The sequence below is a fragment of the Tinamus guttatus genome, unplaced genomic scaffold (genome assembly GCF_059628265.1).
Source record: "Tinamus guttatus ecotype Peru unplaced genomic scaffold, ASM5962826v1 Tinamus_guttatus_pri_ptg000363l, whole genome shotgun sequence".
Classification (NCBI taxonomy): domain Eukaryota; kingdom Metazoa; phylum Chordata; class Aves; order Tinamiformes; family Tinamidae; genus Tinamus; species Tinamus guttatus.
The window spans coordinates 25,702-148,024 of NW_028288897.1; the positions used below are offsets into that span (position 1 = coordinate 25,702).

The window sequence follows — 122,323 nt, forward strand, 5'->3', positions numbered from 1 at the left end:
GCCGCCCGCGCGGCTCCGCGTTAATGAGTAACCGCTGCCCGCTCGGCCCCGGCCGCTTCGTGCACCCGGGGGACCTGCTGCCCCCGCCAGCTGCAGCCACCCAATGGTTTTAGCATCCAGAGCCGCCACGAGGGCCCGTGGGTGCCCAGGCTCGCAGCAAACCCGCTGGAAACCCAAGCACAGGCGCTCGCCCTGGGAGAAGGCAGAGGAAAGTGGAGAGCTCCCGACGGAGACGTCTCTGCAGCTCCCTCCTTGCCGGCACCATCCGATCTCTTCCCGCTGCGGGATGGAGAGAGCCGGGCCGTCACCTCTGGCTCTTTCCAGCAAGTTTTACCCCTCTTTCCCAGCGAGAAAAGCTACATTGCTTGCTTCAGTGCAATATTAGGTGTCACATTTAAACCATCAGGCTGAAAGGATGAAGAACATCCTCTTCTCCATCATTTCTGCGACAAGGAGCAAAGCAGGGAATGATGGTGGGAAACACACCGGCAGCTTCCCCGCGGGATCAGCAGCAAACTTTTCCCTCTCGGAGCCAGCAGGTGTAACCCCCTCCCCAGGCACCTCCCTGCATCCCGAAGGGATGTGCACGCTCTGCAGCAGGACACGGGGCTTGGCTGCTCCCTGCACTTCTCCGGGCTCAGCCCTTCCCACTTGGGCCCTGGAATTGCTTGGGACGGAGCGCAGGGAACCCCGGATGCCAATGGCTAAGCCCTGTAAGCTGCTTTATGCCTTCCCCGTGCCATTATGTCGGAGCCAAGGCAATTCCCCCGGAAAGCGGCCTGCAAGCAGGCTGATAAAACACAAGTCTCGGGTTAATTAATAGATCAAGAGCCTGCGAGGCCCCCGGGGGCCGTGGGAGCAGCTGGTCTGAACGGGAAGCGATGCCAAGAGCCTCCGGGCACGGCCGCCCACGCCGAGCAGCGGGGCGGGATACGGGGCAGGAGCCTCCCCGCGGCACCGCAGCATCCCCGGAGCCCGCAGGGATGTGCCCGGATCACCAAACCCCGGCACAGCCTCCCCGCGTGGAGCCGGGTACAGATTCGGCCACGCAAAACGCAGGACGAGTCGCGCTCTTTGTGCCCGGGACAGTGACGTGGCCTCCCATAGGGATAGGGATGTTCGCTAGAGCAGGGACAGCCCCTCTGGACAGGAATTCTCCTTCCCTTCCCAGCCGCGCGGGTCCCGGCTCCTGCCCCCACGGCCACCCACCGGCTCTCGGCCCTGGGGAGCAGCAGGGAGGAAAAACCATCAGGCTGCAAATTTATTTTGCAGCTTTGAGCTGCTTTCCGTCCCGGCGGATTACCAATTTAAGCGGTATTTTTTCCTGTTCTGACCCTAAGCTGATTAATTCCCTGCAGCCCCTTCCCTGTGCAGGGGAGAGGAGGACGAGGAGCGCGGGCGCAGCACGGGCAGGCAGGGCCATCATGGGCCAGGCCTGTGGTCCAGCTCAAACTGTCACTTTATGATCTTCATCTTCAAGGTTTTTAGGGAAAAGGAAGCAACATCCTCGAAGGAAGGGAGAAGAAGCCCCGGGATGAGTGGCCAGCAGCTCTTCTCTCCTGGTGCAGTGGGAAAAGCCAGCTCACATCGGGGATGAAGAGGCGCTGATGTGGAGGAATTTGGATTTTCCCTTCACAGCTCCAAAATTCAGCACCGGGATGGGGAAGGTTTAAGGTGACGCCTTGGTGACCCTCGAGGCTGGTCCCTGCAGAGGGTTCCCAGAGGGAGAGCAACAGCAGCCAAAGCACGGCCAAAACCTGAGCTGGCCCCTCCGGAGACCTCAGCAAAGGGCACGCAGAAATGTACTTTCAGCAGAGCCTTTTCCTAGAATTAGGAGTTTTTCGAAACTGTTACTCCCTGGAAAATGCCAATTGGTTGAAACTGAAACTTTATGCAGGAATATAAAAATGTAGGTCAAGAAGAAAGCATCCAAGTAAAAAGCTGCTTGTTCCTCGGTGCAGCTCCATGCTGTGCCCGGCCCCAGCGACACAGGGGCTCTTGGAAAACACCTCTCCCTTTCTCTCCTTCTCTTGCCTTTTCCTTTTTAAACCAGGCAAGGAAGCAGTGGAGGAGGATGGAGGATACAAGTGGGATCTCCACGCTATCTTCTGCATCTTCTTCCTTTCTCTGACGGCCAATGTAAGAGGGATTTTCAGAGAAAAGCCAGAATAGGGAAAAGGGAGCCGGGGCCGCGGCAGCTCCCCCCGTCCAGGCACTGCTGAGCCCTTTTCAACACTTGCAAGCGTCGCAGCTTTAATTTACCGAGCTCATTTAACGGCGGGCGCTTGTGTGCAGCGCCCCGCGCAGCCGCCCGCTGCCAAGCCCAGCGCCGTGTTTTATTTTCGTTTGCTTTAATTGAGAAATGGAGGGAAAAAAAAAACCCTCCCCAAAAGCCCCTGCTTTCATTTTTCCAGGTGCTGTGATTTAGCGATGGGCTGTTCCCGCTTGGCCTCCCGCGGAGCCGGGCGCTTTGGAGCGGGTGCCCCATCGTGGAAAGCTCCCGAGAACCGAGACCTGCAGCTCTGCGGCCACGCAGGGGCGGGAGGGAAATGCCTCCTAATGCTGCAAGTGCGTCCTGCTAACCTGGCCAAGGGGCAGGGAGGGATGAAGCAGCACGAGGGCCCACGGACCCTGTGGTTCTGCTTTCTAGCTCCAGAGCATCCCTCCCTCAGAGCATCTTGACAGGCTCCTGCATCCTGCTCCTTCCCACCCGGAGACATCTGTCCCAGCTCTTGCTGGCCCTGGCACAGCTCCAGCCTGGGGGAGAGCACTAGAAACCACGTTTTCATCAGCACACCAAGCAGCCTTGGCCTCTCGACAGCCAGGGCTCTTTTAAATAACACATATATACGTATACACATATAGGTACCCGTCTAGCAGCACTGCTGGCAGAGCCCCAGACGCCGGCAAGCGGGGCCAATCCCAGGATAAACAGAGGCTCCCTGGGCTCGGAGGTGCCCGGAGCAGCAGGCCCCACGCACGCTCTCCTGCATAACCAGCGCTGCAAAAGCAGCCCAGCGCCGCAGCAAGGATCATCCCTGCGTGCAGCCCGCGGGAGAGGCTTCCCGGCACCCACGGACACGCCGGACCCCGCGGAAAGAGCGCGGCAAGATGCACAAACGGGTGTCACAGCTGAGCGCCCCAACCCGGGGAGCTCGCAGAGGGTTAAGCGCGCGGGGCTCGCGCTCGCAGCGCGCCGCCCGCCCTCCTCGCCCCTCGCTTCCCGGCACGGATGCGGAGACCAGGGGCTCTCCAGATTAAATCTCCAAGACAAACACGCTGGAGCTGGAGCCTGCTCCATTTGCACTTCGACCGCAGATATTAAACAGCAGCAGTCAGGCTTAAAGCTGGACCCACCAACCCCTCCGGGTGTTTTACCTCCCCCTGTGCCCATCCTGCATGCACACGGTGTCACTGCGTTGGCACCAGTGCAGCTGGGGGTCCAAAAACACCCAGTGCACGAAACGGGCCCCACAGCTCCGGGTGGGCCCTCATGCAAGGCAGGGGCTGGACGAGCAGGAGGCTCAGCATCGAAAACATTTGCCCAAATGGGGTTTCCCGAGCATTGCAGCTCCCAGGAATTCCTGGACTCTGCTCCGGGAGGCCAGACAGCAACGCTGGCATGCCCCGCTTCCCACGAGAAAACCAGCACAAAAGTGATCTTTCAAGGCAAAATTGTTAAGTTAATTTCTTTTCTTGCCCCAAGTCCTGAGCAAATAGCCAGGCAAAAGCGAGGCCTGGGGAGGACGCTTGTTTGGTGCAGCTCGAGCCAAAACCTCCCTCCGGAGGCAGCCGGATCTGCGGGAAGGCAGGCAGGGAACACCTGGATCCTGCTCCCAGGAAGTCAAGGGTCTCCGGGCTATTTGGCAGCAGCAGCCCCACATCAAACACTCTGCTTACGTTCCCGGTGGAAGTTGAGAGCTCAGGTCTGTTTCCCAGATGGAATAAGAGATGGATCGGAGGCAGGAAGCTCCCAGGTCCCATGCCAGGGCTGTGTCACAGAGAGGGGCAGGGGAGGCATCACCAGCAGCCACTTCTGGCCACAAAATCTCAATTAAAACCCAGGCTGGAGGGAAGCTGGCATCGAAAGCTCCAGCAGGATGCAATTTTATCCAGAGGGAGAGTAGGGATAAACCCACAGGGCATTTGTGCACCACAGAGCATCTCAAGCCAGTTCCTGGGTGATGTTTCCCGCAGAATCTTGCCCCCGTGCCGGTTTATCCCACGCAGCAGCATTTTTGGGAGGTTTAACTTATTTCACCGCGGGGAAACGCATTTTCACGTGACACCGGGTGACTCACAGGAGGGGAGCGACTCCAGAGCCGCTCACCCATCACAGCCTGCACCGTGGGTGGCCAAACTAGCCCAGGGCGGGTTGAAAAGCTTCATATTGGAGCCCAGGGCTGGCAAGGAGAACTCGAGTGTCACTGGGGCCGGCACAGCACAAAGGACAACAGCAGCCGGGAACCCAAGAGTCACGTCTCAAAAATCCAGCTGTGAAATCGGGTCCTGCAGACGATGCACGCACTAGCCACGCGCATACACACTGCCGCTTTCATGGCAAACCTTATGCAAAAACTGTGGGAGCAATAAAAAAATATAAATAGTCCTAGGGGCACCACAAAACGATGCCATTTTAAGTGCGTTTATTTTTTCCTCAAAGCCTGCGGGCTGGTATTTAAAGATGAAGCAGCAGGAGGGACGGGGGCTGTGCCAAGAGGCTCCCCAAGAGCCGTCCCCGCGATCCCAGCGGGAGCTCGCGGGCGGTCGCGCCGGTGCTCATCCCGAGCATCCCCACTCCCAACCACAGAGCCCTTCAAAGGGGCCAGGAACAGCGTCCGCACAGTCCCACGGCCACGTCCCCCCGGGGCCGCTCTCACAGCAATCCCGGTGTTCCCGGAACGCGCGCCGGCCGGGACACACGGACGCTGCGGAGGGAAGGAAGGGAACCCACAACTCGGCTGCTCCGGCCAAGTCACGAGCCTGCGGCCCGAGCGAGGGCAGGAGGATTTTTCCCGGATTATGCAGTTCTCAGCTCCTGTCTCCTCCAGAGATCACCGAGGGGGACAAAGAGGACAGTGTCCCTGCTGCCACCTCCCTTCTCCCCAGAGTGTCCCCATGGGGGATTTGTCACACCGGTCTCCATAGGAGGCTCAGCAGGGCCCTCCCGCCCGTGCAGGTGCCCCCACGTCCCCCTCCACAGGACAGCAGTAAGGAAGGGCTAATCAGAGGTCCCCGCGCGTCCCCGCTGCGTGGCCGGAGCGAGCCCCGGTGTCCTCGGCACGGCCGCCGGGCCGCGGCTCCCCCGCCACCAACGCACTTTCGGTCCAACCGGTTCTGCTCCGTATTTTTGTTTCGGGGAGGATTATTGCCATGGCGATGGCCAGGTGACGGGCAGCAGGAAAGCCACCTGCCCCGGGAGCGCCCCGTGTCACCCGCGGCTCCGCACGCAGACAGGACAACCCCTTGCAAGCCAAGGGCACACGAGCCGGGGAGTATTCGGGGCCAGGACAAGCGCCTGGAGCTCTGGGAAGGGATGATGCGGGAAGAGGAGCCTCCGTCCCCGCTGCAGGGAAGCGCATCCATGTGTCCCCTGCAGTGGTCCCAGATCGCAGGGTTTTCACGTTCAACGGCAGGACCAAGCAGCAGAGCTGCCCTGCACCGTGACCCTGACGCAGCTCGCACGAGGGCGGCTTGTTTGCACGACAAACGAGCTCGAAAAACAGGAGGAAAAGCCACCCGCGAGCGGGAGAGCGGCAGGGTGGGGACGCCAGGGACGGAGAGACCCCTGCACGGGGCCTGGGGCGGGCGTCCCCGTGCCGGGAGCGTCCCCGTGCACGGCCGAGCCCCGCGAGGCAGATCCCGCCGCGCGCTGGCAGCGTCCGCCCCCGCCGCATCCTGTGCGCCGCTCGGCATCCGGTTTGGGAATTCCAGGAACATCTGCGAGCGCATCTGCGCGCGGCGCCGCGGCGCGCCCCGACCTGCCGCCGGCCGCGTTCCCGCGCCCGCCGCGAGGACACCGCGTCCATCCCGCCTGGCTCCAGGATGCCGGCACCGGCCCCATCCCTGCCGCGTTCCCGCTTGGATCACCCATGCCAATCGCTCCGTGTCTGCCTGGCACCAGACCAGCCGCAGCTGCCCCAGGGCGCCCGCTCCGAGCTCACATCCCGTTTACTGATGCTGAGCGGCTTGTGCATTCCCTGGGGAGAAGCAATGTCCCCCTGGGAGCCTGGCAGGAAGGAAAACACCCTCCTGGGATGCTGCGGACCACAAGAGCACAGGTTTGCCCCCAAACCTGGCACCAAGCGGCACTAGGGGCAAATCCTGCAACCCCCTGCATTGCTGCCACCAAAGCTGAGCACAGGGGCAGCCCGAGGCCCCCACTTGTCCCCAGCCGTGCAGGGCAGCGGGCCCGGTCTCAGCGTCTCCAATTAGGATGCCAGGGAAAGGGGAATGAAAAGAAAAAGCAACTCTGCTTAATTGAAAAGCTGCAGCCAGGCCCCGTTTGCCCAAGATTATACGCAGGAATGTAAGTCGCCTTTATTGCGTGTGCAGTCGCTCGAAACAAAAATGAATAGAGGGGACTGCAGGCGGGAGAGGAAAAGAAAAATAAAGATTCATATGACCTGGATTTAGGGTTGGGATGAGATCTGGTGACTGCCCGAGGAGCAGCGGCTGCTGCACCCCAGCGCTGGAGCCCCCCGCGCCCCTCCGAAAGCCCCGTTCCCGGGGCGGGCTGGTTGGGAGAGCGGGATGTGCCGGAAAAGCCCACGAGCGTTTGGCACTCGCAGAGCTCGGCCGCCCCGAGGTGGAAACGGCCGCTTTTTTCACACGCTTTATCCCGGCTGCTGCGAAGCGGCCCGGAGCGCAGGAGGGAGCGCGTGTCCCAACATCCCAGCGCAGGCAGCTCTATATAAACAGACTCCAGCGCTCCGGAGGCGCCCGGGCTCCTCCGCCGATCCCGGAGCTTGGGTGCACCGGGAGCAATAACTCGTTTTACAGCGATTATCCGCCCGGCTTCAACCTCCCGCCTCCGACACGACAACATTTAGGGCTGTCCCGAGAGGGTGCAGAGCTCGGGCTACGCTTGTGGCTGCCTCAACAACCTGCGCCACGAGCACCAACATCTCCCACCACGGACGGGGCGCGCAGCGGCTGGGTGGGAATCCGCACCAGAGCCATTCCCGCACCTCCAACGGGCCTGGAAAACCCACCCAGGTCCCTTCGCAGGGTCCTCATGGTAAAAGCAGTGCCGAAAGGTTCACAAAGATCCAGCTTGAAGAAATTAAATGAGAGGAGAGAAAGCAATTGAAGAGTCTATCCAAGAGCAACGTAATCTGGCAACTTTGGAAAAATTAATAATTCTGCATCTTTTCAAGAGAACGGAAGTGGTTCCTTCAGAGGGGGTAGGAGGGAGAAAGAGCAGCCTGGAAATCCAGAAACTCTTCAAATTTCTATCCACAATCAGAAGTGAGGCTGGGAAATACAGAGAAGCACAACCTGTTGTTGATGACTTTTCCATTAAGTATGAACATTTAAACCCCCTCTTTGTATTCCAGCCTTTACCTTCAGCCTCAGCAGGCCCCACTCCCCCCCCCCCGCTCCTTTTTAATAATAATAAAAAAAGTTATATGACTTTAATTAAATGCACTTATTAAAAGGGTGAAATATTTGGAGAGGCTGTTTTTACGCTGGAGGCACATTTTCCAGCATGCTGCAGAGTGTCTGCATCCGCCCGCCCCAGGCAATTTTTAATGCACAAATAAATCCCCACCTGAAGTGCTGACAGGTTATTATGCAGCGTGGCAGCCAACTAAAGTAAACACAGGGGCAAAGTTTTAACCTCTTGCAGGCGCAGAGCCTCTCCCCCGCCGAGCCGGGCACAGGTGTAAATGACCAGCGGCAAAACCCTTCCCGCGGGCACGGGATGCGCCGGCGCCGATGCTCAATGCCGGGAACGCCGGGAAGAGCGGCGGAGGGGAGGGACCCACAGCATCATTCCCAGGAGGAAGGGGGTTTCGTGCATGGGGATGCCACAGCAGAAGGTTTTGGGCCCCCGAGTTGCCTCCCCGTCGACTCCTCGCGCCGCCCCGGTTGCGTTGGGGCCTCGGGGGCTCAGCCCTGTGTGCGCCGATAGCAACAACGAGGCCCCGGCGGAGGAGATAACCCACAAAACTCCACACAAATCCCCCTGCCATAAGGAGGGACGGGGAGAAAGCTCCAGGAGGAAGGCACCGCTCCACCGTTGCTCTTTGCCATATGACTTTGCCAAAGTCAGTTCTTTTCCCAGAGCAACGGGAGAGGGACCAAGGGGTCACCCCAGCCCCCCGGCAAGTTCAGCCGTCACCACGTCCCTGTGAAGCAGCTCCTCCTCATCCTCCTCCGAGCGGAAGGACCTGGTCCCTCTGCCCGTGATGAAGACAGGCTGCAACAGAGTCATCTCCCTTGTCTCAAAAAATTAAGGGCTCCACTTTGCTTCCGCATCTGACAAGACGCCGCATGCTCTGCTAATCCTTGGAGGAGATTAACTTTTTATTTAGAATTCTTTCCTTTAAATGTGGCAATTACGACGTTTTTTTTTTTTTTCCTAAGCTCTTGGCACAGGGAGCACTTTCTCCGAGTTGGCCAAGACCATTTCAGTTAAAGGTTGATCGTGGTTCTAAACTTTTCCTCTTCAGTCAAACCCACGGGAGCCTCTTGCACACAGGGATGCAGCTCAGGAGATGGGATAGCCCAGCAGCGAGAAGCTTGAAGGGACCCTTATCCCTCAGTATCAGCCCCTGACACCAGAAATGAATGGGAAAAATCCAGAAGTGGGATCCAGGCTATAAAAAGGAGCAAAGCAGCTGCACCAATCCCAAATGCAAATGAAAAAGCAGAAATATTTAGTTGCAGGGAAGATTTCTCCCCTGGCAGAAAGTGGCAGAAAGCCACCAAGGCGGCAGCGATCTGCTGGTACAGGCAGGCCAAAAATTTGCCCCATAAATCTCACAATAAAGTTACTGAACAAATGTACTGCCGACAGATTCCCTCCGAAGGCATTTTAATTGCTCCTTCCCTACTGGGCTCGCGCATCAGGGAAGTGCCATGTTTCACCCAGACATGGCTGCGATTCCCTGATGGATGGAGGAAGGCAGCCCTGGAGCACCCAGAGGAGGTAAAGGGCATCTTTGCCCTCAGGAATCCCCCCAAAGCCCGTGCAAACCAGCACTGCAAAACTGAAATCCAGGAAAACTGAAACCCAGCACTGCAGAACCAACCCCCAGCCCAGGCTGCCCGACTTCTGCACACTCAGAAATCTAAGATAATGACAATGCATTATTTTGCATGTGAGCACGGGGACATGCCAACCCTGCACACATGGCAACGTGCAGCCGCCTTTACAGGAAATTTGGGGAAGGATGCTCTGCATGGAGCAAAGGCAGCCCCTACTCCCTGTATTAAGGAGGAAGGGATATCAAGCACCTGTAGCTGTCAGACGGCATCTCCACAGCTTTGGAGAGACGGCCAACTCATTTAGTGCTGTCCTGCACAGGTATGCTAAACTGTCAGTCGGGATGACAGGAATTCAATCACTCGGAGCAGATCAAAGCTCCAGAGCGCTATTGGTGGTGGGCTGGACATGGGGGTAAAGCAGAAGATGAGTGTGAGGGACACACGATGGAGCAGGAAGAGCCGGTACCATGTGCATCCCACCCAGTGCATTCCCAGAACAGCCCCGGCCCCCAGGATCATCCCTCTCCCCAAGGCTTCAGCTGTCCCCTGTGCACCGGGCCAAGAGGTTGAGACCTTGGTCCATCCTGAGCTCCAGCTTCCCAAGACAGCACCATGCCCCAAGCTGCAGACAGGCACGGGACGTGGCTACCAAATTCTCTCTCAGCTGAAAAGACAGACTCCCATTGCTGCTGGGATTTCATCTGCATTTCCCTGGGATGGATTAGCCTCTGCCTACTCCATTAATTTTTGCTGAGGTTTTTATTGGGCTCGTTCAGCAGGAGGGAGCGCGCTGGCCGGGCCATCCAGACGCTGCACCCTGCCTATGGAGCCAGGAAATCACGAGCGTGCCAAGAGTGCAGGGAAACAAAGCATCTCCTGCACATCTGCCCACATCTGGCACCCCGGCCAGGCCCAGGTGGAGCTCGCTCACACCCGGGACAGGAGCTGGAGTCCACCATATCCCAGGACAAGGACCTTCCACGACAGCACGGGGCAGCAGCAGCAGCTTCTGCTCTTCCAAATCCCATGAAGGCCAAGAGAAAGGATTCTGTGAAAGTCTAAAACTTGAAGGAAAAGGAGAAATATATATAATGTATCTCATCACCCTCTTCCTCCCCACTTCTGCGACACTTCCAGTCTCAGCAACAAGCAGTGAACAGCAGTAGTTTCATAGCACAGCACCTGCTCTGGGCACTGCTGCAAGTGATGCTCCTCACTGCCAGCAAATAATAAATAATAATAACGATGTGCAGAAGTTCAACCCATGTTTCAGCAGCTCCAAGACCCACCCATTACCCAACACAGCAGCGGTTCTGCCCCCAGACGGCCGCGGAGCACCCTGCGAGCTCGTTACATAAATCTAATTAGCAGGGCTGCGCTTCCAGCATGGCAAACGGCAACGCTAATCCTGGATTTGTTCTCCTAGGAACTAATTTAATCATACAGTGCCAGCCAGGCTGCTCACGTGGCCGAGGGCAAGAGCGAGCCCCAAATCTCCGTGCCCCCAGCAAGGGGCCATTGCGGCACTCCAGACACGCACTTGGCCATCGAACACGTCCCAGGCAGAACCCACTACTAAAAAACCAGAAAACCTCAATGCTAAACTCAAGGGATTTGGGGAGAAAGTCCAGAACTGGGGATCAGCTCACGTGAGCTGCCGGGCTCCCTCCTGACCAGGACCCTTCAGAGGCTGCCAGCACCAGAAGCCTCCAACTTCAGCAGAAGCTGGGCTTAATTAACCAGTCTTAATTGGGGGTCTCCAGGATTACTTAACATCAGTATCAGTCCTTCCCGGGCACTGGGGATAAATTGAGTATTACCTGGCGTGTGCCAAGCTCATGCTCTGCAAATCCAATGACAAAAAGCAAGAAAGAGAGAAAGATCTGCACAGGTAGACAACTGTGTTCAGATCGATTTTTTGCTTTTTTGTTTGTTTTTTCCTAGCTTTTCCTACAGATGCAGCTCTGGGGCTGCAGGAGACCTGGTCAGCAAAGGGACAACAAGGCAGGGCCGGCTGCGCTCGCGCCTACGTGGTGGCTTTCAGGACGCCCGCGCGCTCGTCTACTGTTTACACGCTTTTCTGCGGCCAAGGGTAAACGCTTTCCCCTCGTCTGTGGAAAGGTGAAGCAAGGACATCTGCAGCCAAGCGGCATCCAGGCTTTGAGCTCACTGGCAGCAACTTTCGGTTCTGCAGCAATTTTAATTTATAGCTGCGCTCACAGTAACCTTGGAGAAATGCAGGAATTGGACGTCTAATCCCCAAAATTAAAGAGGAATCATAATTTGGAAGCAGTTTCTTCTTTGAGTTTTCCACTAGAGGACTTGGTCGCTGGCTTAAGAAAGTTGACTTTTGCAGGCAGACTTAAACAAGTCTGAAATGCAGCATTTATACACGGCTCAGCATCCCGAAAGGGCCTCTGAATCCTCAGCAAGCAAAACTCCAATTCCCGGGCAAGCGCCCCAGCTTGGGACTGGGGATTCCTTCCCTTTCCTGGGCAAACAGGGCTCCACTGGCCCATGTGCAGGGTCCTCCGCTATCCTGCATGGAGCGGCACCAAGGACCCCGGTGCCGCCCCCCTGCAAGCGTCACCCACGGGCGGCTCACGTGCCCACCCGGCAGGAGCTGCGGCGTCCTTGGTCCGCAGAGCAAACAGCGGTTATCTCCCCTTGGCAAACACGGGGCCGCTGAGCGCCGGGGCCGGTGACATTACTGAATTACCCCGGTCGTGGGAAGGGGGCAGAAACTGCAGGGGAAATTCCAGAACCGGAGATTAAGCGGTGCTGCGGTTACCCGCGCTGACAGGTAACATCCCGGCGGTGTTTGCCTAAGCAGGAGAGCTCCCCAGAGCACCGCAGAGCTGGGAACATGTAGTTCCATCAGGGGCTGCGCAGGATGGACCCCATCCCAGGGCAACTCGAGGTCCAGGGCAGCCCTTGACCTAGGAAGAGAGTCAACTTAGATGGGGCCAACTTGAGGAACCCAATGAGCTCCCATGTGGGATCCCACCGCAGCAGGGCCGCTGCCGAAGACCATCCTGGCACCTGCCCTTGGAGACATTTTGCCCATTCCCAGCACCTCTCCCAGCAGTTCTGCAGCCCCCAGGGAGAGCATCGCAAGGGGCACCAGGAGGTGCCGAGGACAGCGGCCGCGTGGGCCCCGCGCCAGGTCCCCGCCGCCTCCCGCGGTTTGGGAGCGCTCACAACGGCGCTCCAGTGATTAATGGAGCTTGGGAGGCTGCATCAGACCCGCAGGAATGTGTTACGGAGGGCAACGAGCACATCAGCTCAAGGTGTTAAAGAGTCCGCCAGGTTGTTTATAACCCTCCATGAACAACCGATTAACCATTAATCCTCCGCTGGCCCAGCCACCGCCTCGGGGTCAGGCTGCACGTCGCTGGGAGCAGCCAGGAGCAGCCCTGGGCCGAGGGCTGGACTGCGGCGCCAGGGAGGAACCCACGTGCAGAGCGCCTGAGCATCCCGAATGCGAATCCCTTCCAGCCTGAGCATCCCGAATGCAAATCCCTTCTGAAATTCCCTTTCACGTGCCCATGCCACTGGCCCTCAAGCTTCACCAGCCCATGGATCCCATGATCCTGCTCCTCCAGCTCTTTCCCAGCTGATCATGGCCAAGAAGTTAGGTAGCACGCGGTGGTGGCCAATGCAGCCTCCCCTCCACAAGGATGCTCTCAGGCCTGAGCACCCTACGAAAAGGAGTCTCATTAAGCCTGTTGCAGGAACAGCTCCCACTTTTGGGGCTTCTCCAGGGCAGCCAAGCTACAAGTTTCCATGAGCAGGAACAGGGCTGGATGAGCTGCTGGGCAGTGGGAAGACACCCTCCCGATCCTGCTGCCTCTATTACCGGCTCTCACAGCTCCCACAACTGGCCAAAACCTCTTGGAACAAGTTTCCAGTGCTCGAGAAGCCGGGTTTTATGAGCATCTGCATGAACCCAGGCCAAGAAGAAGTCATCACAGAGCTTGCACTACCTGTGCATCACAACATGCCTCTTCCAAGCAGTGAAATTGATGCCAAGAGCCAGACAAACAAAATCTAGCTCTTATGAAGAAAACACAACCCAAACATTGGCCAAGGAGATGCCCCAGCAGGAACAAGCAACACAGCTGCTCAGCACTGGTGGCAAGTTTATTGCCCTCCGGTTCACAGGCCACTCTGCTCCTGCACCTTTGGTTTAATTGGATAAACTGGGTTTAACTGGATAAACTGGGAGTTATTTCCCAGATATTGAGCCCCACAACTGCCAGGAACAGCTGTTTCCCCTCATCCAACTCCAGCAAGAGACAGGGAAGAGTCCAAACCAAATCACCTCTGAAATCACAAGCTGGACCATTCCCATTCTCAACACTCTAAAGCTAAAGCCTTCTCCAGAAGATTAGGAGACACAGAGGTGTCACCACGCAGCGTTACCCACCCCGGGTGAGGGGAACCGGCTCTTCACGCAGCCATAAATTTGCCTGAACTTTGTTTTCAAACATTTGCTTATCGCCCATGTCCGGGGGCATCTCCTCCCTGTCCTGCCAGGCCTCTCCCAGCCACAAAACAATCCACCTCCTAGCTCGGTCACTGGCCGAATATCAAAAAAAGGGCATGAAAATAAAGAACAGATGGAAAACCTTGCAAGTCAATGAGGAAAAGTTTTACCCTGAAAATTAGTGTCTTTACAAATACATTCACAATAATTATGGTGCCTCCAAGCTGCAAACCAGGTCCAGTTTGGCTATGCTGAAACAGCAGATCAACACTGCTGCATGCACAGACCCCCAGGCAACATTTGATCTTTGTCTCCTCTTTTCAATCATTGTAGGTGAGAGAAGGCAAAAACCAGCTCTTTTCCTACCCTTACCCCTCTCAGCTTACTGCTTTTTCTTACTGCTTTCTTGAGCCAGACTTTTTCCCCTCTCCCCTTTTTCCAGCATTCCTGCTGGCTACGGGCCTTTCTTGCTGCTTTTGTCACCAGTGCAGCGGGACACACTGGACCGCTGGTCACAAGACCCGAGTTCAATACCCTGCTCCAGCCAGGAGTTCCACACACAGGCTCCGGGGTAACTCAAGTGACTTGCAAGTTCCCGTCTTCTTAACTACCAGGCTTTAGAAAATCCCATCCCTAATCCCTCTGTGCCGTATTAGCCTCCCTTTCCTTCTGTAAAAAGGGGATAATATCTTCCTGCCCCGAGGAAGGCTGGAGAACTCTGCTCCCGAGAGCGGCTCCGACGTGGCAGCGATAAGAGCTTCGCCAGCAGCCGAGCCGCTTCGGAGGCGCCTTTCCTTGGGGATTCCTGTCCCCAGGGTTCTGCAGCTCTTTGGAAGCAGGGAAAAATAAACAAAAAAGTCACACCTGGAAATATGGGCATACCTGGCTCGAGGCAGGAACAGCAGGAGCCAGGGAGCTGCTTTGCCTGCTCCATGCTAAACTCTGCACGGGGCAGATCAGGAAGAGGGGATGCTGCAGATAACACTCCTGCAGCCAGCTCTCAGCTGCCACCTGCTACAGCAGTTTTGCATTTTTATCAACTTTTCATTCGTTTTTCTTTTCCTGTTGCAAATAAAGGAGCCAGAGCAGCAGCTTTTGCTGCAGAGGGCAAATGGCAATTTCTATTTCCACCCCTAGATGGACAGGCCAGAGGTACAGTCTCCATGGGCCTTTCTGCTCCATTTCCTACACAAACTAGGATAAGTTCCAGCACCTCTCAGAGCCTCGGTTTCCCCTCTTGAAAAAAATGAAACAAAAACCAAACACCGCTTACCTGCCTGCCCAGATGGTTACCAGGCTGAGCCCAATGGTTTGCAAAACGCCTTGCAACCATGGCAGGGAAAGCGTGAGAAAAAAAGCACAAGACACGATGGTTACTTTTACGATTAAGAAACGCAGGCTGAGTCACAGAGTCAAAGCTGCAAGTTCCCAGCGTCGGGGAGCGCGGACCAGACACTCAACAAACTGGTTTCCAGAGAAAGGATTTCAGTGCTCGTCCCAGGAGGGATGGAGCAGCCGCGGGAATCGGGAGCTTTTCTCCCAAGGCTCCCAGCAGCTCCAGGCTCGGCCAAGGGAGGGTTTGCGCATCTGCTAGTGGAGCAGGCGGGATGCTCAGGTGCTGCACGCACGTAGCAATCAAACATTGGCTGTTTGAGCATTTTCAATACATTTTCAACATAATTTCAATCGTCAATGCCAGACAGCTGCCTTCAGCAAGAGAGGTCATCAAAGCTCAGCTCATCCCTGCAAAAAGCCTTTTTTGCTGCAGGGAGTGCATGGAGTTTCCCTTGCCCTTTAAATCACTCTCACCTCCCTCCCCTCTGCCCGCACCCACTCATTCAGCGATATTTATTATCGCTGCTGATTTCATAATCTCAGGCGCATGATGCAAGAACAGGACTCGAAGTGTTGCATGTTACAGCCCCGGCACGGAGCAGGGATGTGGGAAAGCTCCATCCTGCACCGGTGGCTTTGAAAAGCAGGAGCAGTTCTGCCTTCCCAGGCAGGAGCACTTGCCGCACACAGTTGCTGCAGTTACTGTAAACGCAGCAAATCTCCAAAGCAGAAACAAGCCCAAGTTTCGTGGCCAGAAGGCACCTCCAACAACCCCCCGGAAAAACAGCCAAGAACGGCCAACAAAGGAAGCAAAGCCGATCAGCAGAAAGAAGGGAGAAGGAGGGAGAGCAGGACTGACAAGGAGGGCATGGGTCGAGAGGAGAAAAGAGGGAAAAGAAGAAAGAGGATAGGATCTGCCCGAAGTGAAATCTACAGCCTGTTCCTGAAACTTCCAGCCTGTGTGCCAGGCACTCACGAATACTAATCAGAACTGAAAAAATATCAAACAATTAGGAAGGAAAGTCTCTTGGCAGGGCTCCTCCTGGAGACGTCGGGCTGGTTTTGTTTATGAGAGAGAGGAAGTGGTAACCGCTCCTGTTTGTTCTTCTAAAGAAAAGAGAAAGCTTCAGTGTTTTAATTTCTCTGCCGAAAACCCTGGAGACTTTGCCTTAAATGAATCAGAATGGCTCAGATCTAGATTCACCCTCAGCCTTTTGTTACAAGAAAATATTTTTGTCGTTTTTTTTTTTTTCCCCCCCCTCCTCCTGCTTGGGGAAAGAAAAGGGAAGTTGATACAAAGCAGCATTTTTGTTCTCAAAGGAGCAGCGCCAGGAGCAGCGCCAGGTCCCATGGGTGTCAGCAGCTCTGGGTGCCAAGATGCCCTTGCAGAGCAGCTGGGCAGATATGCCCCCAAGAAGGGCAAATATATAAACTTAAAATCTCCTTTGCATTATAAAGGCATGCAAGGGAACACACGGCAAGCCCAGATAAAGTTTTTAGCAAGGAACAGGCTTATGCAAGGCTGGAAAGAGCCAAGAGTCTAGCAGGAGCTGCAGAAACGCTCACACCAGTCAGGTGAAGGCAAAGCTTCCAGGCCGCTTTGTTGAACTGGTGCAAAGTCCCTGTACAAACAGTTCATTTGTTTTTAGAGCAAGTCATTTGGGGAGAGCAAGTTAAACCGGGTTTATTGCAGTTTATAACACAAGCATTCACAGAGGGACAACACGTGCTAAAGGGAAGGGGGGCAGCGGTGCAGACAGATGCAGCAAAGGCAGCTCCTGCCCTGAGAAAAACCATGGCCCAGAGACAGACCCACAACCTGCAAATCCCTCGGCACAAACTTTCCAGCAGCCCAGGGCTTTTCGGTGCCGAAGCAAAGCGACTTTGCCATGGAAACCCGGCTCGTGGGCTGCTAGCACTAGTGGAATTTGCAATTGGCTCCGGCTGCCAAGGAGGCAGCTCTAACAGTGAAACCTTTCAGGGCGAGCGGTGCCGACCGAGTAGTCTGCAACTGCTCGGGAAGCGCTTTCCAAGCATGCTGCCCTCCCCGGCAGTAACTCACCCGCTTGGAGACAGCGGGATTTGGTAGTGCGGAGCCAGACCGCGCTCCCAGCCCCTTTCCCCAGGGAGCGGGAGAAGGGAGGGGAGGGAGGATGAGAAAGGGAGAGGCAGCGCAGGAAGGTTTCCAAGGCATTTTCTTTGGGGAAGGACGCGAGCGGAGCACCTCGTCCCGGGGCGGCCAGGCTGCTCCAGGAACGCGGTGTAGGTGGCCCGCTTGGACCATGTTCGAGACAGGTGGGGACGGCCGATGCGTCTGTCGCACCCCTAAGGCCATCGTTAACCCAGGACACTGCCGTGTCCCTCCACCCCTGCTCGGGCGCACACCAGGCCCCAGTCCTGCCCTCGGCACCCACTTTTCCAGGCTGCGCTCCCTGATCACAAGCGTTTTAGACACAGCTTCAACACCGACATCTGGAAACCACAGATTCTTCCAAGTGCCAAATGCTTTTGGCTAAAACTCTCCTAAAATTGCATCCGTGCTTGCCCCAGATCCACAGAGGTCCCATTTACAGCCCCAAATTCCCTCCCTGCTCAGGCTAATCCCTCCCAGCCCAGCTGTCCTGCCCTGGTCTCAATGTGTTTGTGCTGGGGGAGGCACCTCCAAGACCATCCCAGGAACCACTGGGAGCTCCCAACAGCCGGGAGAAGTGAAGCACCAGGAAAACTCAGCCCTGGAGCCCTGCACTTATCCGGGTGCCTGTGGTCGTGGAGGAAACACACAAGGGATTTAACTGGGTCTCGAAGCACCAGTAGATATCCCAGCGAGGAGGCCACCCACCCCGCTGTGCTGACCGTGCTATGTCCTCTGCTTTGGGAGGAGGAAGAGGCTCCTCACCTGCAGTCCCCCTCCCCATCTCCCGGCCTCCAGGGCAGGAGCTGTTCTCAGTGTCCGTCTCCCCTCGCCACATGCAGCCTTGTCCAAAGGGACAGAGGACCCCCCGAGCACGGAGCCCTGGATGGCCGCTCCCCTGCGTGCCCTGCCACCAGCCTGCACAGAGATGCCACCGCAAGTGCACAAAGTGCCCTCAGGGCTGCAGGGAGCAGACAGGAAAGGTGACATCCACCAAAGGCAGCTCTGCCCAGACCCAGACCTGCCACTTTGCAAGAGGGGTGGGAGCGGGCAGGGAAGAGCAAGCGCCGGGAGGCAGCGCTGCCATGGAGCAGCAATGCCACCCAGCGGCGGCTGCGCCGACCGGGGCTGTCCCCACCGCAGGGCCCCAGCCTGCCTTTGGTGTCACTGCACCGGGAAAGCAGCACCAGGCTCCATCCACTGCTTCCCCACAGCGGGTGCCGCTCTGAAGGCTCCTCTGCAACCTGCTCACGCTGCCTCGCCTGGCGCGGAGCAGCCCTCCTGGCAGTCACTCGGTGCTGACCGGCATCAGGAAGAGCGCCCTTCCTGCCTGCTCCTGGCCTGCTGGCTTTGGGAGCAAAAATCACGCTAAGATACCCACGATACAAAACAAATCTACTGATCCCTTGCCGTGGTTGTTTGTGCTACAGAGCTCACCACAGCGCCATCCGTCTCATTTTCTCCTGCCCAAAATGGACGTTCAGCCCAAAGTTTTTAAAGCGCAAGGTTTAGCTAAAACACCGCATAGCGAAGCGTGCGTCCCCCCGCGTCCCGCAAAGAGCCACCGCAGGAGGCTGCCCTCCGCCCCTAGAGCCGCAGCAGCTCCGACTACGGCGGCAGAGCAGCAAAGTGCGGCTGGGGCCGGGGGGGTCACCGGAATGTCGCACTTTGAGGTCACAAATGGTGACACCCCCCCCCACCCCCCCCCCCCCGGTGCCGCAGGGTCCCGGCCCGGGCGCTCGCGCGGCGCCGCCGCTGCCCTCGCCCGCCCCCTGGCGGCGCCGCGGGGCGCCGCATCCCGCCTCCCCCCGGGAGCCTCCACGGAGGACCCGGCCTCCCTGAGCCCCGCTTTAGGCCCTGCTTGCCCTGAAGATGCAACACACGCATGGCCTGGGGGGGGCCTCCTATCCCTGCGGACATGGAGCCTCCTAACGCATCCCAGGGGTGGGGACATGGGGGCATCCAAGCATGCACTGGCAAGAAACAGCCCCAGAAGATTCCCTGGCCAAGGTGAACTGTCCGGAGGCCCCATTTGCACCTCCTGTTCAACATGGAAAGGGGCAAGAGGAAATTCCCCTTGGGAAAGAGGGCTTAAAAAAAAAAAATCTCAGCTAGTAGGAGCATCTCTCAGACTGACGACAACACCAAGCAAGTCAGTGGCTCTTGAGACCAAGAGAGGTCACCCAAGGCAGGTGAAGTGACCACATTCTCAGAAGACTCTCATCTATCCTGCAGCTTCTGTAAGGACAGTCCGAGCCTGGCTCTTCACACGGCCGCCCCAGCTGCTGCCAGCAGCCGCTCCAGAGGGGTTGGAACCCGCGATCAAACACCAGAGCAGCCACACAGATCCTGAGGCCAGCAGCCCCTCACTGGTTCAGCTCCCCCAGGGGGACCTCATGGATGAGAAAACCACCACCACAGCAAGGTCCTCAGCAGGACTCAGCACACAAGGATTACACAAATGCAAAGAAAGCAGCTAAGCAGTAAAGACATCCATTTATAGAGGATCTACCAAAAACCTGAACATTTAGTCAACAGCCCCAAATAAAATCAGCCTGGCCAGCAGAAGCCAGTGCAGCCGCCTGTGCCCTGCCACAGCTCAAGGAGCTTCGTGCCCTCAGCAGGCAAGGGGACACATGTCACTGCACGTCCTCACTGCTGCTTTGGGGGCTCGAGCAGGACGAGCAGCCAAGACGTGTTTTACAGAAGGGGCAGAGCCAAGAGCTTGGTGTATTCAGACACTTGTCAAGGAAAAGCCACAAGCCCAAGAGGCTGGGAAGAGACTAAGCTACCAGCAGGCAGACACTGACGGGAAAGGAATGGCCTCAAGTTCCCATCTCCGTTCAAACATAGGAAGCTTGCAGCAAAGAGAAGAAATAGAAAACACCAGACATCTAGGCTGAGACAACCAGGGCGGCAGGGAGAGAGCGATAGAAGGCTGCTCCCTGCTCAGGCTGCCGTTCAGTGCAGAGGGCTGCAAAGGAGCCGTGTTTGGCAGGTCAGAGCCATGGGAGGGAGCTGAGTGCTCAGAAATGCAACTCCAGCGGCCGGGCTTGTGTGAGGAGTCCTGGGAACGGCAAGTTGGATCTGTCTCCGGGTTTGCATTTGCCATCTCCTTCCATCCCCAAGAGCATCCTGCTGGGAGCAGCACAGACCACATCTGTGTTCAGCAAAAGGCAAGATCAGCATCTTTACACCTCCTGTTTCCCTCTAGCTACCCTGGCCTGGTCAGCTCCTGCTCTGCCAGGGTCTGCTGCAGAAGCAGGTCTCAGTCCTGCACTTCCGAAGGGAAGCTGGGACTCGGCTCCCTGCTGCATCTCTGCTTTCTGCAGGGAACCAGCGGGTCTCATGGGGCCACATGCCAAAGCCCAGCAAGCTTGGGAGAAGCCAGGACAACCCACATCAAGCACTTAGGATATGTCCCCTGAACACAGCCCTAGATATTCCGTCACAACAGGACGATACCAAGCGCCAGGCAATCTTGCCAGGGACTGTGGTCACAGGGGCTGCTCAGGGGTCAAACATCTCGTGCACAAGCCACCTGTGCCAGCAAACACAGTCTGCAGTCATACAGACCCTGCAGCAACCTGACTGGAAAGGCAACACGCTGGACTCCTGGCTGGTGAGCTGCTAAGCAGCAGCATTCCCTTCTCCAACCTCACTGGCGGATCCATCTCCCAGCACAAGGGCCACCAGCCTCAACACTGTGCCCAGACAGACGGGATGAGACCCCCTGCATTGCCCATGGCACCCCAGGGACCAGCACCACATTGTTCCCAGGAAGCAGAACAGCATCGGGCTCCCGTTTGCAGCTACCACCATTTGCTCTGACATGCTCTGAAGTCTAGAAAACCAGCAGGGTTCCCCGATTCCCAGGGAAGAAAAAAACCTGCTTGTGGTCTGCTTCCCTTCAGCGTCTTTGTCCATTATTCAGCAGTTACCCCAGGAAGAAATCCCTTATTAGGGATAAGATTTCAGGCTCAAAATGGTGCAAAAAATAACGAGTGCTTTGGCTAAGGTGACTTTCCTCTCCTGCTTTAATCTTCTGAAATAAACCCATGGTCTCCCTGGAATGGCAGCTAACCCCATTCAGCACTTTTCTTCCAGATGGGAGAAAACATACTCTTACAAGAAACCAGCTTTAATTGCACAGAAAACCTTCTTTTGAAGAGAAAAAAGTACATGCTCAACTCACCTAAGTCCAAGAGGTCCCTGTGCCTTTATAGGACCTGCTGCTTCTCCTCCGGAAAGCCATGAGGCTGGGCAGAGGAAGGTAGCCCAGAGAGGGATCCTGGAGCATGGGCTGTAACTGCTGCTTTTTCACATCTGCAAATTAGGATTTCAAGTAACAAAGCCAGTTCTTCAAGATTAGTAAAAAACACAGCACTGGTGATGCCAAAAAAAGTAATCCACAAGATTTCAGAGAGACACAGGTATCCATGGGCCTCCTAGCAGCTTCTTCCCCAGTTGCAGATGACAGAAGGGAGCATCCAGAATCCACTGCAATCCAAAGGGATGGAGATGCACAAGAGCCCAGAGACGAATCCCGTTCACTCAGGACCGTTTGCTTAGTTGAAGGAAAGAAGTCCCAAGCCTTCCACTCCACCAACATTTTACTTCTTCCCACTTCTAGGTATGAAGGATAGCTGGATATTGTGGTAGGCTGCTTCCATGCCTTTTGGTAATGAAAAGCTACCAAAACCTGCAGGGAGACAAGTGTCAGGACCAGGGAATATCAGGCAGCAACCACAGCACAATTCAGGTTGTGCTTGTGCTCCAGGTCCATCAGCTGCATGAGCAGCAGAACATCTGGGCACATCCTACATGGGATCAACAGGGCTGAAAAATATTCCCGAACTGAACAAGCCATTGAAAAGGCAGGACTGAGCAGAGATGGAGAACTGCAAAGCAGGGTTTCCCTCGCTGCTGCTGTGCGGAGCTGCGGGTCACGCTGGTGGCCGTGTCCCTGCAGAGCGAGCAGCATCAGCGGGGCTTTGCTCAGGCAGCTCCCTGCCAGCTGCTCAGCCCCATCGCTGACGGAGGAGCCGTTCAGGCATCCACGGCAGAGGGACCCGAGGCCTCGGCACGTCTCCTTCTCGTAGGGGCCAATGCAGCGGACACAGCAGTGACGACCGCAGCACAGTCCTGACGCAACTCGGTGCGGCGATGGGACCACAGACTGAGCACGATGCCCGCTTATCCCTTACCTTGGGGACCAGGACATCCTCCTCCCAGCTCCGCTCCTCAAGAGCAAACACAGAGGTCCCTGAAGGGCCACCAAAGCCAGCAGCAATGCGTAGACTGGTGGCCACGCAGGGTGGCAAACACTTGTCTGGAGGCATCTTGATCCACAGCTTGCCTGCCAGGTCCGCGCTCGCGCACAGGGCAGCGTGTGTGCTTGCACACAGTTTTATTAGAGATACACTCGGGCGCGCACTAACCGGCTTCGTTAGGGCGCTGCTGCTCTCCAGCACAAAGTCCGTATTTGTTTCCCTGCAGGGGTGGACATAAAGGGGGTTTTGTATTTTCTTCCTCTTCTCTTTGCAGGCTGGAGTGAGTTTATTTGACACTCCAGCACTCTTTGTGAGCCGAGTGCCCGAGGATAAATGCTACCCTTAAGAGTGACTTGGCGTTAGACAGAGGGACCCTCTTCAGAGGAGAATGGGGGCTTGTTGAGCCGGGGCGGGAAGGGGGCCGCCGAAGAGCCGCATAGAGGGGTCTCTGTCCTGGGCGCACAATAGAGCGAATTCTTCAAGATACCGGGAGCTGAAAGGAAGGAAGGAACTTTCCTCCCTTTAGAAAGGATTTTCGGGAACAATTGAAGAAGCTATAAAAAGGGAATCTTTATTTCCCATACGGTCTGCGGGGTTGGGAAGCCCTCGTACCCTCCCTCCCCCACTATTCCGGCTCTTTTGCTGGGGGATTGGAAACAGTTGGGAGGAAAAGGTAGGTGAGCGGCAGCTTCCCCCGAGCCGGGCGGCAGGAGCTTTCTGCAGACACGTGCTCAGAGCGAGTCCCATCCAGCCCCAAAAGAGGCACCTGAAAGCACCGGGTCAGTCACCCACTGCAGTTCTCACTGCCCCTGGGTCACCAGAGACAGAAGCCCCATCCAAACTGCATCCCAGCGGGATGCTCATATCCACACGCCTCCAACATCAGCAGCAACCACAGCCCGGACACCAACAACTTCCCACCCTCAAACCGAGCACAGCTGCTTGCCTGGGCTCTCCTGTTCCCTGCTTGACCCCCAGGCCACCAAGGAGATGCTGGAACCAGCAAGCAAAATAAACAGCAGAGCTCTAGCCAGCAGCAAGGACGGCCACCAAGCAGTAAGGACGGCCACCAAAGCCGCTTCCTCCCCCGCCAGGCAAGGGGACCTGCTCTCCATAGCCCAGAGCCTTTTGCTCAGGGGCTTGCAGGGCATTCCTGCCTCGGGAGCCTAGCAAGCCTCCTGAGACAATTTCATTTCTCAAAACTTTAACTCCAGAGCCGACTTCCAAATTCACTGCCGAGATAAACATTTGGTCACACAGCTCCTGGACCCGTCAAACCGCTCTCGAGGTCTCCAGGAGGTACCGCTTATCCCAAGCCTGAGCAAGGGGCACAGCCCCAGCCACGCTGCCAGCCTGAGCACACGGGCCCTTGGCTGCTGGGTTCACACACAGAGAAATATCCGAAATGCAGAGATGAGCAAGAGGCCATAGGTCAGAAATTTGCAGCCTCCAGCGATGCTCTCTCCATCTTCTGACCTGGTTCCAAACACAAGCAGCCCAGAGCAGCATTGCAAAGCCAAAAAAGCACTAAAGCTTTCACATATCGGCATCCTGGGCCATGCAAAATCCTTCGGGCCCCAAGAAATGCTAGTTATGTTCTTGTGCAAGAGCAGGAGTTGCATTAGAAGTGCAAGGTTGTCCGGGACTGAGCTTTAGGGCAGAGTCACTGCTGTTCAGCTCCTCCTTCAGGAGCCCCAGACAGTCCTACTGCAGAGAGGCTGGCCAGAAGGGGCCAGGATAAAATTCCAGAGAGAAACTTCAAAGAGAGCCTGGCTAGATAACACTTAAAACCCATTCTGGGCTTCACTTCTGCAGGAAAAGCTGCACAACCACCCAGCAATCACATTTATTTAAAGGCTTAGGTTTTAGTCCTCAAAAAACATCTGTGGTTTGGCAGAAGGAACAAGCCAATTGCAGGAAAAAAAAAAAAGTTACCTTCTTTGGGTAAGGGCAGCACAACCCTAGGGCTGGGGTCTTCACACCTCATCAGCACTGTGAGCAGCAGAGGACACTTGTATGAGGGACCAGAGGCCAGGAGCAGCCTCCCTAACCACAGCCAGGTTTTTCCTGTGGGAAAGCACTGCCTGGGATTGAGATGCTGCCCGGGGGGAAGCCAGGAGGAAGAGGAGGGGACACGACAGGTCCGAAGCGGGCGGCAGAGCTGGACACGACACTGAATACAGCATCTGCCTCCGGGGACTAATGAGGCAACACCCTGTAAACCCTAATCCCGTGCTAAGAGCTTTCATCAAAAAGGAACAGTATTTATTACGGAGTTATAGGAGGTAATAAAAGTGTTTTCATGCAGTGTTTACACTAACATAGGGGACTTTATGCTAGTATTTGGCCCTTCTTTTTTTTAATACATCTTTCTGATGAAATAAGCCATTCTGAACAAGGCTGCCCTTTGTAATGCAGTTATAACTTTCTGGCTGGCCTTGGTAACTGGCAAAACATTGTGCTTTTCTTGCCCTCCCTTTTGTTTCTTTCCTGCTCTATTCAAAGTTCAAACAGCCAAGTCCCCTCCAGGAAGGGGCACCACGTTTCTGGCATCGCCCCCACATTGTCACCCCCAACATTCCACCTCCCAAACTGCAGGAACCCCCATACAAAACTCAGAGCCCAAACCCGCCCCAAGTGACCACATGGGATCTCACCGCCCTCTGCCTCTTCCAGCACGGGCAGGTGAACCTGCCTTCCCTGGCCATGGGCACAGGCCCAGCATGAAGTTCAGTGGGGTCCTGCCACTAGGAACAGCCCAGGCTGGGCAGTGTGAACCTGCAGGAATCATTCGGATCCAGGATGAACACCTGGAGAGAGCTCAGGCTGCCTCTCCCAGCCCCAATTGCAGGTGGGAGTGGAGCATCTCCCCCATCACACCCCAATCCCCAGCGCGAGCACCTGAGCCCTGGCCAGGACCCGCCGCTGGCAGCGGCCACCTGGGGCCGGTGGCTCAGAGCCAGGTCAGCTCCTGTCCCCGCACAAGGGCCGTGCTGGGAAGAGAAGCCCACGCACGACGCGAACGAAGCACCTTCTTGTTGCAGCTTCGCTCCCTCTGTCCTCAGGGAGCTCCATGCGTCCCGGTTTGGGGCACTGCGCATCCCGCGGCAGCGCGGACGGGCATCGCCTCGGGGGCCGGGCAGCACAGGGCAGCGCAGCTCCGGTTTGCTACAGGCACCAGTGCACGGAAAGCAGCTGCTTTAGGTTCAACCAGAAAGAGCAACTCGAACTCTGTTTGCTCTGAACTGCGGCAGCCCGTGAAGCTGTTTCCATCCATCCTCCCCAAGGGAGGTAAGAAAGCAGATGTCCCCAGTGCAGCGTGCCTGACAGCAGGAATGAGCGAGGGAAGAGCCATCCTGGTGTCCCTGCTCCAGCCACCGCGCCAGTGGTGTCTGCTTCAAAACACCGGGCAAACGGAGACCCGGCGGCTTCCCGGGCTGAGTCACTGCCCTCGGCCGCTTCCATCCCGCCAGCTGTCTCCGTGATTATAAAAAGATGTCTCAATTAACTGCAGAGTCGAGCAGCTCCTGCAGCCTCAAAACTGCTCAGAGGAAGCAGACTCCAAGCCAGCAACGACAGCACTAACAATGTCCAGGCAATAAAAGCTCTGCTTGTTTATATCAAAGTAACCTCAAATATCCCTTCCCCAAACAGGCATCCCCTGCTCGTCACGCTGCTCGGCGGGCTCGCACGCTGGGAGACAGCGCTGTCCTCAACGTGCTGGGTCCCCAGCGGCAGACAGCACTAATTTTCCTGGGTGTTATTGGTTGCAGGTCTAGACTGGTGTGGTCTTTTTGTTGTAGTAAGCAAAATAAGAGGATTCATGAAGGGATTCATTCATGTTTTTCCAGAATTCACACAAAAGTGCTCTTGTGCATCAAAGGTACCTTGCATCACCACCCCCAGCCAAAAGTCCCAATCCCGAGCTCCTGCCAGATGGCACCAAAAGGGGGGGACCCCTGGGTCACCACCACCAGGGTGGGGGAAGAGCCCAGTTGGGCTGCCTGGCCCCCCAGCCCTTCCTGTCCCCCCCGGCTGGGCACCTGTCCCCAGCACACAGCACACACACAGAGTCCTTCCAAAGCACCTTCCCACGGGAGGAGCAGGGAAAAGTCCCCAAAAGCCGAAAGAAAAACAACCCCCACACGTGTCTAGGGAAGAGGGAGCCCTCCAGGCCGGGCCGGGAAGAGGAGCCGGGAGGCGCCGGGCACCCGCCCTCCGCTCCGCGAGGTCGCCCGGAGCCACCCGGGGCATCCCCGGGGCCGCCGGACACGGAGCGGAGCCGCGAACAAAGGCCGGGGCCCAGGGGCCATCCCCGAAACCGCCGGGCCCCCCTCCAGCCCCGCCACCCCGCAGCGAGCAGGGCACCCACCTGCGGCCGCGCTCCGAGCTGCCTCCCCGGCCTCCTTCCCGCGGCCCCCGGCATCTTCCTGCTCCTCCTGCTCCTCCGCAGACCGGCCCGCACGGAGGCCGCGGCGGGGCGAGAAAGAAGCCGAGCCCGGCGGCCCCGAGTGCCGCAGCCGCGAGCGAGGATGCTCCGAGTGCGGCGGCCGGGCCATTCCCCGCCTTATATAGCCCGGCGGGCCGGGCCGGGCCGCGGCTCCACGGGACTTGTAGTTCCTCCCCCGGCGGCCGGAGCCGCCTCCCGCCCGGGGGGAGCGCAGCGGCGGGGGGGCCGCCCCGAGCCCGGCCCCGCCGCCCCGGGCCCCGCCGCAGCGCGCGGGTTCTGCCCCGCCGGGGCTCGCGGTTTCGCAGGGGGAGCCCCGAGGGCTCCAGGGTCCCCAGAGCCGCATCCTCTCCAGCACCATCCGCGCGCCCAGCGGCGCCGACACCAAAGGGGTCGCGCGCAGAATTCGGCCCGGGTCAATGAGTAACGGCACCAAATCCTTTCGCCAAGAACCATTACTTCAATTGTGCCTCGTATTAGTTGTTGTTTAGTTTAATTATTGTCCCAATTATTAATTTAAATTAATTATTAACCCATCCATGGAATGAAGGAGCAATTAAAGATACCATGGGTTCACAGCCCCTTCCTGGGAGCTCGCACGAGCCAGCCGGGTCCGAGGCGCCCGCGGATCCCTGCGGCGTCACGCGTGTTGTGGGGCTGCGCCCTGGGCTGCACATTGGATCCTGACTCAGTTCCAGCTTTTGCAGGAAGCAGGGAAATGCTCTGGGATGATCCAGCTGCGCTCCGCTCCGGTTGGGAATCTCCTGCCCACCCGGGCTGTGCCCGCCTTGGAGGGTGCAGCACTGGGGAGAGCAGCCCAAGGGAAATAGCCAAAGTTTTCCAGGACCTGGTGGGGAGAAAAAGAGAGAGGGGAAAAAAAAAAAAAAAAAAAAAAACTTCCTGGCCTGTTTTCAGGGCCCAAAGCCGGAGTGGAAACGCTTCCCTCCCCTTAATTGCTCCGAGACCAGATGAATTTCGTGAAGAAACCGCAGCTGAAATGCAGTGCAGCTCGCGGTGCTGGGCTCGGGCTGGCTGCTCGTGAAGGAGGTAAAAGTTCAGCGCTTACAGTATATGAAAAAGCAAAAAAAAAAAAAGCAACAAGCCGCGGTGGAGCGCAGCGGAGGAGGAGGAGGAGGAGGACGCGGAGGGGGGTGCTTCTTCAGGCCTGCGTGCTGTAAATTCAAACCTGTTTGGCGAGCGCCGGCGCGCGCGGAGCAGCCAGGAGCCGAGCTGGGAGCGGGCAGGGAAGCCCTGGCCCCGCTGCACCGCTGTCCCCATGTCCCCATGTCCCAACGGCAGCTCCCAGACACCACCCTGGGCTCCGGATGGCCCTGCCTGAGCAGGGGCTGGGGCCGGATCACGGCCCTGCAGCCTCCACCCTCCTGAGATCCCCCAAAACCTGCGTGGGGGCTGTAAGGAGTTAGAGCGAGCTGGACGTGGAGCAGGGAATGACCCAGGCTGCCTGCTTAGAGGGCACTGGATTTTTATCAAAGTGCCAGGTTTGTAAGGCGCTGAGGAGTTTGTCTTCCTTTCCTGCTGCTGGAAGCACCACAGCTCTGCCCGACTCATCCGTGGCTTCAGCCCGGACCATTCCTGCCCGCTCATTCCTGCCCCCTCAGGCCCTGCTGCTGCTCCACGAGCTTTCACGGGTCCCAGTGTAACGTCCATGTGCGATGCACCGGGACACGGGAGAGGTGTCCCTGCTCCGCATGGAGACCCAAGGCCGGATCCGAGGAACTGGAATGGGGATGTGAGACAGTCGCTCACGGGAGAGCTTGGCTCTGAGTCAGGGGATGATCCCAGCCCTGGTTTTGCAAGAACATGACGTGACTACAGAGGGTTTTCCTAGATGCCGCACTCTGCTGCGTCGGTGGCGGGCACGCGAGCGCGCGGCCGTGCCAGGACGGGGCGAGCGGCGGAGCACGGCGCTGCCCAGCCCGCGAGCTTGTGGGGAGCCTGAGCAGCTCTGCCCATAAAGGAAAATAAAGTGCACTCGGAGCCGGTAATAAGGATAACCCCACAAGAGCCCAGATCCCTAGGGATGTCCACCAGATGTTCCTGAGTTATAGAAAGTCAGCGGCTTCCCGACAGACCTGCTTGGAGCAGCTAAAGCATCATCTGCACTGTGGGGACTTGGGGACCAGCACGGGGCAGCCTGGGCAAGGGGCTGCTGGACACGAGATGAAACCACCCCGACCTCTTCACTCAAAGCAGTGAGTGGTGAGACCAGAGCTGGGAAAACGCAGGAGAAAGGGATGGGGAAAGGGCGAGCAGGGAAACGGGTTCCCACAGGACGGTGGTTCTCAGGGTCTGGCCAGCCCTGTTACCTCCGAAAGGCCTCTGACCTCCAAATACCCTCCCCAAGCTAGTTAAATATATATAAATATATTGAAATAAGGAACAAAAAGCTTTTCATTTCCCTCGCGGAGAGTGCCAAGTGTCTGCAAGAGCCAATAAAGAACTGCAGCTCCAGGGAACAGGGAGCTGCGTTTCAGGTAAAACAAAAACAACCTGAATCTTTGCCCACAACTTGAACCAATCCAAAGTTGAAAAAAAAAAAAAAAAGACCTTCTGTAAATGAAGAGGAAAAATGCAGTTTTCAGTTTTTTACTCCTTTCTGGAGGGCAGCCTGGACCACAAGCGGAGCGCGGCGGTCCTGGGAAAGGCTGTGCCGGCTCCGGAGCGCGGGATGCGGCGGCACCGCGGCCCGGGCGCCGCTCCGGGGATGCTGCAGAGGCTCGGGGACGCCGGGGACGTTTGTTAGTCACCTGTTTGCACAGTGACGAAGCCAGAGAGGTTTAAGCGCCGTCCCCGAGGTCACGCAGCAAAGCTGGGGCTGGAGCCGGCGTCCTGGCGGCACCACGTCCCTGCATCCCTACCCGGCACGAGCCGCCGCGGCGGCCTCGGACCCGGCGGGCAAGGAGCTAAAACCCCCCAAACGTCTCCCCGCGATGCCGCAGCACAGGGAAGAGCTGGAACTGGGGAGCAGAACACCCAAACCCCGTCTCCCTCGCGAGCGGGACGGAGCCGACGCTCCCTCAGGCCACCCTGGCCTCCCCGGGCTGCGCTGTTTGTGCCCAAGTTACTTAAAAAGACCTTCAAACCAAAATGCTTTAAAAAGTGCGTGCGCACCCTGTTCTGAAGATAAATTCATTACTCGGGCTTGAAAAGGTGACTCATCCCACGTCTATTATAACGAGGGATAAAAACACACACGCAGGGCGCTTTCCAAGGAGCCCAGTGATTTAGTGTCTCTTTCTTTCTCTCCCCACACTTTTTGCCTCCTGCACAAGGATCTATTGAGAAGCTGCAGAACAAACGTTCCCTTATGCAGCTCCAAAAAGTCTCCGTGGGTTTGTGTGCGGCAGCTGCCGCTGAGCACACTATGGTTACTCATTAACCGGCTCCCGGGGCCGGGAAGGAGGAGTGAACTTAATAGACCCTAACGCAGAAGCAAAAATAAGAAAATAAAATAAAGCGGGCGCCCTAGAAAAATAAAGCGGAGAAAACAGGTGGCAGCAGGAGCAGCGGCGCGGTGAAACGCGGAGGGTCCTGCCCGCCGGGCGGCCGGCTCCCCCCACCGAGGGGACAATGACACGGAGAGCAAACGACTGGGGACAAAAGAGCAAGATTATTAAAGGGAGAGAGAAGAAAGGGGCAGGACAGAGAGGCACTTGTGCTCCGCGCTGCTCCGTGTGCCCCGGTGCGGGGGGATCGCTGCCGGCCAAGGGGCTCCGCTCCCCTGCCCGCTTTGCATGAGAATGCCGGGACGGACGCACGGAAGGACGGGCGCTTTCCAGGGGGGCAGCTATTCCCGCAGCTTCTCAGCTGCCGGAGGAGCCGGTCCCGCTGGAGGGGGCTTGGCTGTGCCCCCCGCCGCATCCCGAGCGCCGGATCCGCAGCGGGAATGCTGCCGGCGGCCTCCACGCTCCTGCGCCCAAGGTGGGATGCGCCTGGAGCGGCCGTAGCCGCTGGTGCCGACCTGCAGGATCTGCACGGGGAGTCATAAATACAGTGACAATAAAATGCTGAATATAGCTGCAAATAGTGGCACTAAATGAGCCCTTCGTGCCCCCGAGAGCCGGGTGCGCGGCCAGTGCCAGCTCCCTCCTTCCTATTTGCCCAGCGCTCGCTCCCGAGATAAGCGGGGCAAATGAGCGCAATTATCTCCCCATATTTTGTCATGTGATTTGGGAAAACAATTAAGAGATTGCATGGAAAGGATGGGGCGGGGGCGGCCCGGAGCCAGGCACCCGCTGTCCTCGAGGCCCGCGGGACTGTGCAGACCAAAGGACCCACAGAGTTTGAGACCAAAGTGTTTGGGTGGCTCCTGCAGTCCTCAGGGCCAAGGAAACCCCTGGGATGATTCCCCCAGCCTTTCCAATGGGCATCTTCTCCCAGGAAGCCTGCGGAGCTCTTGGTTCATCCCCCCACGGTCGGCCCTGGCCAAGCTGCTTCTGCTCCTACACGGAGCAGCCTGGCCCAAAAAGTGCAGCCCGGGCAGAACACCCGGATGCCTGGCCGGGATCTGCCCTCGGCAGCGCCAGGATCAGCCGGGAGGAGGAGGCTCCTTCCCCCGGCTCAGCCGGTGCTCCCGCGGAACAGGTACCTTTTGGTTCCTTTTTTGTGAAAAGCTGCACATCTGGAAGCAGCGGCACAAGGCGGCCTTTGTGCGGCCGGTGAATTATCGGCAATAAACCGGCACTTGTTCCCGAGCGCTCCGAGGAAGGGGGAGGGAAAGAAAGGGAGGGAGAGGAGCCACCCCCACCCGTGGAGGAGCTTCCTCGGAGCCCTCGCTGAGGATTTCCAGGCTGTTCCCGGCTCGTTTCCCTCCCTCTGTCCCAGCTGCATCCCGGGCTCGCTCGGACACCTCGCGATCCCGCGGGAGCGAAGGTCGGCTCTCCCGGTGGCCTTCCTGGCACCAGCAGAAATCCTCCACCAGCGCCCCAAGAGGCCCAGCAGCAGTTTGGGACACATGGGGATGGGCTGGATCCGTGGAGCTGCCCACGATGGAGCCGTTCCACCGCAAGGAGCTGCGCAGCACGCGTGGCAATGGGGACGGTGACACAGCGACAGCAGAGACCCTCCTCCTACGTGGAGGGCAATGGAGGGGCTGCAGGCAGCGTCTCCAAACCCCCCATCCCAGAGCAGGATGGGGAGAAACCCTCCCCGCTGCCTCCGCAGCCCATCACCGCGGCCCCGGGGCTTCACCCCCTGGGCCTCCTTCTTCTAAACAAGGTGTTTAATGACCTGGGAGGCCGGGGGCCCCTCTGTGTTCGGATGCATCTCCCTGGGCTCTGGTTTGCACCGCGGTGCATCCGGCTGCGGGGACAACGTGGGGCTGGGCAAACGCGGCTCCGAGGACACATTGGGGCAGCTCCGGCAGCGGCTCTTGGCGCGATTTTTACGGCAGGGAAATGACTCATTGCAAAAAGGGAACCAGATCCCGGCCCTTCTCTTCCCCGGGGTTTTCACAGGGTTTTTCGGGTGGGATCCCCTGGCTCAACACAAGTCCGACCCAGAGCCCCCGTGTGCAGAGCCCCGCCAGGCACTGCAGCTTGTGGGTTATCATCAGCGTTAGGTGAGATTATATGAAAATAAATCTTCAGGTGCCGTTTTCCATTCTCAGGAGCCTCCTGATAGGATTATAGCGCACGGACATCTCCCAGAAACCCCAGCCAAGGGCATCATGAGAGCCTAAAGAGCTTCCCCTCTTCTCCTCCACCAACGCTGCCCACAGCAAAGCCTTCAAACACAAGCTGGGGAACCGGGACACATGGATGGAGCCAGATTCCAGCTCCATGATGTTCCCTTTCCCACTTGGAACAACCCTCCAGGCCCAGAAGGGCAGCCCTGGGACTATTTCATTTCATTTCAAACCTTTCACATGTTGCACATCGCAAAACCGAGGGGAAAACGTCCCTTGGCTGGGACATCCATCCAGTGTCGCCTCCTCTCCTTTTGACAGCTGGAATGGTGAATTTTTAAGCCCCATCTTTTTGAGGGTTGGTGAGCACACGAGGCCAGGTACCCACTGCCCCAGAGCGCCCTCGGATGCTCCAAAATGCAGCCCAACTGCTGGGGCCAGGCAAAATGCAGCCAGATCCCAGATGGAAACGCACTGACCCCCTTGGAAAAGGGGAAAGGAAGGAAAAGGGGACTGGAGTCTGAATTCCTGGTGCCTGGAAAGCAGCTTGCTCCGGAGCAGGGCGCGGGATGGAGCGGGAGGACGGGCTGAGCGATGGCTCCGGGAGAGGAGCCGGGGCCCGCGTGTGCGCGCGGGAGCCTCGACGTTAATTGCAGCCGGGCTGCCAAGTACAACAAAACGCGCACAAAGGACAGGAGCCGTTTTGTTTGAAGGTCGGAATTGTTCCCTTCCCCAGGGGAGCGCGGGCGGCGAAACCCGCTCCTTTACAAGCAATGACTCAGGTGCCGCGCTCTGCCCTGGGCACGCAGCTTGCAAGCCCGAGTAATTTCTGCGCCGTGTTTGGTTTCACGGCCCGGGCCCTAATAATGGGATTATTGTTCGCTTGCGTGCAAAGAGCTCGCCCGGGCTCTGCGCTCCCGCCCGCGCCCGGGGAAGCCGCCGCCTCCGCCGGCGCCCCGCGAGCTCCGCGCGCGCCGGCCTCCCCGCGCCCTGCCGGGAGCCCTGGAGCGGCCCGGCCACGGCCACGGCCTGCAGGAGCAGGAGGTGGGCGCAGGGCACGTCCTGGAGCCGGAGCTTTTCCTGATGGGAACATCGGGTGCAAGGGCCGCGGGGTGCAGAGCGCCAGGAACGCTGCTGCTCCGACCTCGCTGCGCCCTGCAGGCACAGCATGGACATGGGGAACAGCACGGACATGGGGAACAGCACGGACATGGGGAACAGCACGGACATCGGGAGCAGCACGGACATCGGGAACAGCACGGACATTGGACCACAACAGATGGATTTTCTGGAGCAGAGGTGGATTACCCGGGAGCAGAGGGTTGATGCTTTCCCTTTGCACCATTGCACTTGAGAGGAGAGAATACCATGTATGTCCTGGAAGAAAACTCAATGTCTTTGGGTTTGGGTGGCTTTGGATGTCACTGTCACCGCTTGCACAAGACAGGTGTTGTCACCAGCTCAGGAGACAAAGTCGATCCTCTCCAAGGCCTCCTCCAGCCCTTGGATAGCAGGAAGGATCAACCAGATGGAATCCAAGCAAAAGCAAAGGGCCAGCGCTTCTCCCTGCTGCAGGACACGATGCTGCCAGGTCCCCAAATCGCTCCCATTGGCCCAGGGTCCTTCACACCTGCACCTTGCAACACACCTGGCCTGGCCCCGTCCCCAGCGCGGGGACGTTCATGCAGCCCACAAACCTACCTGAGGTTTAGGATTATTCTTGAACCCAATGGAAGAGTGCACGCACTCTATTTAGAAAAGCCCTTTTTCTTTACTTTTACGGTTTTGAGGTTTTGGATGCATTTTAAGTTTTTCTCCAGCAAATGCAAAAGTTGTTTCTGTTTGAAGATAAAACCCGACAACTTGAAGTTTTTGCAGGTTTGATGCTGAACCAAAAAAGTACAAGTGGGGGAGAACTCACCCGTGTGGATACCACAGTTTAACACTGACTCTTCCCACCAGTCACCCTCTCCCTGCTGGGAAGCCCAGGGAAGGCAGCACAGGGGCAGGAACCTCTCCGGCCGCATCCCGGTGCCACCGGCACTGCTCAGTCACAGCGAGCAGTGGATATCCGACCCCATTCATCCCGGGGTGCAAGCAGAAAAGAGGGATTTTCACATATGTTTTCTGTATCACCCTCCTGCCCTTCCCGCTCGCTTCCTACAGGTCCGAGGTACTTAATTCTCTCAGCTGGCTACATCTAAGTGAGATTAAATGCATTATGCGATATTATCTCCCAGCAATCTGATTACAAGGTTGCCTTCAGATGCATAACGTGTTTTTTTGTACCAACTCGCACCACACGCCAGAAATCAAACAAGCAAACATTACGTACGCGCGGCCGCGAGCCGGCCTGACCCGCGGACACCCCCAGGGCCTCCGAGTGTCACGCGAAGGTTTTGGGCTGCGAAGGGCGTCCCCGGCGCCGGGCAGGGCTCACCTGCGGGGACAAAGAGCTTTTGTTCTCCGAGCGGGTTCCCATGCTGCAGCCTCCGGGAAGGCAGCGACACCGGCCTCACCTGCTGTTTTTGGAGTCCCAATGCCCGGTGCTTTTCCTGCTGGATGTCCCCAGCCTTGCATGGAGCCACGTGCTGCAAGGGGTTGGGCGCACGTCCTCATGGTGCAGTGGTCATGGCAGGTCCTTCTGCAGTGGAGCTGGAGATCGGAGCAGCTCTGTCACGGCCCTGCACTTCCCAGGGAAGGCAGGGATCAGATCCCCAAGACTTCCCAGAGCAAGAGGACACGTTGCCCTCCTGGTTCCATTCCTGCCTTCTGGGACTGCAGCGCTCAGAGTGGCACGTCACGGCCACCTCCATCCCTGCACTCTCCCTGCAGTCAAGTGGAGGCCACGGGATCATGGGATCATAGAATCGCAGAATCATTATGATTGGAAAAGACCTTCAAGATCACCCAGTTCGACCACAAGCACAGCATCCTCAGCTGGGGCTGCCGCAGCTGCAGCAGAAACAACACCAGCGTGTGCATGCAGGTGCATGCACGCACCGTTGCATGCGGGTGCATGCAGGTGCATGCACGCACCGTTGCATGTGGGTGCATGCGGGTGCATGCACGCACCGTTGCATGCAGGTACGCAGCAGACGCACACGAACCCTCCAGGTGGAGCAGGGAGAACCGCAGGCTGCTCTTTTCCCAAGGGAGTTGCCAAGGTGGTTTCTTCTGAGTCATAATGCACTTACTCAGGTCAGGAGCTGGACCTGGCTGCTTTGCTGCAGGAATTCCAGTGAGGGCTACAACACACACACCCTGTGCCTGGAGGAGTCGGGTAGAGCTGGATTTCTTTGTCTTCTTCCTTTCATTTTCTTTTTTTCAGATAAAACAGGCTACCCTTCCAGTTGAGAGGCAGGACCTTCGTCAAGCCAAGAGCAATTAAGCTGGAGAAATGAAAGGCAGGGAAAGGGAGAGGGGAGAAGGAAAGGCACAGAGACACCGCATCCAACCCAAGCAATCCAAACTCCGAATTTCCCGTTTATTGAAGCCAATCACAGTAAAAAGGTCCAATCCATTGGCAAACAGCACTTTTGTATCATCCAGATTGACGTACACATGAAATACAAATGAAATCCAACCAAAAAACTAACCAAACAAAACGCCATGGCGTAAACCGAGTTCAGCCATCCTGCTCCCTTGGGCTGCCTTCCTGCAACCTCTGTCCTAGGGGAGATCTGAAGATGTTTATAACGTAAAGATGTTTATAACATGAAGCAGCCCCAGGTCCCCCAGGTCCCCCGGGAGCCAAGCAGGACTGAGCCTGGCACACCTGGGAGGCCAAGGATGCTCGAGCAGATGGGTGAAGGGCCAGATAGACACAGTGCGTGTTTCTGGCTCCTTAGGTCGGGTAGTTCATTCCTCCCGATAAAGTATTCACCCTGATGCTGTTAAGAGCTGCCAAGGTCCCACTTGGACCCTCGGTCACGTCTGATTGAGCTCCGAGCTCTCCAGAGGCCATCGCAGAGGCCAAGGGCTAACAGGTCAACCTCGCGCCTGCACTTGGCGGAGCTCTGCAGTAAAGCAGAGGGTTAGTAACCAAAACAGCAGCCATAAAACAGCCGCTGCTCAGTAACACTAGAATCACGGGCACTGGGACGAGCCCTGGCACGCGCCAAGCACGGAGCGCACCGCGAGCAACGCGCACGAGCGCACTGCGCTCCCGGGCTGCTGCTGCAAAACAGGCGTGTTCCTCCATCCTGCTTTCCTTAAGGAGAAACCCCCTAAGGATTGGACACTGCACTGCAGCAAAGCTCCCCTTGGGCAACGTTTTTTTTTAAAAAAAAGACATTTCCCTCTTGCAGGCATACTAGGAAAATCCATTTTTTTTATTCACTTGGACAATTTGCATCCATGAAAACAACCAGCACCCTAAAAAATTCCCAAGGATCAGCAGGATATATTAGACCTGCTACTCCACAAAGCACTGCCTGCGTTACCTTTGGGGTAATCCTTCCACCTGCCTTCAAAACCAAGAGTGGAAATTGAGACTCTTCAAGGAGTTGACTCCATTCATACGCCTGGGTACTTAACCACAGAGCCGTGTAAACACTCGACAGTGGATTTCTAATCTTCTACAGAACAAAGATGATCAAAGCCAAGAGCGACCTGGCTTAGAGAAACAACCCAGGAGCTGAAGGGAAAGCAAATTGCACCCTGCAGCCCAGTCAATGCGTCTTGCCGACAACCCTGCCGAGAAAAAAAGAAAATCTGGTGGCAAAAGGAAACCAGGACCTGCCAGAAGACACCCATATTTGTGCTTTGAAAACCTTCAACAATTATGTTATGGGGGGAAGATATATAAAATTATAGGTAATCAACACCAAATCAGATCAAAAAATATATACAAAAAAAAGTCTTAAATGTGTCCAGTTCCAAGTGCCGCCACAGAAATTGCTCTGAAGTCTTCTCCCGGGGAGTGGTGACCTGCCATTACCCGAGCCCAACGTCCAGGGACATCATCACCACAAATCCCAGTATCGAGGTCCAGGAAGCCAGCTTCCCATTGCCACTGCAAGGAGAAAAGGGCAGGCCGTGAGCTCCGAGGAGCTGGGATGTCCTTCTCTGCATTTCCCCGTGTATTTAAGGGTATTCAGGGCTGGTGCCCGGGGTTTCCCACCTGGTTTGTGCCTCGGGGATGATATCATCCATGACCACGTAGACCATGGCTCCGGCAGCAAAGCCCAAGGCGTAGGGGAGAAGAGGCTCTGCCACCACCACGGCGAAGGCACCAAAGATGCCCGCTAAGGGCTCCACCATCCCGCTCAGCTGCCCGAACCTGCAAAGGACACCGGGCTCAGACCGCTGGGAACCCCACACGGGGGCTGCAAAGTCCTCCAAGAGCTCAAACGGGCTGAGGAAAAGCAGGATTTCGTCCTGTCCGCGCAGCCGCGGAGGGATGACAGGACGAAATCCTGCTTTTCCCCGGGGTTTTCTTCCCTTCTGCATCCATTGCAATGAGCAGAGCTCTCCAGAGCACGGGAATTGCCCACCCAGCAGCAGCAAGCCCGGGGCACGGGCCGGTGAGGAGCTCTGCTTACCAGAAGGCTCTCCAGGTGGAAAAGCCGGCGCCGCGCAGCGGGAGGCTCACGGCGAGTCCTTCGGGGAAGTTCTGGATCCCAATCCCGATGGCCAAGTTCCTACCCAAATAAATAATAACCGTTAAATTTTATATAAACATATAAAATATAAATGCATTAGGTGGAAAGGACAGGTAAGGATAAGTTGCTGGGGAGGTGGAAAAAGAAAGACGTTATTAAAGATAAGTCTTTCCAAAGGAAGAGCATCTCGCCTGGGGACTATTTGTCCTAACATTTAACATGTGCAGAGCAGGTTCCACCTTCAAAGAGTTCGAGCTCATTTAATCAGCACAAGCTGCAGCCCTGGGAGCAACAGATGGAGAGAAGAGACTTGTCTGGGGCCCGGGGAAGTATTTTGAGCACAATGAGGATGTTGGTCCCTCGCGCATCCTGGTAACCTCGGCTCTTCCCATCGGAAGGCTTCCCAAGCTACCCTGCAAAGTCAGGGATTTGGTGCCTTTGCCGCTCAAAACACTTGTTTCCTATTAGTAAAATAAAACTGGTGAGAAAAAGCTCTCCGGCTTGTTTAAACTCCTGCCGCGGTTTGCAGAGGAGGGGAGGGAAGGGGGAGCGGCCGCGGGTTTCCCGGACCGGGACAGGCTGCTACAATCAAAAACATTATTCAAGGCAAAGAGAGGGAGAGCGGAGGGGGGGAACATCCCCTTCGGAAAACACTGGAGCCGCTGTCTGCGCGCGGGGCTCTTTCCTCCTTCCCTCGCCTCCGCACAAAGCAGCTATTACTCACCTCGACCACAACAAATTAAGGGGGTGGGAGCGGGTGGCGTGAATGGAGGGGTCTGTGCTGAGAGCGGCCACGCGGGACCGGGACCGGGACCAGGACCGGGCGCTGACGCCGTGCAGGATACGGGGCTTCGAGGAGCATCGCGCCAAGCGCAGCTCTCCCGCATCCCCGGGGCCAGACAGGACCCTCTGGGCTTCCGCGCAGCCGGAGGAGGTGCCCACGTCACCTCCCGGCCTCCCCATGTGTCCCTCCACCTCTCCTGCGTACCGAAGCATGTGGCCTGGCTGCTGCGGACATCCCAGTTCCTTGGATGCTTCCTCGCACCCCGCTCTAACCCGGGGCGCTCCCGGGACAGCGGGGCCTGCAGAGCATTGCCCACCGGCACCAATTTGGAGGTGAGAAGAAGCCCTTGGCAGCATCGAGGCCAGAGACACCCCAGTTCACCATGAGCATCCCCGGGGACATGTGACAGCAAAGCCCTAACCCCGCTTCCCGGCCAGGGAATAAACCCCCCGGCTGCGCTCTGCTCCCGCTCCTCCCGCGCACTCCTCGCACCTCCGGCCCGGCTGCGCTTGCCGAGAGCCGCATAAAGCTGCATTGTGCGCGCGGGAAACAAAGGGCTCCTTATTGCGGAAATAGGTGGGGATTCTTGGAAGGCTTCTCCCCTCCTGCAAAGAAACGTGCTGCAAACGCGACGCCGGAGCCGCCCGGCCCCGGGAGCCGGCGCGGGTGGGAAACGGGGCACGCGGAGCCGTCGGCAGGAGCGCGGGTTAACGTAAGCGAGGACGAGCAGCTCCGGCTCCCCGGGGAAACAGCGCTGGGGTCTACGGGACACAGGCATCCTTGCAAGCACCCAGGGCTAAGGGGTCCACGTGCTTTAGGAATTCTGCCTTTCCAAGCTCTCTGCCTTGGTTTCCCCATTTGCAAAGCGGGGAGGATAACGGGGACTTCCATCCAGCAACCTGCTCACCAGCTGGCAACACATCCCAGCTCCGCTGGCGCTCGGCCGCGCGCAGCCAGCTCCCCGCGCCAGCCCCTTCCACAGCGCAGCGCCCGGCTGCATTTTTAAGGCAGAAAAGGTAAAAGCACGAGGGCCTGGCTGCGCCGGCAGCTCTGTGCGGGACAGCAAAGCGAGCGGCGGCCGCGGGGAGCGCGCGGGGCCGCCCGCGCCTGCCAAGTGCCGCGGCACCACGCTGGGCCCGCCGAGCGCGCCGCGCTGCGAAGCTGCCATCCCCGCATATTTGCAAGGTCAAGGCACAGAAAGCCTTCTATAAGCCTAAACCCTTGTTTTCAAGGGCCTATTCTTTTACAGGCTGATTATGAAAGCAGGCTACATATTCTTAACAAGCCCCTTTTCAGTGCGGCTTTCAGCTCCCCGCCGTGTATAATGTGCGTGTGTATTCTTGCATGGCAGGCCCTTACATACTGTTTTGATTGTTATCGGCCCGCCATGAAAGGGCCGATTGTTTTGGGTTGCCGAGATTACATCAGGGCTGCGCGGGCGCGCGCGCCGTTTGATCCGCGCGCAGGTGGGAAGCGGCCCCGCGAGCGCCGCGGCCCCGCGCGCTTCCCGGACCGGCCCTACCTGCCGCGGGGCCTGGCCAGGGCCACGAGGCCGGAGCCGCGGAGCACGCGGATCCCTACGGATCCTCGTGGATCCCCATGGATCCCCGTGGATCCCAGCGCTGCCTTGCAGCTGGAGCAAGCGCCGTGAGCCACCCTTACAACTGCGCTTGTACATGCCCTCGTGTTAAAGTTTGCTGGACTTTGGCAAAGTTTGCCTAAGTTTGCAAAAATGTGGGAGGATTTTACTCCCGCTATTCATTTTTTCTGATAATGCAGTATCTCCCATCTCCAACCATCAGAATTACTAAAAATCCCAGTGGATGAAAGCTTCCCATTGAGAGCAACCTGGAGCACCAGCGCCCCAGAGATGCAGCATTGGGAGGTGATGGAGGCTGCAGAGCCAGGCAGGACCCCAGCACTGCAACCTCAACATCCGCATGGACCCCACAGGGTTGGTCCCCAGGGAAGGAATAACTTGGATAACGCAGCCGCAGTATCCGGCAGACAGTGCCCGGCTTCTCCACTCTGCAGATGGACAGATGGAGCCTGGGACCCTCCCAGGGCTGCTCCTCACGAGCCACTTTCTTATGTCTTCTTGCCCCTTCCCTCCCTCTTAAAATTCAGGTATTTGGGCTCTAAGTAGCTCGCCACGTGCTCTAGGTCACATCTGCTTGCCTGGCCCTTCGCCAGGGTTAAATATACCCCGCTCTGGATCTGTGCGCAGTAAAGATTTACAATTTTAGGAAATTTTACCCTTAATTTATCCCAAAGGCACGAGAGCCAAGTTCAGAGTCACAAAACTCGCTGCAAACAGGACGGGAACGGGAGCTGCGGCGCTTTGGCTCCCACGGAACAACCCGCCGGGCTCTGCGTCGGCAGCGCTGCAGCTTCCTTGGCAGAGGAGAGGCCAAAGCAGCCAAGGAGGAGGTGGGAATTGCACAGGGACAACGGGGGCAGCGGCAGGAGACCTCGCACCCTGCCCAGGGAAGGGTTAGGGGATGCCAAGCTCCTCTGCACAGCCCCAAAAGCTGCTGCGAGGAAGATGCAGGTACCGCGGCGGCCACGGGAGCATCCCGCAAGCCAAGGCCGAGTGCCTGACCTCGGGATTCCCGGGAATTTCAAAGGGTCTGCAAGCACATGCTGGGGATCCCGGGCTCCTCACCCTCTACACCGCACATCCGCACCGTTCCCGCTAAACACGGGCAAAAGGATTCCCATTATCTCTGCGTACGATCCCGCCGGGACACACAGTTTGGGGACAGATTTTGGGAATGACACCGTGCCACCTCAAACAGTGTTGGGCTGCACAAGCGCCCACCCAAACTTACATTTTTAATCAAAGCTACATATTACTACGGTCACACCCATTAATGAAACACAATTTAACGACGTGGCTGCATTGATCTTGGGTAGGGCTAGAGCTGGAGGGAGATAGGGAACCTTATAAAGGTTATTAAAATCTATATATTTTTAAACTAAGCACACACAGAAGCTGGGTGGTCTAAAAGCAGTCAGATTACGGCCACCTATAAAAATCCCCAATAATAGCCGCCAAAGACCACTTATAGCCTCGAACAAGAACACGAGCCCTCTCCCCTTCGCGAGAAGCTCTAAATCGCAAGCACGTTTCACATATGAGAACGATTCACACATCCCGAAAATCCAAGTGCGGGAAAAAAATTGGGGGGAATTACAATTCTTTTTTTTTTAATTTCTGTTCCTGCCTTCTCTGGGCGGTGCCAGGAGCTTCTGAGCATCCTCAGGGCTCACACATGTGGTTCTGCACCCGGGCGACTGCAGGGACCATCTCACCGCCTGTCTGTGTGTCCGTCCATCTGTCCATCCATCCGTCCATCCCATAAACTGCATATTTCGAAGCCAGGTCCCGACTTGTTTCCAGCAGCTCTATAGGAAAGCAAGCTCCTCTATAGGAAAGCAACCCGAGGCAGGGAAGCGAGGAAGGCCAAGTTTGGCTAGTAGCACCTAATTCTCCTTCCCTGTTTCGGGATGCAAACAGCCCGCAGGGAAGCGCAGCCCGGCCATACATAGGCTCCATACACTGTGTTCACGCTCCCGCAGCCATCGGGAATAACTCCGGGCTGGAGCCGGGGTCCTGGCGGCGGAGAACCAAGGGAAGGGCGGCCGGGTGGACGCGCTGAGCGAGCGGAGACGGGCGCCCAAGCTCGCGGCCCAGACGTGTCACCAAGAGCAGAGGCTCCGGTGCTGCACGGGACTTGCAGATCGTTCCCCTGGGGTCACATTCAAACACCAGTGGCACTGGGACCTTTAAAAGCAAAATTAAAAGAAACCAAATGGCTTCTCCTCTTCCCTCTCCTGCTACGCCTGGACGGAAATGCGCTGGGTGAGCAGGGAAGGCGCGGGGCAGTCGGCATCATCGCACAGCCCTGAAACTGGAACCAAACAATTTACTAACAGATGTAGCTATAAAAGGCCCCATTATCACTTCACACCAGTAACAATGTCCTCATTGAAACCGCTTCCCTGCGCAGAGTTTATTTTTAAACCTTGGTGCTAAAGGGAGGAACAGGCCGCTGGGGCTGCAAAGACTAAATCTTTTGTTCAAATTGAGCCTTGTTTGGCATTATCTTGATAAGATAAACCAGGATAATGGCTTTTTCTTTTTCAGTTTTTCTTTTCTTTGCTCTCTTTCTTTCATTTCAATGGGAACAGGAACTGAATCCAAGCACTCTGTAGATCAAAGCTGGGGAGCAGAGATCGGCTCAGCTCACTGGGGAACACCCATTTCCAGGGGTTAACGGGACAGTTCCTCCCAGCCGCCTCCTTCCCAACGCACAGGGATGCAAATGGGAACTTCGGGATCGAGTCCTGTGCAGTCTGTGTGGGAAGGACCGTGTGGCTCCTTGGACACCGGGGATTTGCTTTGCCAAGAGTCAATTACTCATGTCGAGAAGGAATTTTTAGATAGCAAGTCGAGGCTGTCCGAGATGATGAACAAGCCTTCCAGGCAGGCAGAGCTTATGCAAAGGAAGATGACTCAAAATGAGGGTGTATAAATATCTGGAAGGCAGAAACAAAAAGCATCCAGGAGGGCTCCTTGGAAGAGCAGGGCTGGCAGAAATGGGCACACGAGTCTCCAGCACCGAGCAGAGCTGCCGAGCTCCGTGTCTCATCTGCACCCGCACAGAGCAGCACAGAGGGAAGAAAGCGAGCTCTGCTCAGAGCTCCAATGGAGCCAGATGTGCCTGGGGATGCCACCGTCCTTCCAAAGGATTACGGATCCACCCGGACCTCCTCGGTCTAGACACTGGAGTGAAAGAGAAGGCAGGAGTGAGAGAAGAGGCTGTTTATACAAACTGGTGGCGATGGGAACGCAAACACCAAGCAAAGGATCCGCAGCCAGCGGCCCGGTTCCCAGCTACACCTGGCAGACTTTTCACTAATAACTTGGGAGGTCTCTTCCCACCACGCATGGCCGTAAATAAACTCCAACACAGGATGCATCCAGCCCCAGGAGCGTCCTGCAAAGTCGCAGGCAAGGGCCAGGCAAAGCGAGGAAGAAGCAATTGCCACCAGCATCCCGGCACGAAGCAGCATCAGATTTGCTGATGCCCGGAGCTGGCCGGTCCCAGAGCCGGACCCCGGCCCACTGCCCGCCCGAGGCCGTGCGAGCAGGGACGGCACCGGAGCACGGATCCATCCCGACCTCCCGAGCTGGCGGCAGCAGCGTGAGGCCAAGGAAATTGTCGAAGGCTGCCAAGAGCTAGAGCGGAGCCGCTGGACGCCTGGCAGCCCCGGCAGCTCTGCACTGGGCTCCTTCTGCACCGGGGCCGTGCACACACCTGCACCTTGGCACGGACCCCCTCCGTGCTGCTCAGCACCGGGACACAAAAGCGTTCCTGCGGGAAGAGACCACCCACCCGCCGTCGGGATTCACTGCAGTGCGAGGGAACGGGGCGGCCTGGAGCACCTGGCTGTGAGCGACTCCTTAGCACTGCAAAGCCAAGAAGGATCTTGCTGGTCTCCAGGGCTTGGTTCAAATCGGGTAAGTCTCCTCCATAAATTTTAATCCACCTCAAATGCAGCCTTCAGCAACCAGAGTCACCGGGACCAAACCCAGCTAGCAGTTTTCTATGGAAGCAGTAAAACATCCGCGCTCTGCTCCACATCCAAGGATCCCAAGTCTTTGCTCTCTACCCATCCGGGACCAAGCAACAAGAGCAGCAGAATATCCGGACACTGCAGCAGAGCAAACGTGTCCCAGTGTGCAGAACATCTGGCAACTTGGAAGGCGGTTCAGTAAAAACACTGCCGGCCACACGGGTTTCCCACTGTATTTTTCCCCCCTAAGCACACGCACGGATTTCTCTGTTACAGACCCGGCCACTGAAGATCTCCCGAGGCTGTGGGTAGCTCCAGAGCTGCTTTGTAAGAGGCTGAACATGCTTCTGTGTTTGTTTTCATACCGATTTCACTCTTCATAAGGATTTCACACACTTCCCAGTAACAATTTTTCTTGGACACAGAATTAAGCCGCATCATCCTGGTCAGTCTGGCACAGCTTCCGTTCATCAGTGGTGAAACTCTTAATGCTGGATAACGAGTAAGAAAGGAGGAGATGGCACCATCCAGCAATCCTTGGCTGGGCCACATGCCCAAGGCCACTTTGTGAGATGTCACCTACTCTGCAAATTAAGGGTTTCAAAGAAACTCAAGCAGTCTCTGCTGAGATTTCAAATAGAAACTGAGAAATTTGATCCAAAAGCACAAAAACTCCTGTGAAATGCCCCGAGAGCAGCAGTCAGAGGGAGAAACGCTGAATAATGCATGGCTGCATGTATTTGTAAACAGATCTCCTGGGGGTAAAGCATTTTCAAGCTTGCCTTGTCTTGCTTTCCAGACAGACTTCAATTTCTAGCCATCCCACTTCCTCTTCCTAATCATCAAGTAGCAGTATAACATCTGTTTACCAAAAAACACGGTTTTCTGTAGGATGAAGCGAGAGCTACAGGGATTGTGCAGGGAGAAGCACATATGTTTATCAGCTCTGCTGCTTCCTCAGCAGAAGCAGAGAGGGTCTGTCCCTGTGAAGTCGGATCAGCGTTTTCCAGCGGGCGCCCCCGCACTCCAGCGAGCCGGGGAGGAAAGCTCTTCCCAAACAGCCAAGCTCGGTTCGGCTGGCACCGAGCTCTGCTCTTCTGCATAAATTGTGCGTTTGCTCTTAAATGTCAATCTGCGCGTTCACACATGGCGTTTGGGACATCTGAACGCATCCGAGGTCCTGCTGAAGAGACACTCGTGCTGTCGGCTGCCACCCAAGCAGCACAAGGGCTCTCGGTGCTCCCGAATACCCGCAGGGCTGGGAAAGCACCGGGTGCTGCTCCCACACTCCCAGCGCTGCAACGTCTTCCAACCGGCGCCATTCCATAAAAATCCCTGCAGGAACCTCCCAAGCATCAATTTAACAGCAAACAAACCCCTTCGGGGCAGGTTAATTAAAAGGCACCTAATAACCCCCTCCCACCAGCCCTGCTTTGTAGCCAGGGGCACAGTGAGGCATTTGGCCGGGAGCTCCCAGGCACGGCCAAATTCCCCCTCTCCCCACGCGGATCGACCTCTCCGCTCCCAGCCCGGGACACCCCGTGTGGGAGGCACAGGCTGTCCCATGAAATAATATTTTCCCAGCCGTACTCCAAGCCCGCCTGTCAAGCCGAAGCCTCTTTGCTGCCTGTTTTCCCAAAGCTGGACAGGAAACAACCCGTGGGCACAACAGGGCCAGCGCTCCCGGCCGCAGGGCCGATGAATGGGGACATTGTGCTGCGGTGCAGGAGCCGCCACCACCATCCCTGGGGAAATCCGTGTGCTCGGAGCGCAGCCACATCCCGCTCGGAGCGGGAGAGCCCAGGGCTGCATCGCGGAGCCAACGATGCCCACGGCCAGACACGACCACCTGCAACTCCTACAGAGGATGCAACGGAGCCTCAAAGGTACCTGAGCACCCCAGTGCTGCTGAAACTCCTGCAAGGAATTGGGCACTGTCCCATTTGGGACATTTCGGTCCTAAAACAGAGCCTCGCCCCAAACCTACCAAGGTGGATATGTCATTTTTAATCTGAATTACTCACATCAGCAGTACCCTGCGATGACCAGGTGGCCAGACCACACATGGCTTAACAAAATGTTTCGTTTTATTTGTTAAGCTTTTAGTCCTTTATAGACACCATCTGCTCAGAGTAATCAACACGTTTAACTCTACGTTGCTTTCACCGATTTTAACAAGCTTTTGCAGCAATCTCCGGAGCAGAGAGAGCAGCCTCTGCTAAGGATCTGATGGAGGAAAAGCCACGTTCAGAGTCCGGGGAGTTTTCTGCAGTTTAGCGGGAAGGAGTGCGGGGATGGGGATGGGGATCGGAGCGCCACTGTTACCACCTAGTGTCGGACGGGAGCGAGGCAGCGGGACAGGCAGTGAGAGTGCAAAATAACCCACAAAATAACCTGAAAAATAACCCGCAAAATAACCCAACCCAGCCCTGAGCTGTCCCCACACAAACGAGCAGTAAAACATCCCCAAACAGGGAGCTGGGGGTGCGTCCTGGCCTGGCTCCTTCAGCAGCGCAAAGCGGCGGCAGCCGGGAGAGCGGGACACGCAGGAGCGGCGGCCGCACGCCCGGGGGCAGCAGAGAAACGCGGAGCGCGGGCAGGGGCTGCGCTGCCGCCGGGACGCGCTCCTGCCGCCAGGATGTGCCTCCCGGCACCGGGATGCTCCCACCGCCAGGATGCTCCTGCTGACAGGGATGCTCCTCCCAGCACCACGATGCTCCCAGGTCTGGGATGCTCCTGCTGCCGAGATGCTCCTCCCAACACCGGGATCCTCCCAGGTCTGGGATGCTCTTCCCAACACCAGGATGCTCCCAGGTCTAGGATGCTCCTGCTGACAGGATGCTCCCGCGGCCAGGATGCTCCTGCCGACAGGATACTCCTCCCAGGCCCAGGATGCTCCCAGGTCCGAGATTCCCCACAGCAGCCGGCCTTGCCGATCCTGCCACAGCTGCAGGCCTCTCCAACAAGCGCAGGGAGGGGAATTTTGTTATCACAGAGGAGCCGCAGCTGCCTCCGAACCGCCACCATCATCCCGGCCCCTAACATCTGGGACTGACCTAGGGACAGTCCCCCTTTCAAACGTGCCAAAAGATTCAGCTTCGTTTCTCACGTGGGCTATACTCAGTGCAACACCCCTGTTAGTTTTTAAGCAGCAAGTTTTGGGGTCAACGTGCAAGGGGGCTCCGCAGACACCGGGACCGGGGCTGCTCTCAGCCGCTGCACAGGGCACCGGGCTGCATCTCTGCCACCGCAGGAACCACCGCCGAGCTGCATCCCCACTAAATCCCAACTAAATTCACAGAGGAGCGGCTGCACGAAGCGATTTTTGCTCTGCCCGCAGATGACGATGATAGGCAGATTAATGGCAACGAAGTTATTTTGTCTCCCTTTGCAGCTGACTAAATTTGCATTGGTATTTTCATGGTACAGATTCCACCTTTCATCTAACATGATTAATGCTGTTGTAAATACAGAGAAAGAACCAGCTGCTTCTGGCTTCTTAGCTTTTACTGAGCAGCTGATGAAAAAAAAAAGTCCTTTTGTTAGAGCATCTCTAGAGCCTCTACAGGCTCCATGAAGAGCCTTTTATTTCAAAAGGTCGGAGAAAGGCAGTTTCTATCCCTGGTGCTTTGTGCTTCTCTCGTCACAAATCTGGACCGTGTCTGCTGCCATCAGCGCGCCTGGAGCAGCGCGCTCGGAGCGAGCCCGGCCGCCGTCCCCACGCACCGGGGAGGTGACACCGGCCCTGGTGCCCGCTCAGGCTTTGCTGCTTTGCAAACAGAGCTCGCAGGGCTGCAGGCAGCGTCAGGAAACGCCGCAGCCCCCTCGGATCGTTCAGCGATAACGAGGCAGTTACCGCACAACTGCACTTTTACGGCCCATCCAAACACTCCACTGCACGATCCCGAGCCATATAAACAGCAATGGGGGTCTAGTAAACACAGGCAGAGCTGGCAGCGATGCTGCACGGCGAGCCTCGGGCACGCGCTCGCCTGCTGAAATCAAGGCACGCGCCAAGAGCACCTTGCGCATCCCGCGCGCGCTTCCCTCCTCCCGCCTCCGACGCGGGCGGATGCGGGAGCGCTTCCCGCAGGGCGCTTGGCTCAAGTGCGGGATCAGCAGCAGTTTGCAGCAGCTGAACTAATGCTCATGTTCGCATCCGTGCTGCAGAGAGGCACAAAACCTTTTGCATAGCACCGTGCACGCATCTCAGCATCCCAGTGGGAGCTGCGGCTGGAGGGGCAGCATTCCAGCAGTCCCACTATCCCGCTCCCACTGGGCATCTCTGCTCCATCCACCGGCTGCAGAAACTCCAAACAACCTCAGGAACTTTAGCTTTCAACTCTAGGCAACAAGCACAACCTCTGGGAAAACTCAACAGCGAGAAGAATTTCTTCCGCTCTTTCTGCCTGCCCTGGAGCCCGCCGGACAAACTCGGATCTCGCAGCTCCAGCGTCGTGCAAGGAGATGGCAGCCGGGAGAGGAGCGCGCGCGGAGCAGAAAAACCCTTGGAGCTTACCTGGCGCTCTGAAACGTGGCCGATGCCGATTTTCCAACAGCCCCAAATCCAACTCCGACCGCCAGACCCTCTGAAATGGGAGGGAGAAAAACATTCAGTTCAAATCCTGCAGCTCCCCGCTCTGCCCAGCCCCTGCCCTGCGCTCGAGGGGCAGAGAGCAGTCTGAACACGAAAGCCCAGCTTGGATGATGTTGTTACTCCTCAAATTTTGGCCTCAGGTCTTTGGAAATCTCTACAGCTGCTATATTTGAGCCACGAGGTGCTCGCACCCTGGCAAGGCTGGTTTCCAACCACGGAAATAGGAAGCAGCAGCGTCGTAATGGGAATCACATCAGATTTGCCTTCTTTATAGATGTGCACGCAGGTACCACGAGGCTCCGCGCGCTCTCCACCACGGTGCTTCCTTAGGAAGCCACACACGCAGAAGAGATTTCTATATTTAATACAGAGTACGCTGGAGGGGAAAGATCACAGCTCCCAGGAGCTTAAACGCTGTTTTAATAAGGGATGTAACAGTGCAAGATGCCGGAGTCTATTAAAAAAGATTCAGGCTCTGCAAATCTCTGCAGAAAGGCGCCTTTTCCAAGCACGGCAGTGACCAGTGGGGCTGCTCGGCAAGGATGAGGTCTCTGAAGAGCAGAGCCTCGTGCGGGGGGATCTTTTTGAAGGGACGTCCCGCTGTGCTCAGCAGGGCTGCGAGGACCCCCGAGGTGCACGGGCAGCTCCGATGCAAAAACGCAGGGGGTCGGGACGGGGAGCGGGCACGTGGTCGCCTTCCCCACGGCACGGCCACCGCGAGCACACGCTGCACGTCCCGGGAAACGAGTTATGGGAAAGGAGAAGTCAGCAGATGGTGCGTAGGAAACGGCGCCGGCGGGAGCCGCGGAGCAGGGACACGGCAGCGCCCGCCGGCTCCTTCGGCTCCCCGGGGAATCCAGGTGGCTGGGGAGGCCCCTAATAACAGCGGGTAGAGGCTTCAGGGGCCACTCAGCCTGCTGCAGCGGCTGATTACAAATATTCCACTTCAGAACAGCTTGCAAATGGTTTGAAAAGCACACGGTAGCTTTACTGCTGCAAAGAGCCAGGTTTGGCCTCTTCCAAAGCAGACGTCACCGCTCCGACCTGCTCCGCTTTGCAAACACACGGAGGTTACCCGGCAAACAAGCCGGAGGAGCTCGCTGCTCGCCAGCTTCCCACGCGGGAAGGTCGCGGGAAGCTCTCCCGTCCCTGCAGCCTCTGCCCGGCACCACGAACAGCAACAAGGACCCAAGTGGCCACGCGCTGCGGGGAAAAGACACGAGGAGGGAGAGGTCCGTGTGTCCACGTTGCTTCCAGGCAGGAGGCTCCTCCTCGCACAGTGGCAGCGCAGAGAAAGAAGAATAGGGCCAATCTCCGCTGCTGTCGAGGAAATGTTGCTATTTAAGCTAAGATGGGGGATACTGCCTCTCTCAGGCTGTCTCAGCTTTGCAATTGAAGATATCTTATCCTGGAAAGGCATTGCCTAGGGATCACAAGCTAATCTGCACTACGTGAAGGACCACTACATGATAACTCTCTCTGTCTGCACTGCTTTTTGCAGAGACCCATTTTCATCTTTGCTTGTTCTCCAAGAGGAAAATAAAAGAGCAAAGCCTCAACACCAAGGCCATGCAGTGCATCTGCTGCAGGGGCGCTGCGGGTGGCACCCGGCACCCATGGCACCGCTCCGGGCACCCGCAGGTCTCCCCAGATACCTCCCCCTGCATCCGCTCAGGGCATCCAGGTCCAAGCCAGGGTCCCTTGGGAGCAGCACAGGCTGCTGGGGACGCAGTGGGGACAGGGAAGGGCTCCCCATGGTCTGCCCAGGCACCGAGGAAGCCGCCAGCAGCAGCGGCTGTGACACGTCAGGCGGGACAAGGAACAACGTGCAGAACATAAAATAACTCCACGAGAGCACTGGTCTAACGGCTCCCTATTGCTTGCAAAAGAAAACCTCCCTGCCATAAATCTCTCCTTTTTTAAAGCAGCGATAAAGTTTCACATTTGTAGAAGAACCAGGCAGCCGGGCTTGATCCAAGGGGACAAGAAGCCGGAGCTGTGCAGGGATCGGCACATGGAGACAGCCCCACGTGCAGCGGCTGTGAATGCCCCCCGGCTGTCCCAGGGGCTTTCCCTGCTCCAGATGGGAATTGTGGCCAAGCGTCCCCAGAGCTGATGGGGATGAGACAAGCGAGGGACTTCCTCATGCAGGCTGAGGTGTTCCAGCTGGCAAAACACTGCATTTCACTGCTTTGGTCACCTTCGTAGCCCTTGTCACGCACAGGACACTGCTCACGGTCTAGAAACGATGCCAAGGAGGCAGACACACATTACCCGGCAGCCGGGCGCTCTGGGGCCCTTTGCACCAACCAGAGCAGAATGACTTTGAGCGAGTTGCCGTTTGGATCCACCAAGGTGCTTAATTCATGCCAAATGTCAAGATTTGTGCTGACAGGGCTACAGTTAACGGGAGGTTTAACAAAAGGTTAAAGCAGCCTTTCCCAAAGCCAGCACCCACCAGATGCTCCCGCTCTTGCCCCACAAACCCAGCTGGCAACGGACAGCTGTGAAAACTCATGACTGGTCAAACACGAGGATTTTCTTCCTCTTTAGTGCAGCCCGGAGAGCTGGTCCCAAGGCCAACAGTCTCCTCTGCTCCCTTGAACCCCGCGAGCGATTCAGCTGCACCGAACGCAGAGTGTGTGCAAGGTGCAACCCAGCCCTACAAGAGCCTTCCTGAGCCCTGGCCTTGCTTTGCACCCCAGTCCTCTGAAATCCAACCTACAAACAAATCTCATCTTCCTCCTTTTTACGCTGCTAAAAATAAAGCCTTTCTGCACAAATCACAGGTGCCGCAAAATTATTTCGGAAGAATCATCACGACCGACGCAAACAGCGGGAGTGGCGGCAGGAGAAGGGCTGCAGTGATTCCAGAGGAAAAGCAGCACACGGAGGAGCTGCAGATTCACCAACAGAGCGGAGCCGCCCACGTTCGCACGCTCCATGCAAGGCACCGAACGCACCTTGAATCCAATGGCTGCAGAAGAGCCTCAATTCCAACAGACCAACAGAAAAAAACACCCCAAATGATCGTTACAAACCCGCAACGGATCATCAAGGAGCGTTCAGATGGATGATCATTTTGCTCTGTACTGGAGACACGGTACCGCACGCAGACTTCCCTTGGGAGGCCGGGATTCCCGTCCCGGGCGAGCAGGAACAGCCCGGCTTCGCGTCGTGTCTCCGGCCCGGCTCCTTCTCTCTTTTCCTGCTTTCCTGGCGCCGGCGCTGCGGGCACCGCGCTGTGCAAAGCACCATTAGCCCAAGCCGCGGCACCGGCCCAGACAGTCGTAAAGCAGGAGACACATAAGAGAACACTAAAAATGATTAAAACCGCAGAAAGCCATGAAGACAGAAAGCACCCAGGTGGGTCCGGATCCAAGCGCATGGTTCTCCCTGCCAGCGCTGCCACCAGCCAAATCCTCACCTTGGGAAGGCAGGCGGCCGGTTCCTGCCGCCCGGCACCGCGGCGTTTAGCCAAACCTTTCGGTTTTTCCCCCAGCTGAAGCTGCTAACAAGCCTGCTCCAAATCCCTGTGCCACCTGATGTGCCTTGCTGCAGGCACCCGGGTTCCTCGGGATGAGCTATGGGAGCAGCCTTCATTGCTCCTGGATCCGTCCCTCCTGGAGCGGGTTTGCAGCTCAGGGCAGCGCCGCGGGCTCCTTCCCGCTGCCCCGGTTTCCTGACCTGCTCCTTGTAGGGAAGGTCGGGACTTGCTGGCCAGCTCCTGGTAACAAAGTACTGAGGAATTAAAAATTGGGTAGCTGGGGAACGATCATGGAGCAATGGGGCAGAGTACAGGAAAAGGGGTATTTTTTGCCAAAAGAGGAAACAGTGGAGGGACTGGAGCAAATGGCCCCCACTGCGCGCTCAGCCTCGGAGCGCGCAGCCCTCGGGCCTCTCGCCCACCCGACAAGCCCCCAGCAACAGGAAAAAAGGGGAATTCAGGGCCCGGTTCCCCTGGCAACGTTATCTGGCTGCAAAGCACCACCTCTCGTCTCCAAGCAACGGGGCATCCCGAGCCCACAGCGCAAAGCCCAACCGCTCCAGCCAGGAGCGGGGGGCAGGAGAGGCCGAGCTGCCGCCGGCCGGCACTGTCGGCCGGGATGCAAAGCTTGCAGCATCCATGACCCGGGAGCACCATCCGGGATGCAAAGCTTGCAGCATCCATGACCCAGGAGCACCGTCCGGGATGCAAAGCTTGCAGAATCCATGACCCGGGAGCACCCACCATCCGGGATGCAAAGCTTGCAGCATCCATGACCCGGGAGCACCATCCGGGATGCAAAGCTTGCAGCATCCATGATCCGGGAGCACCATCCGGGATGCAAAGCTTGCAGCATCCATGACCCGGGAGCACCATACGGGATGCAAAGCTTGCAGCATCCATGATCCGGGAGCACCATCCGGGATGCAAAGCTTGCAGCATCCATGGCCCAGGAGCACCATCCGGGATGCAAAGCTTGCAGCATCCATGACCTGAGAGCACCCACCATCCGGGATGCAAAGCTTGCAGCATCCATGGCCTGGGAGCACCATCCAGGATGCAAAGCTTGCAGCATCCATGACCCAGGAGCACCATCCGGGAGGCAAAGCTTGCAGCATCCATGACCCGGGAGCACCATCCAGGAAGCAAGGCTTGCCATGGTCCACAGTCCAGCAGTGACCATCAGGATACAAAGCCTGCCATGATCCAGCAGCAACATCTGAGGTGCCACATTCCAAGCACAAGGAATTCCTGTGCTCCTGCAGCATCTCCCCACTGCACGCCCGCCTGCACCAGCGCCCGAAGGCACCCTATGTCCGTCGGACATTCCAGCAAACATCACCAGCTCCTGCTTTTGCCAACTTCTTGGCAATGCTCCCATCCAGAGGGCGCCTGCAAGGAAGCAAAGTAGGGATCCCTGCGTGACCCCTGCAGACAGCAAGGGCCGCGGAAAACCCTTCCTGCACAAAACGGGAGGTCCCGCAGGTGCCATGAGCAGGATCCAGCATCTCCGCTCCTTCCTGGGCTCATCCCGCTCCCCTCTTCCGACGCCTCCGAGCCCCGTGGAGATCCGCTCCAGCTCCTCGGGCGTGGGATGCGGCCGGGGCTCTCCGCTGCCTCCGCTCTCCCGAACGGGGACAAGGAGAAAGGAGCTCGTGCCTCGCTAATTGTTATTTGCCATACACCAGTAACATTTTAATTAATTTCAAGTCTTCGGCATAACAGCCACCCAAGGTACACAGATGAACCAGAATAAACGGGACTTGATTAAATACATAATTAATGTTCCGCTAAACCCAGTATATATGAATATTAATTAGCGGGAATACTCTGCAGTTTGGCAGCTCCTGTCATTACCAATTTACTCCTCACACTGCCAGCCCCAGCTTTGGAACAAGTCAACAGACCTTTTGTCTGAAGCCAGCAAACGCCGAGCGGGCGCGAGACGGCCTGGGATGGGATTCCCACCCGGAATGGGAGCCGGGGCAGGAGCGAGCCGGGAGCGCGCTCAGCCCGGAGCAGCTCCGGGATCGGCGAGCGCGGGACGCTGCGGGCAGCAGGACCGGGAGAGGAGCCTGGCAGCCAAGGCAAAGGGATGGGAGCCAAGTGCCCAGGTTCCCTGGCATTTCTCCTCTCCGCTCTCAATCTTTGCGCACAGCAGAGGAGGGAATTATTCACCAGACCAGAGCGAGCAGAACCCTTTGGAAATGGCCTTGAGCACCTTTCACAACAGGCTGCACACAAACATCTGTGCTGTTTGACTCCTGGAGAAGAGGGGTCAGCACAAAACGTGGCAAGAGAGCGGCAGGTTTTGCAGGATCCGGGGCAGTTCTGCACGACAGGAGACAGGAAGGGCCGGCGTGTGCCTGGCCCGGGGCTCGGAGCATTCCCAACCGGAGCCGGCTGCGGTGTCGGCTCCCGCCTCCGCGCGCCCGGAACACGACACGCTCGCCAGGGTGTCGTTACGCCGCGGAGTCTGCGCTAATTATAGTGTCAGCGTTTCCTCTTCCAGGGAGGATAATTAAGGTAGAAGATTACTGTGTTTCCAAACGCCGCGCTCTGGGAAGAGGCCTTGATAGACTGGGGAAGAGGCGCGTGGCGAGAGCGGTGGGGCAAGAACAGCCGGGAAAGCCAAAGGATTCCAGGGAAAATCGAGCAGAATCCTGACCCAGAGCCCTGCTGCCGCCCAGGGAACAAGCCAGGGCCAGGGCCAGGGCCAGCCCTTCGTCCTGCCCTTCCTCCAGTCCTGGCACTACCCCGAGTGTCTCGGCCCGGCTCTGGGGCACAGGGCACGGCTGGCGAGGAGCAAAGCAGCTGCCTCATCCTGCTGGATTCCATCCTGCAAACACAGTGACCGCAAGGCCGAGAGGGTGGCCCAGCTTCGGGCAGGACTCAGGCACCTTCATCCCATCTCTCCTGACGATACTGAGGCCAAATCAGGGCACTTTGGCCACTGACCTGTAGCCACGAGGGGGGACACCAGGCCCTCCAGCTGTGGCCCTTCTTTCCCCCAGGTTTACAACAAATCAGAGTTAGGCAGAAAACCCTTTTCCTACTTGCCCCATCATTTGGGCCACAGCCTCAGAAAGACAGAGACTGAGCTGAGAGGGGAAAAAAAGGGGGAAGGAGATGAGGAGGCAGAGTGAGAGGATGGGAAAGGAAGAAGGCAAGTGTTTGAAAAGGTTGCCGGATTACTTTCCATACCACCAGGAATTGCAAAGCAGCTCAGTGTCATCAGCTGATATAAGTTTATCTCATCTTGAATCACTTTGTGTAACCTCGAAGCCTGAGCTGCTGGAACTGCGCAGCGCCGCGAGACTCGGGCTCTGCAGGTTCCCATCCTTTCTCATGCTCCATCCCTTCAATAGGAAAAGCCACAATTCCACATGTTCCAGTAGAATTGTGCTATAAAGGATGTTTCCTGCTGCTGTGTTGACCAGAGGAGATATAAGAGGAGACCAGACACCTCTGTAGTCTCAGCATTTTCAACATCCTCTTGGGTTTACCATTTTTGTCCACTACAGACTAGCACTACAGGGGGACCACGGACATCCAAGGAAATCCGTGTCTCTCCTCCAAACCTCCTTTTGGGACGAGGTTTTGCTTCCCAGACCTCGCGTGGGTTCAGCCCTCCACGCAGAGCCAGACTGAACATGACGGATCTCGTCACCGAGGCGCGCGGATCCCTGCCGAGCGCCATCTGTGAGCAGCAAACCGGTGACAAAAAGGGTGGCAGAGCAGAGAGAAACTGCTCGAAACCCTCCTGGGAACGGCGCCCGCCCGGCGGGACCGTCCCCGGGCAGCGGGGGCAGCAGACGGGGCTCACCTGGGATGTTGTGGATGGTGATGGCCAGGATGAGCAGCAGGATCCGTCTCCAGCTGCTGGCGCTGGGCGCGGGCGCCGCGTCCCTGGGCGCCGGGAGGGCCGCGGGGCCGTCGGGGAGGCCGCTGCCCGCCGCCCTCCGCCGCTGGTAGGGCTCCCCGTTCTCCCCTTTGTCTGCGGGGACAGAAAACACGGCCCGGTCAGTTGAGGGCATGAGGAACAGTCCACCCTCGCTTCCCACCCCCCGACAGAAAGGAGAAGCAAAAGGAAGGGAAACCCGACGCTGGCAGCGTGGGGAGGCGGCTGAGCGCGCCCCACCAGCCCCTTCCCCTGCGCTTCGGATTTGGCCGTGGTTTCTCCAGTGCAGCCTTCAGAGACCATGTCCAGGAGCCTGGAAAACCCCGGGAAGGGGAGGAAGTGCCGAACAGGCCGTTTCTGGGCACTGGGATTTTCCCCATGGCACTCAGCGAGCTGTTCCCGCGCGCCAGACACCAGCACCAGCTGGGGAGCAAAGCTCGCTCCATGGCTACTGAATTACCCCAGTGCCCGCCGCACGCACGGCAGCCTGGCACCGCGCGACACAGGCGTCTCCCAAGGTTCATCCTCCGGGGACACCCAGGCAGAGCAGCCGGAGCCACTGGAACAAAGTCTGGGCATGAAGAAACCTGGTTTCACCCAGCAAAACATCACCCGAGGTCATGCCACGCAGCACCTCTTTGCAAGTCTTACAGCTGCCTGCTGGAGGAGCGCAGGGAAATGCAGAATCTCATATCAACAACTTGTTTTTTTAACCCCTGACATTGCAGCGTTATCACAGCAGGACCCTGTGCCCGGCTCATCTTTCTCTGCAAGCTCAGGGCTCCCTTATCTGCTTCGCAGCCGCCCCAGCACAGGCAGGATTAACCATGTGCATAAGCCGCTCTCTTCCAGCCCAAGACCCGGAGCCGGGAGCCTCCTTTTGTCCGGCCTCTCCTCCCGGCTGCAGCCCAGTAAAATGCACCGTGGAGGGACTATCCATCCGCAGCGGGCTGGCCAGGAGAGCCGTTCCGCTCCCTCCTGCTCCTGCTCTTTGCTCTGGCAAACTCAGAGACACCCCATAGCACCGGAACTTTAGGGTGGGTGGTTTTTGTGGCTCTTTGTTGCCCAATTCCAGTTGTCCTTTTCCCTCATTTTCCTCGCCTGTGGATTTTATGGGATTGCCAATAAAGCACGCGCTCTCTGAGGACTCCTGCAGCAAACCAGAGCAAGGCTTTTGCTCGTGTTTAAACTTCAAAGAACAGATTTTCCGGCTTCCTCTTCCAGGCTTTGATCTCCACTCCCTGGACACTCGGCTGCGGGTGAATTTTTACTGAGAAAAAGCACGTTTTGCTGAGTGGGGGCAACGAGCATCAGGGGAAGGGCCCAGCAAAGGGCTGGCTGCCCCTGCCCAAACCGAGACCCCACGTGGCCTCGGAGGGACGTGGGCACCGGACACATGCACAGCTACGGGATGATAGGGCCTTACACGAGCTTCAATTTCCAGGGTTAATGGAAAGATCCAACGAGCCTGGCAAGGGACATGACCGACAACGTCCGGCTCTTGTGTTTCCTCCTCCAAATGGGAGCCGTGCGGCTCAAGGGCCATCGCACACAGCCTGTTTCGCTCCTTCCATCTCTTTCGCTTCCCTTTCTTTCAAGGGCCCACGAGGGTTTTGTTCGCTCTGCAAAGCGGTGCTGGCAAGAGAACACGCTGCATCCGAGCCCACCAAGGGGAGATTGCATACAGCCTAACGGAGCTTTCTTAAGAAAGCTAACCCTTCTAAGAAAGCTTAGCTGTGCTGCATGAGAGCTTCCACTTTCAGCTATTCCTGTTACGCTGGAAATCACCCACTTTGGCAGCTCTCACTCCTTCTTATCGAGTTTCCATAAAAGATTCATTTCACAACCCCGATGCTCCTTGCCCTGCTCGTGCCAGCAAGGAGTGGAGGCGTTTTGGGAAGATCACAGGGCAGCTCAGACGCACAACGCGAGCACCGCGACGGCAAGCGCTCACGCAAACCACCCGTGCGTTAGCAGAGGAAAAAGCAGCGATGCCAGAAGCAGGGGGACAACCCGAGCGTCATCCTCCCCTCTTTTGCCATATGTGAGCCCATATGGGTCACGCAGAACGAGTTTCATTTTCAGGGGCACCGGGGAAGAACAGGATCATTGGTGGCTCCCGCGCAAGCAGAGCCCCGAGCGTGCCCAGCTGCACCGGCTGCATCCCGCACGCACCGAGGGAAGGCAACAAAACAGTCATTACGGCTGCACACGGACTTGGCTGGAAACCAGGAAAGCCTCAATAGTCAATCGGAACAGCGATAAGAGCGAAACAAAGCGGGGGGTTCAATAGCTGACACGACTAGACAAGGGAGCTGGCAAGAACGCTGCCAAGACCAGCGTATGGCAAAGAATAAAGCGTGCCACACACGTTATTTCAACCCTTGTTCACAAAGAAGCCTCTAAATATTCTACATGATTTATTATTATTGAATTTCTTAGCAAAGCTGCAGGGCAGAGATTCTGCCAAAAGTCTAATTACATATGTGCAACCTACTGCATTTTTCATATCCTTTGCAGCCAACACTGGGGAAAGATAAATGGTTTTGAGCATGGCATAAGCTGCTGGCAAGTTGTAAAAACCAACCGACTTCTTATCAACCTGTGAAAGGGCTTTTTATTTCTGATTATTTCTTAATGAAAACTGTTTGCATTAGCTGTGAGCTCTCATCTACTGCATCTGCAAGCGGTGCCTGGGCAGACAAACAACCCGCTCGCCCTCGGCTCTCCAAGAGCTCTGTGCTTCCAACCCCAACATGCAGAGGTAACAGATTTCTCTTGCTTTTCACATCTGCTTGGAGATCTCCTCCTCTTACTCCCCTCCAACTCTCAGCGGGCCCAGTCGGGTCTCTCTCCTGCTGAAGCTCCCGAATGCTGAAGCTCAACACGCTCAAAGGGGCTGCAGAACCGGCACCGCTTTAACCGCCCCTGCGCATCCCTCTGCCCCGGGATGCGCCCACGGCTCCAACCTCGACCGCGTGGAGGAGGAAGAGGAGGCAGAGGAAGAAGAGGAGGCAGAGCCGGGCACTGCTCAGCCACGCGCTGCGGGTTCACTGCTGCCCACGAGGGCTTCATGCAAGGTACGTGGTGCTGAGGCTCACGAGAAGGGGTAAAGGAGGCAGGGAGAACCATTTGCTAAAATAAAAGTGCGTGTATATATGATATATACACATATGTACATATATATACATATGCATATAAATATAGATGTATATTATATAAATATATATTTGTATATATGTAATTTTGTATATATATATATGTATATATATTTTTTATATATATTTGTGTATATATATAATGTATACACACACATACAATATATATGATATAAATGATAACACGACAGGTTGACATCCCTTCCTGAGGCACAGAAAACAATTGCATGCTAAGTTCTGTGCCTTAACGGCCGAGATAAATCAAAATTACTTGCGAAAAGCCTCTGATTCCCCAGGGGCCCACAGCAACCCGAGCCGCCTGCAGAAACGCTCGCCCATGAAAATCCCGCGCTCCGCCGGCTCCGCTCGCCTTGCCGGCCTCCGCGCCGCTCCGTAAACACGGGATGCTCCGTTAGCTCCGAGCAGCGGTACCGAACGCTCCGGGGAGGTTGTGCTCCGTTCCTGCAGCACACGGGCTCCGGCTCGGATTTATCCTCCCCATGGAATGGGTTATGGCCCGGGCTCTGCTCATCCGAGGCGGCGCCGTCGGGACGTGGAGCCGAGTGGGTGCCGTGGGCACAGGCTGCCCCTTCCTTCCGATGGGACTTTGGGTCAGAAGGACGAGGAACGACCAAAACCTCCCTGCTCAGTGATGAACGGGGTTCCCAACCATATTATCCATGGGCGGGAGCAACAGCACGATGCTCGGTGTAATTACATGCACAAGGTCCTTTTAAGGAAACCAATCCGTATGAACTTCCAAGAGTTCTTTTAGAGAGCTCCCAGCAGATGCAGCGCCTTGCTGAATCACTCCACGCTGAAATGTTACACATTCGAGTTAATTTAATCACTTCAGAGGGCTGAGCAGCGCCTGGCTCTCTGATCCCTGCCAGGGAGCAGCCGCGTGTCTCCAGATGTGATGGATTTCCCAAAACACGCAAAAAAATTATCTCATTACCTGATTAAAGGAAAAACTGGCTTTTATGAGGAAATGCGAAGGGACCTGGCAGCCTCTTCACCTGGACAAGGGCCCTCCAGCCAGGGGGACCTGGAGGGAGCTGCTCCAGGTGCATTTGGCTGTTTGGCAGCTTGGCTTGTGCTTCGGGACATGGTTATTCCTTGCGGGATATCGCGGGGTCCCTCTCCGATCACATCATCTCCCCGGTCCCCACTGCCACCAGCTCTGCTGGAGCAAAAGGCATCGGTCCCCCTGGAGCCACTGCCACCACTCCCAGGCCTGCTTGAGAAACGAGGCTGTTCTGCACTGGAAAAAGGAACAAATCCACCGTTTCTGAGGCAAACCAGTGCAGTGCTCAGGGCTCTAAGCAGCGCGACCCCAGGTCCTGCGCGATCCATCCCGGTTCCCGCTGCGTTTTTGCTACTACTCCAACAAAATCAAAACCATCAGGCTGCTCCCAGCAGCACCATCCATCACCCCGCAGCGCCAAGATGGATAAATTGGGAATGTGAAGTCAGGACAGTTTTGCCTTTTTCTTTTTCCCTTCTCTTTTTTGCAGACAAGGCAGATTCCGAGCGGTTCGGGGTCCGCGGGGACACAGCTCCGCACAGGAGCCGCATCCCACAGGATCGGGGACATGACCCAGAGATGCTCTGGGGCTGGGAGAGCAAGAGGCCTCTTCCCACGCTAACAAAACCCTCCTTTTCTCCCCTCTCCTCCTCACAAACAGCACCCTCTACCTGCTATTAAACTCCTAATTTTGCTATTTCAGAGAGCCCCCAGGGTTGACCTTTTCTCAAATCCTGCTCCAGCGCTCGCAGCTCCAGACGAGCCCAGGGGAGGACAGCGGAGGTGCTGGAAAAACCCCGGGAAAGCCCAGATCCTGTTTAATCAGCCCAAGCCAAAGGCAGCACACGCGAGAAGCGCTCCTGGGCAGGAGGAGCGTGACGAGCTCGCGCTAATTATCTTTACATTGGAGCGCTGCTCGCGGCGGCTGTCGCTAGCACAGAGGATCCACCCCCGGCAGCAGCGGGAATGAAGAAATAAGCACCGTTTTAATTGCACATCGTTGCAAATTCAGTGTTATTTCCTAACGACTCCGAGGCAACGCACACCATCTGCTGCTGATCTGTCTCAGGGCCTTGCGGAGGCTCAGCCCTGCTCTTCCTTCCTCTCTCCAAGTGTCCGGGGCACTCGCAGCCCCGGGCCGGGAGCCTCCTTCCTGCCTTGCACAGGGACACTCGGATGGCAAAGAGGACACTGGAGCTGCAGGACCTCCGGATAACGCAGCTCAGGGGAAAAAGGTACAGATTTACGCTCAGCTTGCAACAGAGCAAGGAGCACTCGCCAAGGCTGCAGAAGGGAAAGAAAAAGAGGAAAAAGGGAAAAGACAAAAGGGAACAAAACAAAAGGGAGGGGGAAAAGCAGCTACACCCAGCACCAACAGCACGAAGAGGCAGCCGCATCGTAATGCAGTTGGTTAAAGCAGAGCCCTCAAAAGACACGAGGCCGGCAGGACGCCCGGACCCCGGGCACAGCTGGAGCCAAAGTCACTGCAGCCCCGCGGGGCCCGGAGGACGCTGAAAGCAGCTCCCTAAGGGGGGTTATTTACCGGGCAGCTCTCCCAGGAAAGAGTCTGGGATCTCAGCCCGAACTCGGCTCCGCAGGGAATCGCGGGACAGCGCCGGGTTCGGCGGGAAGCGCAGCCGGATGGGAGCAGGGCAGCTGCTCCGGCGCCGCTCTCCTTGCAAAGAGGCCGCAGGGAGCGTCTGCGCCTGGGGCCTCCTCTTCGGAAGAGCCCCAGCAGGAGCCCATCCTCTTCCATCACCGGAAAATCCCAAGGAAACGGGGCTGCCACAAGGGCCTGGCTGCTGCCAAAGCTTCGCTCCTGCCAGTGCCACGAGCAAGAGGCAGCGGAGCCCGGAGCTGCAGCTGCCCCGGCACTGCCAACGGGAATCATCCCCCGGGCGCATCCCGCTCCAGCCCGGCCCGCACGCGGAGCCAAGGGAGCGAACGGGAACCGTGTGGCAAGAGCAAAGCCCACGCGTGGCCACATCATCCTGACGGCTCCAGCACGGGGCACGTATCCAAACCCACCGGAAAGCGTTGCCGCTGCCGCAGCCTCCCCGACGGCACCGCGGGCCGGCCGGTGTGTCCAGCAGAGCCACCCTGGGTCTCGCGCGGGGCGCCGGACACCAGAAACGTCCTTGAGACCTTGCTGGAGCACGCGGGGCCGTCCCGCGCCCAGCGCCGCTGTGCAAGAAGCCAGGAAAGCTCCCGAGGGCAGGAATGCCACGCGCTGCCCACACGGAGCCTGCCAGGGCCAACACCTTGACAAGAGCTTAAAAAGGCTCAAAAACGCCAGCACGTTTGTTCCCGCTCCTTTGAGCGGTTAGCAACGCCTATTAGAAGTGAAAGATTTTGACGTTTGCAAGGGCAATTTAATAATTAAATCCCTTTCTAACATACTTATAAAATTCTTGCACATTGCATGCAATAATTAAGATTTAAGTATTGACTACATGAAAATATAAGTCGGGAGGTTAAAAAATTAAATTAAGCTTCATTGTACATGCCACAAGCTGCTTATTCCAGGGCTGCAGGCTAAAATAAATAAATAAATAAGACACAGCTGGTACACCCGTTTGCTCTGCATACGCACAGCTTTAGAGTCACGATAATGAAAGAATCTATTAAAAAAAAAAAAATCTAGGCATGCATTTCAGATCCCACTATCTGCACAATCCACACAACAACCACCCTGCGATTATCCCCTTTTCCCAATTCCCACGTGTCTTTGCAGCGGCTCCCGGCGCACGGCTCCCAGATTCCCAATAAATCAGGGAATGGAGTCGGCCTGGCAGCACGTTGCTAGGGATGGGAGCACAAGGGCCAGAGCCCCTGCGGAGCATCCTCTGTCCCCCGGCACCCGCAGGGTCCCCAGACGACACAGAGGCCAGCGGGGCTCGGGGAAACCCGGCTGCTCTTCCCTGCCATTTGTCCCAACATTCCCATCTTGGCAAACAGATTTTCCTTTGCTTTCTGCTGCCCGTTCACTGCCACGAGGCCTCAGCTGCAGGAGCTGCCGAATCCTCCCCGGGCGACGGCCCCGCTGGGCCCGAGGCCCCGTCCCGCGGATTTAAAGAGCGATCCGAGAGCAAACACGGCTTTATCAGCACGCTCGATACTCGTCTCTGGGAAGGCTTCCTAGCGGGAGGAAATAAAACATTGATTTTTAGTAAAAAAAAAAAAAAAAGGCATGTTCCACCATCCTGTGCCATATACCACGTGGAAGAGGGCGAGAGAGACCTGGACACAAACAGCTGTCTCAGGGCTCGATAAATCAAATCCCAAACGTGTTGAAATTGAAATCAGATCGGAAAGGAGCCAGCACCACAAACCACAGGAGAAAGCCCAAGATTAGGAAAAAACAAGCAATTGCCATTAAGAGGAAAGAGGAGTTTCCCGACCCTCCACAGGGCACAGCCCAGCGGCTACAAGCCCCAAAGCAGCCCCGTGTTCCCACGCAGTGACCCGTGCCTGGTGGCACTGCCAAGGGACAGGCGGGTCCCCTGCGGGGACACCGCAGCATCCCGCCTCACTGCTCAAGATCCAGCAGGACAAACCCCGTCACGCGCCGCAGGAAGCCACATGAACCATTCATGACACAGCTGTGCAACGTTTTATGCGCTTCATTATTAAAATGGGGGGATTTTCCCTCGTTTTCCGTGCAGTTTATGCCCTCTCCTTCGGACACGGATGATGCCCTCCATACACCTCAGGACCTTGCCCTGCTGTTTTCCCTCTGTGCATCCTGCCACAGCATCCAGTGCCTGCCAGAGCTCCTGACTGGCAGTTGCCTCCTCCGAAGCATCCTTAGGGTGGGTGAAAATCGCTCACATCTCCACTCAACTGGAGAAACACAGCTCGAAAATAAATAATTATCCTGTTTATTGAATGGAGCCAAAACCCGTCCGCTCCAGAGGCAGAAATCTGATTGCCGGCTCAGTTCAGCTTGATAAACCTTGGAGTTTCAGGGTTTCTCCAGCGCAGCTGCGGAGGGGAGGCGTTCTTCCCAAGCCTCTCTGGCTAAGCCCCTTCCAGGCTGCTCCCGGCTCCGATGGGATTTCCGCCCTCCGGAGAGCTCCCAACACACGAGACAGGCGCTCTGAGCACACGAAGGCTTTGAAGCGATGCACATCTTTGCAGATCTTCCTCTGGGGATGTCTTAATGTCCCATTACCTTGCTGAGGCGGGAGACTTATTACCGGAGCAATAAAACTTTAGAGGAGTAAACAGCAGTTAGAACACAGGGGCCTTTTCCTGCGCATTGGCCCCATCGCTGCTCCCTGCCACGAGCTTGCACACACAACCTGCATGCGTGTGCACATGCGTGTGCATGTATGTGTGCATGCACGTGCACACACGTGCACAGACGCATCCCGGACCCCTCCTCGAGCTCTGCCCTCGCACAAAAGCCCACGCGGGCCGGCGGGAGCCTCTGGAGACGGCGGCATCGCGGCCCGCAGGGAACGCGGCAGGCGGCCGGGCGGCGTGACTCGGCTGAGGATGGGAAATGAGGGTTTGAGCAACTTGTTTTATACAGATGCCGGATGCAGAATTAAAATTGAGCAAAAAGCCCTAACAGACTGTCAGGTGTCGCCAGGAAATTAAAGCACCTCGGTAATATTGCATAGAATTAACAAGACTCAATTTGGGAAATGACTCCTCTGATTAAGGGGCATAAGCACCAGAGAAAACATCTCCACAGCTTCCACACTTGCTAATAGACCTGATTTCGAGGCACAGGTCTTAACCAGCATGTCACTCAACAGGCTTTAATTAGCCGCATAGATTAACAAATCATGGTTAAATATAATGAGCACGGAGCGCAGCACTGAGTACAGGCTGCGGATGCCACCCCTGTTCCCGTCTTGGGGATGATTCCCATCCGGAGCGGCCACATGGACATGGCAGCTCCCAGCTCCAAGAGCAAAGGGAGCCACTGTCCAGCCAGGACCGAGCAGAGGACAAAGTCACCAACCGTATCCCAGGTCTCCATGAGAGCCCTTCCTTAAGGAATCCTGCAGCTGGAAGCTCCCCCTCTTCCAGGGACACCCGACCTCTTTAAGACCTGTCACCATTGCAAAAAGGCACCGAAAATCCAGGGAACGTGGACGTGCTTTGCCAGCGCTGCTGCAATCTGCTTTCCCTCCTCCTCCCTATTAGCAATAACACAAGCATCACTATGTGTGAAAACAGGCTCGCGGCTCCCGAGGCAAGGTGGAAATGAGCAACGGGAAGCAGATGGGATGGGCAGCCCGGAGAGCCCCTCTCGGCACCGCTCCGAGGCGGGAAAACGGTGCCGGCACCGCCCGGACCGCAGCAGGGAGAGCTGCCTCCCCCCGCACCGCTGGCATTTACTGAAGGATCAGCCCGCGAGCCGTTGGAAATCCCAATAACTTCCATGCACGGCGAGTCCGCTGAGCTCCGGGATTTATCCACTGCGGCTTTAGGGATGCGCAGAAGCGCAGGATTTGATCCACTGCAAATACTTCCAAGACGTTTTTAAGCACAGCCTGGGAAGTGGAGCAAAAGAAGATGTTCAGGCTAAGAGACAGTCTGACCAAGCAAATGGGAATGAGCTGCCAGGCTTCATTTAGCCTCGAAAAATCAAAACTCCTAATCCAGGGAGTGAGGTTCTGACCAGAATAATAGGGGTACGAACTCCATTTGAAGAAGCAATTTTATCAGTTTGTGCTAATGGGCATCAGGCTTAGGTGCTTTGATTTTTTTTTAAACGCTTTGTGCATACAAATTCATATTTAGTTTTGATTATAAAAAGCAACTGCAGAACCCAGTCTGAAAGCGATGGTCAATAACCATTAGAAATGCTCCAGAACAGGGCATTAGAATATTTTTAAATCAATATAGCCATTGCCAGAGGCACTCATCATTAAGGCTGGCTATTAAAACCCAAAATGAATTGATGCTTCTTGAAAGCAGCAGTTTTCCCAGCTCAGGAACAGGCCAAGCGTGGTGCGAACGAGTCAACGCCATTACGAATGCGGTGGAGCCCTCCAAACCCTGCAAACGATCCATTTTGCATAAGGAGCTTCACGTTATGTAAGTGGTAATGACTTAATGAACCTTGCAGATGCACGCGAAAGGCTCCGGCTCAATATTAGCACCATGAATCACGGCGGCTCCGGGGCTGCACGGATCCCGCTCGTCCTCCTCTCCTTGCAGCCCAAGGAACGCGCCGGCAGCATCCAGGGCGAGCTGCAGACACCGCTCGTCTCCTCGTTACGGGATGGGCAGTTCTGATGGAGGAGTCTTCCTGCTCTCCCCATGCTCCAGGAGGAACGTAGGTCAAACAAAGGAGGTCATAGACGGAGCAGAACAAGCCCAGACTTGGAACCGATGCTCCCCGGGCAGGAGCATGCCGGCTGCTCCATGGCTGGGACCGCTGCATTCCGCTTCCACACACGTCTTGTGCTCCTCGGTTGTCCCCACGTGCTGGAACACGCTCCGGGAGGGCCACAAGGAGCTTGGAAACATCCATTTTCCGAACTACTTCAGCGTATCCCGAACGCTAACGGCAGCTTTCCCGGCTCCGTCGGCTCAAATGCGGCTGCACAGTGCACAGCAAGCGAGAAGCTCTCCGGCTTCCGCTGAAGCTAATGGAAACCCTGAGCAAACAAACCCGTATTTCAGACGGAGCAGGGCAAAGAATGGATTTCACGGCTACAAGGACACAGGCAGATGAGAGGCAAACAGTATCCACACGGCTCCCAAAGCACAAACACCAGCCCCTCCACTCAACCCTCTCTTGCTCTCATCTCCGAGGGTTTTGCTGCCTCTTTATCTCACCAGCTCCTTCTCTTCCTTTCACCAGAAGCTTATTTCATCATTAGGCAACAATAACCATCTAGGCGCTGATGAACAACCCCACGTGCACACAGCCTGCTCCTCTCCTCCGTACTCCACGGCACAACCTTGATGCACAATAATTCCTTTGAAAGGGAAGAAAAAGAAAAAGCAACGCAGAGAGCGCTGAAATCCTCAGAAAGCGGTGGAAAATCAGAGTATAAAACTGCTTATAATGCAGCTGAGGTGACGCAGGCCAGGTCTGGAGGACGGCAGGGCCAGAGTCCGTTCCAGCTGCGCTCCGACCAAAACACCAGGTCCTGCCTCCACGGCCAAGGGCTGCACGGTGCTGCTGCTGCCTGACAGAACAGGGCGAAATTAAGAAAGAAAACACAAATTAAACGTAGTGGGATTCGTCTACGGCACCCCCAAGCCTCACGGTTCATTTAACTAGCAAGTTTAATGAAATCTCATTTCTTAAGCACGCTATTTCAAACACTGGTATTTTCTTTTTCTAATCACTATTCCCGCATGGATTTGCTTGCTGAGCATCGACATGGCAATGCCAGAGCGCCGTTCCCTAAGTCACGCTCTGCCAAAAATCAATCGAGTTACTGAAACGAACCCGCATTCCCCTTAATAACATCAGTAACTCCGCAGTGCCCAGGGCACGAGGCTGCACGTGCAGGACATCCCTCCAGCTCGGCACACGGGCTGCTCGGCAGGGACTCACCCTTCTGTTGTGAGAAGCAAACTAAGCACCCAGGACATGGGGACCACAGTGTGACACCTGCCAGGGACTTGCCCCAGCGTCTAGCTCAGCTCACCACCTCGTCCCTGTCATTCCCGGCAGCTGGAGCATGGAGCAGCCGTGGGCTGGAGCCAGGGCAGAGGGATGGTCCCGGTGCTAAGCTGGGATGAGACTCGATTTTACCCTGTTTTACCCTGGGCACTTTGCAGGCTGCTCTGCTCTGAAATCCTCCACCACAAGCTGCCTAGAAAGCTCTTCCCGGGACACGGACAGGGCTTCTCCTGCAGTGTTGCAGGGGGATATTAAAGCACGGGCGGAGGAGGCTGCTGGGGAACATCGCTGCCCTCGCACTCTTCCGTAATCCGATTTGGAGCGGCATGAATCATTCTGCACCAGGACACAGCAAGGCATCAACATCCTGCCCTGCCAAACACAGCGTTTCCAGGAGCTGGAGTTACCGCTTCGATGCGACGTGGGGCGAGATCCCCTCCGAGGAGCGCCCAGCACCCGTGTCCCACGCGGCTCTCCTTCCAGGGCGGGAAGCTGGCCCTCCGGGGCTGCAGAATTCCAGGGAAGCAGCAGCCTGCAGTGAACTGGCTGGAAGTCTTTGCCCTCGTTTGCAGGTCTGCAAGCTCCTGTGGTTCGACACGTCCCCGCTCTTGGGGGGACGTTTGGGGGCTGAGCCCCTCCTGGGTCCCCATGGGCAGCACGGGAGGAGGCTTCACCCGTCGGCACCAGAAACCAAGAACCCTCTGCGTTTGCACCAGCCTGTGCCAAGGGAGGCACAGAGGCACCGTTACGTCTGCTTCCTACCCAGAGACACCGAAGACAAGGCTGGCTTCTCTTCACTTCATAGCAATTAAAGCCTAGTGATTATCCCACTCTTTAAATACTGTGTCTAGACACACACTTTTCCCTGCAGTTCAAACCAGATCTGCCCGTGCTCTGCTTCACACAGCCTTTTTTCGCCCAACAGAGGGACGAGGGATCGACCAAATCCTTGCGTTTCCTCCATCCTCCTTTCCACAGGTCTAAAGGACCCTTCTACAAGGATCCCCCCAAGCAAGGTGGGCACCCCTGAATCCCAACCAGCAAGACCACAGGCACCTCGGATGCTTCACTCTGCATTTCCCTCTTCCTCCAGCCCTTTCCATGCCAGGTCCCCTCCTCTGCTGGGCGGCATCCCTGTGCAGCCACGGCAAACGCAGGGCATTCCAGGGCTTGCTTTGGGATTTTTGCTTCTTTCCACCGTTTTTAGTATTTTAAGATGTGTAAATATGAAGTAAGGATCAATAATTCAGCCATGATTAAGCCTAAAGTGTCCCAGTAAGACGCACCCGTTAGACTCAGAAAATATCCATGATGTTCCCGAGCTCTTCCCAGAGCACAGGCGGGAACACGGAGCTGGAGCGCGCAGCCCGCTCCGAGGGCACGGGGCGGCTGCTGGAAGCACCGAGTGCATCGCGGAAGCACAAGAATGAAACAGCAAAAGACAATAAGAGAATTAACGTATTGTAGATCCTTAATACAATTTCCCCCGAGAAAGAAAACCAACAGAGCCTAATGGAAATTTTCTATTCTCAAAACCATTTGCATTGTTTTTGTTTGCAACTAAGAGACGATGAAAACATAAAATCCCAGCAGTTTAATGGACTGGAAAATGCAGGGGTATTTACTTTTTTAAAAAAAGAAAAAAATAAGTTGCATGTAGTGTTTTGACCTTACAATATATCAAAAACCTTGCAACAGCCTTCCTGACTGCAGGGCTAGAAGCAGCATTCAAGTCTGCACTTGTCCTGGGAGCTTAAAGATATCAAAATCCTTAAAGCCACTGGAGCCAAGCACAAGGGATCCTTCCATCCCTTTGGAAAACTCCAGGATGACATTTGAAAACCTGAAGGACCCTGTGGATTTGAACCACTTCATGAAAAAAAAAAAATGCAATTATACAATGGAGTAAAATAACACAACCTGATTTAAGAGGCTAATGCAATTCTTTGCAAGAAGGGGGTCATTTCTTCATCTCAATCTGCTCTCAGTTATATTCCAGAAATTGTAAAGTGTCATTTCACATTCTTTCCAACTAAGAAAAAGCAGGAGAGCAGTAAGATTCACTTACTAAACCACATTGTCTTTTGTCTGCTGAAAAGCTGTTAACTAGACAAGGAAAATTTGCATGAGGTGAATTCTGCCTGGCAACAAGAGCAGGATCCAGGCCTTAGAAAGGGACATATCCCAGCCCCACAACTGGGAAACCTCACCAGCTTCCACCACCTTTGATAAGGAGGTTTTTTTTTCCTTTAGAAACCATGTAGAGAAGAAATATCTGTCAACAAGACATTTTATTCCACACTTTGGCAGCTGAAATTCTATTAACCTCCAGCATAAGGAGTGACAAAACGACTGCCAGTCATAGTCTATAATTAGGTTGGGTGGTTGAGGGTCACTGTAATGGGTCACCTCCAATGTGACACAAGTCGGCAAGGGCAGGCTAAGCCCTCCCTGCGCCCACGCTGAGGATAAACTTATCTCAAGCTAAATCAATGATTTCATTTCCCTGGTGGACGAGATATCTAATTACCAATAATTCATAGGCACGGACAGACATGCAAGTGGTTTTGAGAAGGCAGGATTCTTGCAGCAAGAGCCAGGCTGCGCGGACAGAGATCCAGAACGGGGAAAGAAGGCGCCCTGGGCATGCACAAGTCAAAACCGATCTAATTTCAACCACATACGTTACAGTCTAGGTGCCACTTTGGCAGGGGCGTTGCGCCCGCCCGCTCTGCGGTGGGTATATGACAGGATGCTTGCCTGGATGGAGCCCAGCTCTACCTATCCGGATGGACAGCTCGCTCTCGTACTCCGGCTCGTGGGTGGCTTCGTGCTCATATTTTTCCTTCACTGCTCGTGGGCCACAGCTCAAGGCAAAGGCTGCGTGGGGAGGTCCGCTGAAACCCTGCAATGCAAGAGAGAAACTTAGGTCTTTCACACATCTCCCCACCAGCGTTCTCCTGGCCCATCTTCAGGGCAGCTTTGGCTCATGTGGTTTGGTTCCTTGTATTAACTGTGTATTTCCAGCAGAAACATCAATAAAAACAGGGTTACCAGGAGCAGAGGGCACGTGCGTGAGCTAGAGAAAGGCAATACCCCAAACCTGCAGTGTGCTTGCAGCAAGAAACAAATGCACAAACACCCCAAAATCAACCTGGAGACCGGCAGAGCCGGGAAGGACGCTGGCTATTGCCAGCCCTGCCAAGCCACTGCCGAGCGCCAGGCTGCTGGGCTGTCCCAGCCACCTCGTGCGGAATCCGGGTGGGAATTGGGAAGAGCGAGCGCTACATCCAGACAGGAGCACGCACAAGGACGTTCAGATTGTGCTCCGAGAGGGCCTGGTGCTCCGGGGCGCTCAGGCCCTGCTGACCTCAGGAGCAGTTTGTTTTGCACCTCGGTACAGTTTGTTCAAGGCAGGTCGAGTTTGCAAAGGAAATGGCTTGAATGTGTTTCCTCAGGAACAAAACGAGGAACTTGGGAATGAGGCCCAGAGCCACACTGTGTTATCCCAGGGGAACATCCCAAGGGCTCAGTCAAACTTCCTGCACCAGCAGGCCACTTATAACCTCCAAAAACAGAGAAGGGCCAGAACCAAGAGCTGCAGCTACGGGCGAGGGCTGCAGAGCATCTGGGCAGCCTCCCCACAGTGATGGGGACCACGTCGCTGCCAGGGGAGCTGCTGCAGGAGCCTCCTGAAAATCAGCTGCAATGCAAGGATGCACTGGGGTCTATATCTGCAGCAGCCAAAAAAAACTCCAAATAGAACCCCAATAATAATAATAATAATAATAATAATAGTTAAAAAAAAATGGTAGACGCTGTTTCTGCCTTCGTGTTAACAGATGGCTGGGAGAGGGGGCCCGCTCCGCGAGCATCCCAGGTCTCTGGAGCAGGATTCCTGGCCACGGCAGGGTCACCCAGGGAAGCAGCAGCGTGCCGGATGGCAGGGAACAAGCCGGGGCCGGTAACAAGAGCCTCCGCGAGCAAGGTCACATTAAACAAAAATAAAGGTTAAAGATGAATAACTAAACGGTCCCTTCTCCCCTCCTTCGCCCAGCACAGCCCGAGCGCTGCTATGAACATGGAGAGCACGGGGCGCTGCGTCGGCTGCTGCACTTTAATGTGCAGTGCTCACCCGCGCTCACCCGCGCGCCAGGGACACGAGGGGCGCCGGGCACGGACACAGCGGGCAGAGGTGCTCAGGTTTCCCAGCTCGTCACAGGGAGAAGCGACAGGAACGTCAGCGTCGCCCCCCAGTCCTGATAGAGCAGGAAAAGGTCAAAAAGGGGAACTCTGGGCTTGCCCTGCGCCTTGCATTTGTGCTTTGCTGTCACCTCCTGCACGTGAAAGCACCTAAAGGAAACCGTCCTGCAAAAGGAGCCCGGCGTGGCCAAAGCTGGACATGACCCCGCGTCCGGAAAGGGAGCAGCACTGCCTGCAAGGACAAGGGCAGCCCTGGGAGAGCTAAACATGGGCACCTCCAGCCAGATCTGTACACCACCAAGCCTAAGCACACCCGGGCAATGCCCACGCGTGGCATGGGATGCTCCCGTCCTTCTCCCCACGCAGCAGCCTCCCCCTTTGCCAATGCCCCACATCGCCAGGGGCGCAGGGGACGCCATGCAGGGCATGGCCAAGGGCTCTCCTTGCACGTGGGCAGTGCCAGCCTTACGGCCCACGGTGCACGAGCAGCTTTGCACACCCCAGCATCGCCCATGGGCAGAGCCAGCCGCGTGGCACCAACGCAGAGCGGCGCTGAGCGCCGCTGCTCCCGGTGCATCAAGCGCGTCCACGGACCCGCTCACATCAAACCGACCTGGAAGAGGCGTCCGATGCTCGTGGCGAGGCCAGGCCATGTCCCCACCAGTGGGCACGGGCGGCTGCGGCGGTATTAGTGACCTTCAGCAAAGCACGCGGTTTATTCCAGCTGCGAGCGCTCTGAGTCATTTCACTCGGGTCCCTGCATGGGTCCCTTAATTGGAATGTGTCCGTGGGTTAAAAAAGCATTAGAAAGAGGAAAGTCAACCCCCATTAATTAGTGCGTGCCGCTAATTAGCGCTAACTGAAATAACCACGGGGGCTGATTACTTCCAAAAGCCCGAGGCAGCGAGAGGCTTGGGCAGGAAGATTTGGAGGAAAACTCCTGTGGCCACGGGAGCCCCCGCCGAGCCAGCGTCTGTTTGCAGAGCTGCAAGGGGGAGCTCGCCGCCTTCCACGGCCTCTCGGAACAAGCACAGAGGAAAACGTCCCCTGTGGGGACAGCAGGGACGGCTCCTGCCTCCCCACACATCCCACATGTGCTCAACGGGCAGATGTTGCTTTCACTGCCGAAAGCTGCGCCCATCTACAGCTAATCCGCGTGGAAACGAGCCCCTCTGCTCCTAGCATCCTGGACCGCCTGGGAATTGCCGTGGGAAGGACGTGTCCTCCGCTAGGACCTCAGGGTGGAACCCCCAGGGTCCCTCCCCGTGGAAAGGGGGCTCCAGGTTCACTCGGCAGCAAAGGGACCTTCCCAGCAGTGCCGGCCTCCCTGCAGACCACGGGGATTTAAAACCCCACTTTTAAAAAACAGTTCCAAAAGAACCGGACCATGAGGGACACCCTTCAATAACCTGCTTTTCGCCACCCTCCCAGCACATCAGAGCAACCCCGACCCCACGGGCTTGGCTGGGTGCAGATCGCTCAGTGCGAACCCTGCAGGTGCTGAAGGTCAAGGACGCTGCTCTTCAACTTCGTTTTCTCCTGCTTTTAACCCAATAAGTGCTCCGGCATCTCCAGAAGAGGCTCCCCGGACGCAGCAGAAATGAGAGGTTTGATGCACAAACACGTTCCGCGCGCGCTGCCGCAGGAAAAAGAGCCGGCGTGAACTTTACCACCTTATTAAAGGAAAAGAGAAATGTTTCTGACCTGTCAGGCTGCTAACACAAACAGCATCAGAGACAGTAATAAGCCAGGGCCTGATGGTGCCCAGAGGCTCTCACTCCGTGCTTATAAAAAGAGAAAAAGCGATAACAGAGCGGAGAGCAGGAAGCAATAACTGGAGCAAGGAGGTGGCGTGGGGAGCGCAGCCCTCGGCGCGAGCGCGCACGGACCCGCCGCCCCGCGGCCACGGTGACGGGCGCAGCGCCCAGGCCACCTCTGGTGACGAAACCAACGGCTGCACTTAGCAAAGCACCGAATCTCCACCTTCTCTTAGGCGAGTATATGGGTCAGTATTCAAAAAACATGTAATAGGATCACGTGGAAGAAAAGACAGCTCCCCTGGAAATGACTTGGCTATCTAAGAGCACCGTTTGCACACAAAGCATCAGCCTGTTGTGTTACGTGGAGCAATGTCACCAAGGGTTCCCTCATCCCCGCGGGACTCGCGTGTGACACTCTGAGCGAGCACGAGATGCTGCAGGCCCCATGGTGACACTTAGCTCCTCCTGCTTGCTGCCCACGCTGCTCCAGAGCCAAAATACAGCTTAAAAATACAGCTTCGGGGGCTTTTTTCTTTAAAAAATAATAATAAAAATGGCCATCCGGCATCTGCCTCGTGGGCTCCCAGGGCAGCCGGTGCCAGCACAAGTGCGGGGCTGGGGCTTCCAACCTGGCAGAGCAGGACGGGACTCCGAGGATGATTTGGAAGAAAATCAGCAACGAGGGCAGCCTCAAACACCTCCTCCAGCAAGGGAGGCTGCAGGGAACCGGAGCAGCTGGTTACGGCAACACAGGAGCCAGCCCAGAGGAGAGCTCCAGGTGAGGATGCGTCCTCTTCTCCAAGGACACGGGTGGATACACAGGATGGGACGGGAGGATGGAGGCGCCGGCTGAATCCAGGTGCTGCTGCGAGGCCGGGCACTGCGATTCTTGCAGGTTTGCCAAGGAGGCCAGAAGAGACGATGAACCTGTGATGTGCTGAGAAGGGGCTGCACGGAGCAATATCCATGGAAAAAAAATGCATGGAAAGCCATGCCCAGTGCTCGGGCTCCGGGTGGGCACCAGCAGCCCCGGGGCCACCACGGCAGCCAGGAGCTGCCACCAGCCCAAATCCCATCCCCTCCGGAGCTGCAGCTCCCATGACCGGCAGGGAAGGTCCAGGCAAACCCAGTGTTTCCGTGGGATTCGCTCCGGCATCGCGAACGGCGGGAGGCACCGGCTGCGGCCGGCACGCAGCTCCAAGCGACCTGGCACCAGAACTGCCCCTAACACCTGGGAGCAGGGCCGCTTAAGAGAGCATTAGGGAAGGCTGGTATCAGTTTATCTCTAACTAATGGAGTGCTACTGCAAGGACATTTTATTCACTGCTAATTATGAGCTGCTTTGATAACTCCTAATTCTGCCGGAGCGCACGCGGCGGCGCCTCTGCCCCTCGGGGCCGGGATAAATCACGGCCGCTTTGCGTCACGGCAGACGAGGGCCAGGGGACAGCAGGGACATCTGTGCCACAGACCCGTGTGACAGAGCCAGCAGAGAGAGCGTTTGTCCCCCAGCCACCCCAAGGCAAAGGTGCCTGTGTCGGATTTTGGGATACCGGAGGGGTGAGATGCAGGAGAGCATCTGACAGCACCAGTGCCGCCGGGCACCGCAGAGCAGGGCAGGATGGAGAGCCATGAAAATGCATCTTTTTGGCCAACACTCCTATTGAAAGCATGTTTTTGGTGCTGGCACGTCTCACTCAGGGCTTGGGGCTTTCTAGGAGGGAGGGAAAATCCAGCAGGAATGTTGCTGGCAGCCAGGCGGGCAGGGCGGCCGGCGCGGCGCGGAGCACACGCGATTCCCCAGGGCTGGCGGAAACCCAGGGGGCTCGTTGCAAAACGTGGTGTTTTGCAACAGCAATGTTTTGCATGGCAGAAAGCGGGACGTTTCTGCAACCTCTGCGCTTACAAAAACAAGAGCTTGCTAATATTTTTGCTGCTTTCTCCATGCGATCCAGGAAAAATAAATAAACGCCTTGCAAAACAAGCGCAGCCCAGCTCGGTAACAGCCAGGGACAGGGCTCACCCACCCCCTTGCCACCAGAAAGCTCAGAGACACCTCGTAACACAAGCAGCAAATTTACTTATTGCACGAATGGCTTCCCCCAAGCAACATTTCAGAGCAGACAAGTCTCATCTCCCTTCCAAAAGCACCAAAAAAGTCATTTCTCCCTCAAGGACACAGAAGGGGGCACAATATTGCACCCCTTTTCCTTCCTCCCAAGCAGGAGCCCCTCCATACATAAGGGGAAAGAGGAAAAAAAGGAAGAAAACCCACGTTTAGCACAGAATCACAGATGTCTAAGTTCTTTTGGCTGCAACCACCGGGAGCGCTCCCAACCCAAGCCAGATAAAACGCTCGGATAATCCCATGGGAGCCGCCACAGCCAGAGCCTCCGGGACACGTTCCCGAGGACGCGGCTGCTCGGCCAGCGCGGCGCTTCCAGGCTTTAATTGTTAGCAATAAACCTTGAAGCCTGGGATGGGATTAACGAGGTTTTCTCTCCACACGCTCATTAAAGCCTAATCAAGAGCAGTTTTGCATCTTTTCTCCCTCCTGCCTCTCCCCCAGCCTGTGTATTTGTAACACAGCAACGTGTATTTTTACAGTCCTTTCTTATGCAAGGCTTTTTGCAACAGTAAAAGGAAAAACAAAAAAAAAAGCAAACAAAACTTCAATTAACAGCTCATTTTTGCACAATATTTCTCCATAATGATTTGCTAACAGCGTAGATGGAATTAATGGCAAAGAGCAAGCAAAGCCTGGCAGCTGCTCCATGGCACGAGGCCATGAGGGCTGGGGACACAGGACGCCAGGGACACGGGTCCTTCGGGGATGGTGACGAGCAATGAGGTCCCCAGGAGACAAACATCATCCCTTGGCTGTGACATCTTCTTTAGTGACATCAAATGACACTGCTTTTTTGCCAGCCCTGCAAGTCACCTGCAACGACCACCAAAAGGGCGACAAAACCCAGGGGAGACGGCGGCAGAGCCGGGAATCCGGGAACACCTTCCCGGAGAGCAGTGTCATAAATCGCAGGAGAGGCCCTTCGCTCTCATCAACTAGCCCAATTAATTTATGGCTAATTCATTACAAGAAAGCAGTGCAACGAGGGACAAGGAACTGCCTAATTTCCCCCAGGGAGACATTAAGCAATTTCCCTTTCTTCGCAAGCCGGAGGGCCATGAATCTTGCCTGGGGGACGGTCCCGGCGGAGGCAGCCGAATCCCGAGCTGGGAACGTCGCTGCCTCCTCCCCAGGCAGCCCCTGGAGCTGCCCTCGCCCCGAGTTCTCGAGGGAATCGCAATCCAATGACACAAAGCCCAGCAGGTCCCCTGAAATCCAGCCTCTTCCCAGGAAATCCAAGGGAATAAGCCCAATTTCCAGCATCTCCCTCCTCCGTGGGCTCTCCGCGCAGGGATCGGGATCCGGTTCTCCTCCCTGTTCTTGTTTTGCCAAAGCCACCAAGAGCCACTGTGGCCCCTCACTCAGGGCCGGCTCAGGCAAACCGCAGGTCCCCATTTCCGACAGGGAATCATGCGCGGATGCGGCACAACCATCCCGGTTTTCCTTCACCCAATTCCCAGCCCCAAGCACAGCCCAAACCCGGAGGGTGTTTGTGGCTCCAAGGCTCCTCCATCCATCCCTCGCTCCCGAGGCACCCCCAACACCCCACAACAGCACATCCAACACCCGCTGCACACCCTCGCCAGAAACAACAGCCAGCAAGGAGCTGAAGGGTACCCAAAACGGCTTTTTCTCTACAAAATTCAATGCGTTCTCAAAATTTGACTGAGGAATGGCAGGCCTTTGCAGCACTGCTCCCCTCCCGCTTGCATCTTCTTCTCTGGAATCTAACCACTCATTAAATACCATTTATTCACATGTGTGATATTTAGCTCACCTACAAACTCATGATGGGTCTTAAAAGACACGTACAAAGGCAAGGCAGCAAAACGAGTCACTCGAGCCCGCAAATAGCCCGGAAGAGGCAGACTGGGCTCATCCAGGTAGTTTTTCAGTTTCCATTAGCTCTGAAGCCTGAGAATAATAGATTAAAATCACATCACTCTCACCCTTTCCTAGATAATTGGAGCATGATAAAAGGCGGAGGAGGCGACGCACGGTGCGGATTTTCACACGCCGGCTGCAGCACGTCGCGGCGCGCACGCGGCACGGCCAGCGGCCCGGGCGCCCGCGCTCGCCCACGCCGGCCTGCACACTGGGATAAAGACGGGATTGATGTGGGCAAGCGGAGAGGCTGGGATGGGGAAGGGATCCCCCTCCCGAGCCCGCGGTCCAGGTGCCTCGAGGAGGGGGACAAGGCCGAGCGGTCCCTGCCGTGGGGACGCGCCGGCTCCTGGCAGCTCCTCTCCAATGGATCTTCTTCTTCAAGCGAATCCGGGTGACTCACGGATTCCTCCAACCCCTGCATTTATAGATGCGAGCAGGGCCTGATGCCAAGCGGGTGCGGGAATCCCGAAGGATCGTGTGGACGGGAGCAAGGGCCCAGAAGGGGGACGCAGGCACCTCCGAATCCCCCTGAGCTTCTCCCCGCTGCAGGCAGCGTGCAGAGGGACAGCACGTTGCAGCCGGCAGGATTTGGACACGTCTCCAGCAGGGCTGCCAATTTGGAAAGCCAGGAAGACGCTGGTTAGCAGGGAATATCCCTTGGGATACCTGCGGCTCCAGGGAACCCGGGTACCTGGAGCCCTCCGGCTCCGCTCTGCACCCACATGGAGAACAATCCGCTGCCGAGGCGGCTCCCTGGCTGCCTTCTGCTGCCCGCAGGCACGAGCCTTAAAACAACAAAAGACAGGGAGCAAATTCCATCAGCAAACACTCGGATGCTGCCCAAGATGGAAGGAAACCATCTCTCCCAGCAATACATTCCTCACAACATATCCCTCTTCCCGTTAGCACTCGACTCCTCCGGCATATGGAAGGAGATCTCTTAGCCCAGCGTGTCTTTTCTCACAAAATTGATTCTCCTTTACAATTCCAGGCCAGGCCCCGAGCAGCAATTGGAATTCAGCGAGCAGAGGCCAAGGCGCAGAGCAGAGCCCTGCGCTGCAAAACCCATGCAGGGAATCAGCACTGAGCCCCCGCGCTCCCAAAACCAAGGGCATCAGTGCAGAAACACCGGGCAGTGCAGGAGCACCCGGGACATGAGGAATTAAGCCAGGGTCTCCCACTCACAGCTCGTTTTTACAGCATGATTTTTTCCCGTCCTAATTGCCCATAAAACACTGATGTTGGAGCAGGCCACGCGGGCAGCCGCCCCTACAGACCCAGCGAGTGCAGGATGGGAGGGCAGCCCCAAACTGGGGTCGGGGCAGCTCTAGCTTGAAGGCTTTTGGGTAATGGTTTTTAAAATACTTAATGCAAAAGACAGAGCTATGATCAAAAGCAGCTGACAAATTGCACAGTGGAAGTACTTTGTCTCCATACCATTTCCACTTTGGAAAAATCAGTGTAATCACAACTTAGTGCCCCCCTCCTGCCCTTTTGCTTTAAATGTCCCCTCTCCTCTGGCTTGGGGCAAGAGCCTCTTATTAACTTATCTCTATCAGGACACAAGGTGCCACCTTGCTGCATCCTGCCCAGGTGCTCCAATTCCTAGGCTGGTGCTGGAGCTGGAAGGGGAAGAACCTTTCCAAGAGGAAGACCTTGCCCGGCCTCCCGACGAGGCACCCGGGAAGGCTCCCTCCCTGCACGGTCGGAGTGAGATCCCTCCTTCCCCCTGGTGGAAGGGGCCAAGAAGGCCATGGAAAACAAGCGGAAGGGCGGCCTGGATAACCCTTGGCCATTTCTAGCTGCCTTGCATCCAATTCACACGTGGAGGAAAGGCGAAGGAAAGGCTCTCCTGGTGCCCATGTGGCCTCCTGCTCTCATCTGCATGCATGAAGGGATCCCCATTCCCGGCACGCTTCCCTCTCTCCATCACTTACACCTCCGAGCGCTTAATTTCACCTGCCAGGAATCCCCAAGCTGCAGGGAAAAAGGGGCAAAGTCACTATATGTAAAGCCAACCAACGAGCACCTTGCCAAATCCCGCTTATTTCACCCTTTTCCCGGGATTAGGGGCACAAATCATGCACAAGGCAGCCTGCGGGATGGGTGGAATTCCACCCTGCTTCCCTGCGTCGCTCCGAGCAGCCTGCGGCCCCGGGCCGGAGGATTTAATAAGCCTGCAAACACAAACACAGGCATTTCCCTTGGTTAATGCTCAGTAATAATAAAAAAAATCTACCTATTACCGCAATGAGGATGTGCAGCTAATTAACTTTCTAGGACTCACAGATGAGCAGGAAGAAGCATACTAAGAAAGGGCCCTTCTCCTGGGCATGCCTCCCAGGAACTGGCAAATTGCATAAGAGGAGCCTTTATTCTGGTTATAAATTAAGACCCGCGCCAAGACCCAGCGCGGCACAAAACCATCGGCCCATCACCGGCAGCTCGGCCGGGCGCGCGGGTGACAACGTGACACCCGCGGCGCGGGGACCTGCCACCCTCGCAGCCCTCCTGGGGCAGCGTTTCTCCCCGCGGTCGCTGGTCGCTTTGCTCCCGTATCGGCCGCGTTCGCGACGCCGCTCCGGTTGCCCGGTGCGCCAGGCACGCGCTGGTATTTGATTTCCAGCAGCCTCCCCAGCGTGGAGCCGCGCGAGGCCGGTCCCGCTCCCAAGGCGGAGGCTGCGGCCGCCCCGGCCCCGCTCCGAACCTTCCCCCCGTGCGTGACCTGCACGTTTAGGAGGGGATTTATTTACACCCTCGCGCTACGCGCGGGGCTGAGCCACGGGCATCACCGCGGTCGCAAACGGGAGGGTGCCCCTCGCGCAGCGGTTCAGCAGGTTCAAGTCCTTCCCAAGAGCTCGCCAAAAATAACTCAAAATCTGCCGTGCGAGACGCCCGGTTCCCAACTTTGTACTTCCAAACAGCTGGCAAGCTCCCATGGGATCTGAGCGTCTCCCCAGGCCAGCAACTCCCTGCCCGAGAGGGCAGCAGCGATGGGAAGCGGCCTCTGAGGCGCCCAGGAAACCTGCACAGACAAGGGCAGGAAAACAAGGCAGATTCCCATTTCTGAGCATGCTACCCAGATCCAGCCTCTCCTATAAACGCTCTCGCTCCGCAGCGGCACCAGCGGCTCCAGCTGGCCCGTTAAATCATGGCACAGGAGTAAGAGGAGCCTGCAGGGCCCCGCGCCTGCCTGGACACCCGCCCGAGGTCCTGCCTGCTGCTCCAGCACCCGGACGAGCTGCGGAAGCCGCTTCGGCTGCTGCTCGCTCCAAACCCACGGCCCCGGCTGCCCAGCACGTGTCGCTTCATTGATTTACAGAAAAAACAAACCCTGTGCCGAGCTGAGCAGAAAAACACCCAGCGAGGACGGTGCGTGCAGGAGCGCCCCGCTGCACCGCGCTCCGAGCGGCTTTCCCTGCTCAGAGCAGGACACAGCAGAGCTGCAGCACGGACCCAAACCGTGGGAATAACAGTTTTCGTTCCAGCGCTCTTTGGCACTGCAGGAGCTCAGGGAGCTGCTCGGTGACCGGAACCGCGCGGGCTCTGCCCTCCCACTGGGATTTCAGGCACGCTCTGCTCCAAGGGGGCCTGCAGGACCCTCGGCACCGGGCCCTGTCCGAGCCAAGGCCATCGTCTCCCATCCCCTCATCCGCTGCCCTTCTCCGCGTGGAACCTCCTCCAAACACCAACCGAGAGCCACGTTCCTACCCAAAGAGCAGCTGTGACGTTGAGACGGAGCAAAGCAAGGAGAGAAACCTGCTCCACGTCACCAGCGAGCGGAGAGAGCGGCGGGTCACTCGGGAGCAGGGAGGCACTCCCAGAACTGCAGCAACACCCAGCTGCAGCGCCAGCCCTGCCGCAGCCTCCCGCGCCCCACGGGAGCCCCAGCTGCCCTGTGTGCAAGGGGCTGGCTGCCAAAATAAAGGTGAGACCCTGGTTTAGACACTCCGGGGTCCGTCTCGGCCCCGGCCTCGCTCTCTGCACCCGGCTGGCATCTCCCATCCCGTCACAGCATGGGGGGACATGAGCAAACACGTTGGAGGCTTCCAGCAGGGAAACGGGGAAGATAAAGATGCAATAGATTAGATCTGTCTTCTGTGAGGAATTTAATGACTGCGCCTGTTCAGCATCATTAAGCAGTTTGTCTTAGCGGATTAACCCTCCCCCTGCAGCTCCGCAAACAGCCGGGGCTCAGTGACCACCGGCGCCCGCGCGGGAGAGCCAAGGGGGCCGCCGGGCCGGGCTCCAGCCAGCAGGGCTCCTTAAAAGCTTTTACTACCTGCTGCTACCCAGCAAAGCCGCCCTGGTGCAGCGCCAGCCTGCACGGAACGGGGCCCTCGCTGCCACCAAGGGCACCTGCAGCCTCTGCAGAGCCCCCTGCCCGCCTGGCCCCGGGGACCGCGGCTCAACCCTCACCCTTGAGCTAAATGTCCAAAGGGAACGGGAGCGCTCAGCCCTCGCGTGCCCAGCAAACCCCAAAGAGAGGCCCCGAGGGAGGCGCTTTGTGAGCCAGTGTCACCTGTCCCCAGAGCCCTGGGCAGGCGCCTGGCGGCTCCCGTGGCTTCCAACGCCCCCCACATTCCTCGCCCTGTCCCGGGCGGATCTCGGTGCGCGGGGGTAGCAGCAGGACCCTCGCGCCTGTCGCTGCTCCGGTCGCCGCCATCACCTCCCTGCTCTTTGCGGCACAGGAATCTCCTTTCCCAGCCGCGTCCCTCCGGTCCCGCCACGCCGGCCCCGGCTCCTTATCTGCCCTGCTGGGAAGCGGTGGCTGCCGGCAGCTGATCAAACACCGCAGAGCGGGGCCAGCGGCTGGAGCAGGACACCCCGGGGCACGAAAAGCAGAAACGAGAGCCGGGGTTTGGACAGCAACAGGCTCCCAACGCCCTCGCTGCACGCGATGTCAGCGCCTCGACAAATCCTGCACCAACCCACTCCTCCGAGCCCAGGGCTTGGCTTGGGCTGCAGCTCCCGGCTGGGAAAAGCCGCGGGTGAGACGGAGCCGTCACCTCGGCGAGCCCCGAGCAGAGCTGCCCCGTGCGGGACACGGCCGGGAAGCTGCTCGGAGGGGCCAGGCACGAGGCTGGGAGAGCGAGCGCAGAGCCGGCTCCTTCCCGGCAGTCCGGCCCTGCACGAGCCTCGTTTCTTCAGCGCTATTTTTAACGCATCCATTTACCTTGGAACAGAAATGCCAAGCAACTTCCTTCATCGCTGAGGACGCATCTCGCCTGCAGCTGCTGGGAGAGACTCGGTACCTGGCACGGGGTCCCAGCAGGCAGGACAGCTGCCCTCAACCATTCCCCAAAGGAGAGGCCTTGCACTTCGCCCAGAAATCCTTCTCACAAACAACCTCCCCTTACAAGCAAAGTTGTTCTTTGCAAGTTTTTGAAGCTATTCTTAAAGGCTGCTAAGACATTCTTATGTTTTCAGCTGCACGAGCACAACGGCTTCTGATTTATTTATTTTTTAATAACACTCTTGTAACACAGACAGGCTCGTTCAATTTGGAAACGCTCACAGGAGCGGCAGCTCTGCAAATAAAACCCCTGGGCCGAGACAGCAGGTCACACCTGAACAGCCTGGAAAGCTTTGCCAGCGAAAAGAACAGAACCACAAGAGTGAAAACACTGCAACAGGGAAGGAAGAGAGCAGACACCCAACGCCGTATGTGCAGGTGTCACCGGCGAGCGCAGCGTGGACACCACGTGCCCACCCGCAGCGACAGCGTCCCCAAAGGCAGCGTCACCCACAGGGAACGCTCCAAGCTCCATAAATCCCAACACTGCCAGAAGGAGAAAACTGGATTGAGGATGGGAGAGGAAATAGGCTTAAACATCTACTTACCAGCACAGGGATGAGCAGGTCGGCAAAATACACAAAAGCTGCTCCCAGGGCGAAGCCAACAGCCACGGGGAAGAAGGCGAAGGCTCCGAAGCTTCCAGACTCCTCGGCCATTTCAATAGCCGGGGCCAGGAGGGACCAGTAAGAGGCTGCCAACATGACCTAGGAGACAGACAACGTGCGGGTGAGAAGGTGGCAATGGCTTTCCCTGAGGGTCCCGGTGAGCTGCGATGAGAGCTGCTCGCTCGGCAGCGCTGGGTCCTTGCCCAGGTATTAGTCAGGGGGAAACTGAGGCACGGAGCAGCGGGTCAGGGGTGGAAGCAGGAGCCAAGGCCGCCTTTGCCGACGGGTGAAGCAGGAGGGCAGAGCCCGGGGTGCCCAGTGCACCACGTTCCCACTCCGGCTGCAGGGAATGGGCCCCTCTCCGCTCGCCGGATCCGCGGGATGTTCCGGGCGCTGCAGCTCGGCGGTGCCTGCACAGCCCGGCCCACACGGGCTTCGGCTGCCGAGATCCCTGCGCTTGCTGCTGCACTTGGCAGCAGCACGATCATTAAACCTTAATAGTGACATTAAAACGGGCTTCCTGATGCAACAAATCACTTAAGGATGGGGAAGCGAGATTTTTCCATCACTTTTCACCAAACTAGACTTTTGAGCCAAGGGGAAGGAAAAAAAAAAAAAAAAAAACAGCAAAATGAAAAATGAATCACAGGAGGTTGTGTTAATTCAACAGGGGATTAACCCAACAGCCCCTGGACTCCCTCGCCCCACATCTCCTGTTGCTCCAGGATCCCCTGTGGAACCCCTGGAAAGGTCCCCCATGGCACTGAGCAAGGAGCAATCCCTGTGCTCGCCGCATCATCCCTGTGCAAAGCAGGGACGAGGGAATCCCAGGAGGATGCAGCGAGCCCAAAGCCCAGTACGTTTTTCCCCACACACAAGGGTCCGTGCCGGCATCCTGCCCCGCGCACTCGCACAGACCGATCTGGGAGCAGCAAGTTCTGCACACGCGGCTGCCGCTCCACGCGAGCAGGGAAAGGGCGGTTCTGGAAGATGAGGCTACCACCATGTCCCTGCATCCTGGATACTCCTAAAGCGCTGGATTTACCTCATAAGACGGGATACGGACTGCAAATCTTACAGCATGACACCCCCAAGCAAACACAGCGGCCTCATTTCCGAGGCTTACAGGGCTCTACAGAACCAGCGGGTTCGCTGCAATTCCAGTCTCCAGGCCCACAAACAAGGGCCCGTGCACGTAGCAGCAGCAGGTGCCACCCGACCGCACCAGCTGGGGACACGGCAGGGCAGGGGCCGCCCGGCAGCGCCGGTGCCACCAACGTCCCCGCTGCCGCCCCCAGCGGAGCGGCCTCCAAAGGGGCAGGAACAAACCCTGCGGAATGCACGGAGCCAGGGGGCCCTTCCCAAGGTCAGGCCATAGCTCCGCTGGGTGGATTTAAGCCTGACGTGGCTCAGCTGCCAACACCCCTCCTTGGCTAGGCCAGATGAAGGCAACGGAAGCAAAGCGGTTTGACAGCTCCTCTTACAGCCGCCAAATCCAGTGGGGCCCTGGAGCAGCCACAGGGAGAGGGAACAGCTTCCTCCAGGAGCCAAGAGGGCGCAGGAGGGACCCCGGGCATCGCCAGGCTCGGAGCAGGGCATCACAGCTGGAACAAGGCGCTCGGGCTTTATCCAGGTGGGAAAACAGAGAGGCCAGCAAGGCAGCCCTTCCATAAACACGTCCCAAAGGCCACAGCGTCCACGCGCGTTGTCACCCTGCTCACTGTGCTGGCCGGGATTCATTAAAAACCGGCAGCAGCTTCGGCCTCTTCCTTCCTCCTCCTTCCCCTCGTCCCCACGGCTGTTCAGCTACACGGGAGGCACCGTCCCCGGGCACCAAAATGGGTTTCTTGCAAAGGGAGGGCAGGGAAGGGAGAGAGGCCTGCAGAGAAGGGATGTTTAGGGAAGGAAGCTGGACGTCCATTGCTAGGAGGAGCTGGGGACACCCACCACATGGGACTGCTTGGCAGGGACAAGCCCAAGGTGCACAACTATATACCCTCACACAGGTACAAACCCGGAGGATGAAGCGGACAAGCACGGATGGGCTGAGAACTTGCCCTGGAGATCAGCGTTACACACTGGGATACGGGATACGGATCCCTCCAGGTCCGCTCTGCAGAGGAGCCGGAGAGACCCTGCTCCTCTCGGCCTCGCTGCACGAGCCCTCGCCTGCGGAACAGAAGTGCATAATAACAAGCTATTACATTTTAAATTATTTTTAAGGAGGAGAGAGATGCCTATTGCTGTAGACACCACTCCCGGGGGGATTGCATAAATCGCAGCTCGCTATGAGTAAGAAGAAAGCGGGCTGTCACGTTAGACTTAACCACAGCTGTCAAACTTCATATTTCAAATGCCACCTCCTTTAACAGACAACCGCACACCCAACATGGAAATACAGGCAACAGCGAAAGGCTTTGCAAAATTATATTGTCATCTTATGTGAAGATACCGTTTCCCCACGGAAAACAGAGGCCTGACACTGCTCAGCCTCCAGCTGCCGTCAGCGCCGGTGCCGCCGCTCCGCAGGCTCCGGACCCAGCCGGGAGCCACCCCGCGAGCTGCGGCATCGCCCGCCAGCTGCCCCCACGAGCTCCGGGGAAAAGCAGGTTATCCCCATGGATTTTGGTGTGGGGGGACCCCCTCGACCCCACCTCTCCATCCTCAGCTGCAGAGATCCCGGGACTGGGGAGAGCTGGAACGTGCTGCTCGGCTGCAGCTCCATGAGGAGGACGTAGAGTCCCTGCCAAGGAGGGGAGAGGAGCAAGGCACCCTCTGCTCCTGCAGCGGCCCTGGACAAGGCGACAAACAAAGAGCTGCTGCCTGCGAGCTCATTAAATGATAAATCACACCCAATTGCAAGCCTCCCTAATTGTCCAACTTGGACCACAACCTTATTGGAAAGGCCTTATAAGCATCAAGTTAATACGATTATCTGGCTGTGTGCTACACCCCAACAACAGCTTTATTATCCCGGTCCGTAAACACGATACTAATCGCTTTTCCCAGGCGTTCCTGCGTTTATTAAGCATCTCCCCCCACCTGCTGTGAGAACTAAACCAGTTAACACGGAGCTGTCGCAATTTGTTCCTGCCCCTCAAAGGCCGCGGTTCCAGGTTGCAAAGGGCTGAGGATGGAAAGGCAGGATGTTGGGCAAGCACGAGAAGGGCCCTCGGAGCCAGCGGAGGAGGCTGCAGCGGCTCCGCTCCCGGCTCGCTCGCACGCAGCCCTCGCTTCCCTGCCGGAGCAGCGCGGCATCTCGCTGCATTCCCATCTAGCACACGCCAAAATGCAGGGAATGGAGCCAGGATGCTCTGCATGGCAGTTAATGCACCCCCTGCACTGGGCCGGTCCTCCTCCCGCTGCTTCTCCAAGCCTTTCCCTCCAGTGTTCCTCTCTGAGGAGCAGCAGGTCCCTGCAGAGCTCCCGGCAGCTCCTGGGTCCTTTAGCACCTGGATATTTCCACGTGAGACTTTGGAAATCTCCTATCTCCTCCAGGGATCTGTCAGTCCTGCCTCCAGGAGCTGCCTCCTCTCCTCCCCATCACCAGGGAAGATGCACGTGGCCAGGAAAGCAGCCTGTGCCGAAACCTGCACCCACAGGGGAGCCCCAATCGCATCCCTTCCGCTTCCCCATGTAACTCCCATCACCGAAGCCCTCCCTGTGGAGCAGTCTCTCACCCACGGCCTTTTACAGATGCACCAAACGCTCCATCTTGTGCATCCAAAGAGTCATCCAGGACCACAGGGATGCGAACGCCAGCAACACCACACAGCAAGATGGTGGCAAAGGCAGAAATCCGACTTTCCGATTTCCCCGCCAGCCTGCTCCACGCACGAGGCAGGAAGCCTGCCTGGGCTCTCTGCAGATAAATAAAATATGAAGCTCTTTGGGCGGACAGGAATTTTGCAGAGCCTGTCCACCCCGGCCGGCAGCAGCCGGCTCAGCGGGAAGGGGAGCGGGATCCCCGGTGCCCGGCTCCATCCGGAGCGTTCGGCAGAGCCCTCCCGCCGTCCAGCCGGATGCGCCGCGATCCTACGGAGCAGCAGCGGGAGGGGAGGAGATGGAGGCAGGAGCCGCCGGGCGCGCGAGGCGGCCGCGGGCTGAGCGAGCCCAGGGCCTCCCCCGGGCTGCATCAGCCTAACCAGAGGCGGCAGCTGCTCCCACCAGCAGCGAGGAGCAGCCCGGAAGGCAGAGAGGGGATTTGTTTTAATTTCCCACCTCGCCAGCTCCCTAGCAATGGTGCTGCAGCCCCAGCAGGCTCAGGAGATCCAGCTTGGAGAAAGGCTCACAGGGGCTCAAAGCCCTGTTGCCTCGTGCCAACGGGAGCAGGTTAAAGCAGCCGTATCCCTGCTCCATCCTCTCCCCGCTCCGGCAGCCAGCACAGCCATGAACCATGGAGGACGAGCGAATCCAGGTCTCTGTGTCCAGGACAAGCCTCCTGTGCTGCTGGAAACCCTCCGAGGAGGAGGGACCCCGGGGTGGATGCCGGGTGCCCTCCAGCACTGCCTCAACTCTGCCCGTGTCCTCTCCGGACACCCTCGACTCTCCACGCAAACAAAGAAACCAAAAAAAAGCCCTGCAAGCAGCAGATCTTGTCAGGCTTCCACGGGGCCGATAACACGAGCACGGAGGCTTCAAAGACCCTGCCCTTTTAATGATGTGCAGGGCTAGAAAAGCAAAGTCTCCTGGAGAGCTAAAGGAGATTCCCATCAGCAAGGCAGGAAAGAAGAATGGAAGATGAGGGGCTCTGATGACATTTTGCCTGCCAAATTTCTTAGCTTGACTTCATTAAGGATCCTGCAACAAGAAGTGGCCTCAGAAGACCGATGTGAATTGCTGATGCCGTTTCAAGCAGCACTGAAAGGGAATATTTAACACTCGGCGCGGCTGGTGCTGCTCGCCGGGCTCCTCATCGCAATTTTCTGCTTCGCTCGGGACAGAGCAAAACAACAAAACAAGGAACAAACCGCGAGGCGGGCGCGGGAGCAGCGCGGAAGGACCAGCCGCCCACGGGCGTCCTCCTCCGAGTGCCTGGGCAGAGGCCAGCACCTGGGGCTAAAGCCACGAGAAGAGCGGTCACCTGAAAAAAACATAGAAAGCTTTTGTTTAAGAAAATCAAGATTTAAGAGAAAAGCCAGAATTCCACATCAGATGCCCAAGTAACTGAAGCCTGGTCTCCATGGAAACTGAGCACCTCCGAGGCTCCGGCAGTCGAAACCCTCCGTTATCCCCCATTGCCAGAGCGGGAACCGAGGCCGGGAGGCTGAACCGGAGCCGCCAGGGTCGGGAGCGGAGCCCGGGATGACGCACGGGGCGCCCGACGGAGGGGCCGGAGCAGCTGCGCTCGCGGCGCTCCCCGAGCTCTCCCGACGCTCCCAGCACCGGGAACGCGCCCGGGATGAGCAGCACGTGTGCCGAGAAGGCGGCAGCGCTTCCCGGCTCCGCGGCGCTCCACGCGCCCGCCCGTCCTCCTCAGCGGCTGCGGGAGCGCCCTGCGCCGCGGCCTCCTCCCGCTCGGCAGGTGGGGAAGGTCCTCGCTGGCTCCTGGTTCCATCTCCCTGCAAAAGCTCCCCGAGATGAGCAGCTCCCAGCAGGACTCGGCACCTCGTTATTTCCAGAGGACCACGAAGCATTGCAGAGGAGGGATTTCAAGGGGACCAGCTCAAGTGTCTCCCAGGTGACCCCGATGGCTCGGGTGGCACCACGCACGTCCCTGGGGACTGCGGCAGTGCCGGGGTGCCACGAAGCGCCAGGACAGGCTTCCAGAAAACTACTTGTCTGGAAGCGCAGAGGAAGGAGGGTTGCTAGGTCTGACCAAACAAAACGGGAATTTCATTAGAGAAGACTGAATTTCAAAGAACCGACATTACAGATAAAGAGGAGAGGAAGGCAAGTGTTGCCTCTCTCTATCCCAGTGCTTGGAGAAACAGCCTGCATGCATTTGCCCAAGATTGCCATCAGAGACCTCGCTGTTTGGAAAACAAACCCTTCCAGCAAGGGCAGCAGCCCACGATGAGAGCAACACCCCGGCAAGGCAGGACCAAGGAGCACTTTCTACCGAGAGGAAAAAGAGCGGAAATAGCACCGAGAGCTTCAAAACAGGCTGCTCCACATCCTGTTTTCTCCTTCGACAGGAGGAAACCGGCCAACACACACAGAGCCTGCGGCGCTCCGGCAGCACCTGAGCCCGGAGCAGCCCCGGCCACGCAGCCACGGGAGGCTTTTGCAGCCCAGCAGGGGCAGGGGGCTCCTGGCCGAGCACTGACACAGCTCGTCACATATCCCTCTGCATCCCAGAGGGGCTGGGATGCCTAAGGCGCACAAAGCGGCTCTGCACCCCGCGCTTGCGTCCCAGCTGGATGTAAAACAGCAGATTTGGACTCAGTGATTCCTAACACAAGTGCTGCCTTTATAAAAGAGGAGCCGAGAACCCATCGCAGCAGATGAATCCAACCATTCACACCCCCGCAGGCCCCAGTCGCGTTCCAGGAGACGCTTCGAAGCAAACTGGGCTCTCTACCCCTTCGCCTCGCTCGCCAGGGCAGACTCCTGTGCAACCCGGTTGTTTTGTTGCAGGCATTTGGAAGAGCAGCAGAGCTCTGGTTTTCCCGGCTGTAACCGGGGCACAGCACCGGCTGCAGCTCCACGTGCTGCGGCACCTGGGACACGCGTGCGGAAGGGCAGCTCCCACGTGCAGCACTCCGGAGCCCGGCACGGCCCTGCTCCTGGAAAACGTCACGAGCCCCTGCACAGCCTCAGGCCACGATTCACACCCTGCAGGTTGGATTCTTTTCAGGAAAGGATGCCCTGGGTTTGGATCCCCAGGGCCTGGATTCCCCCTTCTGACAGCCCCAGCATCCAAGCTGGGCAGGAGGGCAGGGAGCAGCAGGGCAGCAGTGACCCCCAGGAGGGCTCCTGCCTCGCTGCTCACGCACGAGGGTGCAGAGAAACGATTCAGACGGCCGAGGAGACCAGAGGGGTTTAACAGGAGAGGCAAACCCGGCTCTGGCAGCTCCACACGCTGCCACCTGCACCAACGTGGCACCGGGACACGAGGGACCAGGCCCAGCACCGCGGCACATCCCTGATGAACGGGAACGCGCCTCGGGATCACGCAGGAGCCGCGGCGGGAGCCGGAGGGGCTGCGGAGGAGACGAGGGCAGGGAGGCCACGCAGGGACCGGCGGCAGCACGAGGACGTGGCACTTACCCCCGCAGCGAAGCCTAAGCTGCCGTCGAGGACCCGCCTCTAGAAGAAAACAGACAGGTTGGTAACAGAAAACAGGTGATCGACAAGAGCAAAACAAGCAAAGCTGCCACCAGGAGCCAGCGCAGCACGGAGGGACGTCCCCTGCTCTGGCACCGCGAGGACAACTCTTCCCGGTTCCTGCAGCGCAGGCGACGCTGCTCCGGCTCCGGAGAGCCGGAACCGCCGGCCCGGCTCACCCCGCCGAGGCCTCCAGGAGCCCGGCGGCTCCTGCCCCTTCCCTCGCCGCAGCTTTTCCTTCTTTAACACGTTCCCCTCCCCCAGAAGGGAAGGCAACGCGCTGCTGCAAAGGGAATCTCGCTTAGCGAAGGATTCCTGCATAAATCATCAAAGAGGCATCAATAATAAATGCTGCAGAACAGTTCTGAACGCAACAGCAACACGGGCCTCTAATTTTGGCATGCGAGACAGCTTGAAAATCAGAGCCTCGCCTGGCTCGACGCCAGAGCACGGGCTGACCTGGATCCCACTGGAAAGGTGGGAACAGGAGCAGGTTTCGAGGAGGAGGCTGCTGCTCCCGGCCAGGGACGAGCTTCGGAGCCAGCAGCTCCCAGCCCTGCCACGGCCCAGGGCTCGGTGTCCCCACGGGCTCGGTGTCCCCACGGGCAGGAGGGTTTTGTGCTCCCGCGCCCCCGAGACCCCCGGCACCCACCTGGCCGCTGGAGAAGACGAAGACGAGCGCCGAGCCGGCCGCCGTGAGCCCCCACGTGAGGCCCGTGCCCAGCAGCGCCTGCAGCACCGGCCCCCGGCCCGCGATCATGCTGCCCCGCGCCTGGCACGGAGAGGCCCGTCGGGAGGCGCCCCGGGCGGAACCGGGCCCGGCCGACCCCGCTCTGTGCCCGAACGGGACCCTCTCCCCCCCGCGCCCGGGGCTCCCTTCCCGGCTCATGGCCGGGTCGGCGGCAACGACGGGACGAGCGCGGGAGCGGCCCGGGCCCAGCACGTTCCACCGGGCACCCCCGGCGCGCGGGGGCTTCGGAGCGGGGCCGGGACGGCAGCCCCGGGCGGGGGGCACCGGGGAGCGCACCCGAGGGGGCGGCCCGAGCCCCGCCACGAGGAGCCGGCAGCCCCCGAGGGGGGCACCCAGCACCCCGCAGCGCCCCAAACAGCCCCGGGAGCCCAAATACCCCCCGGGCCCCAAATACCCCCGGAGCCCAAATACCCCCCGGGCCCCAAATACCCCCCTCCCTGGAGCCCAAACACCCGCCCCGCCACCCTCCAGCCCCCAAACTGTGACCCCGGCCACCACGAACGGGGGAGGCCTCGCCCGGGGCGGGGGGGGGGGGACCCCGGGCCCCCCAACCGGGTCCCCCGGGCCCGAACCGGCCCCGCTCACCGCCCGGCGCCGCCGCCACTTCCTGGTGCCCGCACACGTGTCGCTGCCGCCGCCCCACCCACCCGGCCGCCTCGGCCAATCGCGGCGCGCCGGGGGCGGGCCGCCCTCGGCTCTGCGTTTCGGGCGCGCTGCGGCGGCGCGAGAGCGGCGCGGGCGGGCACAGGAGGGCGGAGGCGAGCGCGGGCGGGCGCGGCAAGGCGGCCGGGGGAGAGCGGCACGGCACCCCCGCCGGGACACGGTGCACGACGTCCCCAGCGCACGGGACACCCCGCACGTGACACCCCCCAGGGACGGTGCACGATGTCCCCCATGCATGGAACACCCCCCAGCATCACTGTGGGGTGACACCTCCGAACATAGTGCATCATGTCCCCAGTGCACGGGACACCCCCAGCATCACTGCAGGGTGACAGCCCCAGATGCCTTGTATGATGTCCCCAGTTCACAGGACACCCCTCAGCATCACTGTAGGATGACACTCCCGGATGTCATGCACGATGTCACCCATGGACAGGACACCCCCCAGCATCATTGCAGGGTGACACCTCCGAACATGGTGCATCATGTCCCTAGTGACCGGGACACCCCTGAGCATTGCTGCAGGGTGACACCCCCTGGGACATGGAGCATGGTGGGTGACACCCGGGACACGGTGCCTGGTGAGTGACACCCCAGATATTGCGCCTGGTGCCTCCGTCTCCAAGAGCAGCAATTACAAAAAACAACCCGGCAGCGCCGGCCGCAGCGGACGGGCCGGGATGCTGGAGCGGGATGAGGGCAGCTGATAACGGAGCAGCTGGAGCCTTATCTACCTGCTGGAGCCGGAGCGGCCGCAGCCCCGGGGCACAGGGACAGCTGCGCTCTGCCCGCCGGAGCCGCACAGGGACACGCGGCCAGGTGGCTCCATCGGGAAGCGCCCGCGGCAGCAGGACGGGATGCACAGGGAGCCGGCTCTGCTCCAGCCATGGCTCCCGCTGGATCGGCAGGACGCGCTCAGCCCTTCGCGGCACTGCTCGCCTTTATCCAAGGGTCTGTCTTGGAGCGGCCCTTGTTCAGCGTCCCCCACCGCTGCTGGAAAAGGTCAAGGCTGTTTGCAACCTCCCTGATCTAGGTTTTAATCAATTTTCCCCTCTAATTGCCTGTATCCTTCATTAGCTCCTTTAATAAGCCAGATGCAGCCCAGGGTGCCAGCTGGGACAGGCAGCAGGGCCGGAGCAGCCGGAGCCTCCGAGAGCCGCGGGACCTGCGGCAAGGGCAGCCGCGGGAGCCCTCCCCACTGTGGAACGCGCGGATCCTGCCCGGATCTCGCCCCGGAGCCGGCTGCTATCGCAAGTCTGGGTAAAATGTCTTTTAAAACATTAGAAGGGGCCTGAAGGGGCTAAATTCCTGCCCAGGATCATTTATCAAGGAATGCGTCACACAAAAAGAGCCGGAGCCGCAGGGCCACGGCGAGCCGGAGCCACGTCCGCGCGCATCCGCCCGCTCTGCCAGAGCAGCGCCCGGGCTGCGGAGCCGGGCGGCTTCCCGGCCGGGGAGTCCAGCTGGAATCCGCGCTGAGCCCGCGGCGCCTCCCCGGAGCCAGGGAATATTGCAACAAGGCAGAGCTGCCACGCGCAGCTCCCGCTCCAGCCCCATCTCGGCACCCTTGGCAGCAATCGATCAGCTCCTCATGCAGGGAAATAACATCGGGACAGAGGTGCCCTCGGTACCGGGTGCAGCTGGAGCCCCCGGAGACCCCGCTGAGACCAGCGCGTCCTCGAGGAGCCGGCCCTGCCCTGGCCAGGGCTCCCGGCCACGTCCCCGGTCAATGCGGAGAGCGAAGCCTCCTCCGGGCTTGCCTGGAGCCCCGCAGCCCCCGCAGAGCCCCGCGCAGCTCCTGGCCCTTGGTGGTGGCCAGGGGACACGGCACGTCCCCGGGGAGGAAGCCAGGCTGCACACAGGGACGTGGGGACGCGGATGGAGAGGCTCCTAGGGGACAACTGAGCCACAGGAGCTGCACGGGGACCCAGCAGTGTGTCCCTCTCCTGGCCCCTGTGCACAGACCCTGCCTGCCCTCCCTGCGGTACATCGAGCAGTGAGGCCGCCCTGTCCCTCCCCGATGTCCCAATGTCACCGCGCTCCTTACGCCACTCGCATCCAGGGCATGGGTTGAGCAGCGCCGCTTCCTAAGGGAGCCTTGCGGAACAGCTGGGAGCGGGTGGCAGGAGGCCGGGAAGGGCTTGGGAAGCCGCCGTCACGCGATCCCGTATCGATAGCAGCCGCTGCATGGGAAGAGGCCGCTTCGCCCAGATCCGTCCCCAGCACTAAGTCGCTTCCCAGCAGGGCCGGGGCTTCCCAGGCGAGGGGACAAAGAGCAGCTTCTCTGCCAGCACGAAGCAGCTGCCGGGGCCGCCGGCACCGCGACCACCCAGCGCACGGGCAGGCCCCGCGCACGGCTCAGATGCACCCGGAGACCAGGCAGAATAAAAAAATGTGTCCGCAAAGGGCTCGATCCGGCGCCCCGCCGCTGCTGGCCCCCAGCTGCACGGGTATCTGCTTGCGCCACGCAGCCCGGCCGCGATCTCCATCGCTCTCCTTGCACGGATCCGACGGGTCTGCGGGCAGCATCCTCCCTCCTCAGACACCATGCCTGTGATACCAATTTCCACACCGTTATTCCGGGGGAAGCTTTTTCCAGCCTCCAGAAGGTTTACTGGGCTGATAGTGACCCTCCCTCGTGCCCCAAGACCTCCCTTCTTCAGATGCCGCAGGGGGAGCGACTGTCTGAGCACGAACGAGACCCATCAGGCGCCCTCGCTGCAGCGGTCAGCCCCGCTCCTGGCCTTTCATTCCAAGCCACTCTTAATTTCCTGCTCTCTAACGTCTCCTCAGTAAGTGATGGAAAGGTGCGGGGAGGAACCGCTACCCTTTAATTGCTTTCCAGGTCTCCCACAACCAGAGCAGGGGTTATCTTCCCCCACGCTCCTCCTGCTCCCATCGCTGCACTGCATCAAATCACCCATCTCGTGCAAAGGCCCCCAGCTCCTCGCAGCCACCGCAGCCCGTTCCCAGCTCCCCTGGGCTCTGCGGAGGCAGCGGGGACCTGTCCTGCCCTTCCTTTGGTTGCAGGAGGCTCCTGGGGCCGAGGTATTCCCGGTTTCTCAGGAGCCATGGGCTTGCAGACACATCAGGTCCCACTGTCACCATCCAATGGCCATCGCCCTGCACCATCCCTCCACGGGGGCCTTGGGGACATCAGCAGGTGTTGGCACCACCGCTGCCAGTGCCAAGAAGCGTCTCCCACCAAAGGACCTGGCAGCAAAGCCGGGACTGGGGGAGGAAGGAGCAGGGACCCCTGTGGGTCCCTTTGTCGGAATTGCACGGAGCCCAGCAGGTCCCTCCGCACACCCCGTGCCCTGCTCGGGGACGTGAGGTGGCAATAGGAAACGCATGGTGCCAGCGCGGGGGGCTGCAAGGCTGCTGCCAGGGCAGGAAGCGGTGGGCACCACGGTGCAAGGGGCACACGGCCGGGCGGGTGGCACTGCAAGGCAGGGGGGACACTGCGAGGCGAGGGGGGACATTGTTAGGCGAAGGGGGCACTGCAAGGAAGGGGTAAATCCCAGGCGAGGAGGGACTTGCTGGGCATGGGAGGCACTGCAAGGCGGGGGGGATATTGTCAAGCAAGGGGGACATTGCAAGGTGCGGGGGACATTGTCGGGCAGGGGGGGACATCCCAGGGCGGGAGGGACATTGCAAGGCGGGGGGGGCTCTGCAAGGCGGCGGGGGGTGTCACTACGAGGCGGGGGGTGTCACTACGAGGCAGGGGGTGTCACTACAAGGCGGGGGTCACTGCAAGGCGGGGGGTGTCACTGCAAGGCGGGGGATGTCACTACGAGGCGGGGGGTGTCACTGCACGGAGGGGGGTCACTGCACGGGGGGGGCCCTGCAGGGCTGGGTGCGGGGGGGCAGCGTGTCCCCGCCCCGGCCCCGCGGAGCCGCCCCGCGCGGGGCGGGGCGCAGCCGGGGCGCTGGGTCCGGCCGCGGAGCCGCTCCGGGGGCGGCTGGTGCGGGGAGCGGCGCGGAGCGGCGCGGAGCGGCGGGCGCCTCCCGGCAGCGCGGAGCAGGTGAGCGGCGCGGGGCCCCCGCGGCGCCGCCCCCGCCCGAGCCCCGCGGTCGGTACCGGCACCGGGCGCCGCGGGGACGGCGGAGCCGCCACCGCCCCCGGCAGCGCCTGGCGGGGCGGCCCCGGAGCCCCCCGAGTGCCCCGGGAGCGGCGGCGGCTCCGGAGCCCCCCGGCCGCCCCGGCCGTCCCCTCGCTGCGCGCAGGAGGCAGCGCGCGCGGGCGGGCTCCATCCCGGGCTCCATCCCGGGCACGTTTTTTTTTTTTTTTTTTTTTTCCCCTGCCTCCCAGCGCGTTTTCCACGGGAACTGTCAGGACGCGGGTTTTCCATCCCGGAGCCGGCCCTGTCCGCGAAGGGAAGCGCCGGCTGCTCCTCGGCTCTCTCCGTACCCTAACGGTGTCCCCGGGGGCAGCGCCGCGGCGCAGGGGGCACCTGCCGTGACGCGCCGGGGACACGCGCGCCCGCTCGCGCCGTAGGAGTCGGGGGGATCCCGGCCCCGCCGGAGCCGGGACGAGCAGCCTCGCACCGGGACAGGCTCCTCTGCACGGCCGGGGCTGCGCAGGGCAGGACGGAGCCGCGGCAGGTGCTCCGGGGACGGCTCCTCCAGGGACGCTCTCCTGCAGAGCCTGGCAGCAGGACGGCCAAACGCTCCGTGAAGAATCTCTTCATTTCTCTTTTGTTCTCCAATTTCTAGAAATTTCTCTTTCACCCCTAGAGCAAGGAAGGATGACATCCCGGCTCCTCTGAAGGCTGGGAGCAGCAGAGCCATGGAGCTGGCAGACGAGCAGCCCAACGCCACCGAGTTCTGGTTCTCCCCGGCTTCCCCGTTCGACAACTTCTCCGTGGAGGCACCTGCCAACGCATCGCAGAACGCCACGGGCCACCATTTTGACCTGACCAGCAATGCCATCCTCACCTTCATCTATTTTGTGGTCTGCATCATAGGGCTGTGTGGCAACACGCTGGTGATCTACGTCATCCTGCGCTACGCCAAGATGAAGACCATCACCAACATCTACATCCTGAACCTGGCCATCGCGGATGAGCTCTTCATGCTCGGGCTGCCCTTCCTGGCTATGCAGGTTGCGCTGGTTCACTGGCCCTTCGGCAAAGCCATCTGCAGGGTTGTCATGACAGTGGACGGGATCAACCAGTTCACCAGTATCTTCTGCCTGACGGTCATGAGTGTTGACCGGTACCTGGCTGTTGTCCATCCCATTAAATCTGCCAAGTGGAGGCGGCCTAGGACAGCCAAACTGATCAACGTAGCTGTATGGGGGGTCTCCCTGGTGGTGATAATGCCCATCATGATTTATGCTGGGGTGCAGCAAAACCATGGCAGGAGCAGCTGCACCATCATCTGGCCGGGGGAGTCCGGCGCATGGTACACAGGCTTCATCATCTACACCTTCATCCTGGGCTTCCTGGTGCCTCTCACCATTATCTGCCTTTGCTACTTGTTCATCATCATCAAAGTCAAGTCCTCAGGGATCAGAGTGGGCTCCTCCAAGAGGAAAAAGTCGGAGAAGAAAGTCACCAGGATGGTCTCCATCGTGGTCGCTGTCTTCATCTTCTGCTGGCTCCCCTTCTACATCTTCAACGTCTCCTCCGTGTCCGTCCTCATCGTGCCCACGCCCGTCCTCAAGGGCATGTTTGACTTTGTCGTGGTGCTCAGTTACGCCAACAGCTGTGCCAACCCCATCCTGTACGCCTTCCTGTCCGACAACTTCAAGAAGAGCTTCCAGAACGTCCTCTGCCTGGTCAAGGTCAGCGGGATGGACGACGCAGACCGGAGCGACAGCAAGCAGGACAAATCCCGGCTAAACGAGACCACGGAAACCCAAAGGACCCTGCTCAATGGAGACCTGCAGACGAGCATCTGAGAGGACAACGGGGTTGTCCATCATTTGCTCTCCTTCCTACTTGCTCCCGACTCCACAGCAGGGCCTGGCACACACCACGTCCGGGCAGGAGCGCCAGCTCTTCCCTGCCCAGCCGGAGGACGGTGGGTGCTGCCCGGCGGGGTCCTGAGCCCGGGCTGGATCCCGAGCTGCCGGCAGGTTGGTTTGCAAGCCCAGGGAAGGATCTGGAAGATGCTGCCTCACCAGAGACGCAAGGAACCTGCAGACACCCCCAGGCGACAGCGGGACACCAGCGTCTCCAGGGCGGCTGCTCCGGCTCTCCGGGCGGCTCCGCAGGCTGAGCTCCGCACGGGAATCGCCTGGGTGCCTGCTCGTGCGCCTGAGCCGCTTCCCTGCTCCCATTCTCCCAAGGAGACGCGTGGATTGGGGAGGGGGGCGTTCTGCCTGGCTGCTCGTATGTGGACAGAGCCCCTCACACCCAGGCGGCCGCATTCCTTCCCCCAAGGCTTTCCTGTGCCGGGAAGAGGGAATCGCCTCCGAGAGCAGCCCTGTGCTGCCCGGAGCACCGCGGCTCCCGGTGCCCGGCCGTGCCAGCCCCGCTGCCCCCTCCCGGCGCCCTTCCCTGCCCCCGCCCCTGCAGGGACGCCGCTTCCACGGGTTTTCTCCTCACCCGTAGCATTTTCCCTCTTTTCCCCCTCTGGAGCAGCCGCTGCCCCTCCTGCCGCCCGCAGCAGCGCCCGGCGCCCCCAAGTACCGAGTGCCGTGGCTGGGACGGCCGAGGATTCCCGGGATGGTCACCGGGATGGAGAACACCGGGAAGCGCTGGAGCGGCACAGGGGCACGCGGGGTGCGGGGCGCTCCTGGCGTCCCCCCCGCGGAGCTCCCGGGGACCGAGAGGCCGGAGCCGAGCGGGAGCGGCCGGCGGGTGCCGCCCTGCCGGGCAGGACGGGGCGTCGGAACCCACCGGCCCCGGGCGCTCCCCCGCGGCGGCACCGGCGGCTGGGGAAGGAGCCCGCGGAGCCCCGGGGAAGAGACGCGCCGGGGCCGCGCAGGTAACAGCGAGGGGCCGTGGGCTCCGGCCAGCCTGGGGCACAGCCAAAATCCTCAGGTGCGACGGATGAAGGTGCCGCCGAGGGGCAGCCGGGCCCCGCCGCGGCGCTGAGCCGCTCCGGAACGTGCTGGAGCCATCGGAGCGGCGGGCGAGCGCGGAGCCGCGGCGGCGCCGAGCCCCGGAGCGGCGGGAAAGCCCCGGGGGACACGGACACGGCGCGAGGCGGCGAGCGGAGCGGGCCGGGGGCTCCGCGCCAGCCTCCTGCTCCGGGGCGCGCGGGGAGCGGAGCGGCTCCCGCAATCCCAGTGCCCTTCCCGCGGGACCCCAGCGCGGCAAAGGGCAGGGAGAGGAGGAGGGGGAAGAGCCCAAGCTGGTGGGGATGCAGCCTCCCTCCCTCCCTCCCTCCGGACACCAGCTCTGGCACAAAGCACCAAATGCCCCTCGGGCGCCACGAGCCCCTTCGCACCCCTGGTTTTGCCGGGCAAAGCAGAGCGAGCCCCGTGCCCGTCGCTCCTTCCCGCAGCGGTGCCATGAGGCGGGCTGCCCTATCGCTGCTGCGGGGACGGCAGCAGCAGCCGCGTGTCACATCACGGTGACACACTGGATCGTGATTGCCGGGCCCGCTGCAGCCCTCCGCTCGGACGGGTTTTGTGTCGTAGCTGCAGCGATGCGTCAGCTGGGCTCGAGGATCCGATACGCGATGGGAGGCAGAGGAGAGGCTTGTGCGGAGAGACAGGGGTGCACGAAACCCTCTGCCCCCGCGCCCTCCCGCAGCGCCGCGTCCTGCGGGCTCACATGGACCCACGGGCAGCGGGTGCCACTCCGGCCCCACGGAGCCAACGCTGCTGCCAACACCCTGGCCACGGGCGAGGGGAAGGAGCCTCTTCCCAGGCCACCAAGCAGCTCCAGTGGCCACCGGTGGGGCCGGTCCCCTCCATGGTGCCATGAGCCGGAGGCACCCGCAGCCACCGCTCGGCATTGGCAGCAACCAAGGAAAACCCGTGGCCAGCTCGGCCCTGGCTAACGAGCAGCTGTGCCGGCGCTGCCTGAGTAACTCAGTTTTCCTTCTCAGCCGCCTGATTTCAGTGGGAACTTGACCCTGTGCTGGATGTGCTAGGAAAAGCCTTGTGGGGCAGCGCGAGGGCTCGCTCCGGGCTCGCTTCCAAGCGGACCAGCTGCTCCCACCAGCGCTGGAGCAGCCACGTCTGCGGCTGTGCCCGGAGACGAGCCACAGCTGCCACCTACACCAACGGGTTACTGCGGATGGATGGAGGCAACGGGAAGCGGCAGGACACTCGGCACGGGAGCATCCTCTGCCCTCGCGATGCAGGGCACGAACGTGGCGGCACCGAGTGCCGGAGCGAGCCTGGCCCCGGCGGCCAGCTCCCCGCTGGGCTCCGATCCCCAAACCCCGTTGGCGAGAGGCTGCACCGGGCCCCGCGGCCTCTCCGCAGCTCCCTGCAGCGGGAGCAGCCCGGCAGCGCGACGCGGCACCTCCGGAGGAGGCTCCCACACGGACCATGCCCGCGTCCCGGCCATCGCCGGCAGGACGTGCTCTGGGATGCCTGCAGCGCCGGGACGTGTTTGTACATATTTGTATATAGCGGACGTGCCCGGGGGGCGGCATCACTGAGATGGCAGAGCCAGGCGGTACCTGCCCCTTCCCGCACGTGCGCCGGACCCGGAGTGGCCCCGGCTCCGTTGGGGCCGGCGCGAACAAGGAGGGCGCCCCGTTTGCTGCACCACGTCTGCGCAGCGGGGAGAAACGGGGGGTGGAGGGTGGGGGGAATGAACCATTTTCCTACGATTTCTGCCTTTCTGTGCTGCGTTCGAGCCAGCGAGAGCAGCAGGGAGCGGGGGCAGGTTCGGATTCGGGCGGTACCCGTGGGGCAATCCTGGTCCAGGAGGATCCATGTGGAAGCGGCAGGCTTGCCGGGAGCGTGCGAGCGCGCAGCTCCATGGATCGCAGCTGGAGGCAGCACGATGCAAACGGCTCCCCGGGGAGCAAAGCGGAGCGGGACAAGGACAACGAGAGCGTGGGGGCTCGCGAGCTGCAGCTCCCGCGGGGAGAGCTCCATGGTTTTGCGACAGCAACAGCATCGCCGCTCATTCTGAGGCGAGAAGAAGCCCAAATCTCCCTCTCTGCCCCTGGCACATGGAGTCAGGAACAAAGCAGGGCTTCCCGGGGTGGTTTCCAGAGAGGACATCGCGAGGGAAGCAACTCGGTTCCAGGAGCGCCGGAGCGTTCCCAGAGGCTCCCCAGGGACTGACTCTTTCGATGCACAGATATGAGATGGGATCTGGGGTCGTTACTAGAAAAGAAACCTGGTTATCCCCAAGTGAATAAACCTCTTTTTCCAAAACAGCTATACATTCCATTCCCCCTGCAATTTCCAACACAAACAGGGTTTTACGGGAACGGGAAACAAGCTCTCCCAAAGCCACCCGTGCCGAGGGCGCTCCCGGGCAGAGGCAGCCGCAGTCCCACGCCTCGCCATTGCTTCCTGGCAAGCCAAGAGCAGGGAGCAGGGACGGGCCGAGGCTCACGCAGGAAAACCATTCCCGCGGGAGCCGCCACGCGGAGCAGCTGGAGCCCACGGGAACGCCTGTATCTAAGCACACACAGGAGCAGATGTCTGTGCAGCAGGGCTCTACGGAAGGCAGACTGGGCAAACCCCGCTGGGCTCAGCGGAGCTTCCTTCGTTTGGAGGGAAACCCGCAACAACAAAGCAGCTGTAGCCCGTGGGAAGGATAAATCCCCAAAGAACCAGGCGTTCTAACAGAGCACCTGGCAACACAGCCAGTGCATGGCTGTCTCCCTCTAGCGCTGCCTCTGCAGCCACACAAAAGAAAAAACAAAAGGAAATAAAAAAGGAAAAAAAAAAAAAAAAAAGGCAGTTTTAATAGAAAGCGCCGCATAATCCAGGCAGACAGGCGGGTTTGGGGAGGCCGCGGGCCGCGCTGCCATGGCAACGGTCGCTCTGCCCGCCACAAACATGGCGGCGCCCGCCCTCACGCCACGCCCCTTCCCTGCGGGCCGGCCGGCGCCGCTTCCCGCCCCAAAGATGGCGGCGCCACGTCACTGCCGCCGCGGCGGAGGGCGGCCATCATGGCGGCAGCGGCGGCCATGGCGGCGCGGGGCGCCGAGGCCGAGGCGCTCTTCGAGGCGCACACGGCGGCCGAGCTGCGCGCCGTGGAGCGGCGGCTGCGCGCCGGCATCGAGCAGAAGCGCGAGGAGCTGCGGCAGATGGTGGGCGAGCGCTACCGGGACCTCATCGAGGCCGCCGACACCATCGCCGAGATGCGCCTCAGCGCTGAGCGCCTCGTTGGCGCCGTGCAGGGGCTGCAGCGCGGCGGGGCCGCCCGGCCCGCGCCCCCGGCGCCGGTGAGAGCAGGGCGCCGCGGGGAAGAGGGGGCGGAGGGATCGGGGCTCCCCGAGGGGCAGGGGGAGCAGAGGAACTTGCCCGCTCCCCCGGGATAGGGGAGGGATGGGGAGGTGACAGGGGGACGAGGCCCAAGGGAAGAGGGGTCTGGGGTGCTGGGAAGGGACCAGGAAGCCCAGGGAGGGACAGGGGGTAATGGGCACCATAGGGAAGGGGACACGAGAGGGATGGGGGGTGACACCGGGGACAGAGTAGTGGGGACCGGGGTGCAGCCGTGTCCCCTCCATGCGCAGGCGGCCGCGGCGCCGCGGGCGGCACAGGAGCGCTTCTACCGCGCCGCGGCGCAGATCAAGCTGCTGCTGGAGGTGCCCGAGAAGGTGTGGAGCGCCATGGAGGCCGCGCGGCTGCTGCACGCCACCCGCCTCTACCTGCTCTGCTGCCACCTCCACGGGCTGCTGCAGCTTGAGCCCGGCAGCTCCCGCTACAGCCCCATCCTCGCCCGCTTCCCCATCCTCGTGCGGCAGGTGGCTGCTGCCAGCCACTTCAGGTGAGCAGCCCGCGAGCCCCGACCATGGGGCAGCCCCTTCCTGCTTCCCTGCTCCTCCTTGGATGCGGCTGCCTCTCGGCAAGCCCCGAGCTGCTCCCTTGGGATAACACGCACGGTGCAGGAGCGCTTCAGGCTCTCCCCAGAACTCTTATTTCCGGGAAATCTGCCCTTTGTCAGCCTAAGGCTGGAATTTCTGCCCTAACTGTGCAACAGCCTATTTGCACAGGAAGAGAACGTCATGTTCTCACAGAGGCCTGGTGGGTTTGGGTTACCAAGAGGTTTTGCTGCAAGGAAAGAAGTATTAAGTGTAATTTTGGCCAAGTATCACACAAGCAAATCTGAATACCTCAATCAAACTCCAGACTCCCTTACTCAAGCACCCGTCTCCTTTCCCTGCTAGATCCACGATCCTGCAGGAGAGCAAGTCTCTGCTGAGGTGCCGGGCCGTGTCAGACCAGGCGGTGGCAGAAGCGCTGTGCTCTATCATGCTCCTGGAGGACAGTTCTCCGCGCCAGGCCCTGGCTGACTTCCTTCTGGCCAGGAAATCTGCTATCCAGCAGCTCCTCAACCAGCCACATCACGGTCAGTACAGCTGCACTGCCTCCTTTCTTAACTCTGCCTCTGCCACAGGGCATCGCTCCTGTAAAGCTCAGGATGGCAGGGATGCCCCCACTGCGGGCTGCCGGAGGTGACAACGCTGGCAGTGCTTTGCCACGGCACTGAATTAAGTGCACAGGGACCCACGCCAAGCCCATCTTTAACTGGGGAAGCAGACAGTGCCCAGAGCTGAGTGCTGGGTCCTGCAGCCCTTTGCTAGAAATGAGTCCATATAATCAGGCTTGCCAGCCTTGAAACACAGGGCTGCTCAGGGACTGCCTCGGCTGAAAGGCATTTCCTTGCAGGCGCGGGGATAAAAGCGCAGGTGTGTTCCCTGATGGAGCTGCTGACGACCACGCTGTACCAGGCTCATGCCCTCTTTTACACGATGCCCGACGGGGCACCCTCGGACCCAGCCCTGCCTTGCGGCTTGCTCTTCTCCACGCTGGAGAGTGCCACGGGCCAACAGGCAGCAGGTGAGCGGTGCCGGGCCCAAAGCCTGCATTGGCAGAACAGGTCGTTGCTGCTCTGGGCTGATTCCCCCTAATCCCTGTGCTTCCAGGGGGAGGTGGGGTGCTGGAGGACGAGGTGAAGCTGAGCAGCTGGTTCCGCTACCTCCCCGCGTCCGTGGTGGAATTCCAGCCGGCGCTGCGGACGCTGGCCCACCCCATCAGCCAGGAGCACCTCCGGGACACGCTGCAGCAGTGGATCGCCCTGTGAGTGCAGCGGCCTCTTTGCAGGGCTTTTGCAGACACCACAAAGTCTCCAAGCCAAAGCAGCCCCGCAAGGCAGAGCCGAGCTCACCTGCAGACTTCACACAGGCCGAGCCTTCCTTTGGCTCCATGTCTACTCTCCCCTGCCATTAAACACCAAGGAACAGCCCTGGGCTGTCCTAAAAGCCAGGCAGTAACACTCCGACATAGCAGACCCCACAGACCACCCCGGGCCACACTGAGTTTAGAGTTCCTGCATGCTGCAATAACCCACCAGCAAACAAGCACAGAGAATGAATGAGAAGGAAACCCCTTACCCAGCTCTTGCAGCTCCTGGTCCAGCAGCTCCCTCCTCCTCCTCCTCGCTGCCCTTCCCCAGGCTGGGGGGAGGCAGGCAGACCCCCTTTATAGACCCCCCAGCTCCACCCCTTCCTGCTCTGCCCTCCGAAGAGGAACAGTCTGGCAGCTCTTCCTCCCACGTTACCAGTCTTGTCACTCATTTGTCAGGCCTGTATCACTACCAATGGAGCCACTGCCGGCATGGCCAGCTGGTCCCCACAGGTGGCAGCAGCCCTGGGATATTTCCCAGCAACACAACCCAGAGCATCCCGCGTGTTCCCCCTGCCTGTCCGTGCTGCGTGGCCACAGGGGAGCTGGGGGACATCGGGGTGCAAGTGCCAGACTGGAGAGGGAAGTTTCTCCCAGGCAGAGCCTCTTAACTGAAATGTTAAGAATCTCCCCACCTCATAGCAGACATTCTCACCATTCTCTGCTGCCATCTCTGGGGCTGAGTCGGGGGAGGCTGCAGTGAAACTTTGCCTTCAGGTGCAACGACGACATCAAGGCCGGGGTCACCAACCTGCTGGTCTACGTGAAGAGCCTGAAAGGGCTCGCCGGGATCCGCGACGCCGTGTGGGAGCTGCTCACGAGCGAGGCCGTGAGCCAGCACTGGGACACCGTGTGCCAGCGCCTGCTGGACAAACCGGCCTCCTTCTGGGAGGACTTGCTGCAGCAGCTCTTCCTGGACAGGCTGCAGGTGGGTTTCCTGGGAAGGAAACAGCAGAGCTGGCCGGGGGACGGGTGGGCTCAGCCTTGTACACAAGGTTTGGGGCAGCTGGCCATTTGTGGAGAACATGGGAACTTTGCTGTGTCCCCTCTATTATGTGAGCCAGTCCCAGCTGCACACCCGAGTAGTGATAGGGTGGTGGGAAGCACGAATAAGCGGTGCTTTTTATCTTGTTCTCTTCCAGACACTGACTAAAGAAGGATTTGACTCCATTTCAAGCAGCTCCAAGCAGCTTCTCATCTCAGCGCTGCAGGAACTCGAAAGCAAGCCCGGCAGCTCTGTCCCCAGCAAGCACATCCAGTTTGAGCACAACGTGGCACTGTTCCTGTGGTCGGAGAGCTCCAGCGACCTGCCCGCCGACGCCGCGTGGGTCAGCGTGGCCAACCGCAGCCAGTTCTCCCAGAGCGGCCTCTCCATGAAGGCGCAGGCGCTCACCCCGTGCGTGCAGAGCTTCTGCGCCGCCCTCGACTCCCAGCTGAAGGCCAAGCTGGACGACCTCCTCTCCTACCTCCCCGCGGACTCCTCGGCGGCCAAGGAGGCGGCCCGCGCGGCGCCGTCCCGCTCTGCTTTCGACCGCTACGCCGACGCGGGCACCGTGGAGGGGCTGCTGCGCGAGCACTGCGTCGCCTGCGTGCGCCACGTGCTGGGCTGCGTGCGCCGGGAGCTGCAGCGCGCCGAGGCGCCGCTCAGCGCCGTCCTCTTCCTGGCCAGGCTCTGCCAGTCCCTGAGCCAGCTGTGCCCGCACCTCAAGCACTGCATCCTGGGCCACTCGGGCAGCGCGGAGGCAGCGCCCAGGGAAACCCGCTCCACCAAGAAGCTGGGCAAGGGGAAAGCCCAGGAAATGAGCCCTGAGCAGGCCAAGTGGCAGGAGGTGAAGGCGGAGCTCCTGCAGCAGAGCCTCTTTGCTTATCAGCTCTGGAGCTCGGCCGTCACCAAGGTAAGGGGCTCTTGCTCTCAGCACGTGCTTCCCGCGTGGGTTTCGGTTCTTCCCGCTCCCTGGGGTCAGGGCTGCCGTTCCCGGGAGCTGCCCCGGGCTCGGTCTGCCCGGATGGGCTGCTCTCGGCGAGGGTCTCTGCGGAAGGAGCAGGGTGAGGGTCGGCCCCTGCTGTGACCGCCTGCTCCTGCGCTGTGTGCTCCAGGCCCTGGTTCAGTGCTTCGCCCGCACGTTGCTGTTAGACTCAGCAGGCTCCATCTTGGCCACAGCCACCAACTGGGATGAAATCGAAATCCAGGAGGAGAGCGAGTCTGGGAACAGCGTAACGTCAAAGATCCGGCTGCCTGCGCAGGTAGGAGAAACGTTGCCGTGCAGAAACGGTCTGTCAGGAGGAGAAAAGCAGTGGTCTCCAAAGCCACTGCATTGTCACTCGCTCACCAGCCCGTGTCCTGTGTGAGAACGGCCTCGGGGATGCTGCGCTGCAGCAGGCTTCAGCTCTGTGCTCAGCAGGTCATTTATCAAGGGCTACCTCTAGAATTAACACTCCCGCGGGGCAGCAGGGGAGCCAACATCCTTCCCTGGGACAGTCAACGTGAAGCCCGAGCACGCTGACCTGCTGTGGGGAGAGAGTTTCAAGGAGATCCAATGAAAGACAGGACTGTAAAGGCAGGACTGTGGAAAAACCTGGGAAGGAGCGTGAGGCCTGCAGATTCCTTAGGCTCCTGGGGATGGCAGGAGCGACGCTTGTGGTGAAGCTTCACCACTAGCTTGGTAAAGCAGGGGGAGTTTTACAGAGGAGGAGGGCCAAGGCAGGAACAAGGTTGGCTTTTGCTCGGTAAGAGAGAGGCTGCACAGGACAAGTTTCTTGTAGCAACCTTCAGAAGGTGAATTTTGCTTATTCTGAAGGAAAAAAGCCAAGCTTTGGGGGCAGATAGATCTCAGTGGGAGAGAGCTGAGACTGCTGAGGAAACAACCAAAAGGAAGTCTTCCCCTTGATGAAGCTGATGTAGTTTACACACCAAATGCAAACAATACTTTCCTGACTGTTTCTCAACAGCCATCCTGGTACGTTCAGTGCTTCCTCTTCAGTCTGTGCCAAGAGGTGAACCGTGTTGGAGGTCACACTCTTCCCAAAGTCACCCTGCAGGAGCTGCTCAAGAGCTGCATGACAGAACTGCTTGCTGCCTATGGAAAGCTTATGGAAGAGAAGCAGGAGAAGGTCTGTGAGTGCAACCAGCCTGCGCCTGGTGCTGCCCTGGCTGGAGGGAGCGCGGGACGAGGGGCTTCCTGGGCCACGCGGCAGTAACGTAGGTGCCCGTCCTTAGGAATGGGGACTGTGACAGGGAGGACTTCATCCCTCTTCACCTCTCCCCAGAAGTGAGACAGCCGAGCGGGTCTGACACCCGGGTACCTGCTGTGGATGGCTCAGCTGGGCTGGTTGATTCTTGATGCCAGCGCTGTTAAATGTTTAGCCTAGAGCAGTGCTCTGAAAGCCCCGTGTACAACGTGATGGTCTGTCTTTTCTTTTGACTGTCCTCCTTGCAGAAGGAAGGCTCCTTCCCCATGACCCAGAACAGAGCTCTGCAGTTGCTCTATGATCTGCGGTACCTGAGTATCATCCTGACGGCCAAGAGCGAGGAGGCGAAAGGCAGCAGAACCAAGCACGACTCCGGGTGCGGTGGAGCCGTGGGATTCAGAGCCCGGCAGAACCTTGTGGGGCCCCCGACTCTTTAAACGTAGCAGCAGTCGGGGCAGTATCTCCAGAAATGTTTCTTTGGGCCAAGCAGAATATCCTGAAGAGCAGACGCTCCCCTGGGTGCTCTGCCCTGGGAACAGGTCTGTCCTGTCGTCGTAGAGCTCTGCTCTCTGCCTTCCTGCACTGCCGCGAAGCTCATCCACAAACTGGAGGAGGAGGGATGGGATTCTGAGGCCGACAGCTCAGGAACAGCATCTGGTCCCCTCCGCTTGCACATGCGGCGTGTCCGTGTGGCAGGAAGGGACCTTCAGAGAGAACAAGTCCTGCTGGAGAGCACAGTTAGCTCCCACACGAGGGTCTAAAGCTTGACTATGTCCCAGTCTGGGGACTGAGGCATCTGTTATAAGACTTACAGCAGGGTGACTTCTCCTGTGCCACAGCAGCCTTTGTACTAGCTGGAAGCCATTCAAACAGCTGCTGTTCTGCTAGGCAAGCTCTGTTTTGCTTAGCCACCTCTTAGGACAAATGAAGCCACGTTGTCCTTACCAGCAGCCCTCCTTGGCTCCTCCAAGGGGTAACACTGACAGGGCTCTTCTGCTCTGGTTATAGGCTCGAGAAGGTGATTGACTTCCTGGAGGGCCACATCGATCCATTTGACTTGGATGTTTTCACTCCGCACTTAAACAGCAACCTTAACCGCCTGGTTCAACGCACCTCTGTAAGTTCACGAAAGCAAGGGACACATCGCGAGGCTGAACAGGTTTGCTGCCCTCCACAAGGGCACTGCTTAATACCCCAAGATAACTACTGGCACTTCCTCAGGACCACGGAGGATTTAAAGGCAGCTGAAGATAAGCGCAGCTTGCCGAGCTGGCTGGATAACCCATTATCACACATGGAGTTGGCTCAACTTTGTCTAACAGGATTCACTGGAGCCTGTGTGACACTAATTGGGTTAAGCAGGACTGAAATAGGCCTAGAACTCGGCCATGATAATAGCTAGCAGCACCAATTAAAATCAAGAGTTAAAGAGGGTGCAGACAGAGACTTAATATTTCAACTTGAAACTGGGTGATTAAGCAACTCACCGCAAGTATTCTGGAATGGTCCCAAAAATACAGTAGCTTTGGGGGGAGGGGGCCATTCAGCTCCTCCGGTGTCCCCAGATACCAGCAGCTCCTTCATGTCTTCCAGGTTCTCTTCGGCCTGTTGACTGGGACAGAGACCCACTACACGAGCAGGAGCAGCGCCCTGAGCACCCAGGAGCTCCACAACATCCTGCCCTTGGCCTCCAGCCAGATCAGGTAAGTTGGGAGCTGGGTCATGCGTTCTGAAAGGGCTCTGCAAAACACTCCCAGAACAGGGGCTTCCCTGCGCTCACTGCATTTCTTTATCCCTTCTCCTTAAGGTTTGGACTTCTGCCACTGAGCATGTCCAGCTCTCACAAGACGAAATCTGCTAGCAGAAACACAGAAAGAGTTCAGGTTGGTACAACAGAGCCCTACTGATCTGCCACCAGTGCTCATCCTCCCACCTGCACTGTAACTTGCAGGGAAAGAAGAAAGTAGCCAAACATAGTAATATTTAACCTGTTTCTTTATTTTCTTTAAAATGAGAGAATCATTATGGCAACACAGCAATGAGATAGTTTGGATTTCCCCTTGCCTCTCAAAAAACCTGATGGTGCCTGGATTTTTTTTTTTGGTGCACTGCTCTGCAATAAAACATAGGCAATAACCACCATGAAAATGCAGTGAAAACCTATGCAGATGAGGAGGCATTTTGAGATCAAGGCATAAAAGACTTGGTTCATTTAAGGATGGCTACAAGAAACATTGAAGGATACTAATTATTTGAACTCCCTTTCAGTATGATGCTGACCTTTAACTCCTGCTGAAGCCTCACTTGGGTATTTAAGCCTGTGTGAACTGAGTGACTTGCTTCTCCTGCCAGCGCTTTGTGTTGTCGCTGTTTGAGTTTTATTAGTCGACAACTGCTTCGTTGCTACACGTTTCCCAGTCTGAAATAGCTGTTTGGATGGAGTTCCCCATGCAGAGGACAGAGCCAAGGAATACCTCACTATTACAGGAAACACTCTTGAGCAATCTGTTTCCTTTAGCCATTAGTGGCCTGTATCTATCTATGCTGATGTCCTTTCAACTGGAACAGCAGGGTAAAAACCTGATTTTATCAGAGCAGAGTGTTACCTGAGATGCTAACTTTTACTCTGCAACTCTTGCTCTGCATTATTCAGAAGCAGTAAGATCTAGACATTGTATAAAGATTGTATAAAAGCCTGAAGCTTCAAAATTAAGGTATTCTTTACCTCTTACCCCTAAGGCAGACTGTAGAAGTGTGTAGCGCTGTCCGTCTTGCTCCTCCCGCTCCCCTCTCCTGTTGTGGCAGCAGCAAGGGCTGTGGTGACCCAATGTCCTATGTTGGCCACACGTCTCTGACTTCCTGACTGATGCTCACTGCTTTTATGCTGAAAAGGTTCTGGAGAGGTTAAAGTCCACGGTTTCTCAAGAACAACTCTCTACACTGAGGCTAGAGCTGGACTTGCAGCATTCTGTTGTCCCCCTTGCATTGACAGCAATAGCCTCTTCCCTCCTGCAATGCAGAATGATTATTTTTGAGCACTGAAGGACACCTGGGGAGTTAACTGTTGCTAAAAGCAAGAAGTTCTGCTTGTACCACTGCCTGTCACTAACCACCTATAGCAGCAGTAACACAACCCAGTTCAGGCTCCACATGCCTGAGAAGGGCTGTCCTGCTGCAGCCTGTGCCTCCCTGCAACTGCTGTAGGTGAAGATATGGGGAAAAAAAACAAAAAGCAAAGGTATGCTGTAATAGTTACTGCCTCTCTCTCAAAAAAATAAAAAATACAGGTTCCACCTCCTGTGCTCCCAAGAGCGGAAGATGAGACGTTCCGTCCCGGCTCTTTGTTCAGGCAGCTTGTAGTCGAGGAAGATGACACAGCTGCCCCTTCCCTCTTCAAGCTGGGATGGCTTTCAGGCATGACCAAGTGATTCCATTAAAAAATAGAATTAAACAACTCACATTTGTCTGTGTTCATCTTCACACTCGTCTCTCACCAGGATGCGTCAACACTTGTACTGTTACATCCTTAGCAAGGGCACAGCTTGCTCCTTAAAACAGACATCAGTGAGGATGCTCTTTGTAGTCAGGCTACTGACACAGAAGCCTGTCTGCTCTTTCACTTCTCATTCCTTAGGAGCTGTTAACCTTCAACTCAAATTAAAGAAAATTAGTACACAACTTAATAGAAAACATTTCACAGTTAGAAATTGGTGGGTGAGTTACACAGTCTACTTGTTCCCTGTTCAAAAGCCCCTCTCCAGGCCACTCTCTGCTTTCCTCAAGAGATCACGACTCTGCTAGGTAAAGCACCCCAAGGGGCACCTGATATTTTGGCTACAACTGCCTAAGTTTACCTGGTCCTAGTTTCACATTTTCTTTTGATTACTGCAGCAGTAAAGATCAAGCAAGATAAGGCTCATCACACACTAGGCTGAGGGGAAAGTTGCAGCTGTTTGACTCTCTTTAGCTCTAAATGCTCAGTTAACTAGCATCATGCCCTTAAAAAAGTTATTTTGCCAAAGAATTTTTTTACTATTTTATTGAAATTAAAAAATACTTATAAAACTGAAGATGAATGTTTGAAAGAACTTTACATAAAGCAACAAATTGCTAACAAACAGATTAGGCAATCAGTGGGAACTGGACTAACTATGCAATCCTATAATACAGATGTGGATTCCTCAGTCTCACCTTGACACGTTCTTTATAACCACCCCAAAAAGAATCCTATAAAAATTGCTTCAAAGCCCCTTTTGCATTGCAATAGTGCAGCAAACCACAAGTAAACAATTTCCTGTTAACCTGTTATCTCAAATATAGACTGAAAAGGCAACAGGCGTTTTGTGCAATTCCATTTTAACAAACTTTTAAGTTGAAATATCAAATCTACACAGTGCTGTCCCTTCACAGAAGGCAAGGAACTGCTGGCTCATCATGTCGGCGGGCGGCCCCGGCTCTGTAGGCTGTGGAAATGTGCCTCCTTCAGGATCTGGTTGATGTGGAAGTACGGACCTTGGCTTAGTGCAGACTGCTCGTGGAAGGGCTGCGAGGCGACGGGGCTGGATCCTGCGATGACCGGGATTAAGCTGCTGTCGGGACCGCTTGCTCTGTCGGGGCTGTTGATGCTACTGCTACTACAACTGCTGCTGCTGCTGCCGCTATCGCTGCTGGAGGACTAGGAGACACAAAGGGAGCGTTAACAGCAGAGCGGCACGCGCCGGTTCCTCCTGTCCACAACAGGACATTCATTAACGTTCATTAACGCTTTAGAAAAAGCCCCCCCCTGCACATTTCCAGGCTCACGCTCAGCCCGATGACCTGAAGCACATCCACCAAGGGGGCTTTTGCTGCAGCTATTTTGCCAGCACCTGAAAAGCGTCGAGGAGGTGAGGGGACAAGCAAGGTTTCACCCCGAGGTTCACCGAACTCTGGTGTATTCAGTGCAATCATTGGGTTTATGCCCACCGGTTCTGCCCCCATGACCCACGTTAGCACTAGTGAAGTTTGCTGAGTCCATCCGAGAATTGGAAAATAAAGAACATTCCCACTGAATTGCACGTGTCAGTAAAGGCAGGCAGGACATTAAAAAGCTGTAATGCTTTTCTCATCAGTTCTGCTCTAGCAGACGGTTTAGGTAAGCACCATGCAAAGCATCTTTCTGGAAGTCAACGTTTCTAAAATGTGTTTGGAAGCATCCAAAGCAACGGGCTGTTAAAAATAAATGCAATGTGACATCCATTTTAAGTCTTTGAACACCTTGATATACAAATAACTACCATTTTCCCAGTACGTGCTGGGACTAAAAGGTTAACTTGTAGTTTTCTATACCAATTTTCTTGACATAACAGTGGAAGAGTGACAGCCATCAAAATATTTCCATGTGCAGGAAACAGAACTCACGATTTAGCTCATGTAAGAGGACAGGGCTCATTCAGCAGCATTTAGAAGGATAAACACATTTATAGCACCAATGCTAGATGAGCACTAGGGCATGATTTTCGGTGTTTCAAAGACATAAAACTGCTGAACACCATTTTAGGGGTTGCTAAGGAAAGGCTTCCATTAGGTACAGCTGCAATATTTCCTTATAGTGCAATATGCTGGTTAGGACAACGCTGCAAAGATTTAAGATGTAAGTGCTTAAAAACGAGAAAGTGGCTACTTCCTCCCAGAAGAGGAAAATGCAGAAAAGCAGCCAGCACAAACGACAGAAGATAAACATCTTCAAGTGTTAAACTAAAACCACAGAAGTCAAAGCGTGGTGGCCACAGCAAAGGAAGGCAAATTTAAAGAAGTAATCAGTAATTTTAATAGCACCACATCCAGGAAGCCTCATTTTGGAGCAAAATCTGAGGAATGGTGCAAACTGCACCTGGCAGGTCTGTCCACAACCGGCAAGAAAGGCCCAGGAAGCCGCTCGGGAGAAATATTTGAGATGACCCAAAATGCCAGACCGTGAGTCCCACAGCACTGATTGCACAATCAGTCACGAGGATTCAACTGCATAAACAGAATAAATGTATTTTTTTGTTGTTTGGTTTTTTTTTGCTAAGCACCAAAATTGTTTTAGTTCTGTTGCTGCATAGCAAGCAAGAGGACTGTGCTGTGGCCGCAACCACGCTGCGGGTTAGATCCAGCTAGCAAGTAAATCACACAAAAAAAAACAAAATAAAATCTAATCTTAGGAAAGCAACAGATGTAACTACATGAGCAACTGGCTACTCTTCCTAGAGCTACAACGCTGGAGAGGGGGAGCACACGAGGACAGGGAGGAGCCGCTACGGGGCCTTGCTGCAGCGTCTCGTTTTGCGCAAAAAGCCAAATACTGAGAGGACATCGTTCGCTTTGCGAGTTAGAGCAGCCTTGGAGAGAAACCCACCGCACAGGACACTCTGTTTCCTTTTAGTCTGTGTTCCTTACTGTTTTTCGTTACAGCCACCTTCTGCAAAATCAAGGTAAAAATTGAGATGAGAACCTAATAGTAATTACTGCTTTTAACAAACGTTTTAGAGCTGTTAGGAAGGATTATTTTTGGCTTTTCTATTTCTTTTTTAAATCAGAGGCTGTGTCCTGGGATGTGCTTCCTACACCTCAGGCTGTTAACAGATGTGGTTTATCAGACCCTCTTTATTTCCATTTCTCTAATGCAAGAATTCACTAGCACGTGAAACCCGCTTATGGCCCAGATCATGTCGCAGACCTACCATTTCCCCAGGCTGTGGTGCACATTCTGTTACGCATTTGGACTACAATTAGACAAAAAAAGAAGCCTTAAAGTCATCACGTCAGCAACGACAGTTATCTAAACAATGAAACAACGATTCCAAGTGAAAGGGCAAAGGAAAAGCCCAAAGGAGGCTTTTGAAGTACCTTAAGTATTCATAGGGCAATGGTTAATATCTGGTTCAGGAACTCTTCTAAGCATCATATCCCACAGTTGCAAAATTTGCCAAATTTGAAAAAACTTCCAAATAAAACTCCAGACAAATGTGTTAACTAAGCCACTGATGAGTAACACAGCATCTCAGCCACTAATGGCAGGAACTTGGGAAACAGCCACTTAGACCTGGCCCCTCTTAAGCTTTCAAGCTCAGTTCAAGTGAGAAGTAATCTATTTTTAATTAGAATTTAAACCAGCAATACCTTCCTCACTAGGGTAATGCCTGACAGAACAGCATGGGTGCAATGCTGGACAAAAGCCCTGCTTTGAGATAAACAACTTGTGTCCCACATCAGTAACCGCTTCCACCGTTTTCTGGGCTCTGGGGAATGCCATCTTCAGCCAGACTAACAAAAGAAGAACCTTCGGAAATGAGGTTTCACGGACGAAGGCTATTCAGGAAGGAAAGAAATCAGCCAGAAGCTGAAGACTCCCTTCCTTCCCAGGGAAAAAAAATAAAAATCAGTGCAAAGAGCTTTTAATCGGTGATTCTGAGCGTTGTGCAGAGCATTTTGCTGTCCCATAGCTGGAGCAGGCACCCCACGGGACCTACGATTCCCCGTAACTCCGTGTCCAAGATGACTAACAGTGGGAAGGGCTTTTGCTAAATTTCTAAATGTGCGTTAAGGAAGCGGTGCTGATAAATCCTCGAGCGAATCGTAGCCTCCCTCCCCTAAGAGTCACAGATGCCCCAAGTGAAAGGACACGTCAATGGGGCAAACGGGGAGTCTCTTCTGCAGAACAGTCTAGCTGGCGTGAGCAGCATGACTGGAGGCAAGCGACAGGGGAAACATCACCGAGCACCCTGCGTCTGAGCAGCCACTAGAACAAGCACCTGTAAAATACCTTGTACAGGTATTGCTGTCGTCCTCAAAGGGTAGGGGAAAAAAGGCCTGAGTTTGACACTGAGCTTATGTTCTCAACTAAATCAACCTCAATGTGAATAAAAACCCCGGGTTGCAATTGAAAGAAGGCAAAAGAGGGGGTTTAGTCAATGTGTTTCACAAAAGGCAGGGAGAGCGATGCCCTCGGATGAAAAGCAGTTCTTTGCTCGTGTGCTCTTTAAAATTATAAAATGCCCCCCTATGTGTCCCTCCATACACACGTTTACTTCTAGTTCAATATTCTACAGCTAGCGGGGATTTTTAATCTGCAAGAGCTACCTCTGTAAATGACAAACTATCAGGAAACTAAATAAAAGTGTTATAAATGGCCAACAATTTCAAAGGGACATGAAAGGGAAGCACTTGCACACTACAAGCACAAGATATTCTTCATGTGGCACAGGAAGTCCTTAAGATACATGGGAATAACCAGGATTTAACTCATGGCTTGAGTTTCTGGGCATGCTGATTCAGTTATCCAACATTCCAAGGAAACAAGCAAAAAGCAAATAAAGCGCTATTCATCAGTGCATGACATTGCGAATTTTGTTCGCTCAAGAAAAGCGAACGTTGATTTTTCTCCAACTCTGCACCCAGCAGGTGCATTCCTGCAAGTGGGCATCACCTGCACGAGGGTTTAATGTATCAAGGAGGCTGGCACGGCAGAGCTGCATGCGCGAGGCGTGCTGTTAGCCCGCGTCCCCAGCCCGCCCAAGCCAGCGCTCAGGGACAGCCCCGAGGCCATCCACGCCCGTGGGCTCTACAACTATTTCCACTCCTGCAGTTTAGCAGCTGTGCCCAAACGCCACGTGTTTATTCGACAAGCAAAGGTGCTTCTGCCACTCACCATTAAGTTTTTCCTGATATCCTTAATTTCTTTACTCCTACTCCAATCCCTTGTTCCATACTAACTTCTTCCTCCTCCCGCCATAAAGCTTGTTTAGCCATTAACTACTCTACACACGAAGAGGTGTTTAACCTGTTGGACAAGTGATTCAGTGTCAGATGGCAAGAAGCTATTTAATGTTCTACCCGTTAGAGCAAGCAGCAAACAACGTCACCCGGCAAGTCTTAGTTGTAGCAAAACAGTAACACAGCTACCAGAAGCCTGTGTTTTTCTGCCACAGCAGATACCTCCATGAGGAACATCTCAACCATTACAGCATTTTTCATACAATGTCACTGTCATCAGTCACCTCTAAGGGTGCACTGGTTTAAAAAAGTATTCTTGACAAAAGCAGTAACAAGATATACATTTTTGTATCATCTTAAATGTAAGTATACTTTGAACCCATTATTGAAAGAGAAATATATATATATAGATCAAAATTATATAGTCCACAAAATTTGTGCAATCCAAGTAGGGTTGACAGTTCAGTGTAACTTAAGTACTTCACAGTTACTAATTGCAACTGGCCTTCACAGGGAGAAGGCTACTTAATTTTTTTAAAAAAATTAAAGAAATACATTTCATTAACTTCCAGTGACACCAACCAGGAGGAAGCCTCCTCACACCATGCTCCTTTCGTCATCACATTGCAAAAGAAACACACTGCTAACTAGAAAACGATATAGTACATATATATATATATATGTATGTATGTATATGGAATTTTCAGATCATTAATACTTGGAACAATTTAGGAAATGAGATAGCACAGTCTGGAAATCAGCATTATTTTTTAAAAAAAGAACTATCAAAGCCAGCAAACTGCACCTTCACAGAGCACCTGCCTTATGAGCAACCAATTCTGGACATAACTCAATGCCCATCTCCCTCACACAGCACCTTCCCAGTGACTTCCCAAAACTCCTGCAATTCAAATACCCACTTATGCTGCAGAACAGCCAGGGAGACCAGCGAGAAAGTGGGAAGAGCTTCTCCCAATCCAACAAAAGATCGCAGCAAAGACAAACAGAAACCAGATAGTCGGAGCCCTCCAGCTTTGAAAGAGCAAGTCTTGCTCAAAACACTGGACGTTTTCAGAGAGCAAACAAACGGTATCGACTGAACGGGCGCTCCAGGATCGCACTGATCAGGGCTGCACTCTAATGGGAAGGGCCTTTTAATTGCCAAGCTGCAGGAGCAGCCAGGCGGAGCGACCACAGGAACTTGTGGTCGACTCTTTGGGTCTGGATACACCCGATGTGACACAGCAAGTGGCAGCAAATGCCTTCCTTGTGTGTTCATTTTGTGCACTATAAATCAGCAGCTGAACTATGTTGCAGAACCTTTCAAGCAACAGGCAGGCACATTCACTTGAAAACATGCTGATTTCCAAACTGTACTTTATAGATTCTTTGAATCACATCACACAAAAGAAAAAATATGTGTTTTCAGTAACAGCTCTTTGTGAATGAGATTTCATGGACTATTCTAAACATTGTTTAAAGGTAGCAGTAAAAGAAACTCAATTTGCCTGAAAAGCCTCTCACCTCAGTGTCCCAAGAGTCCTGAAGGACAGTATTCCTGGTGCTACGTTTTGTCTGAGGAATGTGACTATCATCTTCATTACCATTCCGCCTCCTCTTCCTGAAGGACATTGGGGTAGAAAGGAGAAAAAAATATATATGTTAGCAGCCCACTGATTTACCTTTTGTTTTCTAAAAGTGAGTCTGCAATAAAACTATGAAAACCTGGTAAATTAATGAAGGCACCTCCTAAACCTTTAGTCTACTGTGATCTTTCACATTCTCTTTGTAATCTACAGAGCAGAAAATCCTGCACCTTTCTCACAAAGGAGCCAGCATGAAGCGTTCACAGCACTTTAAGAGGCAAGGATTCCTATCTGCCATGAAAACCAGCGATAAGCATCTTCCTAAATAAACTCCTTTGACAATCCTCAGCCTTGGCACTTCTCAGTACTCAGACACGCCTAAAAATACATTTGGGGCTTTTAATGACATCCGACTGGCTACGAAAAACACTCAGGAAGAGTGGCAGCAACTACATTTTCAATAAATACTCAATTCAGTTCATCTTGTTTACATGAGATGACAACTAGCGTCCGCAACGACTTCCTCTGGTCTCTCAATCCTCACAGCACCTCACAGCATTCCTCACAACGTGGGTTTTGCTCGTGAACGGGAGCCTGGCAGCTCGGGGGCTGGAAGGCGCCGTGGAAAAGGCCGACCCTTCTCCCTTCCCGCCCGCCTGTGACATCAGGGCCGCTCCATAGGAACTCGGTGGCGGAATCGCCGCGCGCTGACGTCTCGCAGCGTCACCGCAGCCTTAACCAGCGATGGGACCATTTCTCCACCGCACAAGTGCACGGGGCTATGGGCCTCAGCGCGCTGGGTGCTGCACACACCTAGGAGGGGCCTATTTTGTTTTTTAACAGTAATCTGTATTTATAGACGTTAAGCAGCCTCCAATAAGGCATTTGCGAGTGGCCGTTGGCTCCCAGGGACCCTCCCGCTGCCGCCTCCGCGCTTGGCCGCTGCCCCCTCTGCCCGGCCTGGGGGGCCTTTCCCCCAAACCGCAGGAGCTGCAGCCCCGGTGCGGCCCTTCCTCCTGCTCTGCCCCCCGGAGGCCCCGGGGGGCTCCTCTACCCCCAAACCAGCCTCCTCCTCCCAACGTGGGAGCGGGTTGGCTTAACGCGGCCCTCCCAAACCCACCGCCCCCCGCGCCCCCACAACGGGCCCGTCCTCAGCACGGGGCCTCGTGTGTCCCCCCCTGCACCCCAATGAGCCGCCCCCCTCAAACCGAGCCGCCCCCCTCAAACCGAGCCGCCCTTCCCCCCGCCGCAGGCCGCCCTCCCCCCGGTCACCTCTGCCTCGCTCCGCGCTCGCTCGGCAGCGGCTGCCGGCAGCTCATGGCGGCCCGCGCGGCACCGGCCCCCCGCGGGGGCCGCACGGAAGGCGGGAAGAGGCCGCCGCTCGCCGCGTCCCCCCCTCTCCGCTCCGCTCCGCTCCCGGCGCCGCCGCTTCCGGCGTCGCCGCCCCCTGCGCATGCGCGCGGCCCCGGGCGGGCGCGCGTCACCGGGCGGGCCTCGCGTCACCGGGTGCGCATGCGCGGTGCGCACCCCGGCAACCGCCCCCCCCCCCCGCCCCCTTTCCCGTTGGGAATCCATGTGAGGAAGGGAAGACGGGCTGGAATTTCCGAGCTCCTGCCGGAATGCCGCGTCCTCCGCTATGGCTGGCGCTGCCAGCGCGTAAATGGGGTTTCCTGCTTATTTGCCTTATTTTTGGCCATTCCGTCTTTTTCACCGTGTGGAAAAAGGGCTGGCTGCGCTTTTCGCGAATTCCCTGGAAACGTCTGAACGTTCCGTGGCCGAATGAAACGTTCCCTGGCAGGGAACGGGCCGTTGTTACTTAGCTATTGCTTAGGGACTGGCTAAGCTGAGCAGCTTAGCTAAGAGAAGGGTTTAATTAATAAAGGTGCCGGTGGCAGTCGCTGCGTTTCCAGCTCCTAATCCTGTATGCAGAGAGGAGCCGGGACACTCCGGAGCTCTCCCGAATGCCGTGCAAAGCGCAGGGAGGCGACGCTCCTGCCTGGGCATAGCCCCTTCCCGGGATTTATTCCTGACTCCGCCAGGATTTCCCGTGCTCATGTCGTACCTGCAGCAGGACTTGCGCTTGCATAGAGAGCGTGTCTGCAGAGAGAGCTGCGGGCAGGCGCCAGCTCCTTGTCACATTAGCCCTGCACGTCGCTCCGTGCCAGCGCTGATGCCACTTCTTTTTCTGTTGTTTTGCTAGAGTGTAATTGCTGGCACTGAAGAAGCTGGAACGGCGCCCGGGGAACAGTTGCAAAGACTTGACTGGGATTCAGCGCTGGGGTGCAGGGCTGGCAGCCCAGCAGGGACTTGAGATGAAGCCCATTTTCCATCAGAGACAAGCTGTTAAATTTCTGGTGCTGGAGGGAAGGCTTTTCAATTATCCTCCCCCAGATAGAAGGGTGACGCTGACAGGAACAGGCTGCATTCACCAGTTTGGGAATCAGTGCTTTGTACCTGAGCAGCGAGAGGAAAAGAGTAGAGCAGCCCCTTGGAGGGCTAGAGGGGGAAGAAATCCTGTGGTCTGAGTCTCTTGGTGGGTATTGTGGGACAGAACAGCTCAATAACCTGGCCTATTGCTGTACATGAAATCCACGCTTATGTTTTATTGCAAGTGTTCACTAGCAAGGTTGGTAATTGATCATAGGGACAAGCAATTAGAGCAAAAGAACATCCCTGCCCTCCAAGTTAGGTGGGCTGTGCTGTTGTTACCAGTTCATCCCCAGAGAAGGGCAGTCCCCTCAGCAGAGCCATCCCAGCCCCAGCTTTGCCATCCGGGTTGCACAGATGTGGATCCCAGAGGAGCTCCGGGAAGAGCCTCTGCGAAGGCATTAGAGCAGCAGCCGCATCCACAGCGCCCTATTTCTACAGGAAGAAAATCCATTGGATTAGCTGTTGTGCCCACAGGGCAGACCAACATCTGCATCGGACAATCAAGGACAGTTGGGAGCCTGCTGGGTTTAGCCACTGTCATCACTTCTATCTAGAAAAAGGATGGTGAGGTTACAGGCACAGCAGGTTAAAAAACCTCAGACAACAGGAAAAAAACAAATCTAAGCTCTTTATTCTCAGTGAGGTGCAGCAGTATTTGTGTCAGAGGTGTTTCATCAAGGACTCCCCCTTGCTAGCAATAAAGCTCCCGTGAATTCTCCTTTTCCCCTCGTTTCCGCGCGCCCTGCTCACACACAGCGTTCCTCCGGGATCACAGCACACCTTCGCTTTCCCAGGACCCTGGCACAGGCTGTTCTCACACCCCTTAGAACTGTGGTTTAATAAGTGCATAATCGCAGCTCCCTGCTGCCCCAGGCTGCAGCACGAGCCAGCTGAGCAGCAGGGAAGCTGCAGTGACCCTGCGCACGCAGTGACAAGTCCGGTTTTAGTTGCATTAGGGGAGCGCGATTTCTCCTCTGGTGCTTGCACGAAGGGCGAGAGCCGACACCAAGCAAAAGCAGCCAGCTTGGCTAGTCAAACCACCCTCCCGGTTGCCTTCTCCTTGGCTCCACCACACTCGGTGCATCTTCTTTCCAGCTTTCTCGCAGGAACATTCAAATCACTTCTCCAGCAGGATTTCCAGGTGACTCTTCCCACACTTGTTGGTGTAGTGACCCTTCTGGCCACACTGGAAGCAGGGAACAGGAGGAACAGGAAAAGACATCAGTTGCGTTAGATAAACCCTGTCCATT

At 57.3% G+C, this 122,323-nt stretch overlaps 4 protein-coding genes across 5 annotated transcripts; 2 read left to right on the forward strand and 2 right to left on the reverse strand.

Moving 5' to 3' along the window:
- Positions 1-37,032: 37,032 nt before the first annotated feature.
- Positions 37,033-92,795, reverse strand: LOC148593613 (zinc transporter ZIP11-like). Its single transcript, XM_088530156.1, has 10 exons — positions 92,772-92,795; positions 92,088-92,207; positions 91,379-91,417; positions 84,107-84,265; positions 71,045-71,189; positions 56,422-56,592; positions 49,031-49,100; positions 38,085-38,183; positions 37,664-37,822; positions 37,033-37,555 (listed from the first exon to the last, which is right to left on the reverse strand). Exons 2-10 carry the CDS (start codon positions 92,193-92,195, stop codon positions 37,477-37,479), a joined length of 1,029 nt encoding a protein of 342 aa, XP_088386282.1. The 5' UTR covers positions 92,196-92,207; positions 92,772-92,795; the 3' UTR covers positions 37,033-37,476.
- A 4,069-nt stretch (positions 92,796-96,864) lies between these two features.
- On the forward strand, positions 96,865-98,786 carry LOC148593614 (somatostatin receptor type 2). The gene is made up of 2 exons (XM_088530154.1): positions 96,865-96,874; positions 97,587-98,786. The coding sequence occupies exon 2, from the start codon at positions 97,639-97,641 to the stop codon at positions 98,752-98,754; it is 1,116 nt and encodes a 371-aa protein (XP_088386280.1). The 5' UTR covers positions 96,865-96,874; positions 97,587-97,638; the 3' UTR covers positions 98,755-98,786.
- A 4,115-nt stretch (positions 98,787-102,901) lies between these two features.
- LOC148593615 (conserved oligomeric Golgi complex subunit 1-like) lies at positions 102,902-111,772 on the forward strand. The gene is made up of 14 exons (XM_088530159.1): positions 102,902-103,163; positions 103,461-103,714; positions 104,115-104,296; positions 104,617-104,787; positions 104,874-105,027; positions 105,850-106,060; positions 106,275-107,027; positions 107,230-107,376; positions 108,082-108,243; positions 108,570-108,697; positions 109,330-109,438; positions 109,915-110,024; positions 110,129-110,204; positions 111,603-111,772. Exons 1-14 carry the CDS (start codon positions 102,912-102,914, stop codon positions 111,747-111,749), a joined length of 2,856 nt encoding a protein of 951 aa, XP_088386285.1. The 5' UTR covers positions 102,902-102,911; the 3' UTR covers positions 111,750-111,772.
- Positions 111,599-119,989, reverse strand: LOC148593616 (protein VCF1-like). Of its 2 annotated transcripts, XM_088530157.1 has the most exons (4): positions 119,916-119,989; positions 118,582-118,678; positions 114,701-114,763; positions 111,599-112,996 (listed from the first exon to the last, which is right to left on the reverse strand). In XM_088530157.1, exons 1-4 carry the CDS (start codon positions 119,960-119,962, stop codon positions 112,754-112,756), a joined length of 450 nt encoding a protein of 149 aa, XP_088386283.1. In that variant the 5' UTR covers positions 119,963-119,989; the 3' UTR covers positions 111,599-112,753. The 2 variants fall into 2 exon arrangements, with proteins under 2 accessions (XP_088386283.1, XP_088386284.1); XM_088530158.1 differs by lacking the exon at positions 114,701-114,763.
- Between the last annotated feature and the right edge of the window lie 2,334 nt (positions 119,990-122,323).

Excerpts from the sequence above, each read along its gene's own strand:
- LOC148593614 (XM_088530154.1), top strand. The coding sequence starts at position 97,639 with ATGGAGCTGGCAGACGAGCAGCCCAACGCCACCGAGTTCTGGTTCTCC.
- LOC148593615 (XM_088530159.1), top strand. The coding sequence starts at position 102,912 with ATGGCGGCGCGGGGCGCCGAGGCCGAGGCGCTCTTCGAGGCGCACACG. Across the intron at positions 106,061-106,274 it reads TCTTCCTGGACAGGCTGCAG|ACACTGACTAAAGAAGGATT; the intron begins GTGGGTTTCCTG and ends GTTCTCTTCCAG. Across the intron at positions 108,244-108,569 it reads TGGAAGAGAAGCAGGAGAAG|AAGGAAGGCTCCTTCCCCAT; the intron begins GTCTGTGAGTGC and ends TCCTCCTTGCAG.
- LOC148593616 (XM_088530157.1), bottom strand. The coding sequence starts at position 119,962 with ATGAGCTGCCGGCAGCCGCTGCCGAGCGAGCGCGGAGCGAGGCAGAG. Across the intron at positions 114,764-118,581 it reads AGGACTCTTGGGACACTGAG|AAGGTGGCTGTAACGAAAAA; the intron begins GTGAGAGGCTTT and ends TTGATTTTGCAG. Across the intron at positions 112,997-114,700 it reads GAAACAGAGTGTCCTGTGCG|TCCTCCAGCAGCGATAGCGG; the intron begins GTGGGTTTCTCT and ends TGTGTCTCCTAG.
- LOC148593613 (XM_088530156.1), bottom strand. The coding sequence starts at position 92,195 with ATGATCGCGGGCCGGGGGCCGGTGCTGCAGGCGCTGCTGGGCACGGGC. Across the intron at positions 84,266-91,378 it reads GCTTAGGCTTCGCTGCGGGG|GTCATGTTGGCAGCCTCTTA; the intron begins GTAAGTGCCACG and ends TCTGTCTCCTAG. Across the intron at positions 37,556-37,663 it reads ATCCCCGAGGCACAAACCAG|TGGCAATGGGAAGCTGGCTT; the intron begins GTGGGAAACCCC and ends TTCTCCTTGCAG.